The sequence below is a fragment of the Tinamus guttatus genome, unplaced genomic scaffold (genome assembly GCF_059628265.1).
Source record: "Tinamus guttatus ecotype Peru unplaced genomic scaffold, ASM5962826v1 Tinamus_guttatus_pri_ptg000026l, whole genome shotgun sequence".
Taxonomy (NCBI): Eukaryota; Metazoa; Chordata; class Aves; order Tinamiformes; family Tinamidae; genus Tinamus; species Tinamus guttatus.
Genome location: NW_028288560.1, coordinates 1367247 through 1472806, shown reverse-complemented (window position 1 = coordinate 1472806; position 105560 = coordinate 1367247). Strand labels below are relative to the sequence as shown.

Here is a 105560-nt window from a genome sequence, read left to right as displayed (position 1 = left end):
CCTCCATCTCGCTCGTCCCCTTGCCCTTAGCTCTCCTCTCCAGGCAGGGGAAGAGGACCCTCTTGTTGTCTCTTGGCCCCACACTTCTGTCCAAGGGTACCCTGCTCCTCTGCCTGAGGGTGAGAGGCCCTCAGTGTCTCCCTGCCGCTGCTGTCGCTCTCCTGGCTGCAGAGCAGCTCCCACCGACAGCCGTGAGCAGCACCCGCTCAGCACCGGGGCTCGCAGGGAAGTGCCGGCACCACCACGTGTCCACAGAGACCTCTCAGTGACGCCGTGAACCTCACTGCAACCTCAGCCTCATCGGGGTATCCCTGGGGGTTTATATGGTCCCACGCACACAGATGCCACAGCCAGGGAGAGCACAGAGCTTTCCCCTCTTGCCCTGAGAAACATGTCCCTTTCCCCCCTTGAACTCCATACCTGGAAATGGGACCCGTTTCACATGAGCTTGGGGCCATCAGGCCCTGTCCCACCAAAGCCAAAGCAGCGCTCGTCTCAAGTTCTGCTCAGGCTGTGTCCCCCCATGCTGCAGCGGGGGGGCAGAAAGCCCAGGGGGAGCCATCTCTGCCCTTGCTACAGCCCCTGGCTCCTTGTGGGCCCGCTTGTGCCCACGGCTACCTCCAGGCTAGGAAGGGGAGTGCCGGCTTGGGCACAGCTCCTAGAAGCAGCCTCGGCGCCAGCCCCGGCTGCCTGGGAGCTCAACTGTGCTGCAGGCAGGAAAACCCTTTTTGCAGAGGGCTCTCAAGAGGCCTCTTGCAAGTGGGCCTGGCATTTGGCCTCTTCTGCAAGGGCGGCCGGCCACTCCTGGGGACCTTCGAGCTCCCTCCGCTTCTCTTCTACGATGGCAACAAGGGGATCTCTCATGGGCCTCCACGTGGCAGGACGGGCTGGATGCCGCGGGTTACGCAAGGCAGCACTGTTAGTGTGGTGTCTTTGGGTGGGGAGTCTGGCCAGGGGGGCACTGGTGTCGTCATCTCTTCCCCACCCTTGGCTTGAGCCTCGCCACCATCCCTCTTTTGTGGGCGGTTCAGCAGTCAGCAGCCTGGAAAAGCTCTGCTCAATGCAGCGCCCAACCGCGTCCCCAAGCAGCAGTGGAGGAGGCCAGCGATGGCTCCTGTGGCTTCGCACTGAGGGCCCTTTGCTGAGGGGTCTCGTAGGCCTGAGCTTCCCTACGAGCCGTCGAGACGCTGGGAGTCCCCTGAGCCCCATCACACACCTGTGCTGCAGCCCTGCGAGGACGGCAGGAGGGTGTGGGCTGTATTTCAAGGCAGCCCCTGGTTCCAGGCAGACGCCTGGGTTGGGGAACCACCACTCCACAAAGATCCTGTGGAGACACTACAGCGCGTGTTAGGAGAAGGGCAGCAGCTGTTTGCTAAGAAGGATTTGTGTTCCGCTCCCCCAGAGTCTGGGATGCGGGAAGAATATGAAGGCAAGAGGAGGTTCTCCCGGAAGCCTGTGCGCACGCCCGGGACCCAGTGAGCGGCAGCCTTTGCTGGGACGTGTGTCCACAGGCCTTGGCAGGCCCCTGCGACGCCGTGTCCGTAGGGGACATGTCCCCTGTGCACCGGTACAAGTGTTCCGCTCCAGCCCTTTCCCAAGGCTCTCACCAGGGAGCAGCTTCGCTCTTTGAGCTTTGCTGCCTCCTCGCACCCTCCTTCTTTGGCATCAGGGGCAGAGACAGCTCCTGACGGTGCTGCAGGTGCTTCCCAGGATGCTGCTCTGCAAACGGGAAAGCAGGAAGCTCTTGAGAGCGGCTCTTTGGGAAGCTGTTTCCACTGGGTTGCTGTCACCCAGCACAGGACAGGGACCCAACGGCATCTGGAAGCAGCTTTTCCCTGACCTTTGCTGCTCCCAATGCCCCCACGCTCTTCCTTCAACACTTTGATCTTTGGGAAGACCGCAGGAAAAGCCTGCACCTCCGGGCTGCCTCGCACAGCGAGCTGGAACCTGGAAGCCATAGGACAACCCAGCTGTGAAGGGAGGGCATCCTATCCCCTTTCCAGCTCATGGGCACTGATCCTTCTCACTGCCCTCACATCCCTGCTCCTCTGTGAGCAGGCACACCTGCTCTTTGGGAGTTTTTTTGTGGGCCTCAGCCCCAAAAGGCACACGGGGGGGCCTGCAGCCTCTCCTGTGCTGTGGGTGAAGCGCCTTCTCTCTGCTGGGAAGGAGGGCAGCTTGGGCAGAGTCACGGTGAGTGCCGGGGCTGCATGGTCCCAAGCAGCATTGAGGAAGCTGCCTACTCGCTTGCCCAAAGGCTGCCAAGGAAGCGTGCTCACCTCGGGAACATGTGCCCCGCGCCAGGCTGGCTCCTCTGCGGAGCAGGTCTGCTGAAGAGGGGCAGCTCTGTCAGCAGTACCTTCTGCGACGCAACACAGAGCAATAGAGGGCTTCCGCGGCAGCCCTCTCCTTGCTGCTGAAGGAAGCACATCCCTCCTGCTTCAAGAGGAGGCTGCCTCCACACAACCTCCTCTAAGCTCTCCACTGCTAACATTACCCCTCCTTCTGATGGGGAGAAGGTGCAGAGCAAAGAAGCGAGCGTGGTGCTATCCCTGCCAGGCTTTGTGTGGTGGCAAGGGGTCAGCAATGAGCAGAGTGCTCTCTGCATTGGGAGCAAGCACTGAGGAAGACCTTCTCACATCCTGGGCTGGTCGCCTCTAGACTGGCTGACAGACCTGAGATTGGGCGTCCATAGTGTGCTTTCCCAGGACAGCCAGTTTGAGGAAGGGCAGCACTTACCCTGTGCAGGCCAGAAACGAGGGTTTCAAAGGCCTCCAGACGCTGGGTGCACTGCGCAGAAAACTGCATGTGCACCCTGTCCTCTTGGCAGGCCAGAACCCCAACATCCCCAATTTCAAGTGCAGCCCCAAAACACGGCACGTCTGGCCTTTCTTTTCTTTCCCACACGGACCCTGTGTCCACTGGCTGATTCACAGTGGAAAGGCCACCACGGGCGCTCCTCTTCCTTCTTCAGCCACCACCGGTTCACTTCCACCTTTTTCTTCCAGCGGTCCCGGAGAATTTTGTAGGAACTGAGGAGCTCCTGCTTTGCTGGACGGGACTCTTGCCTGCAATACGGACGAGCAAGTCCATCTCCCACTCTCCTGGGAGCCTTCTGGCCCCTTCTGACCTCAGCTCCCAATGGCCACGTGAGAAGAACCCTAGGACTGCTGCACATTGTGCCCCAGAGCCGAGGAACTGGAGGTCCCGGCAGCTCCTGGGAAGTCAGAGCCTCTTGCCTGTCCCAGGCGCTGGCTCTGAGCTTGAACCCCTACATACACGAAAATTTGGGTGGTCCTGTCCGGCATTTGGGTGTCCCGCCTACGCCGCTGCTCGGGGCCAAACTGCTTCTGCAGAGAGATCTGTTTTGCAAGGAAAAGAAGAAGAAATGGTCCCGGCCTGGAGGGCTGAAGGGGCGAGACTCCCTGCCCCGTAAGGGAGGTCCCTCGTCCTTGCAGAGCCAGGCTCACGCTGCACAGGGCGCTGACACCAAGGGCTGCCAGAGCCAAGTCCCTGCCCGTGGCTAAGAGGGGCTCCGGGTGGTTCCCCAGGAGCGTTGGGTTGCGGCTCCAAGGTCGGCAAGGCAGGCAGAGGTAGCCCAGGGGGAGCCATCCCTGCCCTTGCTGGAGCCCCTGGCTCCTTGTGGGCCCGCTTGTGCCCACAGCCTCCTCCGTGCTAGGAAGGGGAGGGTCATCTTGGGCACAGCTGCTAGAGGCAGCCTCGGAGCCAGCCCCGACTGAGCTCCACTGTGCTGCAGGCAGGAAAGGCCCTTTTGCAGAGGGCTCTGAGGCCTCTTGTACCTTGGCCTGGCATTTGGCCTCTTCCGCCAGGGCGGCCTGCCGCTCCTTGTAGGGGCCTTCGAGCTCCCTCTGCTTCTCTTCTACGATGGCAGCAGTGGGATCTCTCGTGGGCCTCCACCTGGCAGGCTGGGCTGCATGCTGCGGGTCACGCAAGGCAGCAGTGTTAGCGTGGTGTCTTTGGGTAGGGAGTCTGCTCAGGGGGGTGCTGCTGTTTCCATCCCATCCCTTCCTCTGTCTTGGGCCTCGCCACCATCCCTCTTTTGCGGGTGGTTCAGCAGACATCAGCCCGGAAAACCTCTGCTCAACGCAGCACCCAACCACGTCCCCAAGCAGCAGTGGAAGACGCCAGCCATGGCCCCTGTGGCTTCGCACTGAGGGCCCTTTGCTGAGGGGTCTCGTAGGCCTGAGCTTCCCTACGAGCCGGCGAGACGCTGGGACTCCCCTGAGTCTGATCACGCACCTGTGCTGCAGCCCTGCGAGGGCCCGCAGGAGGGTGCGGGCTGTATTTCAAGGAAGCCCCTGGTTCCAGGCAGACGCCTGCGTTGGCAAACCATTGCTCCACAAAGATCCTGAGGAGACACCACAGGGCATGTTAGGAGAAGGGCATCAGCTGTTTGCTAAGAAGGATTTGTTTTCAGCTCTCGCAGAGTGTGGGATGTCGGAAGAATACAAAGGCAATGGGAGGATCTCCCGCAAGCCTGCGTGCGCTCGGCACCCAGCGAGCGTCAGCCTTTGCTGGAACGTGTGTCCACAGGCCTTGGCACGCCCCTGCGACGCCGTGTCCATAGGGGACATGTCCCCTGTGCACTGGTACAAGTGTTCAGCTCCAGCCCTTTCCCAAGGCTCTCACCAGGGAGCAGCTTCGCTCTTTGAGCTTTGCAGCCTCCTCGCACCCTCCTCCTTTGGCAGCAGGGGCAGAGACAGCTCCTGACGGTGCTGCAGGTGCTTCCCGGGACGCTGCTCTGCAAACGGGAAAGCAGGAAGCTCTTGAGAGCGGCTCTTTGGGAAGCTGTTTCCACTGGGTTGCTGTCACCCAGCACAGGACAGGGACCCAACGGCATCTGGAAGCAGCTTTTCCCTGACCTTTGCTGCTCCCAATGCCCCCACGCTCTTCCTTCAACACTTTGATCTTTGGGAAGACCGCAGGAAAAGCCTGCACCTCCGGGCTGCCTCGCACAGCGAGCTGGAACCTGGAAGCCATAGGACAACCCAGCTGTGAAGGGAGGGCATCCTATCCCCTTTCCAGCTCATGGGCACTGATCCTTCTCACTGCCCTCACATCCCTGCTCCTCTGTGAGCAGGCACACCTGCTCTTTGGGAGTTTTTTTGTGGGCCTCAGCCCCAAAAGGCACACGGGGGAGCCTGCAGCCTCTCCTGTGCTGTGGGTGAAGCGCCTTCTCTCTGCTGGGAAGGAGGGCAGCTTGGGCAGAGTCACGGTGAGTGCCGGGGCTGCATGGTCCCAAGCAGCATTGAGGAAGCTGCCTACTCGCTTGCCCAAAGGCTGCCAAGGAAGCGTGCTCACCTCGGGAACATGTGCCCCGCGCCAGGCTGGCTCCTCTGCGGAGCAGGTCTGCTGAAGAGGGGCAGCTCTGTCAGCAGTACCTTCTGCGACGCAACACAGAGCAATAGAGGGCTTCCGCGGCAGCCCTCTCCTTGCTGCTGAAGGAAGCACATCCCTCCTGCTTCAAGAGGAGGCTGCCTCCACACAACCTCCTCTAAGCTCTCCACTGCTAACATTACCCCTCCTTCTGATGGGGAGAAGGTGCAGAGCAAAGAAGCGAGCGTGGTGCTATCCCTGCCAGGCTTTGTGTGGTGGCAAGGGGTCAGCAATGAGCAGAGTGCTCTCTGCATTGGGAGCAAGCACTGAGGAAGACCTTCTCACATCCTGGGCTGGTCGCCTCTAGACTGGCTGACAGACCTGAGATTGGGCGTCCATAGTGTGCTTTCCCAGGACAGCCAGTTTGAGGAAGGGCAGCACTTACCCTGTGCAGGCCAGAAACGAGGGTTTCAAAGGCCTCCAGACGCTGGGTGCACTGCGCAGAAAACTGCATGTGCACCCTGTCCTCTTGGCAGGCCAGAACCCCAACATCCCCAATTTCAAGTGCAGCCCCAAAACACGGCACGTCTGGCCTTTCTTTTCTTTCCCACACGGACCCTGTGTCCACTGGCTGATTCACAGTGGAAAGGCCACCACGGGCGCTCCTCTTCCTTCTTCAGCCACCACCGGTTCACTTCCACCTTTTTCTTCCAGCGGTCCCGGAGAATTTTGTAGGAACTGAGGAGCTCCTGCTTTGCTGGACGGGACTCTTGCCTGCAATACGGACGAGCAAGTCCATCTCCCACTCTCCTGGGAGCCTTCTGGCCCCTTCTGACCTCAGCTCCCAATGGCCACGTGAGAAGAACCCTAGGACTGCTGCACATTGTGCCCCAGAGCCGAGGAACTGGAGGTCCCGGCAGCTCCTGGGAAGTCAGAGCCTCTTGCCTGTCCCAGGCGCTGGCTCTGAGCTTGAACCCCTACATACACGAAAATTTGGGTGGTCCTGTCCGGCATTTGGGTGTCCCGCCTACGCCGCTGCTCGGGGCCAAACTGCTTCTGCAGAGAGATCTGTTTTGCAAGGAAAAGAAGAAGAAATGGTCCCGGCCTGGAGGGCTGAAGGGGCGAGACTCCCTGCCCCGTAAGGGAGGTCCCTCGTCCTTGCAGAGCCAGGCTCACGCTGCACAGGGCGCTGACACCAAGGGCTGCCAGAGCCAAGTCCCTGCCCGTGGCTAAGAGGGGCTCCGGGTGGTTCCCCAGGAGCGTTGGGTTGCGGCTCCAAGGTCGGCAAGGCAGGCAGAGGTAGCCCAGGGGGAGCCATCCCTGCCCTTGCTGGAGCCCCTGGCTCCTTGTGGGCCCGCTTGTGCCCACAGCCTCCTCTGTGCTAGGAAGGGGAGGGTCATCTTGGGCACAGCTGCTAGAGGCAGCCTCGGAGCCAGCCCCGACTGAGCTCCACTGTGCTGCAGGCAGGAAAGGCCCTTTTGCAGAGGGCTCTGAGGCCTCTTGTACCTTGGCCTGGCATTTGGCCTCTTCCGCCAGGGCGGCCTGCCGCTCCTTGTAGGGGCCTTCGAGCTCCCTCTGCTTCTCTTCTACGATGGCAGCAGTGGGATCTCTCGTGGGCCTCCACCTGGCAGGCTGGGCTGCATGCTGCGGGTCACGCAAGGCAGCAGTGTTAGCGTGGTGTCTTTGGGTAGGGAGTCTGCTCAGGGGGGTGCTGCTGTTTCCATCCCATCCCTTCCTCTGTCTTGGGCCTCGCCACCATCCCTCTTTTGCGGGTGGTTCAGCAGACATCAGCCCGGAAAACCTCTGCTCAACGCAGCACCCAACCACGTCCCCAAGCAGCAGTGGAAGACGCCAGCCATGGCCCCTGTGGCTTCGCACTGAGGGCCCTTTGCTGAGGGGTCTCGTAGGCCTGAGCTTCCCTACGAGCCGGCGAGACGCTGGGACTCCCCTGAGTCTGATCACGCACCTGTGCTGCAGCCCTGCGAGGGCCCGCAGGAGGGTGCGGGCTGTATTTCAAGGAAGCCCCTGGTTCCAGGCAGACGCCTGCGTTGGCAAACCATTGCTCCACAAAGATCCTGAGGAGACACCACAGGGCATGTTAGGAGAAGGGCATCAGCTGTTTGCTAAGAAGGATTTGTTTTCAGCTCTCGCAGAGTGTGGGATGTCGGAAGAATACAAAGGCAATGGGAGGATCTCCCGCAAGCCTGCGTGCGCTCGGCACCCAGCGAGCGTCAGCCTTTGCTGGAACGTGTGTCCACAGGCCTTGGCACGCCCCTGCGACGCCGTGTCCATAGGGGACATGTCCCCTGTGCACTGGTACAAGTGTTCAGCTCCAGCCCTTTCCCAAGGCTCTCACCAGGGAGCAGCTTCGCTCTTTGAGCTTTGCAGCCTCCTCGCACCCTCCTCCTTTGGCAGCAGGGGCAGAGACAGCTCCTGACGGTGCTGCAGGTGCTTCCCGGGACGCTGCTCTGCAAACGGGAAAGCAGGAAGCTCTTGAGAGCGGCTCTTTGGGAAGCTGTTTTCACTGGGTTGCTGTCACCCAGCACAGGACAGGGACCCAACGGCATCTGGAAGCAGCTTTTCCCTGACCTTTGCTGCTCCCCATGACCCCACGCTCTTCCTTCAGCACTTTGATCTTTGGGAAGATCACGGGAAAAGCCTGCGCCTCCGGGCTGCCTCGCACAGCGAGCTGGAACCTGGAAGCCAAAGGACAACCCATCTGTGAAGGGATGGTGTCCTCTCCCCTTTGCAGCCCATGGCCACTGATCCTCCTCACTGCCCTTGGAGGCCCTCTTGCATCCTCGCTTCTCTGTGAGCAGGCACAGCTGCTCTTTGGGAGCTTCTTGTGGCCCTCAGCCCCAAAAGGCACACGGGGGAGCCTGCAGCCTCTCCTGTGCGGTGGGTGAAGCCCCTTCTCTCTGCTGGGAAGGAGGGCAGCTTGGACAGAGTCACGGTGAGTGCCAGGGCTGCATGGTCCCAAGCAGCATTGAGGAAGCTGCCTACTCGCTTGGCCAAAGGCTGCCAAGAAGCGTGCTCACCTTGGGAACATGTGCCCCGCGCCAGGCTGGCTCCTCTGAGGAGCAGGTCTGCTGAAGAGTGGCAGCTCTGTCAGCAGTACCTTCTGCGACGGAACACAGAGCAATAGAGGGTTCTGAGGGAGCCCTCTCCTTGCTGCTAAAGGCAGCACATCCCTCCTGCTCCAAGAGGAGGCTGCCTCCCCACAACCTCCTCTAAGCTCTCCACTGCTAACATTACCCCTCCTTCTTATGGGGAGAAGGTGCAGAGCAAAGAAGAGAGCGTGGTACTATCCTTGCCAGGCATTGCGTGGTGGCAAGGGGCCAGCAATCACAAATCCTCTCTCTGCATTGAGAGCAAGCACTGAGGAAGACCTGACCTCCCCACACCCTGGGCTGGTCGCCTCTGGGCTGGCCGACAGACACAAGGTTGGGCGTCTGTCGTGCGCTTCCCGAAGAAGGCTGGTTTGAGAAACGGGAGCAGCTTACCCTGCGCAGGCTAGAAATGAGGATCTCAATGGCCTCCAGACGCCGGGCGCACTGTGCAGAAAACTGCATGTGCACCCTGTCCCCTTGGCGGGCCAGAACCCCAATATCCCCAAAGGTGAAGGCCACATTCTCCTGCTTCCTCACGTGGGAAGAGAACAAGCGGATTGTCTCCTCCATGCAGCCTTCCACCGCTTGCCAAGAGCAGGAGGTGGCCCGGGACAAGCGCCCCATGTCCAGCTGCTTCATCTCCAGGTTAACTACATGCGAGAGAAACAACGTCACTGCCCGTGTCTGGCCACACTGCCTTTGCTTGTCCCTCCACAAAGGTGCCTGCTGTGGAGGCAGGAGTTGGGGCACTCAAAGAGACAGACTCCAACTGTGCGTAATGTTCTACAGCACAAAGTGCTCCAGAGAAGGTCCTTGTCGGAAAGAGCACTGTGTGGGGCCACAAAGCTGCACGCGGCTGCTTCTCCTCACGTGTCCCCAAGAGCAGGGAACAGCCATGCAGCCCGCAGGGGATGTGGCAAGGGGAAGCAGCGGGTGGGCACTGTCATCTCACTAGGGAGAGTCACTTTGCGGTACTGGAGTCCCCGCAGCCAGTCCGCGTCCCTGTCCATCTGGAACACAGGCCTTCGCACGACCAGCCGTTTATCGCCTGTGTCCATGGGCAGCACCTCTCGGAATGTGTCAAAGGTGCCGAGCCCCACGATCAGGACAGCCTGCACAGAGCAAAGACACCAAGGGCCACAAGCAAGGGAGGGAAAAAGGGACGATTGTCAGCGCGTTGCAAGGCTGCTCTGAGCCCTCCCCACTGCTGATGAGCAATGGGACACTTGAGGAAGGCGGCAGAGAAGAGCCACCTTCTCGCCATTGTGTCCTCACCCTCCTTGTAAGCGTCATCTATGTCCCTAAGCTACAGAAGCTGCTGGGGCTTTCCCTGGCTGCCCAAAAAGCTGCTCTGCAGCACATGGGCCACTGGGGATGTGGGGCCGTGGGGTTGGAGGAAGGTTATTCGCGGGCAGCCAGGGCTCTCCAGATGGCTGAGACCCTGCAGGGCCAGGGCCAGCAGGGCACCAGCGCACCTTGTCCTGACTCATCTCCTCCAGAATGTAATTGGACACAGCGTGCCAAATAGCAACAATCTCTGGAAAACAAGAGAAAGACTTGCCAGGCACAGAGGATCCCCTTCCTCTGTGGCCACGAAGGCTGTCGTGGCAGCCCCCAGGCTCGCGTAGCCACCCGCGCAGCCCACACTTCACAGGTCTATGGACAGCTCAGAGTGTATGGGATCCTGCTGCAGGAAGCAGCTCCCAAAGCCTGTACCTTCACAAGAGAGCTGCACGAGCATTCGGTACAAGAAGGCCTGCTCTGGCCGGATGACCTCGGTCCAGGAGCCCTCCATCTCGCTCCTCCCCTTGCCCTTAGCTCTCCGCTCCAGGCAGGGGAAAAGGACCCTCTTGTCGACTCCTGGCCCCACACTTCTGTCCAAGGGGACCCTGGTCCTCTGCCTGAGGGTGAGAGGCCCTCAGTGTCTCCCTGCCGCTGCTGTCGCTCTCCTGGCTGCAGAGCAGCTCCCACCGACAGCCGTGAGCAGCACCCGCTCAGCACCGGGGCTCGCAGGGAAGTGCGGGCACCACCACGCGTCCACAGAGACCTCTCAGTGACGCCCTGGACCTCACTGCAACCTCAGCCTCATCGGGGTATCCCTGGGGGTTTATAAGGTCCCACATACACAGAAGCCACAGCCAGGGAAGAGCACAGAGCTTTCCCCTTTTGCCCTGAGAAACACATCCCTTTGCCAAATTTCAACTCCATACATGGAAATGGGAGCTGTTTCACATGACCTTGGGGACATTAGTCCCTGTCTCACCAAGGCCAAAGCAGTGCCCATCTCAAGCTCTCCCCTCCCTGTGTCCCCCCATACTGCGGGGTCTGACTGCACACACCAGCCTCAGCCCCTGCCAACACCATGGACGTGCCCATATGGCCTGCGCTCAGCACCGCCCCCGCTGCTATTTCTAGGCCCCAGCACCTGCCCTTCTGGAACCTTCTCCCACTCTGGTCTCAGGAGTGGCTGAGACACCCATCAGTCAAGGCAGGGGCACCACTTCAGGAAGTGAGGTGGAACCAGGCCCCTCCCTGTGGCTTCTGGAACCTTCTCTCACAGCTCTGGCTCCGGGAGTGGTTATCACCATCTCTCAGCAAAGCTGGTAATTAAGTCCATTCGTATTAACCAAAATGTTACTGAAGTTTTCACTCTCCAAGGCCACCATGGTGCCCAATTATGGAGCCCTGCAGGTCTCTCCACATCCAAATGCCGACCTGCTCCCTTCTCCCTCGCTGGAACAGGTGGGTCATGCCTTGGAGGACCAGGCCTCCTCCCTGCAGCCTTCACATGTGCCCTGCCTCCCTGGGCAGCTCCTGCCTCGTGTGTCCCTGACACACACAGGCGTCACGGCTGGAGCGATGCTGCACGGATCGCTTGCCCGCAGGGGAAACCCAGGGGCTTCATGTGAACAGGGGAGGCTGTAGGCAGCACCTGCAATGGCAAGTGCGGCCCCAAAACATGGCACCACTGGCTTGTCTCGTCTTTCCCACATGGACCCTGTGTCCCCTGGTTGATCCACAGTGGAAAGACCAGTTCTCCATCCTTGCTATCACCACCACCACCACCAGTGAGTGCTCTCTGCCAAGCCCTCCTGGACTCCACACCGGTCCTGCCTTCCTGTCTCAGTCCCACCAGGATGGCCGCTCTGCCTTCCCCCTCAAGCCACCTACTCACACCAGGCTGCTGCCAGCAGAGCAGCGAGGAGGGAAGAGCTTGGGAAGGGCTCACCACCACCGAGGGCTCCCAGGCAACATCTCTTCTGAGCCTGCCCCGACACGGGCTGCACGGCCAGCCTCGCTTAACCGCACCGCTGCGCTCCCTCGCACTTCTGAAGCGGACACCAGGCCTCCTGGGCCAGCCGGCCCAGCAGCAGAGCCATCTTGCCCCAAGGGCTCCCTGGCGCCATCCCCACCAGTGCACTCTGCACAGCCCCATCCCTCGGGCTCTTCCACATCTGACAGATGCATGTCCAGCCGCACAACAACTGCACCTCTGCCCTTCCACCACTTCCTTAAAGGGTTGCAGGACCACGGGCACATACAGCCAAGAAAAGTGCCAGGGCCCAGCTGCACGTTGCTCACAAACAGCAGCGAGCGCTGCCAGCGCGTCCCTCCTGAGCCTTATCGCGGTGCCTGCAAGGCGCCGTCGAGCGCCACCAGCACCAGTCCCCTGGGCTCTCCGCTCTTCCCAAGCCGACAGCATGGCTGCTGGCCCATTCCCACAAGGGAAGGCTTTGGGAAGAAGCTGCTTGCTTGACACAGCGATGAACAGGTCTTCCCAGCCCAGATCCCTGGAGCACCTCCACAGGCGCTGCAGTGCCTGGAGCTGGCGGATCACGCCTTCACCTCTGCACTGCCCCTCTCTTCTCAAGATGACCCTGGGGGTTTATATGGTCCCACGCACACAGATGCCACAGCCAGGGAGAGCACAGAGCTTTCCCCTCTTGCCCTGAGAAACATGTCCCTTTCCCCCCTTGAACTCCATACCTGGAAATGGGACCTGTTTCACATGAGCTTGGGGCCATCAGGCCCTGTCCCACCAAAGCCAAAGCAGCGCTCGTCTCAAGTTCTGCTCAGGCTGTGTCCCCCCATGCTGCAGCGGGGGGGCAGAACGCCCAGGGGGAGCCATCTCTGCCCTTGCTACAGCCCCTGGCTCCTTGTGGGCCCGCTTGTGCCCACGGCCACCTCCAGGCTAGGAAGGGGAGGGCCGGCTTGGGCACAGCTCCTGCTCCCCTGGGCTCCCCGCTCTTCCCAAGGCGACAGCATGGCTGCTGGCCCATTCCCGCAAGGGAACGGTTTGGGAAGAAGCTGCTTGCTTGACACAGTGATGAACGAGTCTTTCCAGCCTGGATCTCTGGAGCCCCTCAAGAGGTGCTTCAGTGCCTGGAGCTGGCGGATCACGCCTGCACCTCTGTGCTGCCCCTCTCTTCTCAAGATGACCCTGTGCTGGCAGGGTGACTGGCACAGGCAGCAGCATCTGGACCAAAGTACTCCCCTGCCACCACCACAAAGTGCTCTCAAGCAACATTTCCAGGGCCCAGCCATGCCCAGTTCAGCGTGCCCAAAACACTCCCCTTGCTCCCGCCTGCCTCTTGTCAGCCCCTCTGAAGCTGCCCTGCTGCCCCTTCCTCTTTCACCTCCCACCAAGGAAAGGCTCACACCAACTCGCAATAAAAGGACCTTTATTTCCGCCTATGGAAGCTGTGGTGGTGGTGACCGCTCAGCACGCAGTCCTTCTGCTCCCTGCCCTGCAGGCGGTCCATCAGCCGAGCGGCACTGCGGGGGCAGGAGGAAGATGCTGCGCCACTGCAGACGCTGCTGAGAATGGCGTGGGGCACCGTCCCCTCCACGCGTTTTGGCTGACGGGATGTGAGGGCCCCAGTCGGGGTCCAAGGTGCTGCTGGGCTCCCAGGCACAGCTGCTGGGCACTGTTTCCCCAGCGCCAGGGCAGGAAGGGCATGGCATGATGGGGAGAAGCCGCATGGGTGTGAGGTGTTTACCAGCGCTCCTCTGCCTTCTTCAGCCTCTCCGGTTCACTTCTACCCGTGGATCCAAGGGCCTCTGGATGGCTGCCTGGGAGAACTGGGTTGTGGCTCCAAGGTCGGCAAGGCAGGCAGAGGTAGCCCAGGGGGAGCCATCCCTGCCCTTGCTGGAGCCCCTGGCTCCTTGTGGGCGCGCTTGTGCCCACAGCCTCCTCCGTGCGGGGAAGGGGAGGGCCGGCTTGGGCACAGCTCCTGGAGGCAGCCTCGGCGCCAGCCCTGGCTGCCTGGGAGCTCAACTGTGCTGCAGGCAGGAAAACCCTTTTTGCAGAGGGCTCTCAAGAGGCCTCTTGCAAGTGGGCCTGGCATTTGGCCTCTTCTGCAAGGGCGGCCGGCCACTCCTTCTGGGGACCTTTGAGCTCCCTCCGCTTCTCTTCTACGATGGCAACAAGGGGATCTCTCGTGGGCCTCCACGTGGCAGGACGGGCTGGATGCCGCATGTTACGCAAGGCAGCAGTGTTAGTGTGGTGTCTTATGGTGGGGAGTCTGGCCGGGGGGCACTGGTGTCGTCATCTCTTCCCCACCCTTGGCTTGAGCCTCGCCACCATTCCTCTTTTGCGGGCGGGTCAGAAGACAGCAGCCCGTAAAAGCTCTGCTCAACGCAGCGCCCAACCGCGTCCCCAAGCAGCAGTGGAAGACGCCAGCCATGGCTCCTGTGGCTTCGCACTGAGGGCCCTTTGCTGAGGGGTCTCGTAGGCCTGAGCTTCCCTACGAGCCGTCGAGACGCTGGGACTCCCCTGAGCCCCATCACGCACCTGTGCTGCAGTCCTGCAAGGGGTGCCCGCATGGCCACTGCGGGCTGTATTTCAAGACAGCCTCATTTTCCTGGTGGAGGCCCGGGTTGGGGAACCACTGCTCCACAAAGATCCTGAGAAGACACCACAGGGCGTGTTAGGAGAAGGGCAGCAGCTGTTTGCTAAGAAGCATTTGTGTTCAGCTCCCCCAGAGTCTGGGACACGGGAAGAATACAAAGGCAACGGGAGGTTCTCCCGCAAGCCTGCGTGCGCTCGGCACACAGCGAGCGTCAGCCTTCCTGGAACGTGTGTCCACAGGCCTTGGCAGGCCACCGTGCCGCTGTGTCTGCAGCAGACATGTCCCCTGTGCGCCGGTACAAGTGATCTGCTCCAGCCCTTTCCCAAGACTCTCACTAGGAAGCTGCCTCGCTCTTTGAGCTTTGCTGCCTCCTCACACCCTCCTCCTTTGGCAGCAGGAGCAGAGACAGCTCCTTGCCGTGCGTCAGGCACTTCCCGGGACGCTGCTCTGCAAAGGGGAAAGCAGGAAGCTCTTGAGAGCGGCCTGTCTGGGAGGCCGTTTCCACTGGGTTGCTGTCACCCAGCACAGGACAGGGACCCAACAGCATCTGGAGGCAGCTTTTCCTTGACCTTTTGCTGCCTCTGAGGGCCCCATGCTCTTCCTTTAGCTTTTATCTTTGGGAAGACCATGCGGAAAGCCTGCGCCTCTGGACTGTCTCGCACAAAGAGCTGGAACCTGGAGGGCAAAAGGCACCCCAGCTGTGAAGGGAGGGCATCCTCTCCCCTTTGCAGCTCATGGCCACTGATCCTCCTCACTGCCCTTGGAGGCCCTCTTGCATCCATGCTCCTCTGTGAGCAGGCAGAGCTGCACTTTGGGAGCCACGAGTAAGGAAGGGAAAAAGGGATGAATGTCAGAGCGTTGGAAGGCTGCTCTGAGCCCTCCCCACTGCTGACGAGCAATGGGACACTTGAGGAAGGCTGCAGAGAAGAGCCACCTTCTCGCCATTGTATCCTCACTTTCCCTGTAAGGGTCACCAATGTCCCTAAACTACAAAAGATGCCAGGGCTTTCTAACAGCCCTGGCACAGCCCTGGCTGGCCAAAAAGCTGCTCTGCAGCACACGGGCCACTGGGGATGTGGGGCCTTGGGTTTGGGGGAAGGTTGCTCGTGGGCTGCAGGGCTCTCCGTATGGCTGAGACCCTGCAGGGCCAGGAGGGCACCAGCGCACCCTGTCCCGACTCAGCCCTCCAGAATCTAATTGGACATAGCATCCCAAATAGCAATGATCTCTGGAAAGCGAGAGAAAGACTTGTCAGGTACAGGGGACCCCCTTCCTCTGCGGCCACGCAGGCTGTTGTGGCAGCTTCCAGGCCCGCGTAGCCACCCGCGCAGCCCACGCTCCACAGCTCTATGGACAGCTCAGAGCGTATGGGGATCCTGGTGCAGGAAGGAGCTCCCAAAGTCCCTACCTTCACGGGACAGCTGCACGAGCATTCGGTACAAGAAGGCCTAATCCGGCCGGGTGACCTCGGTCCAGGAGGCCTCCATCTCGCTCGTCCCCTTGCCCTTAGCTCTCCTCTCCAGGCAGGGGAAGAGGACCCTCTTGTTGTCTCTTGGCCCCACACTTCTGTCCAAGGGTACCCTGCTCCTCTGCCTGAGGGTGAGAGGCCCTCAGTGTCTCCCTGCCGCTGCTGTCGCTCTCCTGGCTGCAGAGCAGCTCCCACCGACAGCCGTGAGCAGCACCCGCTCAGCACCGGGGCTCGCAGGGAAGTGCCGGCACCACCACGTGTCCACAGAGACCTCTCAGTGACGCCGTGAACCTCACTGCAACCTCAGCCTCATCGGGGTATCCCTGGGGGTTTATATGGTCCCACGCACACAGATGCCACAGCCAGGGAGAGCACAGAGCTTTCCCCTCTTGCCCTGAGAAACATGTCCCTTTCCCCCCTTGAACTCCATACCTGGAAATGGGACCCGTTTCACATGAGCTTGGGGCCATCAGGCCCTGTCCCACCAAAGCCAAAGCAGCGCTCGTCTCAAGTTCTGCTCAGGCTGTGTCCCCCCATGCTGCAGCGGGGGGGCAGAAAGCCCAGGGGGAGCCATCTCTGCCCTTGCTACAGCCCCTGGCTCCTTGTGGGCCCGCTTGTGCCCACGGCTACCTCCAGGCTAGGAAGGGGAGTGCCGGCTTGGGCACAGCTCCTAGAAGCAGCCTCGGCGCCAGCCCCGGCTGCCTGGGAGCTCAACTGTGCTGCAGGCAGGAAAACCCTTTTTGCAGAGGGCTCTCAAGAGGCCTCTTGCAAGTGGGCCTGGCATTTGGCCTCTTCTGCAAGGGCGGCCGGCCACTCCTGGGGACCTTCGAGCTCCCTCCGCTTCTCTTCTACGATGGCAACAAGGGGATCTCTCATGGGCCTCCACGTGGCAGGACGGGCTGGATGCCGCGGGTTACGCAAGGCAGCACTGTTAGTGTGGTGTCTTTGGGTGGGGAGTCTGGCCAGGGGGGCACTGGTGTCGTCATCTCTTCCCCACCCTTGGCTTGAGCCTCGCCACCATCCCTCTTTTGTGGGCGGTTCAGCAGTCAGCAGCCTGGAAAAGCTCTGCTCAATGCAGCGCCCAACCGCGTCCCCAAGCAGCAGTGGAGGAGGCCAGCGATGGCTCCTGTGGCTTCGCACTGAGGGCCCTTTGCTGAGGGGTCTCGTAGGCCTGAGCTTCCCTACGAGCCGTCGAGACGCTGGGAGTCCCCTGAGCCCCATCACACACCTGTGCTGCAGCCCTGCGAGGACGGCAGGAGGGTGTGGGCTGTATTTCAAGGCAGCCCCTGGTTCCAGGCAGACGCCTGGGTTGGGGAACCACCACTCCACAAAGATCCTGTGGAGACACTACAGCGCGTGTTAGGAGAAGGGCAGCAGCTGTTTGCTAAGAAGGATTTGTGTTCCGCTCCCCCAGAGTCTGGGATGCGGGAAGAATATGAAGGCAAGAGGAGGTTCTCCCGGAAGCCTGTGCGCACGCCCGGGACCCAGTGAGCGGCAGCCTTTGCTGGGACGTGTGTCCACAGGCCTTGGCAGGCCCCTGCGACGCCGTGTCCGTAGGGGACATGTCCCCTGTGCACCGGTACAAGTGTTCCGCTCCAGCCCTTTCCCAAGGCTCTCACCAGGGAGCAGCTTCGCTCTTTGAGCTTTGCTGCCTCCTCGCACCCTCCTTCTTTGGCATCAGGGGCAGAGACAGCTCCTGACGGTGCTGCAGGTGCTTCCCAGGATGCTGCTCTGCAAACGGGAAAGCAGGAAGCTCTTGAGAGCGGCTCTTTGGGAAGCTGTTTCCACTGGGTTGCTGTCACCGAGCACAGGACAGGGACCCAACGGCATCTGGAAGCAGCTTTTCCCTGACCTTTGCTGCTCCCAATGCCCCCACGCTCTTCCTTCAACACTTTGATCTTTGGGAAGACCGCAGGAAAAGCCTGCACCTCCGGGCTGCCTCGCACAGCGAGCTGGAACCTGGAAGCCATAGGACAACCCAGCTGTGAAGGGAGGGCATCCTATCCCCTTTCCAGCTCATGGGCACTGATCCTTCTCACTGCCCTCACATCCCTGCTCCTCTGTGAGCAGGCACACCTGCTCTTTGGGAGTTTTTTTGTGGGCCTCAGCCCCAAAAGGCACACGGGGGAGCCTGCAGCCTCTCCTGTGCTGTGGGTGAAGCGCCTTCTCTCTGCTGGGAAGGAGGGCAGCTTGGGCAGAGTCACGGTGAGTGCCGGGGCTGCATGGTCCCAAGCAGCATTGAGGAAGCTGCCTACTCGCTTGCCCAAAGGCTGCCAAGGAAGCGTGCTCACCTCGGGAACATGTGCCCCGCGCCAGGCTGGCTCCTCTGCGGAGCAGGTCTGCTGAAGAGGGGCAGCTCTGTCAGCAGTACCTTCTGCGACGCAACACAGAGCAATAGAGGGCTTCCGCGGCAGCCCTCTCCTTGCTGCTGAAGGAAGCACATCCCTCCTGCTTCAAGAGGAGGCTGCCTCCACACAACCTCCTCTAAGCTCTCCACTGCTAACATTACCCCTCCTTCTGATGGGGAGAAGGTGCAGAGCAAAGAAGCGAGCGTGGTGCTATCCCTGCCAGGCTTTGTGTGGTGGCAAGGGGTCAGCAATGAGCAGAGTGCTCTCTGCATTGGGAGCAAGCACTGAGGAAGACCTTCTCACATCCTGGGCTGGTCGCCTCTAGACTGGCTGACAGACCTGAGATTGGGCGTCCATAGTGTGCTTTCCCAGGACAGCCAGTTTGAGGAAGGGCAGCACTTACCCTGTGCAGGCCAGAAACGAGGGTTTCAAAGGCCTCCAGACGCTGGGTGCACTGCGCAGAAAACTGCATGTGCACCCTGTCCTCTTGGCAGGCCAGAACCCCAACATCCCCAATTTCAAGTGCAGCCCCAAAACACGGCACGTCTGGCCTTTCTTTTCTTTCCCACACGGACCCTGTGTCCACTGGCTGATTCACAGTGGAAAGGCCACCACGGGCGCTCCTCTTCCTTCTTCAGCCACCACCGGTTCACTTCCACCTTTTTCTTCCAGCGGTCCCGGAGAATTTTGTAGGAACTGAGGAGCTCCTGCTTTGCTGGACGGGACTCTTGCCTGCAATACGGACGAGCAAGTCCATCTCCCACTCTCCTGGGAGCCTTCTGGCCCCTTCTGACCTCAGCTCCCAATGGCCACGTGAGAAGAACCCTAGGACTGCTGCACATTGTGCCCCAGAGCCGAGGAACTGGAGGTCCCGGCAGCTCCTGGGAAGTCAGAGCCTCTTGCCTGTCCCAGGCGCTGGCTCTGAGCTTGAACCCCTACATACACGAAAATTTGGGTGGTCCTGTCCGGCATTTGGGTGTCCCGCCTACGCCGCTGCTCGGGGCCAAACTGCTTCTGCAGAGAGATCTGTTTTGCAAGGAAAAGAAGAAGAAATGGTCCCGGCCTGGAGGGCTGAAGGGGCGAGACTCCCTGCCCCGTAAGGGAGGTCCCTCGTCCTTGCAGAGCCAGGCTCACGCTGCACAGGGCGCTGACACCAAGGGCTGCCAGAGCCAAGTCCCTGCCCGTGGCTAAGAGGGGCTCCGGGTGGTTCCCCAGGAGCGTTGGGTTGCGGCTCCAAGGTCGGCAAGGCAGGCAGAGGTAGCCCAGGGGGAGCCATCCCTGCCCTTGCTGGAGCCCCTGGCTCCTTGTGGGCCCGCTTGTGCCCACAGCCTCCTCCGTGCTAGGAAGGGGAGGGTCATCTTGGGCACAGCTGCTAGAGGCAGCCTCGGAGCCAGCCCCGACTGAGCTCTACTGTGCTGCAGGCAGGAAAGGCCCTTTTGCAGAGGGCTCTGAGGCCTCTTGTACCTTGGCCTGGCATTTGGCCTCTTCCGCCAGGGCGGCCTGCCGCTCCTTGTAGGGGCCTTCGAGCTCCCTCTGCTTCTCTTCTACGATGGCAGCAGTGGGATCTCTCGTGGGCCTCCACCTGGCAGGCTGGGCTGCATGCTGCGGGTCACGCAAGGCAGCAGTGTTAGCGTGGTGTCTTTGGGTAGGGAGTCTGCTCAGGGGGGTGCTGCTGTTTCCATCCCATCCCTTCCTCTGTCTTGGGCCTCGCCACCATCCCTCTTTTGCGGGTGGTTCAGCAGACATCAGCCCGGAAAACCTCTGCTCAACGCAGCACCCAACCACGTCCCCAAGCAGCAGTGGAAGACGCCAGCCATGGCCCCTGTGGCTTCGCACTGAGGGCCCTTTGCTGAGGGGTCTCGTAGGCCTGAGCTTCCCTACGAGCCGGCGAGACGCTGGGACTCCCCTGAGTCTGATCACGCACCTGTGCTGCAGCCCTGCGAGGGCCCGCAGGAGGGTGCGGGCTGTATTTCAAGGAAGCCCCTGGTTCCAGGCAGACGCCTGCGTTGGCAAACCATTGCTCCACAAAGATCCTGAGGAGACACCACAGGGCATGTTAGGAGAAGGGCATCAGCTGTTTGCTAAGAAGGATTTGTTTTCAGCTCTCGCAGAGTGTGGGATGTCGGAAGAATACAAAGGCAATGGGAGGATCTCCCGCAAGCCTGCGTGCGCTCGGCACCCAGCGAGCGTCAGCCTTTGCTGGAACGTGTGTCCACAGGCCTTGGCACGCCCCTGCGACGCCGTGTCCATAGGGGACATGTCCCCTGTGCACTGGTACAAGTGTTCAGCTCCAGCCCTTTCCCAAGGCTCTCACCAGGGAGCAGCTTCGCTCTTTGAGCTTTGCAGCCTCCTCGCACCCTCCTCCTTTGGCAGCAGGGGCAGAGACAGCTCCTGACGGTGCTGCAGGTGCTTCCCGGGACGCTGCTCTGCAAACGGGAAAGCAGGAAGCTCTTGAGAGCGGCTCTTTGGGAAGCTGTTTTCACTGGGTTGCTGTCACCCAGCACAGGACAGGGACCCAACGGCATCTGGAAGCAGCTTTTCCCTGACCTTTGCTGCTCCCCATGACCCCACGCTCTTCCTTCAGCACTTTGATCTTTGGGAAGATCACGGGAAAAGCCTGCGCCTCCGGGCTGCCTCGCACAGCGAGCTGGAACCTGGAAGCCAAAGGACAACCCATCTGTGAAGGGATGGTGTCCTCTCCCCTTTGCAGCCCATGGCCACTGATCCTCCTCACTGCCCTTGGAGGCCCTCTTGCATCCTCGCTTCTCTGTGAGCAGGCACAGCTGCTCTTTGGGAGCTTCTTGTGGCCCTCAGCCCCAAAAGGCACACGGGGGAGCCTGCAGCCTCTCCTGTGCGGTGGGTGAAGCCCCTTCTCTCTGCTGGGAAGGAGGGCAGCTTGGACAGAGTCACGGTGAGTGCCAGGGCTGCATGGTCCCAAGCAGCATTGAGGAAGCTGCCTACTCGCTTGGCCAAAGGCTGCCAAGAAGCGTGCTCACCTTGGGAACATGTGCCCCGCGCCAGGCTGGCTCCTCTGAGGAGCAGGTCTGCTGAAGAGTGGCAGCTCTGTCAGCAGTACCTTCTGCGACGGAACACAGAGCAATAGAGGGTTCTGAGGGAGCCCTCTCCTTGCTGCTAAAGGCAGCACATCCCTCCTGCTCCAAGAGGAGGCTGCCTCCCCACAACCTCCTCTAAGCTCTCCACTGCTAACATTACCCCTCCTTCTTATGGGGAGAAGGTGCAGAGCAAAGAAGAGAGCGTGGTACTATCCTTGCCAGGCATTGCGTGGTGGCAAGGGGCCAGCAATCACAAATCCTCTCTCTGCATTGAGAGCAAGCACTGAGGAAGACCTGACCTCCCCACACCCTGGGCTGGTCGCCTCTGGGCTGGCCGACAGACACAAGGTTGGGCGTCTGTCGTGCGCTTCCCGAAGAAGGCTGGTTTGAGAAACGGGAGCAGCTTACCCTGCGCAGGCTAGAAATGAGGATCTCAATGGCCTCCAGACGCCGGGCGCACTGTGCAGAAAACTGCATGTGCACCCTGTCCCCTTGGCGGGCCAGAACCCCAATATCCCCAAAGGTGAAGGCCACATTCTCCTGCTTCCTCACGTGGGAAGAGAACAAGCGGATTGTCTCCTCCATGCAGCCTTCCACCGCTTGCCAAGAGCAGGAGGTGGCCCGGGACAAGCGCCCCATGTCCAGCTGCTTCATCTCCAGGTTAACTACATGCGAGAGAAACAACGTCACTGCCCGTGTCTGGCCACACTGCCTTTGCTTGTCCCTCCACAAAGGTGCCTGCTGTGGAGGCAGGAGTTGGGGCACTCAAAGAGACAGACTCCAACTGTGCGTAATGTTCTACAGCACAAAGTGCTCCAGAGAAGGTCCTTGTCGGAAAGAGCACTGTGTGGGGCCACAAAGCTGCACGCGGCTGCTTCTCCTCACGTGTCCCCAAGAGCAGGGAACAGCCATGCAGCCCGCAGGGGATGTGGCAAGGGGAAGCAGCGGGTGGGCACTGCCATCTCACTAGGGAGAGTCACTTTGCGGTACTGGAGTCCCCGCAGCCAGTCCGCGTCCCTGTCCATCTGGAACACAGGCCTTCGCACGACCAGCCGTTTATCGCCTGTGTCCATGGGCAGCACCTCTCGGAATGTGTCAAAGGTGCCGAGCCCCACGATCAGGACAGCCTGCACCGAGCAAAGACACCAAGGGCCACAAGCAAGGGAGGGAAAAAGGGACGATTGTCAGCGCGTTGCAAGGCTGCTCTGAGCCCTCCCCACTGCTGATGAGCAATGGGACACTTGAGGAAGGCGGCAGAGAAGAGCCACCTTCTCGCCATTGTGTCCTCACCCTCCTTGTAAGCGTCATCTATGTCCCTAAGCTACAGAAGCTGCTGGGGCTTTCCCTGGCTGCCCAAAAAGCTGCTCTGCAGCACATGGGCCACTGGGGATGTGGGGCCGTGGGGTTGGAGGAAGGTTATTCGCGGGCAGCCAGGGCTCTCCAGATGGCTGAGACCCTGCAGGGCCAGGGCCAGCAGGGCACCAGCGCACCTTGTCCTGACTCATCTCCTCCAGAATGTAATTGGACACAGCGTGCCAAATAGCAACAATCTCTGGAAAACAAGAGAAAGACTTGCCAGGCACAGAGGATCCCCTTCCTCTGTGGCCACGAAGGCTGTCGTGGCAGCCCCCAGGCTCGCGTAGCCACCCGCGCAGCCCACACTTCACAGGTCTATGGACAGCTCAGAGTGTATGGGATCCTGCTGCAGGAAGCAGCTCCCAAAGCCTGTACCTTCACAAGAGAGCTGCACGAGCATTCGGTACAAGAAGGCCTGCTCTGGCCGGATGACCTCGGTCCAGGAGCCCTCCATCTCGCTCCTCCCCTTGCCCTTAGCTCTCCGCTCCAGGCAGGGGAAAAGGACCCTCTTGTCGACTCCTGGCCCCACACTTCTGTCCAAGGGGACCCTGGTCCTCTGCCTGAGGGTGAGAGGCCCTCAGTGTCTCCCTGCCGCTGCTGTCGCTCTCCTGGCTGCAGAGCAGCTCCCACCGACAGCCGTGAGCAGCACCCGCTCAGCACCGGGGCTCGCAGGGAAGTGCGGGCACCACCACGCGTCCACAGAGACCTCTCAGTGACGCCCTGGACCTCACTGCAACCTCAGCCTCATCGGGGTATCCCTGGGGGTTTATAAGGTCCCACATACACAGAAGCCACAGCCAGGGAAGAGCACAGAGCTTTCCCCTTTTGCCCTGAGAAACACATCCCTTTGCCAAATTTCAACTCCATACATGGAAATGGGAGCTGTTTCACATGACCTTGGGGACATTAGTCCCTGTCTCACCAAGGCCAAAGCAGTGCCCATCTCAAGCTCTCCCCTCCCTGTGTCCCCCCATACTGCGGGGTCTGACTGCACACACCAGCCTCAGCCCCTGCCAACACCATGGACGTGCCCATATGGCCTGCGCTCAGCACCGCCCCCGCTGCTATTTCTAGGCCCCAGCACCTGCCCTTCTGGAACCTTCTCCCACTCTGGTCTCAGGAGTGGCTGAGACACCCATCAGTCAAGGCAGGGGCACCACTTCAGGAAGTGAGGTGGAACCAGGCCCCTCCCTGTGGCTTCTGGAACCTTCTCTCACAGCTCTGGCGCCGGGAGTGGTTATCACCATCTCTCAGCAAAGCTGGTAATTAAGTCCATTCGTATTAACCAAAATGTTACTGAAGTTTTCACTCTCCAAGGCCACCATGGTGCCCAATTATGGAGCCCTGCAGGTCTCTCCACATCCAAATGCCGACCTGCTCCCTTCTCCCTCGCTGGAACAGGTGGGTCATGCCTTGGAGGACCAGGCCTCCTCCCTGCAGCCTTCACATGTGCCCTGCCTCCCTGGGCAGCTCCTGCCTCGTGTGTCCCTGACACACACAGGCGTCACGGCTGGAGCGATGCTGCACGGATCGCTTGCCCGCAGGGGAAACCCAGGGGCTTCATGTGAACAGGGGAGGCTGTAGGCAGCACCTGCAATGGCAAGTGCGGCCCCAAAACATGGCACCACTGGCTTGTCTCGTCTTTCCCACATGGACCCTGTGTCCCCTGGTTGATCCACAGTGGAAAGACCAGTTCTCCATCCTTGCTATCACCACCACCACCACCAGTGAGTGCTCTCTGCCAAGCCCTCCTGGACTCCACACCGGTCCTGCCTTCCTGTCTCAGTCCCACCAGGATGGCCGCTCTGCCTTCCCCCTCAAGCCACCTACTCACACCAGGCTGCTGCCAGCAGAGCAGCGAGGAGGGAAGAGCTTGGGAAGGGCTCACCACCACCGAGGGCTCCCAGGCAACATCTCTTCTGAGCCTGCCCCGACACGGGCTGCACGGCCAGCCTCGCTTAACCGCACCGCTGCGCTCCCTCGCACTTCTGAAGCGGACACCAGGCCTCCTGGGCCAGCCGGCCCAGCAGCAGAGCCATCTTGCCCCAAGGGCTCCCTGGCGCCATCCCCACCAGTGCACTCTGCACAGCCCCATCCCTCGGGCTCTTCCACATCTGACAGATGCATGTCCAGCCGCACAACAACTGCACCTCTGCCCTTCCACCACTTCCTTAAAGGGTTGCAGGACCACGGGCACATACAGCCAAGAAAAGTGCCAGGGCCCAGCTGCACGTTGCTCACAAACAGCAGCGAGCGCTGCCAGCGCGTCCCTCCTGAGCCTTATCGCGGTGCCTGCAAGGCGCCGTCGAGCGCCACCAGCACCAGTCCCCTGGGCTCTCCGCTCTTCCCAAGCCGACAGCATGGCTGCTGGCCCATTCCCACAAGGGAAGGCTTTGGGAAGAAGCTGCTTGCTTGACACAGCGATGAACAGGTCTTCCCAGCCCAGATCCCTGGAGCACCTCCACAGGCGCTGCAGTGCCTGGAGCTGGCGGATCACGCCTTCACCTCTGCACTGCCCCTCTCTTCTCAAGATGACCCTGGGGGTTTATATGGTCCCACGCACACAGATGCCACAGCCAGGGAGAGCACAGAGCTTTCCCCTCTTGCCCTGAGAAACATGTCCCTTTCCCCCCTTGAACTCCATACCTGGAAATGGGACCTGTTTCACATGAGCTTGGGGCCATCAGGCCCTGTCCCACCAAAGCCAAAGCAGCGCTCGTCTCAAGTTCTGCTCAGGCTGTGTCCCCCCATGCTGCAGCGGGGGGGCAGAACGCCCAGGGGGAGCCATCTCTGCCCTTGCTACAGCCCCTGGCTCCTTGTGGGCCCGCTTGTGCCCACGGCCACCTCCAGGCTAGGAAGGGGAGGGCCGGCTTGGGCACAGCTCCTGCTCCCCTGGGCTCCCCGCTCTTCCCAAGGCGACAGCATGGCTGCTGGCCCATTCCCGCAAGGGAACGGTTTGGGAAGAAGCTGCTTGCTTGACACAGTGATGAACGAGTCTTTCCAGCCTGGATCTCTGGAGCCCCTCAAGAGGTGCTTCAGTGCCTGGAGCTGGCGGATCACGCCTGCACCTCTGTGCTGCCCCTCTCTTCTCAAGATGACCCTGTGCTGGCAGGGTGACTGGCACAGGCAGCAGCATCTGGACCAAAGTACTCCCCTGCCACCACCACAAAGTGCTCTCAAGCAACATTTCCAGGGCCCAGCCATGCCCAGTTCAGCGTGCCCAAAACACTCCCCTTGCTCCCGCCTGCCTCTTGTCAGCCCCTCTGAAGCTGCCCTGCTGCCCCTTCCTCTTTCACCTCCCACCAAGGAAAGGCTCACACCAACTCGCAATAAAAGGACCTTTATTTCCGCCTATGGAAGCTGTGGTGGTGGTGACCGCTCAGCACGCAGTCCTTCTGCTCCCTGCCCTGCAGGCGGTCCATCAGCCGAGCGGCACTGCGGGGGCAGGAGGAAGATGCTGCGCCACTGCAGACGCTGCTGAGAATGGCGTGGGGCACCGTCCCCTCCACGCGTTTTGGCTGACGGGATGTGAGGGCCCCAGTCGGGGTCCAAGGTGCTGCTGGGCTCCCAGGCACAGCTGCTGGGCACTGTTTCCCCAGCGCCAGGGCAGGAAGGGCATGGCATGATGGGGAGAAGCCGCATGGGTGTGAGGTGTTTACCAGCGCTCCTCTGCCTTCTTCAGCCTCTCCGGTTCACTTCTACCCGTGGATCCAAGGGCCTCTGGATGGCTGCCTGGGAGAACTGGGTTGTGGCTCCAAGGTCGGCAAGGCAGGCAGAGGTAGCCCAGGGGGAGCCATCCCTGCCCTTGCTGGAGCCCCTGGCTCCTTGTGGGCGCGCTTGTGCCCACAGCCTCCTCCGTGCGGGGAAGGGGAGGGCCGGCTTGGGCACAGCTCCTGGAGGCAGCCTCGGCGCCAGCCCCGGCTGCCTGGGAGCTCAACTGTGCTGCAGGCAGGAAAACCCTTTTTGCAGAGGGCTCTCAAGAGGCCTCTTGCAAGTGGGCCTGGCATTTGGCCTCTTCTGCAAGGGCGGCCGGCCACTCCTTCTGGGGACCTTTGAGCTCCCTCCGCTTCTCTTCTACGATGGCAACAAGGGGATCTCTCGTGGGCCTCCACGTGGCAGGACGGGCTGGATGCCGCATGTTACGCAAGGCAGCAGTGTTAGTGTGGTGTCTTATGGTGGGGAGTCTGGCCGGGGGGCACTGGTGTCGTCATCTCTTCCCCACCCTTGGCTTGAGCCTCGCCACCATTCCTCTTTTGCGGGCGGGTCAGAAGACAGCAGCCCGTAAAAGCTCTGCTCAACGCAGCGCCCAACCGCGTCCCCAAGCAGCAGTGGAAGACGCCAGCCATGGCTCCTGTGGCTTCGCACTGAGGGCCCTTTGCTGAGGGGTCTCGTAGGCCTGAGCTTCCCTACGAGCCGTCGAGACGCTGGGACTCCCCTGAGCCCCATCACGCACCTGTGCTGCAGTCCTGCAAGGGGTGCCCGCATGGCCACTGCGGGCTGTATTTCAAGACAGCCTCATTTTCCTGGTGGAGGCCCGGGTTGGGGAACCACTGCTCCACAAAGATCCTGAGAAGACACCACAGGGCGTGTTAGGAGAAGGGCAGCAGCTGTTTGCTAAGAAGCATTTGTGTTCAGCTCCCCCAGAGTCTGGGACACGGGAAGAATACAAAGGCAACGGGAGGTTCTCCCGCAAGCCTGCGTGCGCTCGGCACACAGCGAGCGTCAGCCTTCCTGGAACGTGTGTCCACAGGCCTTGGCAGGCCACCGTGCCGCTGTGTCTGCAGCAGACATGTCCCCTGTGCGCCGGTACAAGTGATCTGCTCCAGCCCTTTCCCAAGACTCTCACTAGGAAGCTGCCTCGCTCTTTGAGCTTTGCTGCCTCCTCACACCCTCCTCCTTTGGCAGCAGGAGCAGAGACAGCTCCTTGCCGTGCGTCAGGCACTTCCCGGGACGCTGCTCTGCAAAGGGGAAAGCAGGAAGCTCTTGAGAGCGGCCTGTCTGGGAGGCCGTTTCCACTGGGTTGCTGTCACCCAGCACAGGACAGGGACCCAACAGCATCTGGAGGCAGCTTTTCCTTGACCTTTTGCTGCCTCTGAGGGCCCCATGCTCTTCCTTTAGCTTTTATCTTTGGGAAGACCATGCGGAAAGCCTGCGCCTCTGGACTGTCTCGCACAAAGAGCTGGAACCTGGAGGGCAAAAGGCACCCCAGCTGTGAAGGGAGGGCATCCTCTCCCCTTTGCAGCTCATGGCCACTGATCCTCCTCACTGCCCTTGGAGGCCCTCTTGCATCCATGCTCCTCTGTGAGCAGGCAGAGCTGCACTTTGGGAGCCACGAGTAAGGAAGGGAAAAAGGGATGAATGTCAGAGCGTTGGAAGGCTGCTCTGAGCCCTCCCCACTGCTGACGAGCAATGGGACACTTGAGGAAGGCTGCAGAGAAGAGCCACCTTCTCGCCATTGTATCCTCACTTTCCCTGTAAGGGTCACCAATGTCCCTAAACTACAAAAGATGCCAGGGCTTTCTAACAGCCCTGGCACAGCCCTGGCTGGCCAAAAAGCTGCTCTGCAGCACACGGGCCACTGGGGATGTGGGGCCTTGGGTTTGGGGGAAGGTTGCTCGTGGGCTGCAGGGCTCTCCGTATGGCTGAGACCTTGCAGGGCCAGGAGGGCACCAGCGCACCCTGTCCCGACTCAGCCCTCCAGAATCTAATTGGACATAGCATCCCAAATAGCAATGATCTCTGGAAAGCGAGAGAAAGACTTGTCAGGTACAGGGGACCCCCTTCCTCTGCGGCCACGCAGGCTGTTGTGGCAGCTTCCAGGCCCGCGTAGCCACCCGCGCAGCCCACGCTCCACAGCTCTATGGACAGCTCAGAGCGTATGGGGATCCTGGTGCAGGAAGGAGCTCCCAAAGTCCCTACCTTCACGGGACAGCTGCACGAGCATTCGGTACAAGAAGGCCTAATCCGGCCGGGTGACCTCGGTCCAGGAGGCCTCCATCTCGCTCGTCCCCTTGCCCTTAGCTCTCCTCTCCAGGCAGGGGAAGAGGACCCTCTTGTTGTCTCCTCGCCCCACACTTCTGTCCAAGGGGACCCTGGTCCTCTGCCTGAGGGTGAGAGGCCCTCAGTGTCTCCCTGCCGCTGCTGTCGCTCTCCTGGCTGCAGAGCAGCTCCCACCGACAGCCGTGAGCAGCACCCGCTCAGCACCGGGGCTCGCAGGGAGTGCGGGCACCACCACGTGTCCACAGAGACCTCTCAGTGACGCCGTGAACCTCACTGCAACCTCAGCAACCTCAGCCTCATCGGGGTATCCCTGGGGGTTTATATGGTCCCACACACACAGATGCCACAGCCAGGGAGAGCACAGAGCTTTCCCCTCTTGCCCTGAGAAACATGTCCCTTTCCCCCCTTGAACTCCATACCTGGAAATGGGACCCGTTTCACATGAGCTTGGGGCCATCAGGCCCTGTCCCACCAAAGCCAAAGCAGCGCTCGTCTCAAGTTCTGCTCAGGCTGTGTCCCCCCATGCTGCAGCGGTGGGGCAGAAAGCCCAGGGGGAGCCATCTCTGCCCTTGCTACAGCCCCTGGCTCCTTGTGGGCCCGCTTGTGCCCACGGCCACCTCCAGGCTAGGAAGGGGAGGGCCGGCTTGGGCACAGCTCCTGGAGGCAGCCTCGGCGCCAGCCCCGGCTGCCTGGGAGCTCAACTGTGCTGCAGGCAGGAAAACCCTTTTTGCAGAGGGCTCTCAAGAGGCCTCTTGCAAGTGGGTCTAGCATTTGGCCTCTTCTGCAAGGGCGGCCGGCCACTCCTTCTGGGGACCTTTGAGCTCCCTCCGCTTCTCTTCTACGATGGCAACAAGGGGATCTCTCGTGGGCCTCCACGTGGCAGGACGGGCTGGATGCCGCGGGTTACGCAAGGCAGCACTGTTAGTGTGGTGTCTTTGGGTGGGGAGTCTGGCCAGGGGGGCACTGGTGTCGTCATCTCTTCCCCACCCTTGGCTTGAGCCTCGCCACCATTCCTCTTTTGCGGGCGGGTCAGAAGACAGCAGCTCGGAAAAGCACTGCTCAACGCACTGCCCGACCACGTCCCCAAGCAGCAGTGGAAGAGGCCAGCGATGGCTCATGTGGCTTCGCCCTGTGGGCCTTTTGCTTAGGGGTCTCGTAGGCCTAAGCTTCCCTACGAGCCGTCAAGACGCTGGGGCTCCCCAGAGCCCGATCACGCACCTGTGGTGCAGCCCTGCGAGGGCCCGAAGGAGGGTGCGGGCTGTATTTCAAGACAGCCCTCGGTTCCCCTGGGCTCCCCATTCTTCCGAAGACAACAGCATGGCTGCTGGCCCATTCCCGCAAGGGAAGGCTTTGGGAAGAAGCTACTTGCTTGACACAGCGATGAACAGGTCTTTCCAGACCAGATCCCTGGAGCACCTCAACAGGCGCTGCAGTGCCTGGAACTGGCGGATCACGCCTTCACCTCTGCACTGCCCCTCTCTTCTCAAGATGACCACATGCTGGCAGGGTGTCTGGCAGAGGCAGCACCGTCCCAGCCAAAGTACTCCTCTGCCACCACCACCAAGAAGTGCTCTCAGCCAACATCCCCGGGGCCCAGCCCTGCCCAGTCCAGCCCCCCAACACTCCCCTTGCTCCCACCTGCTTCTTGTCAGCCCCTCTGAAGCTGCTCTGCTGCCCCTTGCTCTTTCACCTCCCACCAAGGAAAGGCTCTCACCAACTCGCAATAAAAGGACGTTTATTTCTGCCCATGGAAGCCGTGGTGGTGGTGACTGCCCAGCATGCAGTCCTTCTGCTCCCTGCCCTGCAGGCAGTCCATCAGCCGAGCGGCACTGCGGGGGCAGGAGGAAGATGCTGCGCCACTGCAGACGCTGCTGAGAATGGCGTGGGGCACCGTCCCCTCCACGCGTTTTGGCTGACGGGATGTGAGGGCCCCAGTCGGGCTCCAAGGTGCTGCTGGGCTCCCAGGCACAGCTGCTGGGCACTGTTTCCCCAGCGCCAGGGCAGGAAGGGCATGGCATGATGGGGAGAAGCCGCATGGGTGCGAGGTGTTTACCAGCGCTCCTCTGCCTTCTTCAGCCTCTCCGGTTCACTTCTACCCGTGGATCCAAGGGCCTCTGGATGGCTGCCCGGGAGAACTGGGTTGTGGCTCCAAGGTCGGCAAGGCAGGCAGAGGTAGCCCAGGGGGAGCCATCCCTGCCCTTGCTGGAGCCCCTGGCTCCTTGTGGGCGCGCTTCTGCCCACAGCCTCCTCCGTGCGGGGAAGGGGAGAGCCAACTTGGGCACAGCTCCTGGAGGCAGCCTCGGCGCCAGCCCCGGCTGCCTGGGAGCTCAACTGTGCTGCAGGCAGGAAAACCCTTTTTGCAGAAGGCTCTCAAGAGGCCTCTTGTAAGTGGGCCTGGCATTTGGCCTCTTCTGCAAGGGCGGCCGGCCACTCCTTCTGGGGACCTTTGAGCTCCCTCCGCTTCTCTTCTACGATGGCAACAAGGGGATCTCTCGTGGGCCTCCACGTGGCAGGACGGGCTGGATGCCGCGGGTTACGCAAGGCAGCACTGTTAGTGTGGTGTCTTTGGGTGGGGAGTCTGGCCAGGGGGGCACTGGTGTCGTCATCTCTTCCCCACCCTTGGCTTGAGCCTCGCCACCATTCCTCTTTTGCGGGCGGGTCAGAAGACAGCAGCCCGTAAAAGCTCTGCTCAACGCAGCGCCCAACCGCGTCCCCAAGCAGCAGTGGAAGACGCCAGCCATGGCTCCTGTGGCTTCGCACTGAGGGCCCTTTGCTGAGGGGTCTCGTAGGCCTGAGCTTCCCTACGAGCCGTCGAGACGCTGGGACTCCCCTGAGCCCCATCACGCACCTGTGCTGCAGTCCTGCAAGGGGTGCCCGCATGGCCACTGCGGGCTGTATTTCAAGACAGCCTCATTTTCCTGGTGGAGGCCCGGGTTGGGGAACCACTGCTCCACAAAGATCCTGAGAAGACACCACAGGGCGTGTTAGGAGAAGGGCAGCAGCTGTTTGCTAAGAAGCATTTGTGTTCAGCTCCCCCAGAGTCTGGGACACGGGAAGAATACAAAGGCAACGGGAGGTTCTCCCGCAAGCCTGCGTGCGCTCGGCAAACAGCGAGCGTCAGCCTTCCTGGAACGTGTGTCCACAGGCCTTGGCAGGCCACCGTGCCGCTGTGTCTGCAGCAGACATGTCCCCTGTGCACCGGTACAAGTGATCTGCTCCAGCCCTTTCCCAAGACTCTCACTAGGAAGCTGCCTCACTCTTTGAGCTTTGCTGCCTCCTCACACCCTCCTTCTTTGGCAGCAGGGGCAGAGACAGCTCCTTGCCGTGCGTCAGGCACTTCCCGGGACGCTGCTCTGCAAAGGGGAAAGCAGGAAGCTCTTGAGAGCGGCCTGTCTGGGAGGCCGTTTCCACTGGGTTGCTGTCACCCAGCACAGGACAGGGACCCAACAGCATCTGGAGGCAGCTTTTCCTTGACCTTTTGCTGCCTCCGAGGGCCCCATGCTCTTCCTTTAGCTTTTATCTTTGGGAAGACCATGCGGAAAGCCTGCGCCTCTGGACTGTCTCGCACAAAGAGCTGGAACCTGGAGGGCAAAAGGCACCCCAGCTGTGAAGGGAGGTCATCCTCTCCCCTTTGCAGCTCATGGCCACTGATCCTCCTCACTGCCCTTGGAGGCCCTCTTGCATCCATGCTCCTCTGTGAGCAGGCAGAGCTGCACTTTGGGAGCCACGAGTAAGGAAGGGAAAAAGGGATGAATGTCAGAGCGTTGGAAGGCTGCTCTGAGCCCTCCCCACTGCTGACGAGCAATGGGACACTTGAGGAAGGCTGCAGAGAAGAGCCACCTTCTCGCCATTGTATCCTCACTTTCCCTGTAAGGGTCACCAATGTCCCTAAACTACAAAAGATGCCAGGGCTTTCTAACAGCCCTGGCACAGCCCTGGCTGGCCAAAAAGCTGCTCTGCAGCACACGGGCCACTGGGGATGTGGGGCCTTGGGTTTGGGGGAAGGTTGCTCGTGGGCTGCAGGGCTCTCCGTATGGCTGAGACCCTGCAGGGCCAGGAGGGCACCAGCGCACCCTGTCCCGACTCAGCCCTCCAGAATCTAATTGGACATAGCATCCCAAATAGCAATGATCTCTGGAAAGCGAGAGAAAGACTTGTCAGGTACAGGGGACCCCCTTCCTCTGCGGCCACGCAGGCTGTTGTGGCAGCTTCCAGGCCCGCGTAGCCACCCGCGCAGCCCACGCTCCACAGCTCTATGGACAGCTCAGAGCGTATGGGGATCCTGGTGCAGGAAGGAGCTCCCAAAGTCCCTACCTTCACGGGACAGCTGCACGAGCATTCGGTACAAGAAGGCCTAATCCGGCCGGGTGACCTCGGTCCAGGAGGCCTCCATCTCGCTCGTCCCCTTGCCCTTAGCTCTCCTCTCCAGGCAGGGGAAGAGGACCCTCTTGTTGTCTCCTCGCCCCACACTTCTGTCCAAGGGGACCCTGGTCCTCTGCCTGAGGGTGAGAGGCCCTCAGTGTCTCCCTGCCGCTGCTGTCGCTCTCCTGGCTGCAGAGCAGCTCCCACCGACAGCCGTGAGCAGCACCCGCTCAGCACCGGGGCTCGCAGGGAAGTGCCGGCACCACCACGTGTCCACAGAGACCTCTCAGTGACGCCGTGAACCTCACTGCAACCTCAGCCTCATCGGGGTATCCCTGGGGGTTTATATGGTCCCACGCACACAGATGCCACAGCCAGGGAGAGCACAGAGTTTTCCCCTCTTGCCCTGAGAAACATGTCCCTTTCCCCCCTTGAACTCCATACCTGGAAATGGGACCCGTTTCACATGAGCTTGGGGCCATCAGGCCCTGTCCCACCAAAGCCAAAGCAGCGCTCGTCTCAAGTTCTGCTCAGGCTGTGTCCCCCCATGCTGCAGCGGGGGGGCAGAAAGCCCAGGGGGAGCCATCTCTGCCCTTGCTACAGCCCCTGGCTCCTTGTGGGCCCGCTTGTGCCCACGGCCACCTCCAGGCTAGGAAGGGGAGGGCCGGCTTGGGCACAGCTCCTGGAGGCAGCCTCGGCGCCAGCCCCGGCTGCCTGGGAGCTCAACTGTGCTGCAGGCAGGAAAACCCTTTTTGCAGAGGGCTCTCAAGAGGCCTCTTGCAAGTGGGCCTGGCATTTGGCCTCTTCTGCAAGGGCGGCCGGCCACTCCTTCTGGGGACCTTTGAGCTCCCTCCGCTTCTCTTCTACGATGGCAACAAGGGGATCTCTCGTGGGCCTCCACGTGGCAGGACGGGCTGGATGCCGCGGGTTACGCAAGGCAGCAGTGTTAGTGTGGTGTCTTATGGTGGGGAGTCTGGCCAGGGGGGCACTGGTGTCGTCATCTCTTCCCCACCCTTGGGTTGAGCCTCGCCACCATTCCTCTTTTGCGGGCGGGTCAGAAGACAGCAGCTCGGAAAAGCACTGCTCAACGCACTGCCCGACCACGTCCCCAAGCAGCAGTGGAAGAGGCCAGCGATGGCTCATGTGGCTTCGCCCTGTGGGCCTTTTGCTTAGGGGTCTCGTAGGCCTAAGCTTCCCTACGAGCCGTCAAGACGCTGGGGCTCCCCAGAGCCCGATCACGCACCTGTGGTGCAGCCCTGCGAGGGCCCGAAAGGAGGGTGCGGGCTGTATTTCAAGACAGCCCTCGGTTCCCCTGGGCTCCCCATTCTTCCGAAGACAACAGCATGGCTGCTGGCCCATTCCCACAAGGGAAGGCTTTGGGAAGAAGCTACTTGCTTGACACAGCGATGAACAGGTCTTTCCAGCCCAGATCCCTGGAGCACCTCAACAGGCGCTGCAGTGCCTGGAACTGGCGGATCACGCCTTCACCTCTGCACTGCCCCTCTCTTCTCAAGATGACCACATGCTGGCAGGGTGTCTGGCAGAGGCAGCACCGTCCCAGCCAAAGTACTCCTCTGCCACCACCACCAAGAAGTGCTCTCAGCCAACATCCCCGGGGCCCAGCCCTGCCCAGTTCAGCCCCCCAACACTCCCCTTGCTCCCACCTGCTTCTTGTCAGCCCCTCTGAAGCTGCTCTGCTGCCCCTTGCTCTTTCACCTCCCACCAAGGAAAGGCTCTCACCAACTCGCAATAAAAGGACGTTTATTTCTGCCCATGGAAGCCGTGGTGGTGGTGACTGCCCAGCATGCAGTCCTTCTGCTCCCTGCCCTGCAGGCAGTCCATCAGCCGAGCGGCACTGCGGGGGCAGGAGGAAGATGCTGCGCCACTGCAGACGCTGCTGAGAATGGCGTGGGGCACTGTCCCCTCCACGCGTTTTGGCTGACGGGATGTGAGGGCCCCAGTCGGGCTCCAAGGTGCTGCTGGGCTCCCAGGCACAGCTGCTGGGCACTGTTTCCCCAGCGCCAGGGCAGGAAGGGCATGGCATGATGGGGAGAAGCCGCATGGGTGCGAGGTGTTTACCAGCGCTCCTCTGCCTTCTTCAGCCTCTCCGGTTCACTTCTACCCGTGGATCCAAGGGCCTCTGGATGGCTGCCCGGGAGAACTGGGTTGTGGCTCCAAGGTCGGCAAGGCAGGCAGAGGTAGCCCAGGGGGAGCCATCCCTGCCCTTGCTGGAGCCCCTGGCTCCTTGTGGGCGCGCTTGTGCCCACAGCCTCCTCCGTGCGGGGAAGGGGAGAGCCAACTTGGGCACAGCTCCTGGAGGCAGCCTCGGCGCCAGCCCCGGCTGCCTGGGAGCTCAACTGTGCTGCAGGCAGGAAAACCCTTTTTGCAGAAGGCTCTCAAGAGGCCTCTTGTAAGTGGGCCTGGCATTTGGCCTCTTCTGCAAGGGCGGCCGGCCACTCCTTCTGGGGACCTTTGAGCTCCCTCCGCTTCTCTTCTACGATGGCAACAAGGGGATCTCTCGTGGGCCTCCACGTGGCAGGACGGGCTGGATGCCGCGGGTTACGCAAGGCAGCACTGTTAGTGTGGTGTCTTTGGGTGGGGAGTCTGGCCAGGGGGGCACTGGTGTCGTCATCTCTTCCCCACCCTTGGCTTGAGCCTCGCCACCATTCCTCTTTTGCGGGCGGGTCAGAAGACAGCAGCCCGTAAAAGCTCTGCTCAACGCAGCGCCCAACCGCGTCCCCAAGCAGCAGTGGAAGACGCCAGCCATGGCTCCTGTGGCTTCGCACTGAGGGCCCTTTGCTGAGGGGTCTCGTAGGCCTGAGCTTCCCTACGAGCCGTCGAGACGCTGGGACTCCCCTGAGCCCCATCACGCACCTGTGCTGCAGTCCTGCAAGGGGTGCCCGCATGGCCACTGCGGGCTGTATTTCAAGACAGCCTCATTTTCCTGGTGGAGGCCCGGGTTGGGGAACCACTGCTCCACAAAGATCCTGAGAAGACACCACAGGGCGTGTTAGGAGAAGGGCAGCAGCTGTTTGCTAAGAAGGATTTGTGTTCAGCTCCCCCAGAGTCTGGGACACGGGAAGAATACAAAGGCAGCGGGAGGTTCTCCCGCAAGCCTGCGTGCGCTCAGCACCCAGTGAGCGTCAGCCTTTGCTGGGACATGTGTCCACAGGCCATGCTGCTGGGCTCCCTGGCACGGCTGCCGGACACCCGATTTCCGCAGGGCCAGGGCAGGAAGGGCATTGCATGACGGGGAGAAGCCGCATGGGTTTGAGGTGTTTACCGGCGCTCTTCTGTCTTCTTCAGCCACCACCAGTTTACTTCCACCTTTTTCCTCCAGCGGCCCTGGAGAACTTTGTAAGAACTGAGGAGCTCCTGCTTTGCTGGACTGGACTCTTGCCTGCAATATGGACGAGCAAATCCATCTCCCGCTCTCCTGGTAGCCTTCTGGCCCCTTCTGACCTCAGCTCCCGATGGCCACATGAGAAGAACCCTAGGACTGCTGCACATTGTGCCCCAGAGCCGACGAATTGGAGGTCCCAGCAGCTCCTGGGAAGTCAGAGCCTCTTGCCTGTCCCAGGCGCTGGCTCTGAGCTTGAACCCCTACATACACGTACATCTGGGTGGTCCTGTCCGGCATTTGGGTGTCCCGCCTACGCCGCTGCTCGGGGCCAAACTGCTTCTGCAGAGAGATCTGTTTTGTGAGGAAAAGAAGAAGAAATGGTCCCAGCCTGGAGGGCTGAAGGGGCGAGACTCCCTGCCCTGTAAGGGAGGTCCCTCGTCCTTGCAGAGCCAGGCTCACGCTGCGCAGGGCGCTGACACCAAGGGCTGCCAGAGCTGAGTCCCTGCCCGTGGCTAAGAGGGGCTCCGGGTGGCTGCCCAGGAGAGTTGGGTTGCGGCTCCAAGGTCGGCAAGGCAGGCACAGGTAGCCCAGGGGGAGCCATCCCTGCCCTTGCTGGAGCCCCTGGCTCCTTGTGGGCCCGCTTGTGCCCACAGTCTCCTCGGTGCTAGGAAGGGGAGGGTCATCTTGGGCACAGCTGCTAGAGGCAGCCTCGGAGCCGGCCCCGACTGAGCTCCACTGTGCTGCAGGCAGTGCCCTTTTGCAGAGGGCTCTGAGGCCTCTTGTACCTTGGCCTGGCATTTGGCCTCTTCCGCCAGGGCTGCCTGCCGCACCTTGTAGGGGCCTTCGACCTCCCTCCGCTTCTCCTCTACGATGGCAGCAGTGGGATCTCTCGTGGGCCTCCACCTGGCAGGCTGGGCTGCATGCTGCGGGTCACGCAAGGCAGCAGTGTTAGTGTGGTGTCTTTGGGTGGGGCATCTGCTCAGGGAGTGCTGCTTTTTCCATCCCATCCCCTCCTCTGTCTTCAGCCTCACCACCATCCCTCTTTTGCGGGTGGTTCAGCAGACAGCAGCCTGGAAAAGCTGTGCTCAATGCAGCACCCAACCGCGTCCCCAAGCAGCAGTGGAAGACGCCAGCCATGGCTCCTGTGGCTTCGTACTGAGGGCACTTTGCTGAGGGGTCTCATAGACCTGAGCTTCCCTACGAGCTGTCAAGACGCTGGGACTCCCCTGAGCCCGATCACGCACCTGTGCTGCAGCCCTGAGAGCGCCCGCAGGCGGGTGCGGGCTGTATTTCAAGGAAGCCCCTGGTTCCAGGCAGACGCCTGGGTTGGCAAACCATTGCTCCACAAAGATCCTGAGGAGACACCACAGGGCGTGTTAGGAGAAGGGCAGCAGCTGTTTGCTAAGAAGGATTTGTGTTCAGCTTCCCCAGAGTCTGGGATGCGCGAAGAATACAAAGGCAACGGGAGGTTCTCCCGCAAGCCTGCGTGCGCTCAGCACCCAGTGAGCGTCAGCCTTTGCTGGGACATGTGTCCACAGGCCTTGGCACGCCCCTGCGATGCCGTGTCCATAGGGGACATGTCCCCTGTGCACTGGTACAAGTGTTCTGCTCCAGCCCTTTCCCAAGGCTCTCACCAGGGAGCAGCTTCGCTCTTTGAGCTTTGCTGCCTCCTCGCACCCTCCTCCTTTGGCAGCAGGGGCAGAGAAAGCTCCTCGTGGTGCTGCAGGCACTTCCCGGGACGCTGCTCTGCAAAGGGGAAAGCAGGAAGCTCTTGAGAGCGGCTCTTTGGGAAGCTGTTTCCACTGGGCTGCTGTCACCCAGCACAGGACAGGGACCCAACGGCATCTGGAAGCAGCTTTTCCCTGACCTTTGCTGCTCCCCATGACCCCACGCTCTTCCTTCAGCACTTTGATCTTTGAGAAGACCGCAGGAAAAGCCTGCGCCTCCGGGCTGCCTCGCACAGCGAGCTGGAACCTGGAAGCCAAAGGACAACCCAGCTGTGAAGGGAGGGTGTCCTATTCCCTTTGCAGCTCCGGCCACTGATCCTCCTCACTGCCCTTGGAGGCCCTCTTGCATCCCCACTCCTCTGTGAGCAGGCACAGCTGCTCTTTGGGAGCTTCTTGTGGCCCTCAGCCCCAAAAGGCACACGGGGGAGCCTGCAGCCTCTCCTGTGCGGTGGGTGAAGCCCCTTCTCTCTGCTGGGAAGGAGGGCAGCTTGGGCAGAGTCACGGTGAGTGCCAGGGCTGCATGGTCCCAAGCAGCACTGAGGAAGCTGCCTACTCGCTTGGCCAAAGGCTGCCAAGGAAGCGTGCTTACCTTGGGAACATGTGCCCCGCGCCAGGCTGGCTCCTCTGAGGAGCAGGTCTGCCGAAGAGGGGCAGCTCTGTCAGCAGTAGCTTCTGCGAGGGAACACAGAGCAATTGAGGGTTCTGAGGGAGCCCTCTCCTTGCTGCTGAAGGCAGCGCATCCCTCCTGCTCCAAGAGGAGGCTGCCTCCCCACAACCTCCTCTAAGCTCTCCACTGCTAACATTATCCCTCCTTCTGATGGGGAGAAGGTGCAGAGCAAAGAAGCGAGCGTGGTACTATCCCTGCCAGGCATTGCATGGTGGCAAGGGGCCAGCAATCACAAATCCTCTCTCTGCATTGAGAGCAAGCACTGAGGAAGACCTGACCTCCCCACACCCTGGGCTGGTCGCCTCTGGGCTGGCCGACAGACACAAGGTTGGGCCTCTGTCGTGCGCTTCCCCAGAAAGGCTGGTTTGAGAAATGGGAGCAGCTTACCCTACGCAGGCCAGAAATGAGGATCTCAATGGCCTCCAGACGCCGGGCGCATTGTGCAGAAAACTGCATGTGCACCCTGTCCCCTTGGCGGGCCAGAACCCCAATATCCCCAAAGGTGAAAGCCACATTTTCCTGCTTCCTCACGTGGGAAGAGAACAAGTGGATGGTCTCCTCCACGCAGCCTTCCACCACTTGCCAAGAGTAGGAGGTGCCCCGGGACAAGCGCCCCATGTCCCGCTGCTTGATCTCCAGGTTAACGACGTGCGAGAGAAACAACGTCACTGCCCGCGTCTGGCCACACTGCCTTTGCTCGTCCCTCCACAAAGGTGCCTGCTGTGGAGGCAGGAGTTGGGGCACTCAAAGAGACAGACTCCAACTGTGCGTAATGTTCTACAGCACAAAGTGCTCCAGAGAAGGTCCTTGTCGGAAAGAGCACTGTGTGGGGCCACAAAGCTGCACGCGGCTGCTTCTCCCCACGTGTCCCCAAGAGCAGGGAACAGCCATGCAGCCCGCAGGGGATGTGGCAAGGGGAAGCAGCGGGTGGGCGCTGCCATCTCACCAGGGAGAGTCACTTTGCGGTACTGGAGTCCCCGCAGCCAGTCCGCGTCCCTGTCCATCTGGAACACAGGCCTTCGCACGACCAGCCGTTTATCGCCTGTGTCCATGTGCAGCACCTCTCGGAATGTGCCAAAGGTGCCGAGCCCCACGATCAGGACAGCCTGCACAGAGCAAAGACACCAAGGGCCACAAGCAAGGGAGGGAAAAAGGGACGATTGTCAGCGTGTTGCAAGGCTGCTCTGAGCCCTCCCCACTGCTGATGAGCAATGGGACACTTGAGGAAGGCGGCAGAGAAGAGCCACCTTCTCGCCATTGTGTCCTCACCTTCCTTGTAAGGGTCATCTATGTCCCTAAGCTACAGAAGCTGACGGGGCTTTCCCCGGCTGCCCAAAAAGCTGCTCTGCAGCACACGGGCCACTGGGGATGTGGGGCCGTGGGGTTGGAGGAAGGTTGCTCACAGGCACCGACGGCTCTCCAGATGGCTGAGACCCTACAGGGCCAGGGCCAGCAGGGCACCAGCGCACCTTGTCCTGACTCACCTCCTCCAGAATGTAATTGGACACAGCGTCCCAAATAGCAACAATCTCTGGAAACCAAGAGAAAGACTTGCCAGGGACAGAGGATCCCCTTCCTCTGCGGCCACGAAGGCTATCGTGGCAGCCCCTAGGCCCGTGTAGCCACCCGCACAGCCAATGCCTCACAGCTCTATGGACAGCTCAGAGCGTCTGGGGATCCTGCTGCAGGAAGCAGCTCCCAAAGCCTGTACCTTCACAAGAGAGCTGCACGAGCGTTCCGTACACGAAGCCCTGCTCTGGCCGGATGACCTCGGTCCAGGAGCCCTCCATCTTGCTCCTCCCCTTGCCCTTAGCTCTCCGCTCCAGGCAAGGGAAAAGGACCCTCTTGTCGTCTCCTGGCCTCACATTCCTGTCCAACGGGACCCCGCTCCTCAGCCTGAGGGTGAGAGGCCCTCAGTGTCTCCCTGCCGCTGCTGTCGCTCTCCTGGCTGCAGAGCAGCTCCCACCGACAGCCGTGAGCAGCACCCGCTCAGCACCGGGGCTCGCAGGGAAGTGCGGGCACCACCACGTGTCCACAGAGACCTCTCAGTGACACCGTGAACCTCACTGCAATCTCAGCCTCATCGGGGTATCCCTGGGGGTAAGGTCCCACGCAAACAGATGCCACAGCCAGGGAAGAGCACAGAGCTTTCCCCTTTTGCCCTGAGAAACACATCCCTTTCCCAATTTCAACTCCATACATGGAAATGGGAGCTGTTTCACATGACCTTGGAGCCGTTAGTCCCTGTCGCACCAAGGCCAAAGCAGTGCCCATCTCAAGCTCTCCCCTGGCTGTGTCCCCCCATACTGCGAGGTCTGACTGCACACACCAGCCTCAGCCCCTGCCACCACCATGGACGTGCCCACATGGCCTATGCTTAGCGCCGCCCCCGCTGCTATTTCTAGGCCCCAGCACCTGCCCTTCTGGAACCTTCTCCCACTCTGGTCTCAGGAGTGGCTGAGACACCCATCAGTCAAGGCAGGGGCACCACTTCGGGAAGTGAGGTGGAACCAGGCCCCTCCCTGTGGCTTCTGCAACCTTCTCTCGCAGCTCTGGCTCCGGGAGTGGTTATCACCATCTCTCAGCAAAGCTGGTAATTAAGTCCATTCGTATTAACCAAAATGTTACTGAAGTTTTCACTCTCCAAGGCCACCATGGTGCCCAATTATGGAGCCCTGCAGGTCTATCCGCATCCAAATGCCAACCTGCTCCCTTCTCCCTCGCTGGAACAGGGGGGTCATGCCCTGGAGGACCAGGCCTCCTCCCTGCAGCCTTCGCATGTGCCCTGCCTCCCTGGGCGGCTCCTGCCTCATGTGTCCCTGACACACACAGGCGTCACGGCTGGAGCGATGCTGCACGGATCGCTTGCCCGCAGGAGAAACCCAGGGGCTTCATGTGAACAAGAGAGGCTGTAGGCAGCACCTGCAATGGCAAGTGCGGCCCCAAAACACGGCACCCCTGGCTTGTCTGTTCTTTCCCGCATGGACCTTGTGTCCCTTGGCTGATCCACAGTGGAAAGGCCAGTTCTCCATCCTTGCTATCACCACCACCACCACCAGTGAGTGCTCTCTGCCAAGCCCACCTGGACTCCACACCGGTCCTGCCTTCCTGTCTCAGTCCCACCAGGATGGCCGCTCTGCCTTCCCCCTCAAGCCACCTACTCACACCAGGCTGCTGCCAGCAGAGCAGCGAGGAGGGAAGAGCTTGGGAAGGGCTCACCACCACCGAGGGCTCCCAGGCCACATCTCCTCTGAACCTGCCGCAACACGGGCTGCACGGCCAGCCTCGCTTAACTGCACTGCTGCGCTCCCTCGCGCTTCTGAAGCGGACACCAGGCCTCCTGGGCCAGCCGGCCCAGCAGCAGAGCCGTCCTGCCCCAAGGGCTCCCTGGCGCCATCCCCACCAGTGCCCTCTGCACAGCACCATCCTTCGGACTCTTCCACAGCAGACAGATGCCTGTCCAGCCGCACAACAACTGCACCTCTGCCCTTCCACCACTTCCTTAAAGGGTTGCAGGCCCACGGGCACATACAGCCAAGAAAAGTGCCAGGGCCCAGCTCCACGTTGCTCACAAACAGCAGCGAGCGCTGCCAGCCCGTCCCTCCTGAGCCTCATCACGGTGCCTGCAAGGTGCCGTCGAGCACCACCAGCACCGCTTCCCTGGGCTCCCCGCTCTTCCCAAGCCGACAGCATGGCTGCTGGCCCATTCCCGCAAGGGAAGGTTTTGGGAAGAAGCTGCTTGCTTGACACAGCAATGAACAGGTCTTCCCAGCCCAGATCTCTGGAGCACCTCCACAGGCGCTGCAGTGCCTGGAGCTGGCGGATCACGCCTTCACCTCTGCACTGCCCCTCTTCTCAAGATGACCCCATGCCGGCAGGGTGACTGGCACAGGCGGCAGCATCCGGACCAAAGTACTCCCCTGCCACCACCACCACCAAGAAGTGCTCTCAGCCAACATCTCTTGGACCCAGCCATGCTCAGTTGAGTCCCCCAAAACACTCCCCTTGCTCCCGCCTGCCTCTTGTCGGCCCCTCTGAAGCTGCCCTGCTGCCCCTTGTTCTTTCACCTCCCAGCAAGGAAAGGCTCTCACCAACTCGCAATAAAAGCACATTTATTTCCGCCTAAAGAAGCCGTGGTGGTGGTGACCGCCCAGCATGCGGTCCTTCTGCTCCCTGCCCTGCAGACGGTCCATCAGCCGAGCGGCACTGCGGAGGCAGGAGGAAGATGTTGCGCCACTGGAGACGCTGCTCAGAATGGCGGGGGGCACCGTCCCCTCCACGCGCTTTGGGTGACGGGATGTGAGGGCCCAGGCCGTGCTCCAAGGTGCTGTTGGGCTCCCTGGCACGGCTTCCGGGCACCCTGTTTCCCCAGGGCCAGGGCAGGAAGGGCATGGCATGATGAGGAGAAGCCACATGGGTTTGAGGTGTTTACCGGCGCTCCTCTGTCTTCTTCAGCCACCACCGGTTTACTTCCACCTTTTTCCTCCAGCGGTCCCGGAGAACTCTGTAAGAACTGAGGAGCTCCTGCTTTGCTGGACGGGACTCTTGCCTGCAATACGGACGAGCAAGTCCATCTCCCGCTCTCCTGGTAGCCTTCTGGCCCCTTCTGACCTCAGCTCCCAATGGCCACGTGAGAAGAACCCTAGGACTGCTGCACATTGTGCCCCAGAGCCGAGGAATTGGAGGTCCCGGCAGCTCCTGGGAAGTCAGAGCCTCTTGCCTGTCCCAGGCGCTGGCTCTGAGCTTGAACCCCTACATACACGTACATCTGGGTGGTCCTCTCCGGCATTTGGGTGTCCCGCCTACGCCGCTGCTCGGGGCCAAACTGCTTCTGCAGAGAGATCTGTTTTGCGAGGAAAAGAAGAAGACATGGTCCCAACCTGGAGGGCTGAAGGGGCGAGACTCCCTGCCCCGGAAGGGAGGTCCCTTGTCCTTGCAGAGCCAGGCTCACGCTGCTCAGGGTGCTGACACCAAGGCCTGCCAGAGCCGAGTCCCTGCCCGTGGCTAAGAGGGGCTCCGGGTGGTTCCCCAGGAGCGTTGGGTTGCGGCTCCAAGGTCGGCAGCGCAGCCAGAGGTAGCCCAGGGGGAGCCATCCCTGCCCTTGCTGGAGCCCCTGGCTCCTTGTGGGCCCTCTTGTGCCCACAGTCTCCTCTGTGCTGGGAAGGGGAGGGCGAGCTTGGGCACAGCTCCTAGAGGCAGCTTCAGCGGGAGCCCTGGCTGCCTGGGAGCTCCACTGTGCTGCAGGCAGGAAAGGCCCTTTTGCAGAGGGCTCTGAGGCCTCTTGTACCTTGGCCTGGCGTTTGGCCTCTTCCGCCAGGGCGGCCTGCCGCTCTTCGTAGGGGCCTTCGAGCTCCCTCCGCTTCTCCTCTACAATGGCAGCAGTGGGATCTCTCGTGGGCCTCCACCTGGCAGGCTGGGCTGCATGCTGCGGGCCACGCAAGGCAGCAGTGTTAGCGTGGTGTCTTTGGTTGGGGAGTCTGCCCAGGGGGTGCTGCTGTTTCCATCCCATCCCCTCCTCTGTCTTGAGCCTCGCCACCATCCCTCTTTTGCGGGTGGTTCAGCAGACAGCAGCCTGGAAAAGCTCTGGTCAACGCAGCGCCCAACCGCGTCCCCAAGCAGCAGTGGAAGAGGCCAGCGATGGCTCCTGTGGCTTTGCACTGAGGGCCCTTTGCTGAGGGGTCTCTTAGGCCTGAGCTTCCCTACGAGCGGTCGAGACACTGGGACTCCCCTGAACCCGATCACGCACCTGTGCTGCAGCCCTGCGAGGGCCCGCAGGAGGGTGCGGGCTGTATTTCAAGGAAGCCCCTGGTTCCAGGGAGACGCCTGGGTTGGCAAACCATTGCTCCACAAAGATCCTGAGGAGACACCACAGGGCGTGTTAGGAGAAGGGCAGCAGCTGTTTGCTAAGAAGGATTTGTGTTCAGCTACCCCAGAGTGTGGTACGCCAGAAGAATACGAAGGCAACGGGAGGCTCTCCCGCAAGCCTGCATGCACTCGGCACCCAGCAAGCGTCAGCCTTTGCTGGAACGTGTGTCCACAGGCCTTGGCAGGCCCCTGCGATGCCGTGTCCATAGCAGACACGTCCCCTGTGCATCGGTACAAGTGTTCTGCTCCAGCCCTTTCCCAAGGCTCTCACCAGGGAGCACCCTCGCTCTTTGAGCTTTGCTGCCTCCTCACTCCCTCCTCCTTTGGCAGCAGGGGCAGAGACAGCTCCTCACGGTGCTGCAGGTGCTTCCCAGGACGCTGCTCTGCAAAGGGGAAAGCAGGAAGCTCATGAGAGCGGCTCTTTGGGAAGCTGTTTCCACTGGGCTGCTGTCACCCAGCACAGGACAAGGACCCAACGGCATCTGGAAGCAGCTTTTCCCTGACCTTTGCTGCTCCCAATGCCCCCATGCTCTTCCTTCAGCACTTTGATCTTTGGGAAGACCGCGGGGAAAGCCTGCGCCTCCGGGCTGCCTCGCACAGCGAGCTGGAACCTGGAAGCCAAAGGACAACCCAGCTGTGAAGGGAGGGTGTCCTATCCCCTTTGCAGCTCATGGCCACTGATCCTCCTCACTGCCCTTGGAGGCCCTCTTGCATCCCTGCTCCTCTATGATCAGGCACAGCTGCTCTTTGGCAGCTTTTTGAGGTCCTCAGCCCCAAAAGAAACATGGGGGAGCCTGCAGCCTCTCCTGTGCGGTGGGTGAAGCCCCTTCTCTCTGCTGGGAAGGAGGGCAGCTTGGGCAGAGTCACGGTGAGTGCCAGGGCTGCATGGTCCCAAGCAGCACTGAGGAAGCTGCCTACTTGCTTGGCCAAAGGCTGCCAAGGAAGCGTGCTCACCTTGGGAACATGTGCCCCGCGCCAGGCTGGCTCCTCTGAGGAGCAGGTCTGCTGAAGAGGGGCAGCTCTGTCAGCAGTAGCTTCTGCAACAGAACACAGAGCAATTGAGGGCTTCTGAGGCAGCCCTCTCCTTGCTGCTGAAGGCAGCGCATCCCTCCTGCTCCAAGAGGAGGCTGCCTCCACACAACCTCCTCTAAGCTCTCCACTGCTAACATTACCCCTCCTTCTGATGGGGAGAAGGGGCAGAGCAAGGAAGCGAGCGTGCTACTATCCCAGCCAGGCATTACGTGGTGGCAAGGGGCCAGCAATCACAAATCCTCTCTCTGCATTGAGAGCAAGCGCTGAGGAAGACCTGACCTCCCCACACCCTGGGCTGGTCGCCTCTGGGCTGGCCGACAGACACAAGGTTGGGCGTCTGTCGTGCACTTCCCCAGGAAGGCTGGTTTGAGAAACGGGAGCAGCTTACCCTACGCAGGCCAGAAATGAGGATCTCAATGGCCTCCAGACGCCGGGCGCATTGTGCAGAAAACTGCATGTGCACCCTGTCCCCTTGGCGGGCCAGAACCCCAATATCACCGAAGGTGAAGGCCACATTCTGCTTCCTCACGTGGGAAGAGAACAAGCGGATTGTCTCCTCCACGCAGCCTTCCACCACTTGCCACGAGTAGGAGGTGGCCCGGGACAAGCGCCCCATGTCCAGCGGTTTGATCTCCAGGTTAACTACGTGCAAGAGAAACAACGTCACTGCCCGCGTCTGGCCACATTGCCTTTGCTCGTCCCTCCACAAAGGTGCCTGCTGTGGAGGCAGGAGTTGGGGCACTCAAAGAGACAGACTCCAACTGTGCGTAATGTTCTACAGCACAAAGTGCTCCAGAGAAGGTCCTTGTCGGAAAGAGCACCGTGTGGGGCCACAAAGCTGCACGCGGCTGCTTCTCCTCACGTGTCCCCAAGAGCAGGGAACAGCCATGCAGCCCACAGGGGATGTGGCAAGGGGAAGCAGCGGGTGGGCGCTGCCATCTCACCAGGGAGAGTCACTTTGCGGTACTGGAGTCCCCGCAGCCAGTCCGCATCCCTGTCCATCTGGAACACAGGCCTTCGCACGACCAGCCGTTTATCGCCTGTGTCCACGGGCAGCACCTCTCGGAATGTGCCAAAGGTGCCGAGCCCCACGATCAGGACAGCCTGCACAGAGCAAAGACACCAAGGGCCACAAGTAAGGGAGGGAAAAAGGGACGATTGTCAGCGTGTTGCAAGGCTGCTCTGAGCCCTCCCCACTGCTGATGAGCAATGGAACACTTGAGGAAGGCTGCAGAGAAGAGCCACCTTCTTGCCATTGTGTCCTCACCCTCCTTGTAAGGGTCATCTATGTCCCTAAGCTACAGAAGCTGCTGGGGCTTTCCCCGGCTGCCCAAAAAGCTGCTCTGAAGCACACGGGCCACTGGGGATGTGGGGCCGTGGGGTTGGGGGAAGGTTGCTCACGGACAGCCAGGGCTCTCCGGATGGCTGAGACCCTACAGGGCCAGGGCCAGCAGGGCACCAGCGCACCTTGTCCTGACTCATCTCCTCCAGAATGTAATTGGACACAGCGTCCCAAATAGCAACAATCTCTGGAAAGCAAGAGAAAGACTTGTGAGGCACAGAGGATCCCCTTCCTCTGCGGCCACGAAGGCTGTCGTGGCAGCCCCCAGGCTCGCGTAGCCACCCGCACAGCCCACGCTCCACAGCTCTATGGACAGCTCAGAGCGTCTGGGGATCCTGCTGCAGGAAGCAGCTCCCAAAGCCTGTACCTTCACAAGAGAGCTGCACGAGCGTTCGGTACACGAAGCCCTGCTCTGGCCGGATGACCTCGGTCCAGGAGCCCTCCATCTCGCTCATCCCCTTGCCCTTAGCTCTCCGCTCCAGGCAGGGGAAAAGGACCCTCTTGTCGTCTCCTGGCCCCAGACTCCTGTCCAAGGCACCCCTGCTCCTCTGCCTGAGGGTGAGAGGCCCTCAGTGTCTCCCTGCCGCTGCTGTCGCTCTCCTGGCTGCAGAGCAGCTCCCACCGACAGCCGTGAGCAGCACCCGCTCAGCACCGGGGCTCGCAGGGAAGTGCGGGCACCACCACGCGTCCACAGAGACCTCTCAGTGACACCGTGCGCCCCATTATGACCTCAGCCTCATCTGGGCATCCCTGGGGGTTTATAAGGTCCCACGCAAACAGATGCCACAGCCAGGGAGGAGCACAGAGCTTTCCCCTTTTGCCCTGAGAAACACATCCCTTTCCCAATTTCAACTCCATACATGGAAATGGGAGCTGTTTCACATGACCTTGGAGCCGTTAGTCCCTGTCGCACCAAGGCCAAAGCAGTGCCCATCTCAAGCTCTCCCCTGGCTGTGTCCCCCCATACTGCGAGGTCTGACTGCACACACCAGCCTCAGCCCCTGCCACCACCATGGACGTGCCCACATGGCCTATGCTTAGCGCCGCCCCCGCTGCTATTTCTAGGCCCCAGCACCTGCCCTTCTGGAACCTTCTCCCACTCTGGTCTCAGGAGTGGCTGAGACACCCATCAGTCAAGGCAGGGGCACCACTTCGGGAAGTGAGGTGGAACCAGGCCCCTCCCTGTGGCTTCTGCAACCTTCTCTCGCAGCTCTGGCTCCGGGAGTGGTTATCACCATCTCTCAGCAAAGCTGGTAATTAAGTCCATTCGTATTAACCAAAATGTTACTGAAGTTTTCACTCTCCAAGGCCACCATGGTGCCCAATTATGGAGCCCTGCAGGTCTATCCGCATCCAAATGCCAACCTGCTCCCTTCTCCCTCGCTGGAACAGGGGGGTCATGCCCTGGAGGACCAGGCCTCCTCCCTGCAGCCTTCGCATGTGCCCTGCCTCCCTGGGCGGCTCCTGCCTCATGTGTCCCTGACACACACAGGCGTCACGGCTGGAGCGATGCTGCACGGATCGCTTGCCCGCAGGAGAAACCCAGGGGCTTCATGTGAACAAGAGAGGCTGTAGGCAGCACCTGCAATGGCAAGTGCGGCCCCAAAACACGGCACCCCTGGCTTGTCTGTTCTTTCCCGCATGGACCTTGTGTCCCTTGGCTGATCCACAGTGGAAAGGCCAGTTCTCCATCCTTGCTATCACCACCACCACCACCAGTGAGTGCTCTCTGCCAAGCCCACCTGGACTCCACACCGGTCCTGCCTTCCTGTCTCAGTCCCACCAGGATGGCCGCTCTGCCTTCCCCCTCAAGCCACCTACTCACACCAGGCTGCTGCCAGCAGAGCAGCGAGGAGGGAAGAGCTTGGGAAGGGCTCACCACCACCGAGGGCTCCCAGGTCACATCTCCTCTGAACCTGCCGCAACACGGGCTGCACGGCCAGCCTCGCTTAACTGCACCGCTGCGCTCCCTCGCGCTTCTGAAGCGGACACCAGGCCTCCTGGGCCAGCCGGCCCAGCAGCAGAGCCGTCCTGCCCCAAGGGCTCCCTGGCGCCATCCCCACCAGTGCCCTCTGCACAGCACCATCCTTCGGACTCTTCCACAGCAGACAGATGCCTGTCCAGCCGCACAACAACTGCACCTCTGCCCTTCCACCACTTCCTTAAAGGGTTGCAGGCCCACGGGCACATACAGCCAAGAAAAGTGCCAGGGGCCAGCTCCACGTTGCTCACAAACAGCAGCGAGCGCTGCCAGCCCGTCCCTCCTGAGCCTCATCACGGTGCCTGCAAGGTGCCGTCGAGCACCACCAGCACCGCTTCCCTGGGCTCCCCGCTCTTCCCAAGCCGACAGCATGGCTGCTGGCCCATTCCCGCAAGGGAAGGTTTTGGGAAGAAGCTGCTTGCTTGACACAGCAATGAACAGGTCTTCCCAGCCCAGATCTCTGGAGCACCTCCACAGGCGCTGCAGTGCCTGGAGCTGGCGGATCACGCCTTCACCTCTGCACTGCCCCTCTTCTCAAGATGACCCCATGCCGGCAGGGTGACTGGCACAGGCGGCAGCATCCGGACCAAAGTACTCCCCTGCCACCACCACCACCAAGAAGTGCTCTCAGCCAACATCTCTTGGACCCAGCCATGCTCAGTTGAGTCCCCCAAAACACTCCCCTTGCTCCCGCCTGCCTCTTGTCGGCCCCTCTGAAGCTGCCCTGCTGCCCCTTGTTCTTTCACCTCCCAGCAAGGAAAGGCTCTCACCAACTCGCAATAAAAGCACATTTATTTCCGCCTAAAGAAGCCGTGGTGGTGGTGACCGCCCAGCATGCGGTCCTTCTGCTCCCTGCCCTGCAGACGGTCCATCAGCCGAGCGGCACTGCGGAGGCAGGAGGAAGATGTTGCGCCACTGGAGACGCTGCTCAGAATGGCGGGGGGCACCGTCCCCTCCACTCGCTTTGGGTGACGGGATGTGAGGGCCCAGGCCGGGCTCCAAGGTGCTGTTGGGCTCCCTGGCACGGCTGCCGGGCACCCTGTTTCCCCAGGGCCAGGGCAGGAAGGGCATGGCATGATGGGGAGAAGCCACATGGGTTTGAGGTGTTTACCGGCGCTCCTCTGTCTTCTTCAGCCACCACCGGTTTACTTCCACCTTTTTCCTCCAGCGGTCCCGGAGAACTCTGTAAGAACTGAGGAGCTCCTGCTTTGCTGGACGGGACTCTTGCCTGCAATACGGACGAGCAAGTCCATCTCCCGCTCTCCTGGTAGCCTTCTGGCCCCTTCTGACCTCAGCTCCCAATGGCCACGTGAGAAGAACCCTAGGACTGCTGCATATTGTGCCCCAGAGCCGAGGAATTGGAGGTCCCGGCAGCTCCTGGGAAGTCAGAGCCTCTTGCCTGTCCCAGGCGCTGGCTCTGAGCTTGAACCCCTACATACACGTACATCTGGGTGGTCCTCTCCGGCATTTGGGTGTCCCGCCTACGCCGCTGCTCGGGGCCAAACTGCTTCTGCAGAGAGATCTGTTTTGCGAGGAAAAGAAGAAGACATGGTCCCAACCTGGAGGGCTGAAGGGGCGAGACTCCCTGCCCCGGAAGGGAGGTCCCTTGTCCTTGCAGAGCCAGGCTCACGCTGCTCAGGGTGCTGACACCAAGGCCTGCCAGAGCCGAGTCCCTGCCCGTGGCTAAGAGGGGCTCCGGGTGGTTCCCCAGGAGAGTTGGGTTGCGGCTCCAAGGTCGGCAGCGCAGCCAGAGGTAGCCCAGGGGGAGCCATCCCTGCCCTTGCTGGAGCCCCTGGCTCCTTGTGGGCCCTCTTGTGCCCACAGTCTCCTCTGTGCTGGGAAGGGGAGGGCGAGCTTGGGCACAGCTCCTAGAGGCAGCTTCAGCGGGAGCCCTGGCTGCCTGGGAGCTCCACTGTGCTGCAGGCAGGAAAGGCCCTTTTGCAGAGGGCTCTGAGGCCTCTTGTACCTTGGCCTGGCGTTTGGCCTCTTCCGCCAGGGCGGCCTGCCGCTCTTCGTAGGGGCCTTCGAGCTCCCTCCGCTTCTCCTCTACAATGGCAGCAGTGGGATCTCTCGTGGGCCTCCACCTGGCAGGCTGGGCTGCATGCTGCGGGCCACGCAAGGCAGCAGTGTTAGCGTGGTGTCTTTGGTTGGGGAGTCTGCCCAGGGGGTGCTGCTGTTTCCATCCCATCCCCTCCTCTGTCTTGAGCCTCGCCACCATCCCTCTTTTGCGGGTGGTTCAGCAGACAGCAGCCTGGAAAAGCTCTGGTCAACGCAGCGCCCAACCGCGTCCCCAAGCAGCAGTGGAAGAGGCCAGCGATGGCTCCTGTGGCTTCGCACTGAGGGCCCTTTGCTGAGGGGTCTCTTAGGCCTGAGCTTCCCTACGAGCGGTCGAGACACTGGGACTCCCCTGAACCCGATCACGCACCTGTGCTGCAGCCCTGCGAGGGCCCGCAGGAGGGTGCGGGCTGTATTTCAAGGAAGCCCCTGGTTCCAGGCAGACGCCTGGGTTGGCAAACCATTGCTCCACAAAGATCCTGAGGAGACACCACAGGGCGTGTTAGGAGAAGGGCAGCAGCTGTTTGCTAAGAAGGATTTGTGTTCAGCTACCCCAGAGTGTGGTACGCCAGAAGAATACGAAGGCAACGGGAGGCTCTCCCGCAAGCCTGCATGCACTCGGCACCCAGCAAGCGTCAGCCTTTGCTGGAACGTGTGTCCACAGGCCTTGGCAGGCCCCTGCGATGCCGTGTCCATAGCAGACACGTCCCCTGTGCATCGGTACAAGTGTTCTGCTCCAGCCCTTTCCCAAGGCTCTCACCAGGGAGCACCCTCGCTCTTTGAGCTTTGCTGCCTCCTCACTCCCTCCTCCTTTGGCAGCAGGGGCAGAGACAGCTCCTCACGGTGCTGCAGGTGCTTCCCAGGACGCTGCTCTGCAAAGGGGAAAGCAGGAAGCTCATGAGAGCGGCTCTTTGGGAAGCTGTTTCCACTGGGCTGCTGTCACCCAGCACAGGACAAGGACCCAACGGCATCTGGAAGCAGCTTTTCCCTGACCTTTGCTGCTCCCAATGCCCCCATGCTCTTCCTTCAGCACTTTGATCTTTGGGAAGACCGCGGGGAAAGCCTGCGCCTCCGGGCTGCCTCGCACAGCGAGCTGGAACCTGGAAGCCAAAGGACAACCCAGCTGTGAAGGGAGGGTGTCCTATCCCCTTTGCAGCTCATGGCCACTGATCCTCCTCACTGCCCTTGGAGGCCCTCTTGCATCCCTGCTCCTCTATGATCAGGCACAGCTGCTCTTTGGCAGCTTTTTGAGGTCCTCAGCCCCAAAAGAAACATGGGGGAGCCTGCAGCCTCTCCTGTGCGGTGGGTGAAGCCCCTTCTCTCTGCTGGGAAGGAGGGCAGCTTGGGCAGAGTCACGGTGAGTGCCAGGGCTGCATGGTCCCAAGCAGCACTGAGGAAGCTGCCTACTTGCTTGGCCAAAGGCTGCCAAGGAAGCGTGCTCACCTTGGGAACATGTGCCCCGCGCCAGGCTGGCTCCTCTGAGGAGCAGGTCTGCTGAAGAGGGGCAGCTCTGTCAGCAGTAGCTTCTGCAACAGAACACAGAGCAATTGAGGGCTTCTGAGGCAGCCCTCTCCTTGCTGCTGAAGGCAGCGCATCCCTCCTGCTCCAAGAGGAGGCTGCCTCCACACAACCTCCTCTAAGCTCTCCACTGCTAACATTACCCCTCCTTCTGATGGGGAGAAGGGGCAGAGCAAGGAAGCGAGCGTGCTACTATCCCAGCCAGGCATTACGTGGTGGCAAGGGGCCAGCAATCACAAATCCTCTCTCTGCATTGAGAGCAAGCGCTGAGGAAGACCTGACCTCCCCACACCCTGGGCTGGTCGCCTCTGGGCTGGCCGACAGACACAAGGTTGGGCGTCTGTCGTGCACTTCCCCAGGAAGGCTGGTTTGAGAAACGGGAGCAGCTTACCCTACGCAGGCCAGAAATGAGGATCTCAATGGCCTCCAGACGCCGGGCGCATTGTGCAGAAAACTGCATGTGCACCCTGTCCCCTTGGCGGGCCAGAACCCCAATATCACCGAAGGTGAAGGCCACATTCTGCTTCCTCACGTGGGAAGAGAACAAGCGGATTGTCTCCTCCACGCAGCCTTCCACCACTTGCCACGAGTAGGAGGTGGCCCGGGACAAGCGCCCCATGTCCAGCGGTTTGATCTCCAGGTTAACTACGTGCAAGAGAAACAACGTCACTGCCCGCGTCTGGCCACATTGCCTTTGCTCGTCCCTCCACAAAGGTGCCTGCTGTGGAGGCAGGAGTTGGGGCACTCAAAGAGACAGACTCCAACTGTGCGTAATGTTCTACAGCACAAAGTGCTCCAGAGAAGGTCCTTGTCGGAAAGAGCACCGTGTGGGGCCACAAAGCTGCACGCGGCTGCTTCTCCTCACGTGTCCCCAAGAGCAGGGAACAGCCATGCAGCCCACAGGGGATGTGGCAAGGGGAAGCAGCGGGTGGGCGCTGCCATCTCACCAGGGAGAGTCACTTTGCGGTACTGGAGTCCCCGCAGCCAGTCCGCATCCCTGTCCATCTGGAACACAGGCCTTCGCACGACCAGCCGTTTATCGCCTGTGTCCACGGGCAGCACCTCTCGGAATGTGCCAAAGGTGCCGAGCCCCACGATCAGGACAGCCTGCACAGAGCAAAGACACCAAGGGCCACAAGTAAGGGAGGGAAAAAGGGACGATTGTCAGCGTGTTGCAAGGCTGCTCTGAGCCCTCCCCACTGCTGATGAGCAATGGAACACTTGAGGAAGGCTGCAGAGAAGAGCCACCTTCTTGCCATTGTGTCCTCACCCTCCTTGTAAGGGTCATCTATGTCCCTAAGCTACAGAAGCTGCTGGGGCTTTCCCCGGCTGCCCAAAAAGCTGCTCTGAAGCACACGGGCCACTGGGGATGTGGGGCCGTGGGGTTGGGGGAAGGTTGCTCACGGACAGCCAGGGCTCTCCGGATGGCTGAGACCCTACAGGGCCAGGGCCAGCAGGGCACCAGCGCACCTTGTCCTGACTCATCTCCTCCAGAATGTAATTGGACACAGCGTCCCAAATAGCAACAATCTCTGGAAAGCAAGAGAAAGACTTGTGAGGCACAGAGGATCCCCTTCCTCTGCGGCCACGAAGGCTGTCGTGGCAGCCCCCAGGCTCGCGTAGCCACCCGCACAGCCCACGCTCCACAGCTCTATGGACAGCTCAGAGCGTCTGGGGATCCTGCTGCAGGAAGCAGCTCCCAAAGCCTGTACCTTCACAAGAGAGCTGCACGAGCGTTCGGTACACGAAGCCCTGCTCTGGCCGGATGACCTCGGTCCAGGAGCCCTCCATCTCGCTCATCCCCTTGCCCTTAGCTCTCCGCTCCAGGCAGGGGAAAAGGACCCTCTTGTCGTCTCCTGGCCCCAGACTCCTGTCCAAGGCACCCCTGCTCCTCTGCCTGAGGGTGAGAGGCCCTCAGTGTCTCCCTGCCGCTGCTGTCGCTCTCCTGGCTGCAGAGCAGCTCCCACCGACAGCCGTGAGCAGCACCCGCTCAGCACCGGGGCTCGCAGGGAAGTGCGGGCACCACCACGCGTCCACAGAGACCTCTCAGTGACACCGTGCGCCCCATTATGACCTCAGCCTCATCTGGGCATCCCTGGGGGTTTATAAGGTCCCACGCAAACAGATGCCACAGCCAGGGAGGAGCACAGAGCTTTCCCCTTTTGCCCTGAGAAACACATCCCTTTCCCAATTTCAACTCCATACATGGAAATGGGAGCTGTTTCACATGACCTTGGAGCCGTTAGTCCCTGTCGCACCAAGGCCAAAGCAGTGCCCATCTCAAGCTCTCCCCTGGCTGTGTCCCCCCATACTGCGAGGTCTGACTGCACACACCAGCCTCAGCCCCTGCCACCACCACTGATGTGCCCACATGGCCTATGCTTAGCGCCGCCCCCGCTGCTATTTCTAGGCCCCAGCACCTGCCCTTCTGGAACCTTCTCCCACTCTGGTCTCAGGAGTGGCTGAGACACCCATCAGTCAAGGCAGGGGCACCACTTCGGGAAGTGAGGTGGAACCAGGCCCCTCCCTGTGGCTTCTGCAACCTTCTCTCGCAGCTCTGGCTCCGGGAGTGGTTATCACCATCTCTCAGCAAAGCTGGTAATTAAGTCCATTCGTATTAACCAAAATGTTACTGAAGTTTTCACTCTCCAAGGCCACCATGGTGCCCAATTATGGAGCCCTGCAGGTCTATCCGCATCCAAATGCCAACCTGCTCCCTTCTCCCTCGCTGGAACAGGTGGGTCATGCCCTGGAGGACCAGGCCTCCTCCCTGCAGCCTTCGCATGTGCCCTGCCTCCCTGGGCGGCTCCTGCCTCATGTGTCCCTGACACACACAGGCGTCACGGCTGGAGCGATGCTGCACGGATCGCTTGCCCACAGGAGAAACCCAGGGGCTTCATGTGAACAAGAGAGGCTGTAGGCAGCACCTGCAATGGCAAGTGCGGCCCCAAAATACGGCACCCCTGGCTTGTCTGTTCTTTCCCGCATGGACCTTGTGTCCCCTGGCTGATCCACAGTGGAAAGGCCAGTTCTCCATCCTTGCTATCACCACCACCACCACCAGTGAGTGCTCTCTGCCAAGCCCACCTGGACTCCACACCGGTCCTGCCTTCCTGTCTCAGTCCCACCAGGATGGCCGCTCTGCCTTCCCCCTCAAGCCACCTACTCACACCAGGCTGCTGCCAGCAGAGCAGCGAGGAGGGAAGAGCTTGGGAAGGGCTCACCACCACCGAGGGCTCCCAGGCCACATCTCCTCTGAGCCTGCCGCAACACGGGCTGCACGGCCAGCCTCGCTTAACTGCACTGCTGCGCTCCCTCGCGCTTCTGAAGCGGACACCAGGCCTCCTGGGCCAGCCGGCCCAGCAGCAGAGCCGTCCTGCCCCAAGGGCTCCCTGGCGCCATCCCCACCAGTGCCCTCTGCACAGCACCATCCTTCGGACTCTTCCACAGCAGACAGATGCCTGTCCAGCCGCACAACAACTGCACCTCTGCCCTTCCACCACTTCCTTAAAGGGTTGCAGGCCCACGGGCACATACAGCCAAGAAAAGTGCCAGGGCCCAGCTCCACGTTGCTCACAAACAGCAGCGAGCGCTGCCAGCCCGTCCCTCCTGAGCCTCATCACGGTGCCTGCAAGGTGCCGTCGAGCACCACCAGCACCGCTTCCCTGGGCTCCCCGCTCTTCCCAAGCCGACAGCATGGCTGCTGGCCCATTCCCGCAAGGGAAGGTTTTGGGAAGAAGCTGCTTGCTTGACACAGCAATGAACAGGTCTTCCCAGCCCAGATCTCTGGAGCACCTCCACAGGCGCTGCAGTGCCTGGAGCTGGCGGATCACGCCTTCACCTCTGCACTGCCCCTCTTCTCAAGATGACCCCATGCCGGCAGGGTGACTGGCACAGGCGGCAGCGTCCGGACCAAAGTACTCCCCTGCCACCACCACCACCAAGAAGTGCTCTCAGCCAACATCTCTTGGACCCAGCCATGCTCAGTTGAGTCCCCCAAAACACTCCCCTTGCTCCCGCCTGCCTCTTGTCGGCCCCTCTGAAGCTGCCCTGCTGCCTCTTGTTCTTTCACCTCCCAGCAAGGAAAGGCTCTCACCAACTCGCAATAAAAGCACATTTATTTCCGCCTAAAGAAGCCGTGGTGGTGGTGACCGCCCAGCATGCGGTCCTTCTGCTCCCTGCCCTGCAGACGGTCCATCAGCCGAGCGGCACTGCGGAGGCAGGAGGAAGATGTTGCGCCACTGGAGACGCTGCTCAGAATGGCGGGGGGCACCGTCCCCTCCACGCGCTTTGGGTGACGGGATGTGAGGGCCCAGGCCGTGCTCCAAGGTGCTGTTGGGCTCCCTGGCACGGCTTCCGGGCACCCTGTTTCCCCAGGGCCAGGGCAGGAAGGGCATGGCATGATGAGGAGAAGCCACATGGGTTTGAGGTGTTTACCGGCGCTCCTCTGTCTTCTTCAGCCACCACCGGTTTACTTCCACCTTTTTCCTCCAGCGGTCCCGGAGAACTCTGTAAGAACTGAGGAGCTCCTGCTTTGCTGGACGGGACTCTTGCCTGCAATACGGACGAGCAAGTCCATCTCCCGCTCTCCTGGTAGCCTTCTGGCCCCTTCTGACCTCAGCTCCCAATGGCCACGTGAGAAGAACCCTAGGACTGCTGCACATTGTGCCCCAGAGCCGAGGAATTGGAGGTCCCGGCAGCTCCTGGGAAGTCAGAGCCTCTTGCCTGTCCCAGGCGCTGGCTCTGAGCTTGAACCCCTACATACACGTACATCTGGGTGGTCCTCTCCGGCATTTGGGTGTCCCGCCTACGCCGCTGCTCGGGGCCAAACTGCTTCTGCAGAGAGATCTGTTTTGCGAGGAAAAGAAGAAGACATGGTCCCAACCTGGAGGGCTGAAGGGGCGAGACTCCCTGCCCCGGAAGGGAGGTCCCTTGTCCTTGCAGAGCCAGGCTCACGCTGCTCAGGGTGCTGACACCAAGGCCTGCCAGAGCCGAGTCCCTGCCCGTGGCTAAGAGGGGCTCCGGGTGGTTCCCCAGGAGCGTTGGGTTGCGGCTCCAAGGTCGGCAGCGCAGCCAGAGGTAGCCCAGGGGGAGCCATCCCTGCCCTTGCTGGAGCCCCTGGCTCCTTGTGGGCCCTCTTGTGCCCACAGTCTCCTCTGTGCTGGGAAGGGGAGGGCGAGCTTGGGCACAGCTCCTAGAGGCAGCTTCAGCGGGAGCCCTGGCTGCCTGGGAGCTCCACTGTGCTGCAGGCAGGAAAGGCCCTTTTGCAGAGGGCTCTGAGGCCTCTTGTACCTTGGCCTGGCGTTTGGCCTCTTCCGCCAGGGCGGCCTGCCGCTCTTCGTAGGGGCCTTCGAGCTCCCTCCGCTTCTCCTCTACAATGGCAGCAGTGGGATCTCTCGTGGGCCTCCACCTGGCAGGCTGGGCTGCATGCTGCGGGCCACGCAAGGCAGCAGTGTTAGCGTGGTGTCTTTGGTTGGGGAGTCTGCCCAGGGGGTGCTGCTGTTTCCATCCCATCCCCTCCTCTGTCTTGAGCCTCGCCACCATCCCTCTTTTGCGGGTGGTTCAGCAGACAGCAGCCTGGAAAAGCTCTGGTCAACGCAGCGCCCAACCGCGTCCCCAAGCAGCAGTGGAAGAGGCCAGCGATGGCTCCTGTGGCTTTGCACTGAGGGCCCTTTGCTGAGGGGTCTCTTAGGCCTGAGCTTCCCTACGAGCGGTCGAGACACTGGGACTCCCCTGAACCCGATCACGCACCTGTGCTGCAGCCCTGCGAGGGCCCGCAGGAGGGTGCGGGCTGTATTTCAAGGAAGCCCCTGGTTCCAGGGAGACGCCTGGGTTGGCAAACCATTGCTCCACAAAGATCCTGAGGAGACACCACAGGGCGTGTTAGGAGAAGGGCAGCAGCTGTTTGCTAAGAAGGATTTGTGTTCAGCTACCCCAGAGTGTGGTACGCCAGAAGAATACGAAGGCAACGGGAGGCTCTCCCGCAAGCCTGCATGCACTCGGCACCCAGCAAGCGTCAGCCTTTGCTGGAACGTGTGTCCACAGGCCTTGGCAGGCCCCTGCGATGCCGTGTCCATAGCAGACACGTCCCCTGTGCATCGGTACAAGTGTTCTGCTCCAGCCCTTTCCCAAGGCTCTCACCAGGGAGCACCCTCGCTCTTTGAGCTTTGCTGCCTCCTCACTCCCTCCTCCTTTGGCAGCAGGGGCAGAGACAGCTCCTCACGGTGCTGCAGGTGCTTCCCAGGACGCTGCTCTGCAAAGGGGAAAGCAGGAAGCTCATGAGAGCGGCTCTTTGGGAAGCTGTTTCCACTGGGCTGCTGTCACCCAGCACAGGACAGGGACCCAACGGCATCTGGAAGCAGCTTTTCCCTGACCTTTGCTGCTCCCAATGCCCCCATGCTCTTCCTTCAGCACTTTGATCTTTGGGAAGACCGCGGGGAAAGCCTGCGCCTCCGGGCTGCCTCGCACAGCGAGCTGGAACCTGGAAGCCAAAGGACAACCCAGCTGTGAAGGGAGGGTGTCCTATCCCCTTTGCAGCTCATGGCCACTGATCCTCCTCACTGCCCTTGGAGGCCCTCTTGCATCCCTGCTCCTCTATGATCAGGCACAGCTGCTCTTTGGCAGCTTTTTGAGGTCCTCAGCCCCAAAAGAAACATGGGGGAGCCTGCAGCCTCTCCTGTGCGGTGGGTGAAGCCCCTTCTCTCTGCTGGGAAGGAGGGCAGCTTGGGCAGAGTCACGGTGAGTGCCAGGGCTGCATGGTCCCAAGCAGCACTGAGGAAGCTGCCTACTTGCTTGGCCAAAGGCTGCCAAGGAAGCGTGCTCACCTTGGGAACATGTGCCCCGCGCCAGGCTGGCTCCTCTGAGGAGCAGGTCTGCTGAAGAGGGGCAGCTCTGTCAGCAGTAGCTTCTGCAACAGAACACAGAGCAATTGAGGGCTTCTGAGGCAGCCCTCTCCTTGCTGCTGAAGGCAGCGCATCCCTCCTGCTCCAAGAGGAGGCTGCCTCCACACAACCTCCTCTAAGCTCTCCACTGCTAACATTACCCCTCCTTCTGATGGGGAGAAGGGGCAGAGCAAGGAAGCGAGCGTGCTACTATCCCAGCCAGGCATTACGTGGTGGCAAGGGGCCAGCAATCACAAATCCTCTCTCTGCATTGAGAGCAAGCGCTGAGGAAGACCTGACCTCCCCACACCCTGGGCTGGTCGCCTCTGGGCTGGCCGACAGACACAAGGTTGGGCGTCTGTCGTGCACTTCCCCAGGAAGGCTGGTTTGAGAAACGGGAGCAGCTTACCCTACGCAGGCCAGAAATGAGGATCTCAATGGCCTCCAGACGCCGGGCGCATTGTGCAGAAAACTGCATGTGCACCCTGTCCCCTTGGCGGGCCAGAACCCCAATATCACCGAAGGTGAAGGCCACATTCTGCTTCCTCACGTGGGAAGAGAACAAGCGGATTGTCTCCTCCACGCAGCCTTCCACCACTTGCCACGAGTAGGAGGTGGCCCGGGACAAGCGCCCCATGTCCAGCGGTTTGATCTCCAGGTTAACTACGTGCAAGAGAAACAACGTCACTGCCCGCGTCTGGCCACATTGCCTTTGCTCGTCCCTCCACAAAGGTGCCTGCTGTGGAGGCAGGAGTTGGGGCACTCAAAGAGACAGACTCCAACTGTGCGTAATGTTCTACAGCACAAAGTGCTCCAGAGAAGGTCCTTGTCGGAAAGAGCACTGTGTGGGGCCACAAAGCTGCACGCGGCTGCTTCTCCTCACGTGTCCCCAAGAGCAGGGAACAGCCATGCAGCCCGCAGGGGATGTGGCAAGGGGAAGCAGCGGGTGGGCGCTGCCATCTCACCAGGGAGAGTCACTTTGCGGTACTGGAGTCCCCGCAGCCAGTCCGCATCCCTGTCCATCTGGAACACAGACCTTCGCACGACCAGCCGTTTATCGCCTGTGTCCACGGGCAGCACCTCTCGGAATGTGCCAAAGGTGCCGAGCCCCACGATCAGGACAGCCTGCACAGAGCAAAGACACCAAGGGCCACAAGTAAGGGAGGGAAAAAGGGACGATTGTCAGCGTGTTGCAAGGCTGCTCTGAGCCCTCCCCACTGCTGATGAGCAATGGAACACTTGAGGAAGGCTGCAGAGAAGAGCCACCTTCTTGCCATTGTGTCCTCACCCTCCTTGTAAGGGTCATCTATGTCCCTAAGCTACAGAAGCTGCTGGGGCTTTCCCCGGCTGCCCAAAAAGCTGCTCTGCAGCACACGGGCCACTGGGGATGTGGGGCCGTGGGGTTGGGGGAAGGTTGCTCACGGACAGCCAGGGCTCTCCGGATGGCTGAGACCCTACAGGGCCAGGGCCAGCAGGGCACCAGCGCACCTTGTCCTGACTCATCTCCTCCAGAATGTAATTGGACACAGCGTCCCAAATAGCAACAATCTCTGGAAAGCAAGAGAAAGACTTGTGAGGCACAGAGGATCCCCTTCCTCTGCGGCCACGAAGGCTGTCGTGGCAGCCCCCAGGCTCGCGTAGCCACCCGCACAGCCCACGCTCCACAGCTCTATGGACAGCTCAGAGCGTCTGGGGATCCTGCTGCAGGAAGCAGCTCCCAAAGCCTGTACCTTCACAAGAGAGCTGCACGAGCGTTCGGTACACGAAGCCCTGCTCTGGCCGGATGACCTCGGTCCAGGAGCCCTCCATCTCGCTCATCCCCTTGCCCTTAGCTCTCCGCTCCAGGCAGGGGAAAAGGACCCTCTTGTCGTCTCCTGGCCCCAGACTCCTGTCCAAGGCACCCCTGCTCCTCTGCCTGAGGGTGAGAGGCCCTCAGTGTCTCCCTGCCGCTGCTGTCGCTCTCCTGGCTGCAGAGCAGCTCCCACCGACAGCCGTGAGCAGCACCCGCTCAGCACCGGGGCTCGCAGGGAAGTGCGGGCACCACCACGCGTCCACAGAGACCTCTCAGTGACACCGTGCGCCCCATTATGACCTCAGCCTCATCTGGGCATCCCTGGGGGTTTATAAGGTCCCACGCAAACAGATGCCACAGCCAGGGAGGAGCACAGAGCTTTCCCCTTTTGCCCTGAGAAACACATCCCTTTCCCAATTTCAACTCCATACATGGAAATGGGAGCTGTTTCACATGACCTTGGAGCCGTTAGTCCCTGTCGCACCAAGGCCAAAGCAGTGCCCATCTCAAGCTCTCCCCTGGCTGTGTCCCCCCATACTGCGAGGTCTGACTGCACACACCAGCCTCAGCCCCTGCCACCACCATTGATGTGCCCACATGGCCTATGCTTAGCGCCGCCCCCGCTGCTATTTCTAGGCCCCAGCACCTGCCCTTCTGGAACCTTCTCCCACTCTGGTCTCAGGAGTGGCTGAGACACCCATCAGTCAAGGCAGGGGCACCACTTCGGGAAGTGAGGTGGAACCAGGCCCCTCCCTGTGGCTTCTGCAACCTTCTCTCGCAGCTCTGGCTCCGGGAGTGGTTATCACCATCTCTCAGCAAAGCTGGTAATTAAGTCCATTCGTATTAACCAAAATGTTACTGAAGTTTTCACTCTCCAAGGCCACCATGGTGCCCAATTATGGAGCCCTGCAGGTCTATCCGCATCCAAATGCCAACCTGCTCCCTTCTCCCTCGCTGGAACAGGTGGGTCATGCCCTGGAGGACCAGGCCTCCTCCCTGCAGCCTTCGCATGTGCCCTGCCTCCCTGGGCGGCTCCTGCCTCATGTGTCCCTGACACACACAGGCGTCACGGCTGGAGCGATGCTGCACGGATCGCTTGCCCGCAGGAGAAACCCAGGGGCTTCATGTGAACAAGAGAGGCTGTAGGCAGCACCTGCAATGGCAAGTGCGGCCCCAAAACACGGCACCCCTGGCTTGTCTGTTCTTTCCCGCATGGACCTTGTGTCCCCTGGCTGATCCACAGTGGAAAGGCCAGTTCTCCATCCTTGCTATCACCACCACCACCACCAGTGAGTGCTCTCTGCCAAGCCCTCCTGGACTCCACACCGGTCCTGCCTTCCTGTCTCAGTCCCACCAGGATGGCCGCTCTGCCTTCCCCCTCAAGCCACCTACTCACACCAGGCTGCTGCCAGCAGAGCAGCGAGGAGGGAAGAGCTTGGGAAGGGCTCACCACCACCGAGGGCTCCCAGGCAACATCTCCTCTGAGCCTGCCCCGACACGGGCTGCACGGCCAGCCTCGCTTAACTGCACCTCTGCGCTCCCTCGCGCTTCTGAAGCGGACACCAGGCCTCCTGGGCCAGCTGGCCCAGCAGCAGAGCCGTCCTGCCCCAAAGGCTCCCTGGCGCCATCCCCACCAGTGCCCTCTGCACAGCACCATCCCTCGGGCTCTTCCACAGCAGACAGATGCCTGTCCAGCCGCACAACAACTGCACCTCTGCCCTTCCACCACTTCCTTAAAGGGTTGCAGGCCCACGGGCACATACAGCCAAGAAAGTGCCAGGGCCCAGCTCCACGTTGCTCACAAACAGCAGCGAGCGCTGCCAGCCCGTCCCTCCTGAGCCTCATCGCGGTGTCTGCAAGGTGCCGTCGAGCGCCACCAGCACCGCTTCCCTGGGCTCCCCGCTCTTCCCAAGCCGACAGCATGGCTGCTGGCCCATTCCCGCAAGGGAAGGTTTTGGGAAGAAGCTGCTTGCTTGACACAGCAATGAACAGGTCTTCCCAGCCCAGATCTCTGGAGCACCTCCACAGGCGCTGCAGTGCCTGGAGCTGGCGGATCACGCCTTCACCCCTGCACTGCCCCTCTTCTCCAGATGACCCCGTGCCGGCAGGGTGACTGGCACAGGCGGCAGCGTCCGGACCAAAGTACTCCCCTGCCACCACCACCACCAAGAAGTCCTCTCAGCCAACATCTCTTGGACCCAGCCATGCTCAGTTGAGTCCCCCAAAACACTCCCCTTGCTCCCGCCTGCCTCTTGTCGGCCCCTCTGAAGCTGCCCTGCTGCCCCTTGTTCTTTCACCTCCCAGCAAGGAAAGGCTCTCACCAACTCGCAATAAAAGCACATTTATTTCCGCCTAAAGAAGCCGTGGTGGTGGTGACCGCCCAGCATGCGGTCCTTCTGCTCCCTGCCCTGCAGACGGTCCATCAGCCGAGCGGCGCTGCGGGGGCAGGAGGAAGATGTTGCGCCACTGGAGACGCTGCTCAGAATGGCGGGGGGCACCGTCCCCTCCACGCACTTTGGGTGACGGGATGCGAGGGCCCAGGTCGGGCTCCAAGGTGCTGCTGGGCTCCCTGGCACGGCTGCCGGGCACCCTGTTTCCCCAGGGCCAGGGCAGGAAGGGCATGGCATGATGGGGAGAAGCCACATGGGTTTGAGGTGTTTACCGGCGCTCCTCTGTCTTCTTCAGCCACCACCGGTTTACTTCCACCTTTTTCCTCCAGCGGTCCCGGAGAACTCTGTAAGAACTGAGGAGCTCCTGCTTTGCTGGACGGGACTCCTGCCTGCAATATGGACGAACAAGTCCATCTCCTGCTCTCCTGGGAGCCTTCTGGCCCCTTCTGACCTCAGCTCCCAATGGCCACGTGAGAAGAACCCTAGGACTGCTGCACATTGTGCCCCAGAGCCAAGGAATTGGAGGTCCCGGCAGCTCCTGGGAAGTCAGAGCCTCTTGCCTGTCCCAGGCGCTGGCTCTGAGCTTTAACCCCTACATACACGTACATCTGGGTGGTCCTCTCTGGCATTTGGGTGTCCCGCCTACGCCGCTGCTCGGGGCCAAACTGCTTCTGCAGAGAGATCTGTTTTGCGAGGAAAAGAAGAAGAAATGGTCCCAACCTGGAGGGCTGAAGGGGCGAGACTCCCTGCCCCGGAAGGGAGGTCCCTTGTCCTTGCAGAGCCAGGCTCACGCTGCTCAGGGTGCTGACACCAAGGCCTGCCAGAGCCGAGTCCCTGCCCGTGGCTCCGAGGGGCTCCAGGTGGTTCCCCAGGAGAGTTGGGTTGTGGCTCCAAGGTCGGCAGCGCAGCCAGAGGTAGCCCAGGGGGAGCCATCCCTGCCCTTGCTGGAGCCCCTGGCTCCTTGTGGGCCCTCTTGTGCCCACAGTCTCCTCTGTGCTGGGAAGGGGAGGGCGAGCTTGGGCACAGCTCCTAGAGGCAGCTTCAGCGGGAGCCCTGGCTGCCTGGGAGCTCCACTGTGCTGCAGGCAGGAAAGGCCCTTTTGCAGAGGGCTCTGAGCCTCTTGTACCTTGGCCTGGCGTTTGGCCTCTTCCGCCAGGGCGGCCTGCCGCTCTTCGTAGGGGCCTTCGAGCTCCCTCCGCTTCTCCTCTACAATGGCAGCAGTGGGATCTCTCGTGGGCCTCCACCTGGCAGGCTGGGCTGCATGCTGCGGGCCACGCAAGGCAGCAGTGTTAGCGTGGTGTCTTTGGTTGGGGAGTCTGCCCAGGGGGTGCTGCTGTTTCCATCCCATCCCCTCCTCTGTCTTGAGCCTCGCCACCATCCCTCTTTTGCGGGTGGTTCAGCAGACAGCAGCCTGGAAAAGCTCTGGTCAACGCAGCGCCCAACCGCGTCCCCAAGCAGCAGTGGAAGAGGCCAGCGATGGCTCCTGTGGCTTCGCACTGAGGGCCCTTTGCTGAGGGGTCTCTTAGGCCTGAGCTTCCCTACGAGCGGTCGAGACACTGGGACTCCCCTGAACCCGATCACGCACCTGTGCTGCAGCCCTGCAAGGGCCCGCAGGAGGGTGCGGGCTGTATTTCAAGGAAGCCCCTGGTTCCAGGGAGACACCTGGGTTGGCAAACCATTGCTCCACAAAGATCCTGAGGAGACACCACAGGGCGTGTTAGGAGAAGGGCAGCAGCTGTTTGCTAAGAAGGATTTGTGTTCAGCTACCCCAGAGTGTGGTACGCCAGAAGAATACGAAGGCAACGGGAGGCTCTCCTGCAAGCCTGCATGCACTCGGCACCCAGCAAGCGTCAGCCTTTGCTGGAACGTGTGTCCACAGGCCTTGGCAGGCCCCTGCGATGCCGTGTCCATAGCAGACACGTCCCCTGTGCATCGGTACAAGTGTTCTGCTCCAGCCCTTTCCCAAGGCTCTCACCAGGGAGCACCCTCGCTCTTTGAGCTTTGCTGCCTCCTCACTCCCTCCTCCTTTGGCAGCAGGGGCAGAGACAGCTCCTCACGGTGCTGCAGGTGCTTCCCAGGACGCTGCTCTGCAAAGGGGAAAGCAGGAAGCTCATGAGAGCGGCTCTTTGGGAAGCTGTTTCCACTGGGCTGCTGTCACCCAGCACAGGACAGGGACCCAACGGCATCTGGAAGCAGCTTTTCCCTGACCTTTGCTGCTCCCAATGCCCCCATGCTCTTCCTTCAGCACTTTGATCTTTGGGAAGACCGCGGGGAAAGCCTGCGCCTCCGGGCTGCCTCGCACAGCGAGCTGGAACCTGGAAGCCAAAGGACAACCCAGCTGTGAAGGGAGGGTGTCCTATCCCCTTTGCAGCTCATGGCCACTGATCCTCCTCACTGCCCTTGGAGGCCCTCTTGCATCCCTGCTCCTCTATGATCAGGCACAGCTGCTCTTTGGCAGCTTTTTGAGGTCCTCAGCCCCAAAAGAAACATGGGGGAGCCTGCAGCCTCTCCTGTGCGGTGGGTGAAGCCCCTTCTCTCTGCTGGGAAGGAGGGCACCTTGGGCAGAGTCACGGTGAGTGCCAGGGCTGCATGGTCCCAAGCAGCACTGAGGAAGCTGCCTACTTGCTTGGCCAAAGGCTGCCAAGGAAGCGTGCTCACCTTGGGAACATGTGCCCCGCGCCAGGCTGGCTCCTCTGAGGAGCAGGTCTGCTGAAGAGGGGCAGCTCTGTCAGCAGTAGCTTCTGCAACAGAACACAGAGCAATTGAGGGCTTCTGAGGCAGCCCTCTCCTTGCTGCTGAAGGCAGCGCATCCCTCCTGCTCCAAGAGGAGGCTGCCTCCACACAACCTCCTCTAAGCTCTCCACTGCTAACATTACCCCTCCTTCTGATGGGGAGAAGGGGCAGAGCAAGGAAGCGAGCGTGCTACTATCCCAGCCAGGCATTACGTGGTGGCAAGGGGCCAGCAATCACAAATCCTCTCTCTGCATTGAGAGCAAGCGCTGAGGAAGACCTGACCTCCCCACACCCTGGGCTGGTCGCCTCTGGGCTGGCCGACAGACACAAGGTTGGGCGTCTGTCGTGCACTTCCCCAGGAAGGCTGGTTTGAGAAACGGGAGCAGCTTACCCTACGCAGGCCAGAAATGAGGATCTCAATGGCCTCCAGACGCCGGGCGCATTGTGCAGAAAACTGCATGTGCACCCTGTCCCCTTGGCGGGCCAGAACCCCAATATCACCGAAGGTGAAGGCCACATTCTGCTTCCTCACGTGGGAAGAGAACAAGCGGATTGTCTCCTCCACGCAGCCTTCCACCACTTGCCACGAGTAGGAGGTGGCCCGGGACAAGCGCCCCATGTCCAGCGGTTTGATCTCCAGGTTAACTACGTGCAAGAGAAACAACGTCACTGCCCGCGTCTGGCCACATTGCCTTTGCTCGTCCCTCCACAAAGGTGCCTGCTGTGGAGGCAGGAGTTGGGGCACTCAAAGAGACAGACTCCAACTGTGCGTAATGTTCTACAGCACAAAGTGCTCCAGAGAAGGTCCTTGTCGGAAAGAGCACTGTGTGGGGCCACAAAGCTGCACGCGGCTGCTTCTCCTCACGTGTCCCCAAGAGCAGGGAACAGCCATGCAGCCCGCAGGGGATGTGGCAAGGGGAAGCAGCGGGTGGGCGCTGCCATCTCACCAGGGAGAGTCACTTTGTGGTACTGGAGTCCCCGCAGCCAGTCCGCATCCCTGTCCATCTGGAACACAGGCCTTCGCACGACCAGCCGTTTATCGCCTGTGTCCACGGGCAGCACCTCTCGGAATGTGCCAAAGGTGCCGAGCCCCACGATCAGGACAGCCTGCACAGAGCAAAGACACCAAGGGCCACAAGTAAGGGAGGGAAAAAGGGACGATTGTCAGCGTGTTGCAAGGCTGCTCTGAGCCCTCCCCACTGCTGATGAGCAATGGAACACTTGAGGAAGGCTGCAGAGAAGAGCCACCTTCTTGCCATTGTGTCCTCACCCTCCTTGTAAGGGTCATCTATGTCCCTAAGCTACAGAAGCTGCTGGGGCTTTCCCCGGCTGCCCAAAAAGCTGCTCTGCAGCACACGGGCCACTGGGGATGTGGGGCCGTGGGGTTGGGGGAAGGTTGCTCACGGACAGCCAGGGCTCTCCGGATGGCTGAGACCCTACAGGGCCAGGGCCAGCAGGGCACCAGCGCACCTTGTCCTGACTCATCTCCTCCAGAATGTAATTGGACACAGCGTCCCAAATAGCAACAATCTCTGGAAAGCAAGAGAAAGACTTGTGAGGCACAGAGGATCCCCTTCCTCTGCGGCCACGAAGGCTGTCGTGGCAGCCCCCAGGCTCGCGTAGCCACCCGCACAGCCCACGCTCCACAGCTCTATGGACAGCTCAGAGCGTCTGGGGATCCTGCTGCAGGAAGCAGCTCCCAAAGCCTGTACCTTCACAAGAGAGCTGCACGAGCGTTCGGTACACGAAGCCCTGCTCTGGCCGGATGACCTCGGTCCAGGAGCCCTCCATCTCGCTCATCCCCTTGCCCTTAGCTCTCCGCTCCAGGCAGGGGAAAAGGACCCTCTTGTCGTCTCCTGGCCCCAGACTCCTGTCCAAGGCACCCCTGCTCCTCTGCCTGAGGGTGAGAGGCCCTCAGTGTCTCCCTGCCGCTGCTGTCGCTCTCCTGGCTGCAGAGCAGCTCCCACCGACAGCCGTGAGCAGCACCCGCTCAGCACCGGGGCTCGCAGGGAAGTGCGGGCACCACCACGCGTCCACAGAGACCTCTCAGTGACACCGTGCGCCCCATTATGACCTCAGCCTCATCTGGGCATCCCTGGGGGTTTATAAGGTCCCACGCAAACAGATGCCACAGCCAGGGAGGAGCACAGAGCTTTCCCCTTTTGCCCTGAGAAACACATCCCTTTCCCAATTTCAACTCCATACATGGAAATGGGAGCTGTTTCACATGACCTTGGAGCCGTTAGTCCCTGTCGCACCAAGGCCAAAGCAGTGCCCATCTCAAGCTCTCCCCTGGCTGTGTCCCCCCATACTGCGAGGTCTGACTGCACACACCAGCCTCAGCCCCTGCCACCACCATCGATGTGCCCACATGGCCTATGCTTAGCGCCGCCCCCGCTGCTATTTCTAGGCCCCAGCACCTGCCCTTCTGGAACCTTCTCCCACTCTGGTCTCAGGAGTGGCTGAGACACCCATCAGTCAAGGCAGGGGCACCACTTCGGGAAGTGAGGTGGAACCAGGCCCCTCCCTGTGGCTTCTGCAACCTTCTCTCGCAGCTCTGGCTCCGGGAGTGGTTATCACCATCTCTCAGCAAAGCTGGTAATTAAGTCCATTCGTATTAACCAAAATGTTACTGAAGTTTTCACTCTCCAAGGCCACCATGGTGCCCAATTATGGAGCCCTGCAGGTCTATCCGCATCCAAATGCCAACCTGCTCCCTTCTCCCTCGCTGGAACAGGTGGGTCATGCCCTGGAGGACCAGGCCTCCTCCCTGCAGCCTTCGCATGTGCCCTGCCTCCCTGGGCAGCTCCTGCCTCATGTGTCCCTGACACACACAGGCGTCACGGCTGGAGCGATGCTGCACGGATCGCTTGCCCGCAGGAGAAACCCAGGGGCTTCATGTGAACAAGAGAGGCTGTAGGCAGCACCTGCAATGGCAAGTGCGGCCCCAAAACACGGCACCCCTGGCTTGTCTGTTCTTTCCCGCATGGACCTTGTGTCCCCTGGCTGATCCACAGTGGAAAGACCAGTTCTCCATCCTTGCTATCACCACCACCACCACCAGTGAGTGCTCTCTGCCAAGCCCTCCTGGACTCCACACCGGTCCTGCCTTCCTGTCTCAGTCCCACCAGGATGGCCGCTCTGCCTTCCCCCTCAAGCCACCTACTCACACCAGGCTGCTGCCAGCAGAGCAGCGAGGAGGGAAGAGCTTGGGAAGGGCTCACCACCACCGAGGGCTCCCAGGCAACATCTCCTCTGAGCCTGCCCCGACACGGGCTGCACGGCCAGCCTCGCTTAACTGCACCTCTGCGCTCCCTCGCGCTTCTGAAGCGGACACCAGGCCTCCTGGGCCAGCTGGCCCAGCAGCAGAGCCGTCCTGCCCCAAAGGCTCCCTGGCGCCATCCCCACCAGTGCCCTCTGCACAGCACCATCCCTCGGGCTCTTCCACAGCAGACAGATGCCTGTCCAGCCGCACAACAACTGCACCTCTGCCCTTCCACCACTTCCTTAAAGGGTTGCAGGCCCACGGGCACATACAGCCAAGAAAAGTGCCAGGGGCCAGCTCCACGTTGCTCACAAACAGCAGCGAGCGCTGCCAGCCCGTCCCTCCTGAGCCTCATCACGGTGCCTGCAAGGTGCCGTCGAGCACCACCAGCACCGCTTCCCTGGGCTCCCCGCTCTTCCCAAGCCGACAGCATGGCTGCTGGCCCATTCCCGCAAGGGAAGGTTTTGGGAAGAAGCTGCTTGCTTGACACAGCAATGAACAGGTCTTCCCAGCCCAGATCTCTGGAGCACCTCCACAGGCGCTGCAGTGCCTGGAGCTGGCGGATCACGCCTTCACCCCTGCACTGCCCCTCTTCTCCAGATGACCCCGTGCCGGCAGGGTGACTGGCACAGGCGGCAGCGTCCGGACCAAAGTACTCCCCTGCCACCACCACCACCAAGAAGTCCTCTCAGCCAACATCTCTTGGACCCAGCCATGCTCAGTTGAGTCCCCCAAAACACTCCCCTTGCTCCCGCCTGCCTCTTGTCGGCCCCTCTGAAGCTGCCCTGCTGCCCCTTGTTCTTTCACCTCCCAGCAAGGAAAGGCTCTCACCAACTCGCAATAAAAGCACATTTATTTCCGCCTAAAGAAGCCGTGGTGGTGGTGACCGCCCAGCATGCGGTCCTTCTGCTCCCTGCCCTGCAGACGGTCCATCAGCCGAGCGGCGCTGCGGGGGCAGGAGGAAGATGTTGCGCCACTGGAGACGCTGCTCAGAATGGCGGGGGGCACCGTCCCCTCCACGCACTTTGGGTGACGGGATGTGAGGGCCCAGGTCGGGCTCCAAGGTGCTGCTGGGCTCCCTGGCACGGCTGCCGGGCACCCTGTTTCCCCAGGGCCAGGGCAGGAAGGGCATGGCATGATGGGGAGAAGCCACATGGGTTTGAGGTGTTTACCGGCGCTCCTCTGTCTTCTTCAGCCACCACCGGTTTACTTCCACCTTTTTCCTCCAGCGGTCCCGGAGAACTCTGTAAGAACTGAGGAGCTCCTGCTTTGCTGGACGGGACTCCTGCCTGCAATATGGACGAACAAGTCCATCTCCTGCTCTCCTGGGAGCCTTCTGGCCCCTTCTGACCTCAGCTCCCAATGGCCACGTGAGAAGAACCCTAGGACTGCTGCACATTGTGCCCCAGAGCCAAGGAATTGGAGGTCCCGGCAGCTCCTGGGAAGTCAGAGCCTCTTGCCTGTCCCAGGCGCTGGCTCTGAGCTTTAACCCCTACATACACGTACATCTGGGTGGTCCTCTCTGGCATTTGGGTGTCCCGCCTACGCCGCTGCTCGGGGCCAAACTGCTTCTGCAGAGAGATCTGTTTTGCGAGGAAAAGAAGAAGAAATGGTCCCAACCTGGAGGGCTGAAGGGGCGAGACTCCCTGCCCCGGAAGGGAGGTCCCTTGTCCTTGCAGAGCCAGGCTCACGCTGCTCAGGGTGCTGACACCAAGGCCTGCCAGAGCCGAGTCCCTGCCCGTGGCTAAGAGGGGCTCCGGGTGGTTCCCCAGGAGAGTTGGGTTGTGGCTCCAAGGCCGGCAGCGCAGCCAGAGGTAGCCCAGGGGGAGCCATCCCTGCCCTTGCTGGAGCCCCTGGCTCCTTGTGGGCCCTCTTGTGCCCACAGTCTCCTCTGTGCTGGGAAGGGGAGGGCGAGCTTGGGCACAGCTCCTAGAGGCAGCTTCAGCGGGAGCCCTGGCTGCCTGGGAGCTCTACTGTGCTGCAGGCAGGAAAGGCCCTTTTGCAGAGGGCTCTGAGGCCTCTTGTACCTTGGCCTGGCGTTTGGCCTCTTCCGCCAGGGCGGCCTGCCGCTCTTCGTAGGGGCCTTCGAGCTCCCTCCGCTTCTCCTCTACAATGGCAGCAGTGGGATCTCTCGTGGGCCTCCACCTGGCAGGCTGGGCTGCATGCTGCGGGCCACGCAAGGCAGCAGTGTTAGCGTGGTGTCTTTGGTTGGGGAGTCTGCCCAGGGGGTGCTGCTGTTGTCATCCCATCCCCTCCTCTGTCTTGAGCCTCGCCACCATCCCTCTTTTGCAGGTGGTTCAGCGGACAGCAGCCTGGAAAAGCTCTGGTCAACGCAGCGCCCAACCGCGTCCCCAAGCAGCAGTGGAAGAGGCCAGCGATGGCTCCTGTGGCTTCGCACTGAGGGCCCTTTGCTGAGGGGTCTCTTAGGCCTGAGCTTCCCTACGAGCGGTCGAGACACTGGGACTCCCCTGAACCCAATCACGCACCTGTGCTGCAGCCCTGCGAGGGCCCGCAGGAGGGTGCGGGCTGTATTTCAAGGAAGCCCCTGGTTCCAGGCAGACGCCTGGGTTGGCAAACCATTGCTCCACAAAGATCCTGAGGAGACACCACAGGGCGTGTTAGGAGAAAGGCAGCAGCTGTTTGCTAACAAGGATTTGTGTTCAGCTACCCCAGAGTGTGGTACGCCAGAAGAATACGAAGGCAACGGGAGGCTCTCCCGCAAGCCTGCATGCACTCGGCACCCAGCAAGCGTCAGCCTTTGCTGGGACGTGTGTCCACAGGCCTTGGCAGGCCCCTGCGATGCCGTGTCCATAGCAGACATGTCCCCTGTGCATCGGTACAAGTGTTCTGCTCCAGCCCTTTCCCAAGGCTCTCACCAGGGAGCACCCTCGCTCTTTGAGCTTTGCTGCCTCCTCACTCCCTCCTCCTTTGGCAGCAGGGGCAGAGACAGCTCCTCACGGTGCTGCAGGTGCTTCCCAGGACGCTGCTCTGCAAATGGGAAAGCAGGAAGCTCTTGAGAGCGGCTCTTTGGGAAGCTGTTTCCACTGGGCTGCTGTCACCCAGCACAGGACAGGGACCCAACGGCATCTGGAAGCAGCTTTTCCCTGACCTTTGCTGCTCCCCATGACCCCACGCTCTTCCTTCAGCACTTTGATCTTTGGGAAGACCGCGGGGAAAGCCTGCGCCTCCGGGCTGCCTCGCACAGCGAGCTGGAACCTGGAAGCCAAAGGACAACCCAGCTGTGAAGGGAGGGTGTCCTATCCCCTTTGCAGCTCCTGGCCACTGATCCTCCTCACTGCCCTTGGAGGCCCTCTTGCATCCCCGCTCCTCTATGATCAGGCACAGCTGCTCTTTGGCAGCTTTTTGAGGTCCTCAGCCCCAAAAGAAACATGGGGGAGCCTGCAGCCTCTCCTGTGCGGTGGGTGAAGCCCCTTCTCTCTGCTGGGAAGGAGGGCAGCTTGGGCAGAGTCACGGTGAGTGCCAGGGCTGCATGGTCCCAAGCAGCACTGAGGAAGCTGCCTACTCGCTTGGCCAAAGGCTGCCAAGGAAGCGTGCTCACCTTGGGAACATGTGCCCCGCGCCAGGCTGGCTCCTCTGAGGAGCAGGTCTGCTGAAGAGGGGCAGCTCTGTCAGCAGTAGCTTCTGCAACAGAACACAGAGCAATTGAGGGCTTCTGAGGCAGCCCTCTCCTTGCTGCTGAAGGCAGCGCATCCCTCCTGCTCCAAGAGGAGGCTGCCTCCACACAACCTCCTCTAAGCTCTCCACTGCTAACATTACCCCTCCTTCTGATGGGGAGAAGGTGCAGAGCAAAGAAGCGAGCGTGGTACTATCCCTGCCAGGCATTACGTGGTGGCAAGGGGCCAGCAATCACAAATCCTCTCTCTGCATTGAGAGCAAGCGCTGAGGAAGACCTGACCTCCCCACACCCTGGGCTGGTCGCCTCTGGGCTGGCCGACAGACACAAGGTTGGGCGTCTGTCGTGCGCTTCCCCAGGAAGGCTGGTTTGAGAAACGGGAGCAGCTTACCCTACGCAGGCCAGAAATGAGGATCTCAATGGCCTCCAGACGCCGGGCGCATTGTGCAGAAAACTGCATGTGCACCCTGTCCCCTTGGCGGGCCAGAACCCCAATATCCCCGAAGGTGAAGGCCACATTCTGCTTCCTCACGTGGGAAGAGAACAAGCGGATGGTCTCCTCCACGCAGCCTTCCACCACTTGCCACGAGTAGGAGGTGGCCCGGGACAAGCGCCCCATGTCCAGCTGCTTTATCTCCAGGTTAACTACGTGCGAGAGAAACAACGTCACTGCCCGCGTCTGGCCACATTGCCTTTGCTCGTCCCTCCACAAAGGTGCCTGCTGTGGAGGCAGGAGTTGGGGCACTCAAAGAGACAGACTCCAACTGTGCGTAATGTTCTGCAGCACAAAGTGCTCCAGAGAAGGTCCTTGTCGGAAAGAGCACTGTGTGGGGCCACAAAGCTGCACGCAGTTGCTTCTCCCCACGTGTCCCCAAGAGCAGGGAAGAGCCATGCAGCCCGCAGGGGATGTGGCAAGGGGAAGCAGCGGGTGGGCGCTGCCATCTCACCAGGGAGAGTCACTTTGGGGTACTGGAGTCCTCGCAGCCAGTCCGCATCCCTGTCCATCTGGAACACAGGCCTTCGCACGACCAGCCGTTTATCGCCTGTGTCCACGGGCAGCACCTCTCGGAATGTGCCAAAGGTGCCGAGCCCCACGATCAGGACAGCCTGCACAGAGCAAAGACACCAAGGGCCACAAGTAAGGGAGGGAAAAAGGGACGATTGTCAGCGTGTTGCAAGGCTGCTCTGAGCCCTCCCCACTGCTGATGAGCAATGGAACACTTGAGGAAGGCTGCAGAGAAGAGCCACCTTCTTGCCATTGTGTCCTCACCCTCCTTGTAAGGGTCATCTATGTCCCTAAGCTACAGAAGCTGCTGGGGCTTTCCCCGGCTGCCCAAAAAGCTGCTCTGCAGCACATGGGCCACTGGGGATGTGGGGCCGTGGGGTTGGGGGAAGGTTGCTCACGGACAGCCAGGGCTCTCCGGATGGCTGAGACCCTACAGGGCCAGGGCCAGCAGGGCACCAGCGCACCTTGTCCTGACTCATCTCCTCCAGAATGTAATTGGACACAGCGTCCCAAATAGCAACAATCTCTGGAAAGCAAGAGATAGACTTGTGAGGCACAGAGGATCCCCTTCCTCTGTGGCCACGAAGGCTGTCGTGGCAGCCCCCAGGCTCGCGTAGCCACCTGCACAGCCCACGCTCCACAGCTCTATGGACAGCTCAGAGCGTCTGGGGATCCTGCTGCAGGAAGCAGCTCCCAAAGCCTGTACCTTCACAAGAGAGCTGCACGAGCGTCCGGTACACGAAGCCCTGCTCTGGCCGGATGACCTCGGTCCAGGAGCCCTCCATCTCGCTCATCCCCTTGCCCTTAGCTCTCTGCTCCAGGCAGGGGAAAAGGACCCTCTTGTCGTCTCCTGGCCCCACACTCCTGTCCAAGGCACCCCTGCTCCTCTGCCTGAGGGTGAGAGGCCCTCAGCGTCTCCCTGCCGCTGCTGTCGCTCTCCTGGCTGCAGAGCAGCTCCCACCAACAGCCGTGAGCAGCACCCGCTCAGCACCGGGGCTCGCAGGGAAGTGCGGGCACCACCACGCGTCCACAGAGACCTCTTAGTGACACCGTGCGCCCCATTATGACCTCAGCCTCATCTGGGCATCCCTGGGGGCTTATAAGGTCCCACGCACACAGATGCCACAGCCAGGGAAGAGCACGGAGCTTTCCCCTTTTGCCCTGAGAAACACATCCCTTTCCCAATTTCAACTCCATACATGGAAATGGGAAGCTGTTTCACATGACCTTGGAGCCGTTAGTCCCTGTCGCACCAAGGCCAAAGCAGTGCCCATCTCAAGCTCTCCCCTCCCTGTGTCCCCCCCATACTGCCGGGTCTGACTGCACACACCAGCCTCAGCCCCTGTCACCACCATGGACGTGCCCACATGGCCTGCGCTCAGGGCCGCCCCCACTGCTATTTCTAGGCCTCAGCACCTGCCCTTCTGGAACCTTCTCCCACTCTGGTCTCAGGAGTGGCTGAGACACCCATCAGTCAAGGCAGGGACACCAGTTCAGGAAGTGAGGTGGAACCAGGCCCCTCCCTGTGGCTTCTGGAACCTTCTCTCGCAGCTCTGCTTCCTCACGTGGGAAGAGAACAAGCGCCCCCCTGGCCTAGTGTGCACGGAGGCCCTTGGAGGCCGCACGAAAGCCCGTAGGGCCCCCCGGCCCAGTGTACACAGAGGACCCGGGAGGCTGCATGGAAGTCTATAGGGCCCCTCCGGCCCAGTGTGCATGGAAGCCCTTGGAGTCCGCACCCAAGCCCGTAGTGCGCCCTGGTCCTGTGAGAACGGGGGCCCCGGGGGGCCACATGAAAGCCCATAGGGCTTCCTCCCCCCCAGCCCAGTGCGCACGGAATCCTTTGAAGGCCACAGGAAAGCCTTTAGGGACCCTGCGGTTCGGTGCGCACGGAAGCCCCGGGAAGCCACACAAAAGCCCAAAGTGTCCCCCCCGGCCCTTTGCACATGGATGCCCTTGGGGGGGATGCACAAAAGCCTGTAGGGCCCCCTGGGCCCAGTGTGCCTGGAGGCTCTCGGAGGCCGCAGCAAGGCCTGTGGGGACCCTCTGGCCTAGGGCTCACGGAGGTGCCGGGAGGCCACACGAAAGCCCGTAGGGCCCCCCCAGCCCAGGGCGCACAGAGGGCCTGGGAGGCCTCACCAAAGCCTGTAGGAGGCCCCCGGGCCTGTGCGAACGGAGGCCGGCTACAAATTTTGAGGCACAGATTCCCCCATAGCCATCAGTAGCACCCAAGAATGAGACCCACATTAATGCAGCTCGGTTAAGAAAGACCATAGGCCAGAGAAGATGAACACGCAGCCTCTTCATCCTGATCAGAGGGAGAAACATTGCACAGGAAGTCACCGAAGTCCTCAGGCCCTGACACATCTGTACTCACACCTGCCAGCAGTAAAAACTTCCTTACATCTTCCCTACCTGGAAGCAAAGGCTAAACAAGAGGCCAGGGAGACCCTCATTTGGCCTAACAGCAAGGAAATGTTTCCTCCCTGGGACTCTGCAAAGATGCGCAGGCCTGGGCAGTGGGAAGATGCCTGACAATGTGCTTTCGGGGGGGGGGGGAGCTAAAAATGTTGTCTTCAATTACCCATGCTCTCCACTGCTGTAATTGGGATTTAGGGATTTTGCTTGCTGCAACAGCCCAAAGCAAGGTTCGATTAACCAAAATTAACTTGGGACCCTCAAAATGGCCATGATTAAGTTCAGATCCCTGAGGCCCAGCTGCCAGGTATACAAGAGGCCGTGGATACTGAGCCATGCTCAGTAATTCAGTGCCTCCAAATGTGAGGCTCATGAAAACGAGCCACATAACTTGCTCAGCAGCACAGAGCAAGGCAGAAAATTCAATTCACATCTTCCAGTAATAAGCCTATAACACATACCACGTAGTAGGCTGCAGTTGAGAGCATCAGCTGTGCCAGGCAGGAGAAACTGGTGTCACTAGCTCAGCTAATGCAGCCTGGAGCCTCTCAGCCCTTTGAGCCCTCATCAGCTTCATCGTATGCCTCCAGCAGGCTGGGCCCATGGCCACTGGCAGGACAGAGGCTGGCACTCCTCAGTGGTAGCATTCAGATGTCCATCCTGCACGTCTTCTTTTCTACCTTTCATCTCTGCCGCAGAGCCCCCCAAAACATCTGCAGAACCTGGTGGGGACCCAGCAGACACAAGCACAGATATAAATTCCTCTGTTTTCCCCAGCACAGCTGAAAAGCAACAAACGAGCAGCAGCTCTGCAGCTTCCTGACCTCCTACTCTGCCCTGGGACATTCCCTGCACCTTCTGCTTCACTTGACGTGCACGTCTCAGCCGAGACACCTCACAGACATGCAGAGCTTCGCCCCACTGCAGAGCAAGGCTGAGGAGGGAGGATTAAAATGAAGACTCCTTCCTGACCCCTTGGCCATGCCCAGGAATGACCTGGCCCACAAGCAGAGCCTGGTGCCCCCCTACCCACCCCGCTTCTCACTGCACCCTCAGGGTGCCCCCCTACACACCTCCAACCCCGCTGCTCTCCCTGCTGCTCCACGGCTGCATGCGGCGCTGCGGTGAGCACAGGTGCCCTCCGGTGGAGCCCACGCCAAGCCGGCACCAGCACTCCCACCATTTAACCCGTGCCTTGCTCTCCGCCTCAGCTCCCCGCAGCTCTGTCATACTTTTCCCAGTTTATTCCCTGAAACTTCCTCCCTTCTCTGTTCTTGGCCAGTGTGCTGAGGAAGGCGCCACCGTGCACCTCTAATGGCTGTGTGTAATGGCCGCATGTAACGGTTGCCACCACGCACCTCTAGCGGCCACATGTGTCTGAGGTGAAGTTTGCTCAGGGGAATGGCTGTGGTGGAAGCAAACGTGAGCCCGGAACAAATGAGCCCAGCCTGGTGCTTCCAAGCGGGGATGCAGCACTGCAGCTGGTGCCTGCCAATAGTTGGTGTCGGATTCTAATGGGTCAGGAATAGCAGGAGGGGAAAAAATGTAGCTTCTGTGCACCTGGGCAGCGGTGAGACTCTGGGAGCCCTGAGCTCCTGGCGTCCAGTGGGCTGAACAGAACAGCCTTGGCTTTGAACAAATCCTATGTGCTAGAGTTTTGTGGTTCCCATTTTCCACCTTATACAAGTGTATGTTCTCTCTTTTGTTTGAATGTTGAGGGGTTTTTTTAGCAGTGCAGGCTTATTTTGCCTCTTTCTAGAGGCTTCTGTCCAGGAAATACAAAATAATCCATCCTAGCAGTGGGTGGATGTTTTTGCATTTAGCCCTAGCCTTGCAAGCTGTAGAGTCACCTCCCCTAAGCAATTCTCAAGATCCTGAGGTCAGGAGTTACTTGTATGCCATCTTCAGCAGCTCCACAGTCTGACCAGGATTCACCCACTTCTCATGCAGGGCAGAACCGCTGAAGATTTCCCGCTGTTGAAGTATGTCTTGCTTCCCTGAAGAGCACTTGGGTGTGCTTGAAGGAAGCTGGAAAATGAAAGCGTTACACACCCACAGATAGGATCCCAGCTCCAACACAATGGAAGGATGGGCTTGTCCAGAGTCAGTGGAGAGCTGGATGAAAACATCAAGTTTACTCCCTGGAGCCACCTTCAATCATCGCCTTCAAACACCATTGTTATGAAGAACCCTCAGGAACAACTTGTGCACAGCAGAGTGCCTGTCTACGTACATGTGCCATAACTTCACGTTACATCATGCTGGGTTTGATCCAGAAGGAAGGAGAGGATGTATTTGGGCAGCAGAACTGCCTGGAATTGGGTGTTGTGGCTTCCCTTTGTCTGAAGAGCAAAAGGATCGTGGCTGCTCCATACAGGAGGGCAAGCCCAGAGCCAAGAGTCACTCTGGTGCAGGCAGTGCCCTTGCCAGCCAGGGTGCAACCCTGGAGGACTCACCACCAGCATGGGGTTAGTTACACAACCCAGCCAAGCAGGAGACATGACTGGAGACAAGGCTGCCTATAACATTGGTCCCAGGTTCCTCCAGGAGACAGGGCCAGAGATAAGGCTGCCTGCAATGTTAGCCTGAAGTCATAGAATCATAGAATTGTTAAGGTTGGAAGGGACCTCTAGAGATCACCTAGTCCAGCTCCCTGCAAACGCAGATTCACCTAGAACATGTGCTACAGGACTGCATCCAAGCGGGTTTTGAAGTTCTCCAGAGAAGGAGATTCCACAACCTCTCTGGGCAGCCTGTTCCAGCGCTCTGTCACCCTCACTGTTAAGAAATTTTTCCTTAAGTTCCTGTGGAACTTTTGGTGTTTCAGTTTGTGGCTATTACCTCTAGTTCTGTCGGTGGCTACCACTGAAAAGAGGCCAGCACCAGAGGACTGACCCCATGGGGGACAACGCTAGCTACCTCCAACTAGACTTTGCACCACTGATCATCACGCTCTGGGCTCTGCCATCCAGCCAGTTCTTAATCCACCTCACCATCCATTCATCTAACGCACACTTTCAGAGCTTGCCCAGGAGGATAATGTGAGGGACACTGTTAAAAGCCTTGCTGAAGTCCAGATAGATGACATCCACTGCTCTCCTCTCATCTACCCAGCCAATCATTTCATCATAGAAGACTATCAGGTTAGTCAAGCGTGATTTCCCCTTGGTGAACCCATTCTGACTACTCCTGAGCACCTCCACATGTTTGGAGACAACAACCAGGATGAGTTGTTCCATCACTTCTCCAGGGATGGAGGTGAGATTGACAGGCCTGTAGCTGCTTGGGTCCTCCTCCTTGCGATTTTTGAAGACCAGCATGACATTGGCTTTCTTCCAATCCTCCAGCACCTCCCCCGTTCTCCAGGACCTTTCAAAGATGATGGAGAGCAGCTGAGCAATAACATCACCAGCTCACGCAGCACTCCTGGGTGCATCCCATCAGGGCCCATGGATTTGTGGGTATCAAGTTTCCCTAAGTGCTCTCTGGCCCAATCTTCCTCTACCCAGGGCAAGTCTTCCTCTCTCCAGGTATCTTCTTTTGTCTCTGGGGTCTGGGATTCCAGAGCGTTGCCCTTGGTAAACACTACAGTAAAGAAGGCATTCAGCAACTCTGCTTTTTCTGCGTCTTTCATAACCAGGGCATCCACACCATTCACCAGCAGACCCACGTTTTTCCTAATCTTGCTTTTGCCATTGATATATTTGAAAAAAGCTCTTCTTGTTATTTTTAACATCCCTTGCCAGATTTAATTCCAATTGTGCCTTAGCTTTCCTTGTCACGTCCTTGCATTCCCTGACAACATTTCTATATTCCTCCCAAGGAGCCTGTCCTTTTTTCCACTTTCTGTATACTGCCTTTTTCTGTTTGAGTTTTACCAGCAGCTCCTTGCTCATCCACGCAGGCCTCCTGCCCCCTGCTGCCTGACTTCTTACTCAAAGGCTGCACTGCTCCTGAGTGTGGAGGAAGCGCTGCTTGAATCCTGACCAGCTCTCTTGGGCCCCCTTCCTTCTAGAGCCCTAGCCCATGGCATTCCTCCCAGGAGGTCTCTGAAGAGGCCAGAGTTGGCCCTCCTGAAGTCCATGGTTGCAAAACTACTTATAGCCCTGCCTCCCCCTCTTTGGATCCTAAACTCAACCAGCTCGTGATCTCTGCAGCCAAGGCTACCCTCCACCTTCACGTCTCCAAGTCCATCTCTGTTTGTTAGTCCAAGGTCCAGCAGCCACCTCTCCTCGTTGACTCCTCCACAATCTAAAAGTTATCATCAGTGCACTGCAGAAACCTCCAGGACTGTTTGCGCTTGGCGGGGTTGTCTTTGCAGTTGATGTCATGGTGGTTAAAGTCCCCCATGAGAACCAGGGCCTGTGACCATGAGGCTACTCCCAGCTGTCTGTAAAAGACCTCATCAACTCCCTCATCCTGATCAGGTGGCCTGTAGCAGACACCCACCACATTAGCCTGCCCTCTAATCCTTACCCACAAGCTCTCAACTCACTCATCATCCACCCCCAGGTTGAGCTCCATGCATTCTAGTTGCTCTCTCAAAGAGCAACTCCACCACCTCGCCTTCTCAGCCTGTCCTTCCTAAAAAGCACATAGCCTTCCATGACAGCGCTCCAGTTGTGTGAGCTATCCCACTATGTCTCTGTAATTCCAATGAGATCGTGATGCTGGGACCACACACAGATCTCCAGTTCCTCCTGTTTATTCCCCATGCTGCATACATTGGTGTACAGGGATTTAAGGAAAGTGGTCGAGCCTGCAGGTTTCCCTGGTGGGGTGAAAGAGGACCCTCTGTAATCATCTCCTATACTCACTTCCCCACTACCATATTCCTGCTGGACGTCTTCTGGCTTTGGCTGCATGCCAGTGGTTGCCCTGTCCATGTAACATTCCCTTCCCCCTTCTTGCCTCGTTTAAAGCCCTCCTTACCAGGCTGGCCAACCTTTTGGCACCTCTTGCTGAGGTGGCTCTCATCATTCTCTACTAGCTGTTGGTCTTCAAACAGAGTCCCATGGTCACAGAAACCAAAATCCTGTTGCCAAGACCAGCAGCAAAGCCAGTTGTTAACCTGTAATATCCACCTTTTCCTCCTCATATCCATTCCCCTCATTGACAGGATAGAGGAGAACACAACCTGGGCACCCAGACCTTTAACTACCATCCCTAGGGCTCTGAAATCTTGTTTAATGTTTCTCAGTTTCCCCAGAGCATCATTAGTGCCCCATTAGTGCCCTGCAGCAGAGAGTCACCCATGACCATCACTCACCGCTTCTTCCAGGTGCTCCTTTTTTCCTTAGTGAGAGCAGCCTTAAGGTGCGGACTTGGCTGCCTCACCTTAGGCAACCCCCTAGATGAACCTTGGTCCTTGACCTCATTTGTCTGGCCCTCAAGTTTCAGGGCCTCATACCTGTTGAACATGGTCACTTGTGGGGGCGAGGTGGGCCAAGAAAGGGTGCAGTTGATGTCAGGGTGGTTGAAGTCCCCCATGAGAACCAGGGCCTGTGACCATGAGGCTACTCCCTCCTGCCTGCGCGAACTGCGGCACTCCTGGTCGCTCACGGTCCCTGGGGGCGTCTTTTCTGGCTGCCCCCGTGCTGAGTCAGAGCCCCCTCAGGCCCGGGGCTCGGTGCTGACCGCACGGGGTCGACACTGGGGCTGCCTCTCGCTCCCTGCACTTTCTTGCTCAGCGGCTTTGGCCGTGGTTGTGCTCCTCTAGGCAAGGTGCTCCAGCGCAAGCGTCCGCTCTGGAACCCTTCCCTTTGAGCTCGGTGTTGGGAGAGCATGAGCTGGACACCTGAGCGGTGCTCCAGGGATGCACCTAGTGCTCTCCAGCCACTAAAGCGCTTTGGTTCTTTAGGACAAGACTAGAGCATGTCTGGAGTAAAAAATAAATAAATAAATAAAAATGCCCTGACATATGTATAGTACATACACTGGGTCTGCAGCATTACAGGCCACTTACATTCCACAGTGCTATTGCTGACACAGCCACAGCCAGCACAGTCCAAGCCATTCCCAATTTCCTCAAGATTTGGTGTGTGATACAATGACCAAGCCCACAGCCAAGCCCAGCCCGGCCAGACAAAAACATCCACCAGTAGATGGCATTTGCTGCCCACAGATATGTCAGGGCCACGGCGGCCGGAGGCTGCGGTGGCATGAAGAAGCGGAACAGATGGTTTGGAGGGGTTTTATGAATGAAGGCTGCTTCCAGATGACATAACTGCTCTTGACTCCACCCTGCTGCCCGCAGATCTCAGGTGCTTTTGTTTTGCTGCAGGCAAGGCACTGGCAGCTGGCGAGCTCGCCGCGCAGCCGCTTCGCTGCTCAAGTGACCGCAACGCGCAGCCCGGGAGGTCTGGGAGGCTGCTGGGCTGGTGAGTAGCAAAGCAGGGTTTTAGTTGTTTATATGCTTGGCAGAATCGCCTGGATTATTCTGTACCCTTTCTCTCCCTCGGAGACGCAGCTCCACTGTAATTCCTGGTGGGATCAGCTCAGAGCAGCTCCAGCACAGAGTCCGGAGCTCCAGCTGCAGCTCCAGGCACCTCAACCAGGTCTGACCACCAGTGAGCGAGTGCAGGACTGTCTTTAAAAGTCGCTTGTTGCATTTTATGTCTACGAGCAGAACAGTTCACAAGCGAGTTCTCTAAAGCTCTAAGAGAACAGACTAGTCTGTCACTCTGTTTGCTGTAGTATGTGATGGAAAAGTTTGTAGTAAGCCTGTTTTTGATGATTAATGCCTTAACTTAGATTTAAAAAGAGTTTATTATTATGGTAGAATTGTCTCTCTTTTTTTTTTTTTTTTTCCTGTGGCTTCTTGACTTTCATGCTATGAATTTCTGCTAAGTTTTAATGGCTAGAGTCCCATATGGGACAGATTTTTGCTAAATGGTTAGTCCATCTTGGGGACTTTTCCACTGGTCAAAGATGACTGTTGGATTTCCCCCACCCCCAAATCAAAATCAATCGTTTGCATTCGGGCAGTTCTGACAGCCTTGGTCTGAGAAGAAAAATTCTCTCCACGGTCCACAGAAGGAATTACTCCTTACTCTAACTGAATGAACTTTATCAGTACAGAAAAATCCTGTTTCTTGGAGCCAGCTGTCGAGCCTCCCTCCCTGCAATGCCTCACTTCTCTGGAACTTTGGGACATAATGTAGAGCAGGCAGAAAAGAACCAGAGCTTGGAAAATGCAGGGTGCTCTCTAAAGGAATCATTTAACTAATAACCCCTGGGCTTGGAGGTATCTCAGAACCCAGTTATTGATGACGGCGGGGCTGGAGAGTCTTACACTGATGCAGAATTTAGAAAGAGGTGGATGTTTCACTACAGTGGTTCTGTGATACTCAGTTTGGGAATGTAAGGGGAAGAAGAAACATTTGTTTATAGAGAGAAATATAATATATATATGTATATACATTCACGTTTATATAGAGAAATCACAAAGCATTTAGCAAACTTAAGACAAATGCTGAGAGCTATTTCATCTTCTTGAAGTGAGATCACCTCTAATGCGAAGCGAAGCTTCCGAAAGCACCACAGTCCCCCCAGCAGCACCGCAGACTAATTGAAGGATGATCCAGTGGGAATTGCAGGGAGGCATCTAATGGGCAGGATATAGCTGCCTTCGTTAAGCCACAAGCCTCAGGTTGTTGCCATGGCTGTGTTCAGCTAAGCTGTTTATTGCCCATAAGGACTCACTGTGTGCCTGAGGCTGCTGATCAGCTGGCATGAAATCTCTCTCAACTAGAAACTACCATTTTCTTGACGCAGCCTCAGGCCCAGGGGAGGAAGAGAAAGTGCTCTGGGGGAAATGGCTAAAGAATTGGAGACTGGGATGTTTACAGGGAGCCAAAGCCAGTTAAATAACTTCCCTAGGCTTTGCTACAGAGATGTGCCGCTGCGGGAGCTTTTCCTTCATGTCGGACTTACCCACGCGGAGCTCCCCCCGGAGGACCCCACGACTCACTCGCTATCTACAGCGTTTGTGTCTGAGCTTTGTGCGGGACAGCCCTAGCACCAACTCCAAGTCCTGGCGGTCCTGATGTGTCTCTGACTTGACAGCTTGTCCTGCAGAACAGGGTCAGGAGGGTGCATAGTGCTGGCGGGGGTGTCATGTGCATGATAAAGAGCAAGAGCTGATAGTTACTGTAATGTATAAATTTATCCTGTAGAGCTAATGGTATCAAAAACGGTATCAAAACAAACACCCTTATGATTTATACGTCAAGATGGGGAAGTCTGTTTGAATGCTGGGGCAGAGATATCAGCTCTGCAAGAAATATGGGAAGAATTCATCCCTAATCTAATCTCACTGAATTCCACAAAGATGCAATACAGGAGTCATTTGGTCCGGTTTCGTAGCTGAGAATTAAACAGGAAACCCCCAAGGATGTAAATTGTTCTCCCAAATACCAAGGTGCAGTTTGTACATCGGGGCTGGAGAGGGGGTGCTACTGTCAGAGCCATCTCTGTGTGACAAATCAGAGGCACCGGGAGGCTGCGGGGCTTTCAGCAGCCCTGAATACAAACAGAAGGGGCAGAAGGCAAGCCCAGGAGAACAGGATCCACAACAGAGCATGCTGCTAGTGATGTTCTTCACAAAACCAAGCCCTCGAGCCAACAAGGCTGGCAGATGTTATCGCGGGCGAGTGTTTCTGGCTTCCTCACTCTGTGCTGTGCTCCTGTGACACCCTCTCAGAGACTGTTTATAGCGAGGATGTGGATTTATTGTAAACCTTGGCTCCCAGACTCTCAGAGCTGCCTCTTCCTCCAAGTTCGGGCTATCCTCACTCCCAGCTGGAATTGCAGCAAGAGGTTTCTCAGAAAGCCCAGGATAACTGGGACCTTTACAGATACTTCCTCTGGCGGATATGAAGTTGGTATTGGCAGTAAGTACGGCCAAGACGTAGGGATGAATCAGTTCAGGACTAGCCTTGGGGTGAGGCTGGGAATGGTTTTCAGCTGAGGGATGGAGCAAACTGGGGAGAGCAGCACCTGACCTGCACATCATGAGGAGCTTTCCAGCACAGAGAGGTCAGCCCGGGAGGGCCTGCTCCACTCTCCTGCAGGTGGCAACTCGCTCCCGCAGAGGACAAGTTGCAACATGGAAGAGGAGGGGAAACGGCATTACCGATTTTGGAACGGATCTCAAGCTTGAGTCCTCATTCTGTGAGTTACACGTCACCTCCTCATTTATTCCGCACTTAGTGCCTCGCTCTCAGATGTTGGGTGCATCTTCTGCTTTTCTTTTTGCTGGGAAAATTGAAGCACAGAGTGGCAAAGCAACCAGCATGAGGGGAGATCACAGGGGAACAAATCATTCTGTCTCCTTAAACATATGATCCCCATGGACTATTCCAAATCACAGCCATCTATTGGTTATTACAGATGAAGGAATTACAGTGATTTCATGAGACCAAGACTGCAGATCTGGCAGTACTGAGACTGAACAGAGGCCAGCAAACCTGAAGCTGTGAGTCCTGAGACTCCTGGCTGCCACTAATATTCATCCTTTATTATAAAGGATGAGATAAGCCTTTATTATTCCTGGATAAGGGTGTTATACAAATATTGGCCCATGTGGATATGACTTCTCTGTGCTCTCTATGCTATAGTCTAAAAGACCCCCTGGCCATGCTGTTCCTGCACACACTCCACACACGTTTTTCTGGGCCAGCACAACTCAGCTCCGCTGCTGCATGGCAAAGAGTGTAGTGGTTGCAAATGTCACACTGAGTTGGATTGGGAGCCTGCCCAGGGTACGGTTTCCCTGAAACAATGTGGTTCACAAGAACACGTCCATGTGGGGTAATTGTTCTTGTCCAGGACACTGGCAAGTCGCCACGTATTGTGTGCAGAACCCACTTTGCTTCTCCCACCATCAAGTTCAGGTTAATTTCCCTGTTTTCCAGGAGGAGATCAGTGATGTCAGCTAATTTGGACAGAGTTCTTCACAGCACAAAAGAAAGTGGCTTTCGGTTTCAATCTGCCCCTTGTCCAGTGCGAGGGCTGCTCTTCCCATGGTGCGTGCTTGTCCCCAGGGCCACAGTGACAGCTGTGCCACTGCATCCTGGAGCCTCCGTGCTCACTCACACTTGGGCCAGGGTAGAGTCAGGTTCACTTTCCTCAAAGCTCTGATCTGGGCAATAGAAGGATGATCTGCTATTCAGAACATGTATATATGTGTTCCGATACTTGTATGTACTGGCAGCTCTGCTACTGCTCCTTTCTGGCCATTAGCAGTTCACTTAGCCCATCTGTGCCTCAATTCCCCACAGGGACAATGTCACCTTAGTCACAGTGGCTTTTCACCCTGGGATGCCTCAGGGGTAAAGACATTAAGATCCAAGAGACCTTCAGATGCAGTAGGGATTGGGCAGGAACTATGTGCCTTGCATATGAGGCTCACAGTTGAGTTTTCTCTGTTCTGTCTGATAAGTTAAATGATTGCAACAAGGGGAGCTGTCTGCCTTGCTGCTGCCAGAAGAGTGCCCTGTTTCTTCTCTCAGAAGATCAGCAACCGAGCTGTCCTAACACCTGACAAATGTGCCTTCATGTGCCTTTACTTTCAGCTCACCCTACAGTTGACCTGAGCCAGGGTGTCTCTCCTAGAGAGGAATGAATGAATGAGCAGCCAAATGGGCTGAATGGCCTGGCATCCATCTACAGACTCTCAGCTGGTCACTAATTCCTAGGAGAAACTCAGCACGAAGGCTGCAGTTGGACCGGATCCAGCGTTCATTACTCCAGAAAAACCCCATTGCCTTCTCAGGCTGTCACCTGGGTAGGGACTGCAGGTTTCCTCAGCAATTTTGGAGCTAACTGGGACAACCGTTAGGGAAAAATGTCTCTCTGGTTTCTGGTCAGTTAAAAGTGTCTCTCTTCTCCTGCTCTCCCAGTACCCCTCCCAGTCCAAGAGAGGGGCTGAGACTGATGCAGCAGCAGCGCTGCTCAAAAGCAGCAGGAAAACTGATGCTCTCAATGGCACGTCCTTCCCATTAGCGGGGAGACGCAGGCAGCAGTGAGCCAGAGAAAAGGGCAGCTCTTGTCGGAGGCTGCACAAGCCTGGTGCTCTGCAGGGGTCCAAGCTACGCAAGTCAGGGAGCTTAGCAGGGAATTTGAGCTGTAATTGCCAAGCAGTCACTGCCAAGAGGCTCTGAGAAGAAGCAGATAAGGGTGCAGGAACCCTTCATCCTCATTAAAATACTTTCCCTGGCAAAGCCCCCCACGCCTGCTCAGCCTGTTCCAATTAGTGCAGTGGGCCAAGGGAGGCCAAAGAGCAGGGTTCCTGTGGATGAAGAGAAAACACTGGAGAGCTTTCAAGTGCTGGAGGGAGGCAAGCGACCTCAGCCCAGGACAGAGGGAGGCCCTGGGAGCATAACACACACTCCTGTCACTTCATGGCACTGGCCAAGAGTGAATCCAATGAGCTGGGTCACTGAGCTAAGGAGTAGGTGCTTCACAGACACCTCCTGCGTCAGAGTAGCCCTGGTTTTAGCAGTGGGGAACTGTTGACCCCCTGCCCAGTAGGTCTGGAGATGCAGAACAGTAATTCTGTTGTGAATGAAGTTTGGCAAGGAAGTGTGCTCTGCAAATCATTTAAATACACTGCAAAACATCTCAGCAGCTTACAGTAGCAATAGCAAGTGGCTGAGGAGCCCCAGAGAAGATAGCAACTTGCCTGTCCATGGAGCAGAGATGCTTCTCCTGTGCCCCAAAGCTGTTTTTCTGAGGATGCAGCTGTCTCCAGCCCATAGCTTTTCTCCTAGAGTACTACAGAGAGGCCCGTTAGGATGTTGATATGTGCCCACAAGGACCCTAACCATGATCACCACCTCATTTCTGGTGGCCACTGAAGGACCAGCAGTCTGATACGCTTGGTGACAACTGGCTCTGCCCAAGCTAGAGGCAGTGACCTACAGGTGAAAGGCTCTGTAGGATACCTGGGTATCACACCACTCGCCCCAGCAGAGGTTTTGCTGGCAGATCAGGGGGAGAAGCACTACCAAACCTGCCTCCTAGCTAGATTGCTCACAGACTCCTAGCCTTGGGGAGCCTCTGCTGGATTTTTCCACATTCCTGATTCAGCCAGATCTAGCTCAAGAAGTCTGAAGTTCAAAAAATGCCTCCTCAGTGGGCTAACCCCCCTTGAGCCTTTCAAATGCTGTATTGAATATCAGCCATGTGGTGGACAGGTGGCAAGTGTTGGTTTCAGCCCATGTGCTGGCATCTTTGTATAAATGGCTCTTAGGAATGTGGCTGAGTCTCTGGGGACCCCTGAGGCTTTGGGGATCTGGCCCATCAGCGGGGCGGGCAGGAGGGAGGCCCTTTGATACCTTATTTGGGTACTTTAACATGCCATTAGGGGGTAGCAAGTCCCCTCACAAACATGAAAGAATTTCAACTTCTCAGCTCTGTTAGGAGGTAGGGTGAGGGTTTAATATGCTAGGTGAACCCACTGCTCCCTTCTAAAAGATGCACTGGGATTTGTTGCATGACAGCTCCCAGGCTACTGAAAACAGATCTGGGGTGTGAAAGAGCAGCCGATACCCCCCAGCTCAGCGCTGCACGTGCTGTAGCTCTGGGCAGTGCTACAAGACAGGGCTTTCGGAGTGAGACCGGCTGACATCCCACCAGCTGCTGAGGCCAGCGGTTCACCGCAGCGAAGAGCTGGAGGAACAGCCAGGAAATGAGGCCACGCTGCCGGCCTCGCATGAGACACAATTGCTACGCACTTGTCTCACCTCCCTGACCCTGTGCTTTGTCTGGGGAGGAGCCCAGCCTTCTTCCTCTGAGCACGTCCCTGCGCAGCTGCCAGCTGCCTTCCTGGCCTGGTTACCCCCCTCCATGAAGTCTTGGTCTGGGCAGCTTCCCATAGCCACGTACCTAAGCCAAGGGTTGGCAACGGGGCTCGGGCGCTGCTCAGTGCCTGGGGAGGCTCTCGCAAAAGCCACAAACTGAGGTGTGGGAATGTGGCATGGGATTGCAAGGGGAGAGCTGCAGAGTCCCAAGAACACCCTATGGGGGTGCTTCCCCATGAGTTGTATCCACCTCACTCAGAGATTCTGAGGCACTTGAAGCTGTCTGTGCTCTGGAAGCATTTTAGGAGACCAGCTTGCACAGAGATGTGCAAGGTGGACTTGGCTTCCCTGCTTTCCTGCTCCCTGGCTGTGTGCGGGCTATTTGCTTTGGTGTAAGAGACAGGCTGCCAACTCCCATTTGGAAGTGTAAGTCTATCAGCCAAGACCCTTCTGCTGTTGGTAGGGGACTGTGGTGAATTAGAGGGATGAACAGCTGGGGTTGCCCTTGGTGGGCACTAACTGGCACGAGCAACACGTTCAGACAGCCCAACCAAGTCCCAAGGGAACCTGAGGCAAGGGACAAACCATTCAGCTCATCACCATGTACCGAGACAAACTCAGCTGCTCAGCCACCTTCCCAGCCTGACTTCTGTGGGATGAGCACACTCACACGTGAACCATTTCACCAAACTAACTCACAGGAGGGAGGGAAGGTAGGGCCTAAGCACTGCATGGAGAGGGAGCAAGTGGCTTCCCTAGAAAGGGATTAGCAGATTGTTAAAAGGGAGACAGCTCTTTATCCCCTCATAAACACTTATTAATATATGGCCATGCGTGGGGCTGGTAAGAGCACCTTTAGAGAAGCTGCATTGCATATCTCAAGCAGAAAGATTTTCTCCCCTAAAGGTTCCCTTCCCAAACAGGTGGAAAATTCCCTTCAGCACAGAGTAGAGACAGCTGGAATTTGCCAAGATCACAGGAAGCTCTGATGGACAAGGTCACTACCCACGATGGACATGGCTTTGCCAGTGCTTCAAGGGACACAAAAGGAAACTGGTTGCAGAACTCACTCCGAGCTGGTCAGCTATAGTGTCCAAGTGCCCAAGGTCCATGTTCATGCAGCAGTGCAGAGTGGGCTGCACTTTATATAATAATGCACCAATTCTCAGAGATCAGGAATCCTTTTTATATCAGGACAGATAAGAAGTAAAAAGTGAACAGAGAGTGTGGGGAGACAGAGGAGCAGAGACAACCCAGTAGCTCCTTCTTGGTCCAGGGTTTGGGCATTTTACACAATCTTCCCAGGTGATCTCTATTTTCTCATCTCTCTCACAGGTGACCCTTATTAGCATCTCACCCTTTGTATTCCCATATTGGTTGGCCTCAGAAAATCCTTTTATCTGTCAAACTATCAGATTATTATTTTCATCCTTGGCCACGCCAACCTTTCTTCCTACATATTCCCATAAGAGAGTGCTTCCTCCTGAGTGTGGAAACAAATGGTAAAGTCCTCCTGATCCTACCAAGACCCGCCAGGTTTCCCCATGGACAGGACAGCGGAGTTGTCTCTGCCCTGGTTGATGTTAACACGTACCTGTTAGCAAGGAGCCCTCCTGCGTGGCGGAGGCGAAGCACACGGGGGCAAACGCAGCCCGCCCGCAGGGCTGTGGCGCCAGCAGCAGCTGGAACTCGTTCCTTCATGCGCTCAGCGCTTGGCACGCTTCAACACCAGCGCCTGGCGAGAAACAGCCGCTGGGATAATTGTGATCATAGCCTTTAATCTCCCAAGGCAGGCGCGCTGGGGGCCAGCGGGTGATCTCCCGCCTGGAACGGGGCCTACTGGCCAGGCCGGCCGGGCAACAGCAGAGAAACGTGAGAGAAGCTCCAGCAACCTCAGCGTTGTTCTGCTGCTCAGCGATTCCTCTGGCCAAGCGCTGCAAACGTGCACCCTTTCCTTTCTCTTCCCCTCGTTGTCCGCCTTTGGGGTTGTGCGCAGGCCGTGTGCTTCGGGCACATGCGTGCTGTTGGGCTCAGTGGCATCGGGGTAGGCACGGAGGAAGCTGAGGGGCCCGGTGGCTTCATCCTCTCCTTCGGGAAAGGCCAACAGCTGCCTCCCCAGGCTGCCCCAGGAAGCAGGAGCAGCAGCTGCTGGCGAATCCATTACGCTGCACAGGATGGAGGGAATCAGCCCAAACCCCTGGTTGAGAAAGGAGCATTTCTGTGCCCCAGACCTGTGTGGGCAGGAGGAGGGACAGCAGTCTCTTTGTGAGAAAGGCCCCTCCGCCTGCACACAGACGTGCCTGCCAAGACCCAGGACTCCTAGATATGGGTCCGTACTCTCCCTGCACAAGCAGACCAGCATTCGCCCAGGACACACCACACCACGTGCAGACCCCAGCCTGCACAAACGGGCTTGGATGGACCGAGCCAGGGGAGGGAGAAGGACAGACCCCCATGATGGAAAGGCAGAGCCATCCTGTCCTTACAGGGCTTTGCTTGAGGAAGTGAGGACGGTGTCAAGCAATAGGTGCAAGAGGCCTGGATCTCAGGACATCAGCTGAGGAGCCAGGGGAGCTAAGGGAGCTGATCTGTTGGCATGTCTCATATAGTGCCAGCCCTGTGGGGCGACTTCAGCCATCTGAAACTCTCCCATCTCATGTCACCTCTCACATGAGGTAGCCCAGCAAGGTCTAGTGCGGGGTTTTCTTCCCCAGGCAGGAGGGATTGCTGAGGTTTAGTGCTCACCGCATCGCAGCCCCGCACCTCCCCGCTGCTTGCTGATGGCTGCTCCCCTGAGGTCCCCCAGCTGTTGAGGCCCTGCACTTTAACTCCTGGCTGTGACCTGGCTGAGCCCAAAGTGTAACTCAAGAAGGCAATAGGCTGCAAACGGAGCTTGCGGATTAGCCAGGAAACAATTGGGCCTGTGAGATGGGGAGAACACTTGCCAGGCTGTGCTGCACAGGGAGGAAGCGGGAGGTATCTGATCTTAATGCAATAGGATTGCTGGAAAGCTCAAGTTCAGCACACCCTTCCGTCCTGGGAGATAATCCACAGCCTGATCCATCTACTGCCAGCAACCTTCCCCCTCTAAATTTTGGGCAGTTGCGCTATTCATGGCACCGCAGAAAACAGGCGTTGTCAGAGGACAAGTGCTTCCCTCCCATAGCAACCTGTTTCAAACTCAAGATGTTTGTCATGTCTCGGTGCTGCTCATTGTTCCCTACAAGGCTCTCCCCAGGACTTCTACAGAGGAAAACTTTGTGCAGGGGCACCAAGTGCTGGGTTTAGGGGATACTCCAGATCCTTAAATCTGTTAGACTCCTGAGCACCTCACTGATCTGAGTAGAGATGCAGTCATGGAGCGACATAGGGCTGCCACGGGGGAGTCGAAGCATCGTAGCATAGTGCCGTGGAAGGCAGGGCTACAAGGTGCCCACATCTTCTCCTGCGATCCTGCCTGCTTGTAGAGCCGCTGGTAGCATGGGTCAGAACAGGAAAGCAGGCGGAGCAGTGAGTTTAAAGAGCTGAATTCCATCAAAAATGTTACTGCCACTCCCCTTAAAACCGGGACTGCAAAATCCTTCCTCTCCCTCAGGCCCTCCTGGTACCCAGGGCATGAAATCTTCTGTGCCGTAACCCGGTCTCCAAAGCCAAACCCACAGAAATCCCCTCACCCCAGCGGTCTGCTCTCATCAGCAATTCTTTCTCCAAACTGAGATAGAAATAGTTGTAGCTCAGGGCAGTTGATTATTTAAAGCTGTCGGGAGTGTTTAATTTAACCCTGGATTCATCATCTGCAGCTTGTTTCCATCCACTAGACACCCGCTCTCCCCCTCTCCGTGTAAACTCTGCCTGTGACAAGCTCTTCACCTCCAGGAACACTTGGGCTGAGGTTTATAGGAAGGGGCTGTGACCCCACTGTGTGTTTCCAGCCACTTCACCCAGCCAAACGGGCACGGCTGAGCATGCCTCTGTACCAGGCCTCGCACATGAAGCCAGGCAATTCCCACCGAGAGGGAGCTGGGATTTTAGCTGAGCTTTGCAGAATGGATGTACGTCGCAGAGGGAGGGAGCTGTGCCCTGCCTGCCATTCGCAGCTTCCCGGGCCCACCCTGGGATGTCTTGGAGCTTCAGGGCATGAACGTGCTGACTGCTGTCCCCAGTCCGAAGCCTAGCACGGGCTCTGCTCCCTTTATAGAAAGCTGCAATTAGAGGGCAAGTTCTCCAGCAACCATATGTACATTGGCAAAAACTCTTGGTCAAATCACAGTCATGTCCTTGCAGTGACCCTGGAATAACACTGTTCACTCAGGCCATAGAATCATAGAATCATAGAATCATAGAATGCTTAGGGTTGGAAGGGACCTCTAGAGATCATCTAGTCCAACCCCCCTGCATACGCAGGGACACCTAGAGCACGTGGCACAGGACTGTGTCCAAACGGGTTTTGAAGATCTCCAGAGAAGGAGACTCTACAACCTCTCTGGGCAGCCTGTTCCAGTGCTCTGTCACCCTCACTGTTAAGAAATTTTTCCTTAAGTTCCTATGGAATTTTTGATGTTTCAGTTTCCGGCCATTTCCTCTAGTCCTATCAGTGGCCACCACTGAAAAGAGACCATCCCCGTCCTCTGCACTCCCTCCGTTGAGGTATTTATATACACTGATTAGATCCCCTCTCAGCCTTCTCTTCTCCAGGCTGAACAGGCCCAGCTCCCTCAGCCTCTCCTCATAGGGCAGATGTTCCAGACCCCTGATCATCCTTGTAGCCCTGCGCTGGACTCTCTCCAGCAGCTCCACATCCCTCTTGTACTGTGGAGCCCAGAACTGGACACAATAGAGCCCAGAACTGGACACAATAAAGCCCAGAACTGGACACTGGACACTGGACCCATGGCCATGAGTCTGCAGGAGAACAGGTCTGCATGAGGTCTTCAGCTTTCTGGATGAACTTGGTGCATTTTGGAAGGGCTAAAACTGCCAGTTCCCCCAGCACAGGACTGCTGCTCTTTACCTCTGCATGGCAGGAACGTGGCAGAACGACACTGGGCTTTGATGGCTTGAGTCCAGCTAGGGGATGGCACTTGGGGCTGCACAGTTTTAGGCTGGAGCTGGTTAACTCCAGTAAAGACTAGGGAAAAAGTCAGCACAGGAGCTGCCCCCAAGCACTGCACACAGCCCTGCACAGCGCAGGGACTCTCTGAATGCAGAAAGGGAGGGGAAATTTGCTGAGCGGTAGATCTGGCCATCTTCTCCCTGTCCCCCACCAGAGAGATAACAACCCATGCTTCTGAAAGCTGAAACTGGGCCCGTAGGCCCAGCCTGGTGCTCCGTCTTGTGGGAGATGGGGAACAAGGCAGTTTAAAATGTTTGGCTTCCCTGGGCTGTGTCTGAGTGTTCACTCCTACACAGTCTGTAACAGAGACTGCAGAAATCCCCTATTTCTTGGGTCAAATGCCTCTACGCTTATTCTAAGTCTGGCAGCCAGGGGACTTATAGATCTGAACACCCATCAAGTGCACAGGGTAGTTGGAGCTGACGTTTTGAGACCAGGACATTTATAAGCAGGAAAAAAAATGTCTAAATTGCATTAATTAATTGCCGAGAACTGTCAGTCTGACTTTGCTCCCCTCTGGGATGCATGGGAGTTGGTGAATAAGGTGATAATACTGCGTCTGGCGGTGTGTAAATGCGAGAGAGTAGGAGTGATCCCTGTGGTTAGTGTCCAGGAGCTGCTAAATGCTGGCGGTGCCTTTCTTGGGCCCAAAGCCATCACAACATGCACGTGGCATAGCCTTCTTGTAATAGCTCATCCTTGGAATTCTCTGTTATGCAAACCGTGTCTGAGCCCCTGGGCAGCAGGAGAAGATGCAGCCTTCCGGTGCAGCCCACGCTGGATCTTGTCATGCTCAAACTGGCCAAGTGAACCAGGGCTCCACAAGCAGGAGCTTCTTTGACAGCTCCCAGAGATGTGTATAGGGTGCACGGCACCCACCTGGGAACTGAACCACTCTGTAACATGAAGACATCCAGACCCCAGTGCCCTGGCAACGTCCAGGATGTCTCCTCCTCATCAATAACCATTGAGGCTGCAAGGATAGCCCAGCAAGGGGGCCTTTGCCTCGCTGAGCCTCCTGCTTTTCCTCCCACCTGTCAGTTTAGGCTAATGGAGCCCTTCAAGACAGGCCTTGTCTCTCCCCAAGTCTGGCTTTCACAGAGACCGATGGGGCCTGGCCCTCCTCAGTGCCTGCAGGTGCTCTGCTCAGATAAACAGTCCCAACGTGCGCTGTGGTGAGCTGCTCAGGGGCCTGCAGGAGCTCAGATACTCAGCCTCGCCATCCCTGCACAGGCTGTGGGACTCCAGCGTGGCCAGGGACCTCCCCGGCCCCCATGCTCGGCAGAGCTGGCTAGTTCTGCAGTGCCGTGGGTGGGTCTGGGGCTGGGCTCTTGGGCAGAGCCCAGGAGCTCCTCTCTGCCAGGCAGCTGAACTGTCACCTCGGGTACAGGAGAGCTGCCATGCTGTCCCTCGGGATGGCTGGAGTGACCCAGAGCTCTTCGGAGCAAGGGGTCCCTGGGGCTGGTGGGACAGTCCCATCCGCCACAGCCTGCAGTCGTGCAGCTTCCCCCTTTTCTTCTTACAGCTGGAGGTGAAGGTGGCATCTCTGTGTGTGGACCATGGCACCGTGACGGGGAGCTGCCCCAGTGCCCAGCAGCAGAGCACCAGGATGAAATCCTCCCGCGGTGGCGGGCTTCCCCTCGGCACAATCCTGCTCTGGATCCTCCTGCTGCTCCCGGACACCAGTGTGGCCTGGAAGCAACATGCCCCTCGCCTTCGTGTCTCCTATAAAGGTAAGAGGGCCCTGGAGGCTGCTGGCGTGTGGGATTTCTGTAGGGGCTACGCTTCATTTTGAAGGGCTGGAAGGAATGTCCAGGGTGACAGAATGAGCCAGGCCTCCCAGGAGGTGGGAGGTCATGGCTGCAATGACTCTACACGCGCCAGTCTCGGGGTGCTTCATGGACTGTGGCTGAAATGGTGGGCACAGCCCCTGAGGATGCAGCACGGGTGCTGCCGGCCTCGGGGAACAGCACATCCCACCTGGGTGCAGCTTGGGTTCGGGGCAGCCAGGGCCATCTCCCTTCTGCCCAGACTCACCCTGTGAACCATAGAGCGTGTCTGGGGCTGGAGTTCACCTGGGGGAACCTTCCCTGACCTGTTGGGAAGATCCCCTGTGTTCACACAGTGCAATAGGCACCCTAAGCCCCAGGCATCTTATGGGATGCATTGCGGGCTGTTCAAGTCTCCAGCTTGAGACTCCAGCGTCTCCCATCAGGGAGATGGGACCCAGCTCAGAAACGCAGCCAGGGCCTGTCTGTCCCCGGAGGCGGAGGCAGAGGAGGCTGCTCAGCCGGCAGGAACACAGAGGGACTCCTGACTTCAAAGCCCCACGGAGTGCTGGGGCCAGGCATGCCAAAAACCCTCGAGTCTTGGGCAGAGGCAGGAGAGGAAGCTCCCAGCATCAGGAGGGCTCAAGGACAATACGAACAATGACAGGGGATGTGACTCACGGACAGCACAAGGCAGGTTCAAGGACACAATGGCCTGAGAACTTTAGGTTTAAAAATCCCTCGGAAAGAAACAAAAAGATTACATCCACCCCAGCATCTACAGGATCAGCCTCACTGTCAGATCCCAGCATGGGGGTGGCAGGTGGAGCTGGATGGGAAGAGGGGAAATGTAAGCAGGCGCATGAGAAGGAAATGGCAGCGCCGAAGGCTGGAAGAGCAAAGGAAGGATGGGGCACAGGGCAAGGGGCCAGGAACAACAGCGGCAGCTCCCGCCCCGCCGCGGAGGCAAGGAGCAGGGTTAGGCCAGCAGCCCGGCAGGTCGGAGGCAGCTTTGGGTAGACACGGCTCACGCTGGGGCAGCCTTGGTGCTGGCCAGGGTTGAGCCTCTCTGCTTTCTTACACGGCGGCTACACCGCAGCATGACTGTGCGGTGAAACGACAGCACTGCTCTGAGCTCCTGTGGCTCTGATAATCTGGGGTTGGCCTGGCTAGAAGTTGCCAAATGGGTTTTCCAGCTATCTGTGATGGAGAGGCAGCCCAGCTGGGCAGGATCCAGAAGCCATTGCACTGCGGCAGGGCAGGAGGCTCTGGTTATCTGCACCAAAAGCTGCCCTGACGCAGCTCTTATCAGCCACGGGGCTGCGGGGGTCGTCTCCTGGGGCTGGCTCCTTCTTAGGGCTGGGTGAAGGATGGAGAAGGGTCTCCCAGCAGAGCCGGGCGGTGACCCCAGGAAGCCGAGGGTCACCCTGTGCTGAGGGTGTTGGTGCTACGGGGCAGGCGGGGATGATGGATGGGATGAGGCAGTCTCAGTGATCCTGACAACAAAGGGAAACACCGCATGGCCTTTGGAGATAACACAAAAGAGAGGATGTTTCTCTGGGCTCACCTCTGTCTTTAGCCATTGCACAGTTTCTTCAGAGGCTACTTGATTCCCTCCCTTAGGGGCTGGGGCCTGAATGAGATGTCTTGTTTGTATAGATGGGCTGGGGGCAAGAAAGGGTGGTTTATGCTCATTTGGCAGGCACCTTCCTGCGCATATAGCATGGGAATCAAAGATATTTAGATGTCCAAACCGTTTGGAAAGGAGCAGAACCATGGCGCAGCATGAGGCGGGGATGGACCGCGGTGCTCATCATCCCATGGAGCCTGCCGTGGATTTCATGCTGCAAGTGCAGGACAGTGAATCCTCCTGACAGCCAGGTCGCATCCTCCCCTCCACATTGCAGCAGGCTCCTGAGACACCAGCAGAGAGGGCTCCCTGTCAGTCCTGCATGCTTGGACAGGGCCAAAGCAGCTCCGAGCACCAAGTGGTGATAATAGCAGCTTTCTCCTTGACGCAGGCATGTCCCCCATGGCTTAATTGCCCCCTTGACTTAATTACACCCATGCACTGGATGAATCTTCAACCTTCCCTCGCCCTCGCATCTTCCTTTCCAGTGCCTTGTCTTACATTCCCTCTGGATCCTTCAGGTCCACAAGGGATGAGTGAACTGAGACTGAGGAAACTTTTCCAGGAGCGGAGTGAGGGCTCTTTGTCCTGGCAAGATCGCCCTGGGAGCCTGGAAGAGAGATGGATTTCTCTGTGTTACAGTAACTAGAGCTCTGATCCCAGCACCGGGCAGCCCCGGAGAAAGGGAAGAAGGAAACGCCTGGTCGGAGCAGGCCGGGCTGCAGCGTCGCGGTTCCGGCAGGGATCCTGCTTGTTGCATGTGCCCCAGCAGCTCCTTTCCTCACAGGCAGGAGCGGACGTCAGGGGCATTTCCAGCTCACAACAACTGGCCCCGCTTCCTCTCTCCCATGGAAATGGGGTGGAAGGAAGAGAGCAATAGCCTCCGGCAGCCACCGGCAGCCTCCGGCGCACACGGAACCAGGCACGCTCTGCTTACTGGCACCCGTGCTGCCGTCCCTGCTGGCCAGCACTTGCTTCCCTCCTCCAGCACCAAATGGGTGCTCTCAGAAGCCCCTTTCCTGAGCTGCTCTAATTCTGGGTTTAGGCTGTGTCCCAGAGCATGAGACATCAAAATGTGACAGTCAGAGGCAGAGCAGCACTCGAGAGGCGGCTGGAGACTTGCTACAAGCTCCTTGGCCCTGCATCTGGCTGGCCTGGTGCTTGGGGTAAAGCCCAGCAGCTCACAGGTACTGAGCGGTTAAAAAGGAGCTGGTCCAAGTGTCCTGGCTGGGCCAGGGCAGTCGTCTTTTTATACAGCTTTTCATTTGAGTTTTACTTGGCCCCAGAGATTTGTCGCCAAGGCACGGTCAGGAAAGTTGCTTTCCCTTGAGGTGGGTGGATGATGAGAGCTGTTCCTGGGAGAAGGAAGGAGAGGGTCTCCTGCTGTCTGCTGCCTCACTAATGGGCTTCCCTTTTTTCTTTCTTCTTCTTCTGCCCCTTAGATCTGCTGAGATCCAACAGCTCTCGCCTGTTGCTGGCGTCAGCGGATGGGCTGGATTTCCAGGCACTTTTGCTGAATGAAGACAGGGCCTGGCTGATGGTGGGAGCAAAAAACCACATCTTCCTGCTCCATCTCAACCATCCCACCAGGGAGCCTGAGAAGGTCAGTGCTGGGGAGGAGGGTGTGAACACAATCCTGAGCCAGACCAGCCTCTTCCTCCGCAGTTCCCCCGGGGAAGCGCTCTGTGCCAGTGCCAGGGAATGGAGGGGGATGTGGTCCTAGCTGGGATGGGGCAGTGTCGCCAAGGACACAATTTTTTTGGGATTTCTCAGTCAGTGGGGTCAGCCAGCCCCTGGCCCATGTACTGGTATTGATCCCCACTTGGGACGGGCCATAAGAGCCTCCTGCTGTGGCCAGCACCAGGAAAGGACAGGGCTGCTCAGCCAGGAGCCAAGAGCTGGGTGGGTCCAGGCTGAGGGTGGAAGGGAAGCACCCAAAGCCCGGAGATCACGCCATAATCACTGCTTTTGCAAGATCTAAAACAAATGGAGTCCACTAATGTCATCCCAATGCATCCTGCCTGTGGGGTGCACAGTTCAAAACCAACAAAAGGAAAGACCGTTAGCACATTCGGGCCTGGCGTTGCCATGGGCTGGGATCCAGGACCTGCCTGCTGAGCGGGTGTGTCGTGGCCCACCCAGATTTGCTCTGACCCTACCTGGCAGCCTGCCCGCTGAGCTCAGCTGTCCCTTTGGGTCCCAGAGGGTTGTCAGACCTTTCGCAGTGCAGCCCGGCATCCTCCCCATGTGCCTCAACCCAGCAGAGAGGGTTGACTGGTCACGGTCACCCCAACCTCAGCCTTTGGGGACGTGCCTGTGGCAGGCAGCACTTGGAGGAACCGGTCAAGCTGTGTCTGTGCTGCCCAGGCAGGTCGAGGAAAGCAGGCACCAAGTGGGGCTCAGGCTGATGGGGTTTGTGTTGCAGATTTTCTGGCCAGCCTCCCGGGAGCAGGTTGAGCACTGCCGTCTGGCAGGGAAGAATGCAGAGGTAAGCAGGCCTGCTGCTGGGCCCAGCACAGGTGTCTAACACCCCCACGACCCAAAATGGCACCCTGGGGAGCTGCAGAGCACAGCAGTGTCCAGCCAGCCGAGACTGGCATTGGGCCTCAGCAAGCTCAGCCTGCTGAGTCCCCGGGGAGCACCCAGGTGGGCTTCCCATCCTGGGAAGACCTGAAAAATGGTTGGTAGGAGCTGCATCTGCGCGTGTTACCTGGGCTCTCACCATTGCCAACGTTTCTGTCCCGAGCAGACAGAATGTGCCAACTTCATCCGCCTCCTGCAGCCCTTCAACAGGAGCCATGTGTTTGCCTGTGGGACTGGCTCCTACCAGCCTGTCTGTGCCTTCATCCAGCTGGGAGGCAGAGCAAAGGTGAGGGATGCCCTGGTGAGCCATGTCCCCCGCTTCCTCCCAGCAGATCCTTGTCCTCCTCTATAGCGGGGAAGGGAGGGGAAGGGCGTGCCCGGATAGCCAGGCCCCGAGCCTGGAGCCAGTGCAGGGAGCTTGCAGCTGCACGTGCTGAGAAGCAGCTCATGCTCGGCAGCACCGGGGTGCCCCGAGAGAGGTGTACCTGTTGTGGCATTAGCCAGCACAGACCTTCTGCTCCCAGGCTGAAGGTTATCCAAATGATAGGGACATCCCACAGGAGGCAGGGACAGGCCAAGGGAGGTGGGGTCAGGTTCACTGCTAGCCCCCATCTAGGCTGACATTTCCCCTCTGGCTCTGGCAGGATACTGGGGCCCTACCGATGCGGCTGGTGACCCACTCCTTGGAATCGGGGCGAGGACGGTGCCCATACAGCCCCCATGAACCTTTCACAGGGCTCCTTGTCGGTAAGATGAAACGGGGAGCAGGGAGTAGAGGTGATGCTGGGAGGGTGGGAGTCCTGGGAATGGCCTGTGTGGAAGTCCCTGCGTGCTGGCCCTGCAGAGCCTTGTCATGCTCAGGTTCATCCCAGCCTCAGAGAGAGGTTCCTGCTCAAAAACATGAGAGGGGCTTTACAAATGCCACACATGCATGGGGGTGTGTGCAGGGACACTGGCTGGCCCACCTTGTAGCACCTGGTGGGTCATCAGCCAGAGCCAGCACTGGTGTCATCGTGGCTGAGGAAGGGACGGCTCCTGATGCAGGGCTGCACTGAGGATCTGGGGAGCCCTGCCAGGGTAACTGCCAGCAGTAGCACCCCAGCTCACCCGCATCTCCTTCCTGACCCTGCAGATGGGGAGCTCTATTCTGGCACCTCCAGTGACTTCATGGGCAGCAGTGCTGCTTTCTTCCGGACCTGGGTTCACAGGGCTGAGCAGAGCTACATCCGGACGGAGCAGAACCAGGATCACTGGCTACACGGTAGAGGCGTGGGGAGAGGCGAGGGGTCAGCGTGGTGTTTGCTGCGTGGCCTGAGGGCTCCCTTTGCTTCTTCCATGGGGGAAGCGAATGCCTGAAAGCCTCTGGCACAAATTACAAGATCAGATCTAGCTGGGAGAGCTGCCAGCACACGGCCACATTGTGCTGCTCCTCCTCCCCGCAGAGCCTGCGTTCGTTGGCGCTTATGCCATCCCTGACACCCATAACCCACGTGATGACAAGGTCTACATCTTCTTCCGCGAGACCGCCCTGGAAGCCGGGCAGTGGGAGAGACGGCACATCCATGCCAGGGTGGCGCGGGTCTGCAAGGTCAGTCCTGGCGGGTTGGCACCCTGCGAGCAGCACAGAGCAGCTTGCCAGGCAGCCTAGGGGGGCTCAGCTGCCCCAGGGACTGGCCACATAGAGGGTTCCCCAGGCACCATCCCTGCTCTGGGCTGGGGGAACATCCCAAATAGGGGCAAACAACAAGAACCGGGGTGGAGGATGTCACCGAGTGCAGCGTGGGGATGGAGGCAGGTGCAGTGATGGGAGAGGCTGGGCTGAGGGCAGCACCTGGTGCCCGGCAGAACGACGCTGGGGGCAAGCGCAGCCTCATCAATCGCTGGAGCACATTCCTCAAGGCCCGCCTGGTATGCTCCATCCCCGGGCCCCACGGCACCGAGACCCACTTCGACCAGCTTGGTGAGTGCGCACGCTGCTCAGCGGCACGGCAGCCGGGAGGGAGGCGCCAATGCCACCACCGCGAGCCTGTCGCTAAGCGGTGCCCACGGCTGTCAGACCATCCCCGTGGCTCACGCTATGGCTGCCAGGCCCCTCATCCCCACCTCTCTCCTTGCAGAGGATGTTTTCCTCCTCCGCACCCGGGATCCACAGAACCCTCTTGTCTTCAGCCTCTTCACGGTTTCCAGGTGAGTCCTGGGCACTGGCTGGCCCTGTGCATAGGACAGTCCAGCCACCTCTGTCCCCTCGTCGGCACTGCGCCATGGGGAGCCCTGTGGAAAGACCCAGCTGGGCAAGGAAAGGCCGCAGGGGACATGGGTGCCACAGAGCTGGCTCCTGCGGAGGAGCAGGGAGACTGACAGCTCCACTCTCTCTCCCCTCCAGCGGCGTCTTCAGCGGCTCCGCCGTGTGCGTCTACTCCATGGCTGCCGTGAGAGCCGCCTTCAGCGGCCCTTTCGCACACAAGGAGGGATTCGACTACCGCTGGGTAGAGTACAAGGGGCGCATCCCGTACCCCCGGCCTGGCACAGTAAGGACCTGGAGCAGGGGAGCAGATGGTGCCGGGGGGCTCGGAGAGGCCGTCCTGGTCGTAACGTAGCTCCCTGTGGTCCTCGCAGTGCCCCAGTGAGACGTACGACCCACTCCTGCAATCCACCAAGGACTTCCCCGACGAGCTGATCAGCTTCATGCGCACCCACCAGCTCATGTGGGAGCCCGTGTACCCGCAGCGCCGCCGGCCCGTCCTCGTGAGGGTCAACGTGCCGTACCGGCTCCAGAGGCTCCTGGTGCACAGGGTGGAGATGGAGAGCAGGCACTACGACGTGCTCTTCCTTGGCACAGGTAGGGGCTTGCCCCAGCTCTGGGCACGCTGGCACCATGTGGTGACACCCAGTCCTGCCCTGGCTGGTGATTCCCAGCCCGGACAGCTCCCTCTCCTGCTGCATTCACAGATGATGGCAAAGTCCTGAAGGTGGGTCTGGCCAGCGGGGCGAGCCAGGGCACGGAGGAGATCAGCCTTGAGGAGATCAGTGTCACCAAGGTACAGGGACCTGGGCCAGGGCTGGACCTCAGGCTGCCGAATTGAGCAGTATGGCCTCGTTCAGCCCCCTGCAGTACCTCCCTGGCCTCCATGCGGGGAGATCCTTAGCCTCACTGCTGTTGTCTCCCAGCAACCCTGACCAGCAGTTACCGTCCCTGCAAGGAGTGGAGTGAGGGTCACTGGTGGACTGAGGTGCCGGGGAAGGACTAACTCCACTGTAGGACTAACCCTCCTCTCTTCCAGGTACCTTCTCCCATCCTGGACATGCAGTTGTCACCAAAGCGGGTGAGTTCTCCCTAAGGCTTCACCCTGAGGTAGCTGAGGGAAGGGATGGCTGACCCCAGCCTCTCCCCCTCAGTCCCAGGCCTCGCACCTGTAGAGAGCAGGTTTCACCAGGGCAGCACTGCACAGCTCAGGGTGGAGGGAGTAGCAAGCTCGCCCCTGCACCCCACTGGTCTCTCCAGGCCACAGGTCCTTGGCCTGGCACAGGGCAGGATGCCCAAGTCCCAGGCTGGACCCCATGTCTGCAGCCTCAGTGGGTGCTGACAGCTGCTGTTCTCGTTGCCTGAGCAGCAGGAGCTGTTTGTGAGCAGCACCCACGGGCTGCTGCAGCTCTCCCTGTACCGCTGTGAGCTCTACGGCAAAGCCTGCACCGACTGCTGCCTGGCCAGGGATCCCTACTGCACCTGGGATGGCAAGAGCTGCGCCCCACACTTGCTCACAGAGAAGAGGTGAGCACCTGCCTTGCTCCCCTGCATGGGCAAGGACAAGCCATGACCCTGAAGGCTTTGCCCTGACCCTCACCTGCCACCTGCCACACTGCCCCTCATCCCCTGTGCCTCGTTGCTCTGCCACTGAGTGGCCCAGGGCACACAGCCCGGGTGAGTGCCCCCAGCCAGCGCTGCCAAGATGTGCTTGCTCCCCCAGGCAGGCCCGCTGGCAGGACGCGCTGAAGTCCGACCCACTCAGCCAGTGCCAGGACACCACAGACGGTGAGTGCCAGCCCCTGCGAGGAGGCTCCAGCACCGAGACACCAGCACCCGTGTCCTGGGCACCTCTTCCAGGGCCTGTGCCAGCACTAGCCCTCTGCCCCGCTCGGGCAGTGCCAGACATCTTGCCAGGCACCCTGGGCAGCGCAGGGAGCGCAGAGCTGGGCAGTCACCCCTCCTCCTGTCCCCTCTCGCCCACAGGGACCACTGCAGCAGAGAAGCTGGTTTTCGGCGTGGAGAAAAACTCGACCTTCCTCGAGTGCCTGCCTCGCTCGCCCCAGACAAGCATCCAGTGGCTGGTGCAGCACAGCGACGAGGGGAGCGTGAGCGAGGTACGGGGTGCAGGGCCCGGGGATGGCTCGGCCGGGCGCAGCACCGAGGCTCACAGTGCTCTGCCTTCGCCCAGCTCACGAGCAACGGCCACTTCCTGATGCTGGAGCAAGGGCTGCTGATCCGCCAGCTGGCGACGGAGGACGAGGGGACCTACGAATGCCGGGCTGTGGAGCGCTCCTTCTCGCGGCCCCTCACGCGCTACAGCCTTCGTGTCATCAGGCACGAGGCGATGGAGGCGCCTCCCTACAAGCGGGGCAAGGGGGCCGAGCTAGGAGGAAGCTACCAGCCCCCCCTGCCCCGAGTGGACCTACAAATGAGCTACAAGGGATTCCCGCGGGCGCTGGGGGCACCAGGCACCAGCCTCGATACCTACTGCAATGCCCTGCGGCACCAGGAAAGGCAGCGGCAGAAGGCCTGGCCCCAGAAGTGGCAGCATCCTTCCCCAGAAAGCAAGAAGGGCCGAGTGCGACGGCACCCTCAGCGCCTGTAACCAACCGCGCAGAGCGGCCCGGGGCTGCCTCTGCTTTGGGGCCACCACAGGGCACTGGCGCCCGCCCCCTCCACCAATTTGGGCCCTTCCTGCATTCAGGCACCAGCTCCCAGGTGCCTCTCAGCCTCCTGTGCAGAAAGCGCTGTGCGTTGACTACCTCACACTGTGCCAGTGCCCTCGGCCTCTCCATGCGCCCCCGCGGAGCACAGCGGGGCCGGGGCAGTCCGTCCGGATTCAAGACTCAAAGCTATTTACACCCTGCTAAGTATTTATTCTC

General features: G+C 59.5%; 6 protein-coding genes across 6 annotated transcripts; 1 reads left to right on the top strand and 5 right to left on the bottom strand.

Annotated features, from left to right (window-relative positions):
- Positions 1-42735: 42735 nt before the first annotated feature.
- LOC148596192 (coiled-coil domain-containing protein 81-like) lies at positions 42736-47308 on the bottom strand. Its single transcript, XM_088526761.1, has 12 exons — positions 47230-47308; positions 46988-47049; positions 46465-46624; positions 45909-46162; positions 45443-45525; positions 44993-45099; positions 44760-44871; positions 44370-44478; positions 43911-44048; positions 43390-43466; positions 43056-43172; positions 42736-42829 (listed from the first exon to the last, which is right to left on the bottom strand). Exons 1-12 carry the CDS (start codon positions 47306-47308, stop codon positions 42736-42738), a joined length of 1392 nt encoding a protein of 463 aa, XP_088382887.1.
- Positions 47309-49634: 2326 nt separating this feature from the next.
- Positions 49635-54207, bottom strand: LOC148596191 (coiled-coil domain-containing protein 81-like). Its single transcript, XM_088526749.1, has 12 exons — positions 54129-54207; positions 53887-53948; positions 53364-53523; positions 52808-53061; positions 52342-52424; positions 51892-51998; positions 51659-51770; positions 51269-51377; positions 50810-50947; positions 50289-50365; positions 49955-50071; positions 49635-49728 (listed from the first exon to the last, which is right to left on the bottom strand). Exons 1-12 carry the CDS (start codon positions 54205-54207, stop codon positions 49635-49637), a joined length of 1392 nt encoding a protein of 463 aa, XP_088382875.1.
- Positions 54208-56533: 2326 nt separating this feature from the next.
- LOC148596190 (coiled-coil domain-containing protein 81-like) lies at positions 56534-61106 on the bottom strand. Its single transcript, XM_088526739.1, has 12 exons — positions 61028-61106; positions 60786-60847; positions 60263-60422; positions 59707-59960; positions 59241-59323; positions 58791-58897; positions 58558-58669; positions 58168-58276; positions 57709-57846; positions 57188-57264; positions 56854-56970; positions 56534-56627 (listed from the first exon to the last, which is right to left on the bottom strand). The coding sequence occupies exons 1-12, from the start codon at positions 61104-61106 to the stop codon at positions 56534-56536; spliced, it is 1392 nt and encodes a 463-aa protein (XP_088382865.1).
- Positions 61107-63431: 2325 nt separating this feature from the next.
- On the bottom strand, positions 63432-68003 carry LOC148596189 (coiled-coil domain-containing protein 81-like). The gene is made up of 11 exons (XM_088526727.1): positions 67925-68003; positions 67683-67744; positions 67160-67319; positions 66604-66857; positions 66138-66220; positions 65688-65794; positions 65455-65566; positions 65065-65173; positions 64606-64743; positions 64086-64162; positions 63432-63525 (listed from the first exon to the last, which is right to left on the bottom strand). Exons 1-11 carry the CDS (start codon positions 68001-68003, stop codon positions 63432-63434), a joined length of 1275 nt encoding a protein of 424 aa, XP_088382853.1.
- Positions 68004-70329: 2326 nt separating this feature from the next.
- On the bottom strand, positions 70330-74902 carry LOC148596188 (uncharacterized). Its single transcript, XM_088526716.1, has 11 exons — positions 74824-74902; positions 74582-74643; positions 74059-74218; positions 73503-73756; positions 73037-73119; positions 72587-72693; positions 72354-72465; positions 71964-72072; positions 71505-71642; positions 70984-71060; positions 70330-70423 (listed from the first exon to the last, which is right to left on the bottom strand). Exons 1-11 carry the CDS (start codon positions 74900-74902, stop codon positions 70330-70332), a joined length of 1275 nt encoding a protein of 424 aa, XP_088382842.1.
- A 21127-nt stretch (positions 74903-96029) lies between these two features.
- On the top strand, positions 96030-105283 carry LOC104577187 (semaphorin-3D). The gene is made up of 17 exons (XM_010224635.2): positions 96030-96184; positions 99293-99453; positions 100276-100338; positions 100600-100719; positions 101078-101180; positions 101566-101694; positions 101876-102021; positions 102279-102393; positions 102551-102620; positions 102817-102961; positions 103050-103272; positions 103383-103471; positions 103715-103756; positions 104045-104202; positions 104399-104463; positions 104662-104792; positions 104867-105283. The coding sequence occupies exons 1-17, from the start codon at positions 96061-96063 to the stop codon at positions 105281-105283; spliced, it is 2301 nt and encodes a 766-aa protein (XP_010222937.2). The 5' UTR covers positions 96030-96060.
- Positions 105284-105560: the final 277 nt, after the last annotated feature.

Excerpts from the sequence above, each read along its gene's own strand:
- LOC148596192 (XM_088526761.1), bottom strand. The coding sequence starts at position 47,308 with ATGGAGGGCTCCTGGACCGAGGTCATCCGGCCAGAGCAGGGCTTCGTG. Across the intron at positions 47,050-47,229 it reads CGTGCAGCTCTCTTGTGAAG|AGATTGTTGCTATTTGGGAC; the intron begins GTACAGGCTTTG and ends CTTGCTTTCCAG. Across the intron at positions 43,467-43,910 it reads AGGCCAAACGCCAGGCCAAG|ATCTCTCTGCAGAAGCAGTT; the intron begins GTACAAGAGGCC and ends CTCGCAAAACAG.
- LOC148596191 (XM_088526749.1), bottom strand. The coding sequence starts at position 54,207 with ATGGAGGGCTCCTGGACCGAGGTCATCCGGCCAGAGCAGGGCTTCGTG. Across the intron at positions 51,999-52,341 it reads GCGGGGCACATGTTCCCAAG|GTTCCAGCTCGCTGTGCGAG; the intron begins GTGAGCACGCTT and ends TTTGGCTTCCAG. Across the intron at positions 51,771-51,891 it reads GGGCATTGGGAGCAGCAAAG|AGCAGCGTCCTGGGAAGCAC; the intron begins GTCAGGGAAAAG and ends TCCCCTTTGCAG.
- LOC148596190 (XM_088526739.1), bottom strand. The coding sequence starts at position 61,106 with ATGGAGGGCTCCTGGACCGAGGTCATCCGGCCAGAGCAGGGCTTCGTG. Across the intron at positions 58,898-59,240 it reads GCGGGGCACATGTTCCCAAG|GTTCCAGCTCGCTGTGCGAG; the intron begins GTGAGCACGCTT and ends TTTGGCTTCCAG. Across the intron at positions 56,628-56,853 it reads AAGAAGACAGAGGAGCGCCG|TGCCGCTCGGCTGATGGACC; the intron begins GTAAACACCTCA and ends CTGCCTCCGCAG.
- LOC148596189 (XM_088526727.1), bottom strand. The coding sequence starts at position 68,003 with ATGGAGGGCTCCTGGACCGAGGTCATCCGGCCAGAGCAGGGCTTCGTG. Across the intron at positions 67,745-67,924 it reads CGTGCAGCTCTCTTGTGAAG|AGATTGTTGCTATTTGGGAC; the intron begins GTACAGGCTTTG and ends CTTGCTTTCCAG. Across the intron at positions 65,174-65,454 it reads AAGAGCGAGGGTGCTCCCTG|GATCTTTGTGGAGCAATGGT; the intron begins GTGAGAGCCTTG and ends GTGTCTCCTCAG.
- LOC148596188 (XM_088526716.1), bottom strand. The coding sequence starts at position 74,902 with ATGGAGGGCTCCTGGACCGAGGTCATCCGGCCAGAGCAGGGCTTCGTG. Across the intron at positions 73,120-73,502 it reads TCATTTCTGGCCTGCGTAGG|AAGCTACTGCTGACAGAGCT; the intron begins GTAAGCTGCTCC and ends GTTCTGTTGCAG. Across the intron at positions 72,073-72,353 it reads AAGAGCGAGGGTGCTCCCTG|GATCTTTGTGGAGCAATGGT; the intron begins GTGAGAGCCTTG and ends GTGTCTCCTCAG.
- LOC104577187 (XM_010224635.2), top strand. The coding sequence starts at position 96,061 with ATGAAATCCTCCCGCGGTGGCGGGCTTCCCCTCGGCACAATCCTGCTC. Across the intron at positions 100,720-101,077 it reads AGCTGGGAGGCAGAGCAAAG|GATACTGGGGCCCTACCGAT; the intron begins GTGAGGGATGCC and ends TGGCTCTGGCAG. Across the intron at positions 102,022-102,278 it reads GGGTGGCGCGGGTCTGCAAG|AACGACGCTGGGGGCAAGCG; the intron begins GTCAGTCCTGGC and ends GGTGCCCGGCAG.